The 125041-nt window shown below is 39.8% G+C and overlaps 3 protein-coding genes across 5 annotated transcripts; 2 read left to right on the top strand and 1 right to left on the bottom strand.

Moving 5' to 3' along the window:
* The first annotated feature begins 3705 nt into the window (after positions 1-3705).
* rad23ab (RAD23 homolog A, nucleotide excision repair protein b) lies at positions 3706-35134 on the top strand. Its single transcript, XM_014410285.3, has 19 exons — positions 3706-3933; positions 4556-4657; positions 6043-6246; positions 6382-6476; positions 6579-6788; positions 7136-7249; positions 7361-7504; positions 7693-7785; positions 8664-8849; positions 10022-10297; positions 14942-15023; positions 21088-21167; positions 22822-23267; positions 23949-23995; positions 27065-27192; positions 27267-27387; positions 31394-31575; positions 32098-32244; positions 32717-35134. Exons 1-19 carry the CDS (start codon positions 3840-3842, stop codon positions 32828-32830), a joined length of 2865 nt encoding a protein of 954 aa, XP_014265771.2. The 5' UTR covers positions 3706-3839; the 3' UTR covers positions 32831-35134.
* Positions 35135-36243: 1109 nt separating this feature from the next.
* eps15l1a (epidermal growth factor receptor pathway substrate 15-like 1a) lies at positions 36244-93493 on the top strand. 3 transcript variants are annotated; one of them, XM_076875563.1, is made up of 28 exons: positions 36244-36349; positions 42758-42799; positions 42925-43014; positions 44315-44362; positions 44598-44693; positions 44886-44954; positions 46215-46340; positions 46848-46907; positions 47831-48073; positions 49185-49342; positions 50548-50704; positions 51685-51747; positions 51987-52007; positions 58247-58332; positions 61088-61120; positions 63003-63075; positions 63920-64081; positions 64390-64587; positions 65321-65500; positions 66035-66140; positions 68522-68572; positions 70659-70795; positions 71179-71242; positions 72471-72613; positions 76227-76320; positions 79471-79632; positions 84275-84291; positions 87682-93493. In XM_076875563.1, the coding sequence occupies exons 1-28, from the start codon at positions 36323-36325 to the stop codon at positions 87826-87828; spliced, it is 2853 nt and encodes a 950-aa protein (XP_076731678.1). In that variant the 5' UTR covers positions 36244-36322; the 3' UTR covers positions 87829-93493. The 3 variants fall into 3 exon arrangements, with proteins under 3 accessions (XP_076731678.1, XP_076731679.1, XP_012779616.1); XM_076875564.1 differs by having other exon boundaries at positions 79471-79679; XM_012924162.2 differs by lacking the exons at positions 51987-52007; positions 61088-61120; positions 84275-84291 and having other exon boundaries at positions 36245-36349; positions 79471-79679.
* Positions 93494-98364: 4871 nt separating this feature from the next.
* Positions 98365-101178, bottom strand: LOC101473001 (Krueppel-like factor 2). Its single transcript, XM_004569297.5, has 3 exons — positions 100748-101178; positions 99559-100552; positions 98365-99469 (listed from the first exon to the last, which is right to left on the bottom strand). Exons 1-3 carry the CDS (start codon positions 100817-100819, stop codon positions 99294-99296), a joined length of 1242 nt encoding a protein of 413 aa, XP_004569354.1. The 5' UTR covers positions 100820-101178; the 3' UTR covers positions 98365-99293.
* Between the last annotated feature and the right edge of the window lie 23863 nt (positions 101179-125041).

The following is a 125041-nucleotide window of genomic DNA, read 5'->3' as shown; positions in this document are numbered from 1 at the left end:
AGCCCTTTTTGCCTCAGCTCTTCACCGCCTCTTCTTCTTTAAAATATTCAAAATTGTTTTGGGTCTGCATCCATCACTTCTTTTACCCTCCCAAAAATGGGCATGATGAAAGCTGATTGTTTAAACCACATTATCAGTTTCAGGTGAATGTGGATGAAATGTCTCTGAGAAGCCTGAAAACAGAACGTTGTCCCTCATGCTGCGGGCCTGAAGCACAACAGTTTTCTTCTGAGAGCCAGGTCATTCATTCAGTGAAGGATTTCACCAACTCTCTGAGGGCCACGTTTTCAGCAACGGGTGTTTCCACCTGCTGCTGGCTGAACTCCTCAGACTCATGCAGCGCCAGAAAGTCTTTATGAAGGAGTTCCAGCGAGGCATGTTTTAAAGCTGGAAAGTTTTTGCATCTATGGACGCCAAAATGTACATCATATCACTGCTGTGTGGAGAAACCGGTTCCAACAGAGTTTTCGGGGCGGTTTCATTTCAAGGATGGCATTCCTTTGCTGCCTAACAATTTATAGTTAGAATGATTTTTCCTTTCATGCACAACCCCCATGCACACAACTAACCTCCACCCACTCTGCCTCCAACTACGCCCGAGCCAAACCAGGGTTTGATGGACCAGGGTCTCTGTGTGGCCTGGGTCCACCAGGCTACGGTGGACCCAGGCCCTTGGAACCTTACTGGTATGCAGGTACATCCCTCTCAAGCTAAGGGAGAGTGTTGTAGGGCCGGGAACATGGAGCACCTGTCCCATCTTCATCCGCAGGCATTTTTTTTTTTTTTTGGGTATACCATCTCTAACCTCTGGGACCTGTGGAGAAACAGAAGAGAGAGTAGGATTAGATGGATCTGCCGGCCACTACTGCAGCGGATCACAGGGATGATCCACCATCATCTGGGCTAGCACCTCCACCGGTAATGCCGTCCACCAGTCTGTAATCACACAGACCGGGTTTTAGACAACACTTTAGCATGAAGTGGCAGAGAGCTGTGATAATGACAGTTTATTTACTTTTACAAAAACATTTGACAAAAATTGTCCTCAGGAGTTTTCAATTTCCACAGGCCACAGCGTCTGGCTTTCTCGGCTGGCCCCACCCCTGCATCCTGCTTACAGCACCCTTCACCAGGTCCATGCCAACGTGCGTCTACTCACAAAAGGGAAGGCATGATTAGATTATGAGGGTCAGCTGTGTGGGTCAGCCTTCCCTGACACCACACCCTGCTCCACCCATCCCCTACAGCTAAGCCACAAACCACAACCCGCCACACTTAGCTAATTTAAAGGCAAATCTCCAATCTTCCTTTTATCTCTAAAATTCTTGAAAGAATAGTTGTAAAACAGCTAAAAAACCATTTGCAGATAAATAATTTATTTGAAGCATTTCAGTCCTGTTTCAGAACTCATCACAGTACAGAAACAGCGATAGTGAAGGTTAATAATGGCTCATGTCTAGGGAGGCCTGCTGGACCTCAGTGCGATACTGCATACAGGTGAACACAATATTTTGTTACAGGGATTAGAGCATGTCGTAGGAATTAAAGGTGCAGTAGCTTCGGTCATAGCTAATAGACTCCAATATATCCATGTACATGGGAAGTTGTCTTCATGCACAAAGGATAATTATCAGTTCCACACGATTCCATGCTTGAACTAATTCTGTTTACATTATACATGCTTCCCTTAGGTAGTATCATTCGAAGGCACACAATACATTTTCATTGCTATGTAGTTGACACCCAGCTTAATCTATCCATGAAGCCGATTAGTTAAACTGCAGAAATGTCTTAAAGACATAAAGAGCTGGATCACCTGTAATAAATCTTAGAAACATGGTGTCTGATCATACGTATTCTGGATGGCATTACCTTGGCCTTCAGTAACACTGTGAGAATTCTTGTATTCATTTCTCACCATGATATGTCCTTTAATGTGCATATTAGGTAAATATGAAGGACTGATTTCTTGTATTTGCACAAGAGCTCTAAAATCAGAAACATCTTGTCTCAGATGCTGAAAAGCCAGTTCATGCATTTACTACTTATAGGCTGGACTATTGTAATTTGTTATTATTGGGCTGTCCTAAAAACTTTTGGAAAAGCCTTCAGTTCAATTAAAATGGTACAATGTTGAATCAGCTAAAGGCTGCTGCAAAATGCTTTAAAGTATAAAGGACATTTAAAATGAAAATTTCAAATTATAAATGAATTGAATTGAACTTTATTAGCTCCACACTCAACTACAAAAATGCATGTGCTCCCTGTGGCAAAAACATTCACACTTTTCCTTACTCATCCCTTCTGATAACACTGACCTGGTATTATTCTGCGTCTATTATGTGATACACTGATAATGGGTCTTTCTGGTTTTTGTAGAGTCAGCCTAAAACTATAAAGGTAACCAGTGTATTATTATTTAGCTTGTCTGTTTTCAGTCTTCCCATTATTTGTTTATTATTATATTATTTATTATTCATTCTTTTATGATTTCTTTTATTCCTTTCAAAATGTATGAAATTATGATCACAGAAAGGTCCCTTTAGCATTTGGTCCAGCATCTAGAAAGCATCACATTGGTCGAGTTTTTCACCATGACAGTGATCCCAAATACACTGACAATGGGTTAGGTTTAGAGTTAGGGTTACACCTGGGTAAATGCAACATTGATTTGCTTTACCACAGCCCAGACCTTATAATTACTTAAGCAGTTTTGGGTTATCTTGACAGAGAACAGGACAAAAGACAGCCAACATCCAAAGAAGATCTTTGGAATGTCCTTCAAGAAGCTTCAAGAGAACTATTCCTGAAGACTATTTCAAGAAATTACAAGAAAGAAAAGTTTTCTACAGTCATTGGTCTGTATTTTGAAATCTTCCATCCTGGCAGCAGTGTAAGGTGAGCGGTTCTCAGACGTAGATATCTCCACTTTCTGGGATTTAAATAAAGCTGCTAGGGCAAAATATGGATCACAAGTAGTTTCTCGTCATATCTTCGTTTTTCCTTTATGATACATGATCCAAGTGGTTTCGGCTCGAGACAGGTGGAAAAAACAACACTTTTTTCTTAAGTAACAGTGACTGTCCACTGTTGGGCACCATGATACCGCCCAGGGTAGCAAATCGATCACGTGACTGAAAACTATGACTATGGCAACTATTCCCGATTTTCCTAGCAAATGTGGGACAAAAGAGATGATGGGTGGCTCAAGATCACACAGTATTGTAGTTATGGGTTTAATGGGAGGCTAGACTACCCTGCAGCACTGCAGGTAAACTAAAGCTGATCGGTGGTGTAGTAAGGAAAATGTCGGCTTGTTATTTATATTACAGAAAAGCCAGCGGGAGAGTGGAATATGTAAACAAATTTAATTAACCTGAACGACACCGGCATCACCCCGTGCTTAGTGATGGGTGTAACCGGTCTCGTGCCTGCTGATCACTGCACAGGGCACACAGACGGAGGCCTTTAAAGCCTGCTTTGAACTCGCTCGTAGCTTCTTCCAAAACAACTGTTAATCATTCATAAGTCAAATATATTTTCATAACGTAACCGACGTTTTAAGCCTTCCTTCTTCCATCGGACACCCACATTTTCATTTTCATCGTCCCTGGCTAAAAACTGCAGGAAAGCAGGCGCCTCCTCCGATCTCCTTCCGATCGAACACGAGCATTCCCGAAAAATAAACCGTGGTCTGTTTCCATTGGTGAAACGCTCGTCCAATGAACCAGGGCCATCTGTGTGGGATTCAACGCTGTTAGATTTCTCAGCTTACGTTTCCTTCATCGGACTTTCAATCTCATCGTTTCACCACCTGCTACCAGACTGCAGCTAGCATCATGAAGTTTCCGGTGGTAATTACTGTAGTTTTGGCATCGTTAGCGCTAACTATCGACGCTACGGTTTACTTCAAGGAACAGTTTCTGGATGGAGGTAGAACACAGTCCATTTCATATCTGCTTGTCTTACACGAATGATTGCATTAAAAAAAAAAGTCAACGTCTTCACGGCAGTTCACATTAAATCTCTTATTTGGTAATTTAATTAAAGACAACTTAATATATGTTCCTGGAATTTTTAAGGTAACTTACTCTATAAATTGAACCCATTGGTATAGATGAGTGGCTGGCTGAAAATAATAGCGTAATACATTAGTAAAGCATACGCTCCAATGTTATTTTTTAAGTTAAATGTGTCTAAATGTCGTCTAGTACTGGGTTAAGGGCGCAGCTATTTTCTATTTTCCTATGCTAGTCAAACCATGCAGAACCGTGCTGGAACCTTTATGGGTAAAAGCATTTGGATAAAATATTTGGAGCCCCTTAATTTTTTTTAAACAGAAAAACTTTAAACCCTGTCACTGCATATAGGAGTTCATTTATATAATCTCAAAGTTTTTCACTTTTATCATCATGTTGAGTAATTGCATTTGGAGTCCTCAGTAGGTTTGTGGAACAAGCAGTGTAATAAATGTGCATGGTGGCTTGGTGTTAATGTAACCAGAATCAGAGGAATTACAGTGAGTAACCAGTGGGGTTGCATTAATGTGTTTCAGATGGATGGAAGAGCCGTTGGGTCGAGTCGAAACATAAATCAGATTATGGACAGTGGAAACTGAGTGCTGGAAACTTTTATGGGGATGCTGAAGCTGATAAAGGTACGAATACTATGTTGTGTTAGAAACACAACTGATACGGCTTAATTTGTTAAAATTGTGTTATTTGCATAGACCAAGAGTTGGTGTCTTATCATGCAAATGCAGCTAACACAGGTTTGCCAATGTAAATGTGAGCACAGGGTCAGACAGATTATACTCAGGACTGGAATATCCTGCAAAGAGCCTCCAGTGCTCTCATGGCCTTTGATACTCCAATTCCAAACCTATTTTAAATTTGGATACTCAAAAACAAAAAAAAAGATTTGTACTATCAGTAATCTTCCCATTTGGTAACCTTAGATTAGTTTTCCCCATTCCAAATTTCTATTACACTGATAAAATAGTTAATATTGGGCTTTAATTACAGATGGAAGAATTATAAATATGACTGATAGTCATAGAGTGCATGGATGTAAACACAGTGCTCTGACCCAATGCAAAAGTACCCTTTTTTGTCCAGAGAATTTTCCCTGTCACTGTCTTGGCTCTTTGAAACCAGAAGTCCTGAGCAGGCTGCAAATCTGACTAAAAGTATGGGACATTTATATAGCGCAGCCCCATCATCAACTTTTTGGGTACTATTGGAAACCATGATTGTACAGAAGAGGATTAGGGCCACTGGGAAAAAAATTGGGCAAGTCTTTTTTTTCCTCTTCTTTTTTTCTGAGAAAAAAAGTCTGAATTCTGAGATTAAACTTAGAATTCTGAGAAATTCTGACTTTTTCATCAGAATTATTTTTCTTAGAATTCTGAGATTAAAGTCAGAATTTTCTCAGAATTCTGTGAAAAAAGTCTGAATTCTGAGATTAAAGTCAGAATTTTCTCAGAATTCTGACTTTTTAATCAGAATTCTGGAAAAGAAGAAAAAAAAATGTGCCCACTTTTTATTTTAGTGGCCTAATCCTCTTCCGATACAAAATAAAGACAGTTTTATTTCAGATTTTAGAATCTCTGACATTGTTGAAGTGAAACATTGAACCACAAAATTCTGTTAGTGCAAAAGAAGAATAGAATTAAGAAATTTAGGGTGTCAAAAATGTGGCCCGTGGGTGAGAATCAGCTTGCCAGGGGTCTGTTTGTTTGACTGGATGGGTCTTGAACATGTGAAAAATCCCTAATTATTCAATGGTTTTCATTCTAGTGCAGTTCCTACTATTCAAGATGTAGTTTCAGAATACCAGCATTAGTGCATACGATTATAGAAACAGACATATTACTTTTATTTTTCTTAAGGCATTTCAGGCTGCTCAGTGTTCATATGGATATTTTAAGAATATACTTCTTTACATGCCTTTACTGAAATTAGAAAGAGTTGTGCATTTATATTCAGTCTATATTGGTAGTAATAATAATAATAATAATAATCACTTTTGTGCTCATTCTAGGTATCCGGACCAGCCAGGATGCCCACTTTTATGCCCTGTCAGCCCACTTTGAGCCATTTAGCAATGAGGGAAAGCCCCTGGTCATCCAGTTCACTGTCAAGCATGAGCAGAAGATAGACTGTGGAGGTGGTTACGTCAAGCTCTTCCCCGATGAGCTTGACCAGAGTGACATGCATGGAGACTCCCAGTATTACATCATGTTTGGTGAGTCTTGGAGAGACACTGAAGCCTGAAACCAGAACATGATGTTTTTCCATCTGACTTTGAGCTGTTCGAAATGACGTCCTTCTTTTGTAATCATGGTATATAATCATATCATAATGTGGCCTGTGTACACAGGGCCTGACATTTGTGGATACAGCACAAAAAAGGTTCATGTGATAATTAACTACAAGGGTCAGAACCATCTTATCAAGAAAGACATCAAATGCAAGGTAGCTATGCACCAAGACTGTTAAATAATTTCCCTTTTTAAATTTTGTAAACCATGAATCTGTTAGAGATTTCCCATAAATTCTCTCCATGTCATCCTTCAGGATGATGAGCTGACCCACTTGTACACACTGATTGTGAATCCAGACCAGACATATGAGGTGAAGATCGACAATGAGAAGGTAGAGTCTGGCTCCTTTGAGGACGACTGGGACATGCTGCCCTTAAAGAAGATCAAGGACCCTGAAGCTAAGAAGCCAAGCGACTGGGATGACAGGGCTAAGATTGACGATCCCAGTGACACAAAGCCTGAAGTAACATGACTTAAAATGATTTTAGATTACTTGCAATAAAGCTATACAGATGTTCTGAGATTAAAGTCCCAAATTTACAATAAAATCTTGAACATGGTGTTAATGACGTTGAGCATTTTCTTATTGTTCAATTTTGTTGTAATGCATAATTTCATTAGGCCATCCACTGCAGCCAGAATACACTGAATAGTGCCAATTGTGAGTTGATAATGTTGATCCAGTCTTACATTAATGTTGCCATTCCTTGTTTTTCTTGGAACAGCCAGGATGGGGCTATTTGTACTCTTGGACAAGTCCTGTTTTGATTGGCATCTCTGATTGGTAACTTCAGTGCTGCTGTCTTCCAGGACTGGGACAAGCCAGAGACGATCCCTGACCCTGATGCCAAGAAGCCTGATGACTGGGACGAGGACATGGATGGAGAGTGGGAGCCCCCCATGATCGCCAATCCAGAGTATAAAGTATGGGCTGCATTGCTTGAGGTTTACCGAAAAAGTGAAGAATTTCTATTGGAGGTCTTTTTACTAGTATAAAGGGAAGAAAATGTAACTTATTCTCTAATACCTTTGTAGGGGGAATGGAAACCCAAACAAATTGACAACCCTGACTACAAGGGAACATGGGTCCACCCTGAGATAGACAACCCAGAGTACACTCAGGATGCTACTATGTATAAATTTAACAACATTGGAGTCCTGGGCCTGGATCTGTGGCAGGTAATTATGCTACACTACTCCCCCATTAGGGTCTGTTATAAATAAAATGTTACAAAACAGTTTCTTTCATGTAAAAATGAAACTACATTGCGGTTTATTTATTTCAAGACAAATAAATTTATAATGTATCTGTATGTCACGACAATATAATATTGCATTGTTTGTTTTGTTTGTTTTTTCATTGAAAGGTCAAATCTGGAACCATTTTTGACAACTTTCTGATTACCGACGATGTGAAAGAGGCAGAGGAATTTGGAAAGGAAACCTGGGGAAAAACCAAGGTAGGACTGTTTAGATGTAAATGGTCTAATGGGGGGTTTCAATTTAAAACCCTCTGTCAGAATACAGCCTGAAATCAGTTCTAGTCAGAATTAAGGGCAACACAATAAATAGACCATGCATATGTAGCTTTACAGAGTTGATCAGACATTTTCCAAAGAAAGAAGATAACTTCTCAACAGCTTTCATGTAGTCTGTAATGTTTCCACAGCTCACAGCTGATCCGGATAAGTGGTTTAGGGCATGTAAACAAGCAATAAAACTATCACATGTGAGCAGTTCTCTAGGTATTTAAACAGGGAAGATGGTACTTCTTGTAGCTTAAGCAACATTAACTATAAGGCCACTTCAACTCTTGAGCAGCTTATTGCAAATTGATTCTTTGAGCAACTTTTGAAATTCCATATTGGCAGTACAGGTTGAGTTTCTTCACCTAATAAGTTTGTCAGTATTATACCATCTAACTTTTAATGGTTGGCACATTATTCATGATCATGATGATTGTTTTCTAGGTCCAAATGATTACTGGTTCTCATTTGGGGAAGAAATAGTTTTAGTTCCATAATTTATTATGGAACAAAGAGTTTTGGTCTAGCTTGTTATTTTGATGTTTGTTTTGTGCACCTTGTTTGTTTACATTTTTTGTGCTTGTTTTTTTATTGAGAACTCGTGGTTCTCAGTCAAACTTGGTGTACTTAACATAAAAAGGACCCGAACTAAAAGTTTGGCAGGTGATAAAACAAAAGGATTTTAAGGAAGACAAAGAATGTAGCTTTTAGGTTCAGCATTGGTTCACACTGCAGGTGACAGTTCAGTACTCCCCTATTGTGGATTCACTTTCCATTATGTTAAACATTAACACTGTTCTTCACCTGCCTAGGGACCAGAGAAGAAAATGAAGGATGAGCAGGAAGATATGGAAAGGAAACTGAGGGAGGAAGAGGAGAAGGAGAAGAACAAGGAGGACGCTGAAGGTGATGATGAGGATGACAAAGAGGATGATGAGAACTCAGATGATGATGCTGGGATAGAAGAGGACAATAATGGCAAACCAAAGGACGAGTTGTAACGGTGTGAGGTGTGTGTGTGTGTGTGTGTGTGTGTGTTCCTCAGGTTCAAATGACAGACACAGAAAATGGGCTGATGCCATCTGGACTGTAGCTTTTCATATAGCAGCCTTTTATTCCGGTGGGATGTTTGAGGGATGGGATTTTTTTCTTGATTCCCATGCATTTTTCTCTCCAAACCATCAAATAGGAGAAGGGTTTGTTTATGCTTGTGTTTGGTATATACGTGGATTTTCTGATTTAATGTGATTTTTTTCTTTTCTTTTTTTCCCCTTTGGAAATCCCATAACTTGAGCGTCTGTGATGTCTGGTTGTGCACTTTGATCTCTATCATACCATGATGCACTGTTTGTTTTCTGAGGTGATCCTTTCGTAAATTATTCAAATATTATATTTGTTTGTGGACATGACAGTTCACAACGTTTTTGAGTTTGTTCATAAGTCCTCTGTGTGATATGTGTGTGCGTGTGCGTGTGCGTGTGTGCGTGTGTGCATTCCCAATGTTTTGATTGAGTATCTTTACTTTGTGAACACAGTTTTGAGTTAATAAATTGAAGCTTCTCAACTTTGCTGTTTTTCATTACTTTCAGTCGTTGATCTCTGTTGCCTGCCTAACTTTGGCAGTTTCTTTCACACTGAGTGATTTTAATCTGTGTATACAGCAAGAGACATGAGAAGTGCAAGTATTAAAGTATTTGTGTGTTATTTATGTGGCATGCTCATTTCAGAAGCTGGAAAACAAATTAAGTCACCCACTCCCAGTACTTTTATAAATCATTGACCAAACAAAGTCTAATTTGCCATTCACCATGCATCCTTTTTAAAAAAAAAAAAAATTTATTATTTTTTGTTTTGCATATTTGTATAGCTCATTTATTGTGACGCACTGGGCTGCAGCTTGCTTCAGTTGATGTCGCTGATTACATTTGAACATTTTAAATGTTTCATTCAGCGTGATCAGCTGACTGAGTTTGACAGGCGAGCTTTGAATAGACAAAAACCAAATAGTTGCATTGATAGCTCTAATCCCTGGCAATCTGTACTAAAGGGACTATATGTGAGTTAAATTTGGAGGCTCTAATTAAAAATTCTAATCTCCTTGAAGTAGCTGTGTTGTGATTTAAACTGAATTTAATTGAATTATAATCATTGTAAATATTTTTGTGCTTAGAGTTGGGTATTTCCGACAGGATGTGAAGTCAACAGCATGTCATACTGTGACTCCAGCAGTAGATGGCGTGGGTGGCCAGCATGCTCAGCGGCACTAAGACAGCTGAGTCACACATATACACAGAGCCGGAAAAATACTGACAAAAAAAGAGCTGCTGCTGTTGAGAAATTCTTCCGAGTCCACTGTTGTCCGAGAACCACCGGAAAGATGCTAACTATAACACTGAAGACACTCCAACAGCAGACGTTCAGAATCGAAATAGACCCAGAACTGACGGTGAGTAGAAGTTAACGGGGCCGAAGTAAACATGGTCGGGCTCGGGGGGCTGGCTGAGGCATGCGGGAATTTTACCCGGTGTGGGGAAATAGCCATAGTAAAGGGTGTTTAAATTGAGATAAATCAGTTTTGTTTGTTTTTTTTATTACAAACCCCCCAAAATAAATAACATTACGTCGATGTGACAAAAATGCTTCCAGACAAGTTATCAGTTCTGCAGTATCGCAGAGTTCACATAAGGTACTATAGCGCAGGAAAGACAGGAATAGAGCACATTTTCCTTCAAAATAAAATAATAAAACACTATCGAAAAGTCGGCTCCATCCCAACCACAACCATGCGGAAGAAGCTACATGAATGGAAGATCTGCAGTTTACTCATGGATGGTGTTTGCGTATTCACTGGGTTTCGTTGTGATGTTATGCAGTGAATAAGCAGCATGTGTGTACGTTGAAATAACAGACCGGAAATATGTGTGTTTTGTTATTTCACTTGACACTGTTTCACTCGGACTTGTTTCAGTATATCACCATGAATGACGGTGCAGTATTTTAAGCCTGTCCGCAAATGTAACACTGGGATGGCTGATCGTTAAATCTGTTAGATTAAAAAAAAAAGTTTCCCCATCAAATAATAGTTCATCAAATTAAATTATGTTTATTAAGCTAATAACGTTTTTAATAACGTTTTAAGTATTATGTCATGTTAATGGCAGGGACTGTAACAATCATTGGCATCACACAGTGTTTGGTGTTTAGTTCTTCTTTACATGTCTTCTTATCAGTTGGTTATGCAAATATATACTGATGTAAAAGTGTACCATGAGCTATATAATGAGCTTATAGCTTTTTATGTAACTGTCAAGTCATTTTAAAAATGTAAAATTGCTCAATTCATTACTATTATCTTTTTAAAATGGAAATTTCACCCAACACATTTATTTTCCCAAGTGGACCTTTTGTTATACTGGTGCGCTTGATTGCCATGAGGTTTGTCACATGGACTGTGCATTGAGCTGGCTCCAGAGAAAAGAGGGTAAAGATATTGAACCAGCTTAAAACAAACTACAGGCATATGTTGTTTTATTACAAGCGACTCAGAGACCTGCCGCATGAACTTAAAACACCTTTGTTTCCTAATGTGTTCTCAGCCTGCTATAGCTCCAGGCAGAGGAATGTAGTGATTTTAACACATAAAATATTAATTTCACAGTATTCACAGTTATAGATCCAGAGGGAAGAATTCTAATTATTAAATTATCCATACTTAACAAAAAGTTCTGTATTGTAAGTGTATACGGCTGCTCATTCTTCCACGTTTTTTTTACTGCACTCTCCCTAGATTGCTTACTTGTTCTTGGGGGCGACCTCAACTTTGGACTAAATGAAGAAATGGACAGCTGAATTCAGCAGGAACTCAGCGCAATTGGCTGTCCACAAATATAGTTAAACAGTACATGATCAATTTCAGACTTTGCGATGCATGGCGTTCCTTCCACCCTAACCGTAAGAAGTATACTTTATTCTCACATATCCATCACTCCTACTCTCGTTTCTATTATTTCCTAGTCAGCAGCTCACTGTAAAGTGACATTTCAGACACTGAGATGCACTGAGATACTGAGATGCTCCTGTATCTTTGATTCTAATAAGTAAGAAAATCATTCCACCAAGTAAAAACTGGAGATTAAATACATCATTGCTTAAAGATGAAGATTTTATTAAATATTTAAAAAACAGTGAGCTTTATATTTAGACTGTAATGATCTGCCTGGACCATCAGTATCTGTTTTCTGGGAAGCAGGAAAAACTGTGATGAGAGGTAAAATAATTTAATTCTCGTCACATAAAAAGAAAAGAGAAAACAAACGTATTCAGGAATTAGAAGAAATAATCAAATCGTAGAAGTGTCCTCCCAGGAACAGGAAAATTCTGAAAAAAATACATAAACAAAACTAGAATTAAATGAAATTTTCAATAAAAAAAATCAATTCTTACTACAAAGACTGCTTGCAAAAGTTTGAACATGGTAACAATTCAGGTCGATTTCTAGCCAACCAGTTAAAAATAAATAAAGAAAAATGACTATAGGTGCCATTAAAGACTTATCTGGGAACACATTATATGACCCTGAAAGAATAAACAACACTTTCAGGAAATTTTACAAAACTTCATATTACCAACAGATGAACCCATCAAAAAACGAAATCGATCCATTACTTGACAACGTAATCTTTCTGAAAGGATCAGACAGTCAAGCAATGTCACTGGCTTCACCGCTGACATCAGGTGAACTCCAGAAAGCCCTGAAAAGTACGCAAAATAGTAAGGCTCCAGGTCCAGATGGATTTCAAGTAGAGCATTCTGGCACCAGTATTCCACAGAATGCTGCAGGAAATCAAGGAAAATGTCAGACTACCACCAAATATGAATTCTCCCAACATTAGTCTCCTACTAAAACCAGGCTATAGTGATCGAGAGCATAAAATGCAAGAACGTAGAACATAAAATCAGTCTTTATGCAGATGATGTGTTATTTTTTCTCCAACACTCACAAACCACTCTCTTTTTGAGGTAATTATATTAAAAAACAATCTCAAGAGTTTCAGATTATTCGATAAGCTGATTAAAATATATCTATCAGTCTGGTCTCAGATATGTTTAAAAACCTTTAAATTGATTAGAAATCCCAGTCTACAATTAATACAATGCAAAATACTACACAGACTGCACTATACAGGTCAACAGATGTTCATGATGGGTTTTACATCATGTAACAACTGGTCATACACCTGACAATTACATCCACGCTCTTTGGTTCTGTCCACCTGTTCAGAGGTTTTGCCGTGCGATATGTGAAGACTTGTCAAAGTGTCTGAAATGTAGCATTCCAGCCTCCCCTTCAGTTTGCTTATTGGGCGACTTACATGATGGCACTACAGAGATGAATACAGTTCACATGGCTCTCACCGCCCTATGCATCGCCAAGAAGACTCTCCTCATGAACTGGAGGGTTTTGGGGGTTCTCCGCCACCGGGCTGGGGTTTTGGCTGGGCCTGGGGGGCTTGGGTCCTGGTTAGTGTGTTGCCAGGGTGGTGGTGATTGCATGCACGGTGGCCCAGCCCTGGTGCGGGGGCCTCTGGTGCATCAGTGGAACTCGGGGGGGGGGGGCTCTTCAGCTGCCAGGGTGGTGGTCTCTGCTTAACCACTAAACGTTATTAGGGAAAATAACGTATTCTGATGCTGATACTTGTGTTGAAAGTGTGGACTTCAAACTCTGTACCAGTTTTAACATTGTGTTGATGGGCTACATAAAACCAGAGTTATGATAAGAAAAATACTTCATGTTTTTTTCTGAATACTATCATCACATCTAGTGCAGGAAGAAACAGTAAAAACAGTAGTGATGTCAGGCCTGCAGGTTATCCCTGTGATTTGTTCGCTGTCTTGTGGTGAACAGAAACTATTTTTGGAGTGGCACAAAGAATTTGTGTGGCATCTTATTGTGACACCTAATTGTTTTGTAATTTTAATTTTAGTAGTAGTTTTAAATGGTTGTACAAAGAAAACCCCCGAGGCATTAGCTGTTTAAATTTACAATGTATATTTGCATTTAAACAATAAACATGTTTGTGGTTTTTACAGTAAAAAATATAACTTTTTCCAACTTGGATTTTATGATTTTTGTGTAATTTTAGATCAATTCTGTTAACACGGTGTCTTAATATAAAACAATAACTCTAAATTCAGACATGTGAGGTTGTGCTGAAGAGAATGATATCAAACAAGGCAAGTTTTAAAGGTGAAATACAAAGACAAAATCAAAAGTAGTGAAAAACGGCCAATTAAACCCTGGACCTGGAGGGTTAATTAGCCAACAGCTGCCAGGTGTGGCTCATCAGGAGGGTCGAGGGGCACAGGGTGGGAGATGCTTTCTGGAACAAGCCATCGGAAGACAAAACACACATACAGACAGAGAGAGACAGCAGGCCAGTACAGGAGGACCCAGGGGATCATAGTTTAACATGCAAAGAGGTGCAGCTGTTAAAAAGAATTCACAGACTAATAAAAGGCATAAATTAATCCACATCAACTTATAACAATATTCTAATTAGAAATCCTCATGAGAACCAGGAGATGTAATACAGCAACACTTTGTGTCTCCGGTTAAAGTAAGAAAATCTCCCAAAAAGTCAAAGTAATTGTATTTAACATCACTGTACTTGTGATTATTTATTACAGTTGTATAAAGCGCTTTGACTGCTCAGAAGAGTAGAAAAGCGCTATATAAGAACCAGTCCATTATTTATTTTTCAATTTAGGAAAATATTTTCTTTAAAAACTCTGATTTTAATATGTCACGTAAAAACAATGAACAGCCTTGTTTTTTGTGACAGATGTATGCAGTTAAACTGTCAAAACATATTAGGCAGCGTTGTGGCAAAATGGCATAACTGGAATTATAAAAGCAACAATCAAACTCTTAACTGTGCTCTCATTTTAAATAGTTACATTTTCAGTTATATCGATAATCACAAATAATCACTTTGACGTGAGACAGTGAGATAAATGGATCTGTCAGTTCGCAGACAAAGGATAGTAAGAAGAGCTCATTCCACCTAATATTTCTTGATATGTTTGACAGGTGAAAGCCCTGAAGGAGAAAATAGAAGAGCACAGAGGTAAAGATGCATTTCCTTCAGTGGGACAGAAACTCATCTATGCAGGTAAGCTTGAGGGTTAAGAGAAAATAATAGCTGATTTTTAATCAGACGTTGTTTCTCATGTCATTACCTCAAAAAAAAAATAGTAATAATAATTTACCCAGTATAATTAATTTGGGAAATGCAGACTGCAAACACACTATAATTATAGTAATTAAATTGAATAGAACAGCTGTGGCAGAGGTGGATAAGCTGCAACAAATGTGGCATTTAAACAGTTCTCCACTTCACGACCTCTCCCGCTATCATCTGATCTTAAAAGATTGTCTGAGAAACAGGTGACAATACCTAAGTAAGTTTTAGTAGAGACCGCCACAGCAAGCAGTCCAGATATAATTGAAATGAAGACTGCCATCTTTATACATTTAGGAAGAAAGCCTTATATGTTTGCTGCAGTATATATTAAAATTACAAAAATTGTTGTCTTCTCTTGTACATTACTCGAAATGTCACTATGTTCAACTTCCTGACTGAAGGATTTTAATCTAACTCACTGGGCTGAGCAGGTTTTCCATATGCTGTAAGACTAAAGCAGAGGTCCAGGCTCCAATCTGCTATTGCTTCTATTTGTTCTCTATCCCCAGCTTTCCTGTCTTCTCTCCACTGTCCGAACACAATAAAGAGTAAAAGCCACAAAAAATACATTGGAAAAAAAACAGAAAGTAAAACTGCTTCAACACACTAAACTGTTTAATTGGAAAATTTAACTTAAAGTATTAAATCTAAAAGTACTTTCTCTGCAGAAAAGATTTCTCATTGCTATATGGAATAATACATGTTCTGAACAAAATAAACGTATTCATCCGTCCGTCCGTCCGTCCTCTTCTGCTTATCTATTCAGGGCCGTGGGGGTGCTGGAGTTTATCCCAGCTGCCATAGGGCAAGAGACAGGGTACGCTCTGGACAGTCTGCTGCAGGGCCGACACAGAGAGACAGACAACCACTTGCACTGACATATGCACCTATTTAAAATGACCAGCTAATCTAACCCCACTTAGTGCATGTCTTTGGACTGTGAGAGGAGGACCCAGGGAGAAAACACGGGGGAGAGCCCCACACGGAAAGGCCTCGGACACATGGTAGATTTGAACCCACAAACTTCTTGGTGTGAGGCGACAGTGCTAACCACCACACAATATGCTGCCCCAGATTAAATGTATATTAGAAAAATTTAAATGTCACAACTGGAATTAAAGGTGAGCATAAGTCTCATGAGTTTGACTACTACCATAATGCTGTTGAATTGGGGTCATCATAACAGCTTTGACTGGCAGCTGCAGTCACGGAGAAACTTGCACAAACCATTCCCAAACTTCTCTGTTTGGGAATGGATCAGGACCCAGAGAGGAGGTCCAGCGTTTACTTTACAAAACCACAATGGACTGTTTCAAACTGACAGCGTGAGGTGTTCTGCAGTAAACTGGATTAACCGACAGAAGGACCCGAGGCCCTGGCGTACTTTTTCGGTAAGTTAAATGTGTGTTTGTCAGCTATTTAGCAACTATGTCCTTGGCTAGCTAGCTACGATGAGAAGTCGGCTGTCAGGGAAAGCGGCGTTCATCAGTTAATCTGTGCACATGAATGAACTGAGAGCCGACACTTTGAGCTTGAATGTTCATTAAATTCAGTGCTGTAGTTCAGACATTTGCTCAGCTGCTCTGACTGTACTGAACTAAAGGATGTTCAGACCTGCAGCTGAAGGTGAGGCGCTGAAACCAGTTACATGAGAAACAGAGAAAAGTCACCGGCCTGTTCAGTCACTAACTAATGTGTGTTAAGATTGGAAAAGCAACAGGCTGGACTGTCCTTCAGCTCTGTGTAGAGCTGATTATTAAATATGTGCAAACAGCAGCATGTTTTTTCTCTCTAGCCACATCTGTAAGGACAGTAACACGAAATTTACAAAAACCTTGCAGTTCAATAACTCGTCATTAGCACAATTGTAACTGTAGGTGAATTGCAGAGGACTGAAAATGTTCTCACGGTTACAGCTTACAATACTCAGGCACCAGCTCAAACACTGGTGATGATATGTTTGTCTGTTTCCCTGCAGCTGACCACAATGCACCAGGACTGGAAAGCTGCTCCATCATCATATGTTTGGAAATCACAATTTAAAAACCACCAACAACTCAAAGGTAAACATTAAACTGTAAACTTTCGTAAATAAAAAGCTAATGTCAGCAGAACTGTAGAACTGAAAAAATGTAAGTGTAGAACTGCAGATCCTGAAGTGTGTGAGGACAGGAAAGGATCAGATTTATTTCAGATTTGAAGGATGAACATGTTACGGTTTGTGTTGATTCTGTTCTCTTTGTGATTACAGGGGCTGCCCTCAGATTAGACCTCAGCACCACCCAGTGACAGCAGACAGATCATCCTATGATTCACGCTTTGCAGTAACTCCAACATTAACTGATGAAAAAAGTGCAAAGGCTAAAGCACCATATTGTGTGCTTTCAGTGAAAGCTGCAGGTGTTTTATTGATAAAGTTAAAGACAAAAAGTCAAAGGGATTAATCACCCCTGCCTGCTATATATCAGCATAAACAGTACCTCAGTTTGGTGTTTCAGAAAGCTGCTGATCTCAAACCTGCACAGCTTCTGTTTAATAGACTGAATGCAGTCAGCTGCATGAAGAAGACATGAGATTTTCTCTGACAGCATTGAATACAACCTGATGAAGGTCAAAGGTCGTCACTTGTATGTTAAACTAAAAGGTTAATCTGCAGTTCTTTCACACTGCGTGTGTTATTTGTAATTGAGTCATTCATACCAGAATAATCAGAGAGGATAATATATATTTTAATAACTAGCTACAGGACTGAATATAACCTGATCATGTGAGTCCAGAGCCTCTTTATATGAGGATGATGTGCAGTACTTCTAACAGCACACAAAGCAAATGTCGCTGTCACACCGTTCATGAAGTGCTGGGGTTGCACATTTTCTGGGATGGGCTTAAGGTGGAGGTCTGAAGATTTCCCTCTGAGGGCGCTGCTGGTAAACAGTTTGAGTCCTGCTTGATCCCTGCGATGAGCTTCAGTCTTCCTGATGTTTCTGAAATGACGTCTTTCTCAGTAGTTAAACAGAACATCTGGCAAAGGACAGCTGTGCTCCTGCTGGTCACTGGTTTTCCCCCAGGGTGAATGTATCTGTTGATGATTCTAATAAATAAATAGAAAAATGACACCGCCTTCTGCTGCTGTGCTTTTAAATCTAACATTTTATTTAAAGTTTCCATGTTACCAGGTATGAGAGTGCTCTGTGATTTGATCTAAAACTGTTTAAAACGTCATTTTTATATTATCTTTGGTCTTGTGTAAAATCTCAGGGCAACAGTTAATTTCCAGATAATTATGGAATGAACAGTAACTCTGGGCCTCTGTGGAGTGTGCAGTAGTAACAGGTGTGTAGCATTGTTAACTAGATAGCAACATGCCTCTAACACAGTGCGTATGCTAACGGCTAGTCTAGCAAATGAATTAACAGGAGCTAAAGAGTGATGTTAAATGTTGTAGAACAATTAGATGTTGCGATGTGTTTTTGTAATTATAACAACGTGGTTGTTAGCATAGGCAAGTTTAGGCCCTTTTTCATCAGAGCACCCCTAATGATGGCCATATAAACAGTAGTAATAATAGCACATTTTCATGTTATTTTCTGACATTGTCTTCAAATGTTATATTTTCCTAACTTTTCTATTGATGACAGTACAGGATAGAATGAAAGCAGGTTTTATGTCCAGTGTTGTTGATGTCATGGTGTTACAGTCCGCTCATACAGAGGCGTTGCTGCTTCTGCAGCCTGGTTTGTCATCTATAGCCTGATAAGCCTTCCATTGCTGCCACAGAAAGAAGATAAAGAAGTAATTAATTCTTTGAGCTGATCTCTTGCAATGAAGTATTACACATTATATTCCTGTAAATAATTAAATGTGTTACTTGTATAATATTCACAAGTTTTTTTTCTCTTCTTTTATCTTTATTCCAAGGTAAAGTATTTGTTGTGTGCCAAGTAAATGGGTTACAGCAACACCTGGGTATGTAGAGGTGCATATATCCAATCCTACACAGTTGTTTTGTATGATAGAGCACAATTCCTCAGCATCATTTGAAATGGTTTTGTCCAAATGAAGAAAAGTCATTACCAAAAAAGAGAAACCGGTACAAGATAGCACAGTGGAAAAAATATTATTTCTTAATAAAAATGAGCAAAGTCACCCTAGTATTCATAAGCACATTCATGTCCTACAATTTGACAACACTGCAGCAGTTTTAACATAAACATCTCATGCCCTACTGGATTTTAATCAAACATAAACGTGAAATCACACTGGCAAACTTTTTTGACATTGATAGACTTCTATTAGCGTTACCCAAACATTAATCCAAAACGAATTAGATGAATGAATCAACCACAAAAAACAGATTAGATTATTTTTATTTCTGTTCTTAGTACTAATTATTCTCATGCCGACACTGTTGTAAGACAGAAAAAGGCTGTCACAAATAGATGACATTTGGGGTGGGGGTGCCACGTCGTCCATCTTTTTTTACAGTCATCGATCTTGCCTGTTTCATGAAACCAGTCATCTCCATCATCAAAGGTTTCCTTCTTAACATGTTAAAGGAGTTATTAAAAGTTTCTTCAAACTACACATTTGCCAGCGTTATCAGTTAGAGAAAACCTATGAGGATAATAAATAAAAGCCACAAATTTTGATTAGTTTAGTTATTTCCGATCAGTTTCATGATCACATAGCAAACTGCACATACTGATTATTCTTAAAGTGAGTTCAGTATCATATATTTGTCTGAGCTTATTAGGTGCTGATATGGGCCAAAAGACTCTGAATGTAAAAGTAGAATTTTTATTGTGGCTCCTAGAGAAATTTAAGTAATTCACTTAGATTCACTCAAAAAAGAAGAAGAAAATATTACTCTCTGGCTCTCTTCTACAGCCTGTCTTTGTCCTTGTGGTGACCTTTCTTTCCTAAAACATGACCTAGTCAATATCAGTCTAGATATCCAGCTAGATTGCTTTTTAAGGCATAGCTCAGAGATCTCTGTCTGACTGGACTGGGGAGGGTCCTTAAACATTTGGTCACAGGTTATTTCAGATGTGAAAATAATTATTAGCTTATTACTGATGCAGTTACATGATAAGGGCTTTAAGCAGCTTGTTAAAAAGCTTGACCCAAGATATGACATTCCAGAAAAACATATTGGTAGTGCTTTTTATTACAGCCTTGTAATAGTTTAGTAGGATAACACGGAGGAACAGAACATAATAAGGTGGTAAGTTCTAAGTTATTACCATTCAATTACCAAAGTAATAACCACTAAAGTACTATTGTGGTAGCAACAGTGGTTACAGTTGAGTATTACACTGAAATTTATGTAATTGGATAATAATGGCCCAAAACTGGGGGTAATAATGTGGAAACACAGCTCTGTAAGAAAGTGGCAATAGTAGGGTAACAAGTCAGAAACAAGCATTAATAATGTGTTATTACCACTCAATTACCTTTGGTAGCTTAAAGGTGTGTTATTATTGACCGGAAACAACTGTGGTAGTTTTTACGTAATAAGCAGAAACCAGAGCCAAATAAGCAAAATGCAAGGAAAGCAGGAAACAGAGTTTTGAAATGCAAAAGTGCCTAATAACATATTCATAACCATGTTAATAAAATTTTAAAAGAAACTTAAGTGTATCTTGCAGTTTTAAAAAGGGAAGCCATTGTAGAAGTGCATAACACTTTTTGTTTCGTAAAACGTTTCGTAAATTATATAAGAAGGATGATGCCACTTGCAGTTGCTTGCCTTGGAGATTGATGGATCACACTATGAGTGCGTGATGTCTCTGAAATAGCAACAGTGAAAATGCTCAGCTCAAAGCTTTTTGATGGGACTTCCTAAACCATTGATTGATTTCACATTGGCTACGTTTATATTTTCTATACACCCTACATGTAAAGGTTACAGCCTATAAATCTGTTTCATAGTCAGTGTTCAATCATTCTGTCATATCTTTTGTCACTTGCTGTTTCTGTGTGAATGTCACAGGCAAAATCTTAAACGATGATATCCCACTGAAAGAGTACAGAATCGATGAGAAGAACTTTGTGGTGGTCATGGTTACCAAGGTTAGTGTCTTTGGTTTCTTCTTTAGACGGTCATGTTATACACACAACTTTGTTGCTTTTTTATTTACTCAGTTTTACTATAGCTTGTGATGGCTGCCAGGGTGACTATATTGGTTCTGTGCACTTCCTCCATAAAAACGATATCAATACACTATTATACACTAAGCATCAATTCTTAACACTATCACAGTTATTTATTGCAATCCTTGTCCAGTTAAAGTTGTGCACAACAAAGTTCTCCTGAAGACTTTTAAACTACTGTTTAACTCTTTGCCTGCCATGTATTACCAATACTGCTATCATATCCCTGTATTTCGGCACTAACCCTCTGTTAGTTCATTTTTCCTGAATCTGTTTAATTGGTATACATTTTTTCACACCTTTGGTTCTTCTAGTGAAGTTTTAATATCTGCAAAAATTACAAAAAAGTTATTATTTCCTTTGCATGTCATTGAGTAAAGTAAGTATTTGATCCCCGAGCAAAACATGACCAACTTGGCGAGCACAGTGGTGACAGTTGTTATATGTGGAATTTTGTCCCACTCCTCTTCACAGAAACTCTCTAAATCATGTAGATTCCTTGCCTGCTGCTTGCCTCAACACAAAGCTTTCAGCTCCCTCCACACATCTTCTAGGACTGAGGTCTGGAGGCTGGCTAGTCAATCCCTCATCTTAACGTGCTTCTTTTTTAGGCACTCATTTGTTGCCTTGGTGGTATGGTTTGGGTCATTGTCATGCTATAATACTAAGTCAACACTCATCATCAGTGTTCTGGTAGAGGGGCTTCTCATCCAAGAGTTTACAATACATACCTTTGTGCTTGGCTGTGGGCTGATTTTCTTTGGGTCACACACTAGCATCTCTCTTTCTCCACAGTGGGTCAAGTTAACGCTAAAGAGATCGATTTTGGTTCCGTCTGACCACAGCACTTTCTCCCAAGCCTACAGTCTTCTGTGTGACGTCCTTTAAGAGGTCGTTGGTCTTATCCATGGTGTGGAGAGGTTATAATGGAAAGAAGTTATTCTGTGGACAGGTGTGCTTTATATACTTACTGAGTTGAGTGCAGGAGTATCTGTAGTTGATCAAATTGACTGATTGGTTGTGACCAATCCGTGGGAGCCAGAATACTGGCTCAGTTGTAGGAGATCAAAGATTTATTTCCCTCAATGACATGCACAACAATTTATAACTTTGATGTAATATGTTTTTTAATGTATATTTAATATCCTGTCTCTCACACTTAAAATAAATTGGCACAAAAATTAATTTCTTTGTAAGTGAGCAAACTTACAAATATATTAGAATTCAATGAGTCGCTTTCTCTCAGAGTCATATTTCTGAAAGTGTAATAATGTTCTATGGTTTAATCTTCTCCATAGTAGTCATTTACTTATTATAAATAAAGGGAAGTTCTGCCCTTTGAAGTATATGGGTTTTCTACGGGAAAGCCCACTCTGCATCGCCTAGAGAAAACCATGATGGGCATGGGCTAATCCACACTTGTCCACTGTGGGCTCACATGGAAATGTTTCTTGGGGTAGTTTAACAGGGTTGCATCCTAACTGATTCTGTTTTAGTTACATGTGTGTAACTGTGTGTTTGTTTGACTATCTTAGCAACACCACTAATAATCAGCTCTCAAATGTCATTTTAGCCCAAACCAACCTCTCCTGCTGAAGCAGCCACTCACTCAGTTCCCACGCCAGCTGCAACTCCAGTGCCACCCTCAGCTGCAGCACCAGCACCAGCCTCTGGCCCAACACAGGTGCCCTCCACACCAACACACACAATGTCTGCTGCTGTACCTGCCTCACAGTCAGTGCCTCCCTCAGAAGCCCCGCCCTCTGTTCAAGAAAACACCACTGTGGCTTCTGTTGGTGCAACAGCAAAACCCACCTTGGACTCACACTCAGAATCAGCTCTGGCCTCTGGTTCCACAGCCACTGTTGCCTCTTCCACAGCTCCTGAAGCTGTACAGGAAGCCCCTGAGTTAGTCCCTACAGATAGCCCCACCCCTGCTGCCCAGTCAGAAGAAGAGCTGAGGGAAGACCCAGAGAATGAACCATCTGGCACAGCACCAGTCCAGTCCTCTGCTTCAAGGTTGGATAATAGTTTTATGTAAACTGTGGCAGTTTAATTGTTTGATCAAGAAATATCATAAGAAGTTGTAAAATGGGTAGGTAAGCTCATATTATTCTAGTTTAGATGGTTATATATCGAAGAAGCTCTAATTACTTTCTGCATGTCTTGTCACCTTCAAAGAATCAAGGTCATTTTGTGCCTTGTGTGAGAGCATGGATAATTACAACTTTAGATGTAATGCGTAGGTGGCCCAGTACTTTTCTTCGTATAGTGAAGCTGAGTAGTAATTGCAGTGACAGTTTTTTTTCTTCAAGCATAAGTGTGCTGCTGTAGGTTGATCATAAAACAACACAACCTTGATGAACACGGTGAATATGGATTCATTTTCATTGTTTAATCAGTGTTTCATTCATTCTGGCCATGTTAGTGCTGTGGCTGTAGTGAGGAACTGAACATGATGTATGTTATTTACTTTTTTTAGTTTTAGTATATTACTGGCACTCAATTCAGTTTGATTTATATCGTGGCAGTTCACAAAAACAGTCATCGTATGCAGGAAGAGAACCTGAGTAGTGGATATAAGCATTAAGTTATATCATAGTGCCTCAATATAGAGCAAGGAACACTTAAAATCCTAAATCCTGGTTCTTTAGAATGAACATTTACGTCATGTTTTATCTGTTTGTTCATCTCTCTCAGCCTCGTTGATGAACTGGGTCTTCTTGAAGAAGCAGCATCAATACTGGGTAATTATCAGTGATTATTCTTTTCTTTGTCATAACTAGTAAAATACTAATGTACTAATTATATGGTGCTTTTTGTTTTAATCATTAGAGTGCGTCTGATACAGTAAACATTTTCTATATTACAGCATACGTGGAGATAGTAAGGAAATTAGAACAGTAGTTTCTATTGAAAAATTCAGCATTTAAACAGATACAGACTAAATAAGTGGAGTTCAGTTTTAGCCAGTAGTTGACAGCATTTTTTCCCCCCAAGCTTGACTGGAAATGTATCTTGCCCACTGCAATACTTTGGCAAGATACGAACGAGCCACCAACCTCCTGATTAGCAGACAACCTGTTCCTGAGCCAAAGCCCCTATGATGTACAGTACTGTGCAAAAGTCAGGTGCTACCTCTCATTTATTCCTGTCTTGCTTCCAATGAGTGAGACTGTTTTTCTTTGGACATTGGCTACTTTCTTACTCAATTTAAGTCCTGATCTTTTTGTTTGTCTCTTAACTCTGACCTATGGGTCATAACTCAACTGATGATCCACAGTTGTGTCAAGACATAACACACAACAAAGAAAAAAACAAATCTTAAATTATATATTTAGGCGCTTTATTACTTGCAGCATCTCAACCCCCCCCCCCCCCCCCCCCCCCCCCCCCCACACACACACACACACACAAAATTTGTTTCCATTTTTTTAGCTGAATGTATGAGAAAAAATCCAAAGATGGTAAAACTGGAACCATATGCAAGTATTTTTGCACCAATAACGTGTTTTCTTAGTCAAAAAATGTTTCATATCTCACTGGAAAGTGGAGAACAAAAGCAGAAGTTGCAGTCCTAAAAACTTTCTACAGCAAATGAACAGTATCTGAAAGTTTGTATCATCTAGCTGACCTGACATCATGGAGATGTTCTTTCAGTTGATCTGTCCACTGTTTGCTGTTTTATCAGAAATGATCACAACAGGTGGAAAGATGTAATGCTCCTTTTTTCTCTTTTTAAAAAATATGTTCTTCAAAGTGTTTTCTATCTTTAATAGTAAACCAAAGAACAAAGACTAACAGTCACTAATCACAAAAAGCAAAACGATAAGACATCACTCCCAGGCTTGTAATTTCTTTCTCATTCATCCATTTGTGTGTCTTTTTTTATGTTGGGTTATCAGCATCCTCTTCAGACAATATCTTTGATAAGATCCATAAATGGTACTCATACATAAACTATTTTAAAATTATTTAGTAAAATCTTGTTTTTTTGTTTTTGTTTTTTGTCGACACAGTTCTATACTAGTATTTTACTGATTAACATATAGATATAATAAGATGCATTGTGGGAGGAACAGCCATCCCGCCCTGACTGATCTTACCCAACAGAGATGTATGCATATTAGCCAAGTTTTGAATGGCTGATTGAGTAGCCTGAATAACAGTGGGAATTTTGGTTTGCATATTTTTTTAATAAACCTGGTTAACTGATGTCACACTTGATGACATACATTTGTACTGTGCTGGTAGTGGCATGACCTCTGACACAGTCCAATTAATCATGCAACCAGAAGTTTCAGAGAATGGATCAAATGGAAAATGAACTGGTTCACCCATTCACACAAGCACGTTTTCCTGTGTAAGTGCTTTCTATCTAACATTCACACACAGTCATACTGTGATGCATCGGAGACCAGCTTAAGGTTTAGTATTTTCCCAAAGGACATTTGGCACGCAGACCGGAGCAGCTAGAGATCAAACCACCAACCTTCCATACATAGTGGGTGACGTGCTGCATATCCTGAGCTACCCTGGAATCAGTAATAAACGAGATCTCAGATGCTGCTGTGTGGAGATTACTGAAGCTAGAAGAATGTTGTCAGCATACTGAAAGCAGTTGTTAAAGGTCAAATATTAATGGTGACGGTAGTAAACCTTCCCTGGTACCACAGCTAAGATTAAATTGGAATGACATAATTCCATTAGAAAATAAATCAGTGCTGATGGTTCTGTGTACTTTGCATAAAAAGGAGGCAAAACTCCAGTTCTTTTTCAATGTATAAGTAGAAGCAGCCTTCTCAAATGCCTCCATTCTGGTAAAAGAGGGACCAGTATTATTTCTGAGTTTTTAGATAATAGGCAATAATCTGTACAACCAAACCAACCTCTGAATGAAAACGGTTAGTCGTTTCCACAATATTGGGAGGTTTTTCCACTTTGGAAAAGATGGGTAACATAGCTTTCGTTCAATATGTTGACCATTTTCCTACAGCTTTTGTTGCCCACCATGTTTAATGAATATGACTTTTTGTGATTGCCTTGGTGATTTCAGTGCATATTTGTGGATATTGTGACGTACAGGTTCACTTTAATAGATGCTGTTGGATGATCATGTTAACAACCCCTGCACTGTTTTTCTTGGCCATCATACAATAATTACACTGTCTGTCTTTTCATTGGTTAGAATAAGTTAAATGTGTTCTGCAGTGAACTAAACAACACTGGGGTATTGGAGCATTTATTTTTAGTATTGCTTGATCACGTTTGTTCTACTGTGAGAAACCAAAATATTGAAGTCGAGATTAAAATTCAATGACTTGTGCAGCCCTAATATGGGTTTTTGAGATTAGTAGATCATTGTTTTCCACTTAATTTTACATTTTAAATTACATCCCACCTTTTGTATATTTGAGGTTGTATCTCTTTGAGGCTGCATAGAGACAAGAGGAGGTGCAAAAAGGCAGCGTGAACGCACAAGTTTGTGAAATTAATAACTGGAGAGATAGGCAAATTAAAATATGTAAATTTATACCATAGGTTCAAGTACTAGAAATCTTGGACAAGTTTGAATATTAAGGCCAGAGGTTAGGTTTTCTGAAAATTTTGCAAATGCGATAACTCAAGAAGGACCTAGGACTGTTTAGGTAGAAAACTCTTAATTTACAGATTTACAGACTTTCAAGTATCACTATTCTGTATTTAGTTCTATTGATATATCTACTGTGCCAAATAACACAAAAACAACCTGCGCACTTCATCTAGGTTCAGGTCAACTTTCCTGCCCCTAAAAACCTCTCTTGTTGTTACCACAGTGACTGGACCAGCATATGAAAACCTGGTGTCAGAGATTATGTCGATAGGATATGAGCGGGAGCAAGTTGTTGCTGCACTAAGAGCCAGTTACAACAACCCAGACAGAGCAGTGGAGTACTTGCTCATGGTGAGAGTTTAACCAGCTTCATAATCATGCTGAGCTGTATTGTAAACTATACAGTAACTGTTCATGTGTTGCAGGGTATTCCAGCAAGGGCTAGTGATCTGCACAATCCACAACCAAGTAGACATAGTACTCCAGCCAACCCCTCTACACCTTCTACAGAAGAACCACCACAGCAGCCTCCAGCACCCCCCAGTAGTAAGAGCCCAATTTATTTATTTATTTTTACTTCTCTTTAACTTTCTGTTTTAAACAAGGCAGCTTGTTTCCTCCGCATGAACTTCCTGGGGACACGGAAATGATGCCAAGATGACAACTGGAATAACTGTGGTCTAAAGCTACACAACGTCCACAAAAATTCTGCACACCACTAACGTTTTATCACTAGTGGAACTTCAACATCATCAGAGGAAGAATTTGGAAGTATTTCTTTTTTAGATTATTTCACTTTTTTACTATTTCCACTTTGTGCTGTGTACCAGTACCATTCCCAAAGTATGGTAAGACCGCTTGACAGTCGGTACAGTGTTCTTAGGTGTGAAAGTCTCACTTTTACTCCTCCAACTCCTCTTGCCATTGTGTCAAAATATTTTTTTCTGATCTGACTATAAAACTTTTCTCCAGAAGGGATTTCGCTTGACCAAATTTGTCCTTTATACAAAGCGTCTTTGATGCAGAAATGTCTGCATATACCACAGAGCCATATCTCAGTGTTTTGAGTGTCTAAAGAAGTCTCACAGGTCTGAATATACACTTGAAGCCATTTATAATTCTTCTTGTTTGATTTTTAACTGGACTTTTAAGAGTTTAATAAAATTGGACCTTTAACTGTATTTCCATAAGTTTTACAGTTTTTCCTATTGATAAAAAATCTCCCTTATGACCATTCATACTACACAAAGGAATCAAGAAATAAACAATTATATGACAGAAAACTTTCTGTTTTTCACTTTCTACTACAGAAATTTCTGTTTTTTATGACTACAGTTAAACCCCACACCAAAACACTGGACAGTCTGGCCAATGAGCTACCAGAACTTTTTCTGTAAGTTTACACATTTATTTCTTCCAGTTTAAGTCAAAAGAGTCATGCTGACAGATTTCTTTCTTTTCACAGCAACTTTTTCTTTATCATGTAGAAAAACACCAAGTTTTGCCTCCAGTGGATGATGAGAGTCAAACCTTAAATACTGATCTGTATACATTGGTTTACGGTACACATCAACGTTTAAATGTCCCCCATTACAGATGGAAATCTCACAGCTAGCCTGTCATATCCTCCGTGGTGAATTTGATGTGTTCGCGCGTGATTATTGAATTGTGGTACGTCCTGAGATTTGATTTTCATCCAGGTGTCATCCACATAATCAATGACGTGGAGGTGTTCCAGGGTAGGATAACAGAGCCCTCTTTTCCCCTTCTTCCATGTACAAGTTGGGGACAATGGGTGAAACTGGGGAAGCCAAGGCACACACATGTTTCTGCCTGTAGTACTGAGCCTTGTATGTGAAATAGGTGGAATTAAGACTCAGATCCAAGACCAAACAGACTTGGTTGGTGCTGAGAGTGGTCCTGTTGCTCAGGTTGGGGTCATCCTGTTATCTCTTGCAAACTACCGCCACTGCTTCAGTGACTGGAACACAAGTGAAGAGAGATGTAACATCGTACAACACTATTATTTTATCTGCCTCCATAATGACGTCTCTCACCTTCTCAACAAAATTCAAGGTGTTCTGGATGTGGTGTTCAGAGCTGCCTACCAACGGGTTAAGGATCGAAACCAGAAACTTTGAGTTGTTATAGATGGCTGAATTGATCATACAGACAATTGATCTTAAAGGTACACCCTGTTTATGTATCTTATGTAAACCATACAAACTTGGTGAAGCATCCCCTGGGTATCCCGTCTTTAAGTCTGTTGTCATTAGCCGCTCCTGGGTCCAAACTCCGCTTCAGGTCCCAAAGTCAAACGAACACTGTGGCATCACTGAGAGTTACAAACTGTTTAAATTCTTTCATCTTTAATAATATGATCAGTGTGGCTGCTCTACAAGGTGAAACAACTAAGTTTGACATCCAGACATCCACGAAAACAGAATTTATGAAGTTAGCAAGGAGTTATCTGGCTAGTTTCCATTTAAAGATGATATATCATGTTCTGATTGAGGAATTTCTGAAAAATTAAAATGTACAGCTCTGCTATCACTTTTGACATAAAGGAAGACAGAAAACTAAACAGTCGTGACATTTGTAGGGTTATTGAATTTGGGCTAGCTGGTACAGTGGGGCAAAAAAGTATTTAGTCAGCCACCGATTGTGCAAGTTCCCCCACTTAAAATGATGACAGAGGTCAGTAATTTGCACCAGAGGTACACTTCAACTGTGAGTGACAGAATGTGAAATAAAATCCATGAATCCACATGGTAGGATTTGTAAAGAATTTATTCGTAAATCAGGGTGGAAAATAAGTATTTGGTCAATAACAAAAATACAACTCAATACTTTGTAACATAACCTTTGTTGGCAATAACAGAGGTCAAACGTTTACTATAGGTCTTTACCAGGTTTGCACACACAGTAGCTGGTATTTTGGCCCATTCCTCCATGCAGATCTTCTCGAGAGCAGTGATGTTTTGGGGCTGTCGCCGAGCAACACGGACTTTCAACTCCCGCCACAGATTTTCTATGGGGTTGAGGTCTGGAGACTGGCTAGGCCACTCCAGGACTTTCAAATGCTTCTTACAGAGCCACTCCTTTGTTGCCCGGGCGGTGTGTTTTGGATCATTGTCATGTTGGAAGACCCAGCCTCGTTTCATCTTCAAAGTTCTCACTGATGGAAGGAGGTTTTGGCTCAAAATCTCACGATACATGGCCCCATTCATTCTGTCCTTAACACGGATCAGTCGTCCTGTCCCCTTGGCAGAAAAACAGCCCCATAGCATGATGTTTCCACCCCCATGCTTCACAGTAGGTATGGTGTTCTTGGGATGCAACTCAGTATTCTTCTTCCTCCAAACACGACGAGTTGAGTTTATACCAAAAAGTTCTACTTTGGTTTCATCTGACCACATGACATTCTCCCAATCCTCTGCTGTATCATCCATGTGCTCTCTGGCAAACTTCAGACGGGCCTGGACATGCACTGGCTTCAGCAGCGGAACACGTCTGGCACTGCGGGATTTGATTCCCTGCCGTTGTAGTGTGTTACTGATGGTGACCTTTGTTACTTTGGTCCCAGCTCTCTGCAGGTCATTCACCAGGTCCCCCCGTGTGGTTCTGGGATCTTTGCTCACCGTTCTCATGATCATTTTGACCCCACGGGATGAGATCTTGCGTGGAGCCCCAGATCGAGGGAGATTATCAGTGGTCTTGTATGTCTTCCATTTTCTGATGATTGCTCACACAGTTGGTTTTTTCACACCAAGCTGCTTGCCTATTGTAGATTCACTCTTCCCAGTCTGGTGCAGGTCTACAATACTTTTCCTGGTGTCCTTCGAAAGCTCTTTGGTCTTGGCCATGGCGGAGTTTGGAGTCTGACTGTTTGAGGCTGTGGACAGGTGTCTTTTATAGAGATGATGAGTTCAAACAGGTGCCATTCATACAGGTAACAAGTGGGGGACAGAAAAGCTTCTTACAGGAGACGTTACAGGTCTGTGAGAGCCAGAGATTTTCCTTGTTTGAGGTGACCAAATACTTATTTTCCACCCTAATTTACGAATAAATTCTTTACAAATCCTACCATGTGGATTCATGGATTTTTTTTTCACATTCTGTCTCTCACAGTTGAAGTGTACCTCTGGTGCAAATTACTGACCTCTGTCATCATTTTAAGTGGGGAACTTGCACAATCGGTGGCTGACTAAATACTTTTTTGCCCCACTGTATATAATAATGTGCTACATTGTGGCTAGCTACACAGCTATGGTTGTCTTGTTCCAACTGCTTCAGACAATCTTATCAACCTCTTCCTAACCACTTCCTGGGTCTCGTTTCAGGTCCTCATAAGTATTTTTGTCACTGAGCAGTAACAAAATTTTCTCATGATAGTCTTTCTGGTTTAGCAAAACCGTGCACCAAGACAGAACTATGAAGCCACTCTCAGAACAGACTTCACTGTTTGGTTTTACTGTCTTTACATTGTATCCTATAAAATGTAATCTCTTCTTGAATAGCAACAGTTAACATTTTGTCCCCTCCTGAGCAGGGCCTGTGTCCAGCAGCCAGCCTGTCACTGCTGGAGGAGGATCTGGCTCCATAGGGAACCCTCTGGAGTTCCTGAGGAACCAGCCTCAGTTCCAGCAGATGAGACAGATCATCCAGCAGAACCCAGCCCTCCTGCCAGCCCTGCTGCAACAGCTCGGGAGAGACAACCCACAGCTGCTGCAGGTACCACACCACAAAACTCACCGTTCTCTATTGGCGTTCTGTCAGGGTCTGTTAATATAATTTCTGTTTGACTGTTTAAGGTATCTCAAAGAACTGTTCCTAATAGTAAGAACAATAAAGAAATAAATCTGTAAATGTATTTTTCAGGAAACATTTCTCTGATATGTTAATGCAACGTAAAATCCCCCCAAGTGACTATATTAACTCATTCACTGCCATTGACGTCTATAGACGTCAATTGAAAAACTTACGTTGACTGCCATTGACGTCCATAGACGTCAATGGCAGTCAACGTAAGTTGAACTGAAGCCCACCAGCAGTAAAAGTAGACCTGCAAGGAGGTGCAGGGTTTGCGCACGTAAGGGATTGCGCAGTGAGACAAAAATGTGGTGCAAGTCTTGTTGTGTTTCACTGCCAGCCATTTGAAAATGGCTGGCAGTGAATGAGCTAATTGTTTACCATGTCCACTGTAGTTTGCCTAAACTGGGTGGTTGATATACAGTTCAACTGTGTAACTTGCAGCAAATCACAGAGCACCAGGAGCGTTTTGTACAGATGCTGAATGAGCCACAAGCTGGAGATACAGGAGGAGAAGATGCTGATGCCCATGGGTCACCACATACTAACTACATCCAGGTCACCCCACAGGAGAAAGAGGCAATTGAGAGGGTGAGTTTGCCAGTCACATTGACACAGTCAGTTCCACCAAATTTCCACAATTTGTGCAGAATTACACAAGCCTAGGAACAAATAGTTTTCTCTTTTAAACATATGAAAGGAAATCAGTCTGAACACAACCTGCTACTGAATTTCCATGACTTTTGTTGAAACATCAGTGATGGAAAATTATGTTGCTGGATCCTTGATGTTTTTCTGTTAGCATTAATGAAACAAATTCTTAAATATGCACATTGGAAAACATACAAATTTGAAGGGCAGTATTCTGCAATATTCTGGTCAAGCAGTTATGTATACTTAATAGTTTTTCTTCATGTAATTTTTCAAACAACAAATGAATGCATAAATGCAGGAACACGAGCATGAATGTTTTATAGTAGGTGTGTTTTTACATTTATTAGTCTTGTTGAATTGTCCATAAGGTGAAAGGAGGACTGAAAATGTCAATGACATTGTTTTCCAGTTAAAAGCACTGGGATTCCCTGAAGGTTTAGTCATCCAGGCATACTTTGCTTGTGAGAAGAATGAGAATCTAGCTGCTAACTTCCTGCTACAGCAAACATGGGACGATGAGTAAGCCCGCATCACCGGGCTCATCACTGCTCAACAGAGGGCTGCAGAGTGGATGACACCACTGCAAGTCTGCCAGGGAGAAACAAGGGCAGGAGAGGAAGGGGATATTTCTTTTCACACCATGGGACTGTGGCCATTAAATGACGATGATGATGATGATGACAATGATGACATGGTGTTCAAAGTTAGTTGCGCTGCCTACTCTTCATTCAGCTATGATGATCATCATAGGTGCTACCACTGAGCATTGCCTCACTGCTACTACATCATTACTGCTGATGCTTGTATTGAGTGACCACACTGACAGAAGTCCCACCAGTAAATTTGCAAACAGCCTACATCACAGGCCAGCAGGATTTAAGTTAGAGGATTTCCTCTGCAGTGAGCTCACAGGCTGCCTGTTGAACACGTTAAACTACTGTACATGTGTAAAGTAAGGTAATACATAATAAATGAGAAAAAATGCATTTTCAACATGCGAACCTACATGTTGGAGTTCCCTGAACATTTGACTAAAACTGTTGACCTCACTGCTTGGAAGCTACTATTGATTTAGATCAAAGCTCATATTGGATCCTGTCACTTCCGCTGCTTATTTTGTCCATGCAAAAAGTCTTTGCAAATTCTTCTATTGGTGTCTGACCATGTAGATGTGTAAAAGGTGACTGAATTTCACAGCTGGATAGTTGAAATGTTGACACCTATTCAACCGTTCCCCAAAAAGGAGAAATGATAAAATGTTTTTAATTGAGATCATTTACATTTTAATTAAATGTAGAAATGTTAGTGTCCCCTATCTTTTACAAGTCGAGACTATCTCAAAGTTTTGTCTCTTTGATGACTGACTTACTCAGTCTGTTGCATTGAAAATGCACATCTGATAATGTCACAAAGAGTCCCTGCAATTAGGGTTAGAGAAACTCCTTTTCCACAAGACACCTGTTAAGTCAGAATGAATCACTCACACAAGTGCAGTTAAACTGTTGTTGCCTTGTTAAGGAAAGCTCTGGGGACAGTCGATAATAATGATAATAAGGCAAATAAAGAAACAGTGATGTCTGCTGTTGCTGCTTCTCCTCTTCCTTCTCCACCAAGCATTTGAGGTTTTAGTAGCTCCTCCCTGAGTCTGCTCTTGTGCCCTGCATTTTGACTTAAAGGTGTTTTTTTTTTCAGTTTGTTGTGATGGTGTGATTGAGTCACTTTATTTTAGTGTCATTACATTATTAGTACAAACTGCATCTATTAGTAACATTTTTTCTTGATGGTTTGGATAAGTAATATTTTACTTTATGTATTATTAGGGGCAAGGATTAATTTATAAATTTCAGTCAATAAAATAAACTTAAGGATGATTCATAGAGCAGACAAATCCTGAAAGTACAGAAATATACACGATACTTTCCCCAGCTGACCCAAGGGAGACTCTATTTTTTATTTACTCTCAATGATTGCTGTTTCAATTTGACATTCTCACATTTGTGTTGGAGAAATGATAAGAAACTGTAGGCATTCATTGGTCTTATATAATAGAGCAGTTAACTTCACTACCCATTTAACTACGTTTGTTGTCATTCACCAAGACAACAAGAAAGCCTTTTTAGGTTTGTACTGTGTTAAGTTTACAGGGAAAACTATGTTTATGTGCTTTTTCAGCATAGAATAAACTTCTAGGAGGTTTTAGCTAGTTTGTTTTTACCAGTTTTGTTAGATTGGACCTTACATTACTATTCATGTAGCCATAAAGGAAAAAAATATGAAAATGTGAAACTTTTTGCAAACAAAGAATCCATGAATTTCTTTTAAACAATCATTTTCTGTTCAGTGTTCTCATATCACATCCTCTATGCATCTTGAAACTGGAAAAGGGTTAGGCTGCTGTTCCTCCATGCCTTACGGTCAAAGACTTCACCACATTTTATTTTACAAACAGTGTTCATTTAAAAGTGGACTAAAAGAAATGGGAATGTTAAGTCGTTTTTCAGCATCCAGTGTGCTTGTGTTTAGACACACGATTGTTCTGTAGTGTTGTTAATGGGATAAACGATGTGAGCGAGAAATTGTATTTTGCTGTGACAAATGCTCCTTAGCTCGTTCCTTGCAAAAGAGTTTTATTTATGGCATGCCTTTGGATTAAGGATTGATCAAACTGCCATTGTGGCATCTCTCTGGTGTTAATTTGTCTGTTGTTTTCTTTTTTGGGTCTATAAGAATTACTACCAACCTTAAATGTACGAGTTGAGAAGTAGTTGTGATGATTTTTTTGTTTTGTTTATGCATTGTGTATATTAAATGGCTTTTAAAAAATGAATAGTGATATTTTGTCATCAATATTGTTTTTGTGTGTACTATATTACTGCAAGCAGGCATTGCATAATTTCTGTGATTGATCTGCTGATTAATCTATCAAGGAATAGCTCAGAAGGTAGAGTGGTCGCCCCATGATCGGAAGGGTTAGGGGTTCAAATCTACTGAGGTACCCCTGAGCAAGGTACCGTCCCTACACACTGCTCCCCCGTGCGCCTGCTTAGTGGCTGCCCACTGCTTCACTGAGTGAATGGGTCAAATGCAGAGGAGTAATTTCAATAAAGTATACATTATTATTAATAACATATTTCTAGGTAAGAGAACCCTGCTGATACATGTTCCTCTTGCCACATCCTACTTGTGGCCTCTGCTGTGGCTTCAATCAAGACAAAATACAGATCAAAGCTGGACTGCGGGAACCTTAAACTGGCATTCTCCTTAACTGCCAGTAGGGGTAACTCTTGTGACAACGACGTAGATTTCCGTAGATCGATGTAGCTCAGAAATCAGGCAGCAAACCCCTCTGATCTGTACGACGCTAACTTCACGTACACGTCCTGTAACACGTCGATCCATGAAGCCCGCAACTATTGTAATTAGTATTAGCATCAGTATAAAAAGTCACAAATATTCTTGAAGGAGGGTGCTTAAGCTGCAACAATGGACGTGAGGGAATCTACAAAGAAGTAGAAAAACTAGATAGACAATGTGTTTGCCTCCTAAAAGAATGAAACAAACAAAAAAACAAACTTACCATAAGAAAGCGCGGACACCGGTGGGAAAAAGTCTGGTTATTTATCTCTATCAGCTGTTAATTAACGCGTAATGCACCAACACAAGTGCATCACTTACGTAGGTTACGTCGTAGCTCTACAAAGGCTCATCGCAGATAAATCAGGCATCAGATTGTACATGACCTCATATGTGACCTCTTCTGATAAAATTTGAAACGGAGTTGATAAACTTAACAGCACACACACAAACACACACAGAAAAGGCGAATCTGTGCTTTTGGTTGTAAAATATTTGTGACACGTCGAGGAATTCACGTTAACGATAAATGTAGAATTTCAAAGTGTAGCTTCAATATTGTCTTCCGTTTATGCAGGGAAGCGTGGCGTTGTCCAATAGGGGGCGGGGGGGTCATGTTTTGGAGAGGAACGTTGGGTGCGTTCCCGGAGCAACAGGGAAGATGGCAGCCCTCACATCTCTAACCCAGGTAAAGATGCCGTAGTATATGACTTATAGTTTAGATCAGACATATGATTTTTCGAAGCGTGATACAATATACGTGATTCATGGCAGTCGGTTTTAATGTAACTGCGAACTGAAGACGAGTTCCTCTTTAAATACAGCTGGTAATGAGGCAGGCAGCTTAGTAGAAAGAAAGGCCTATTGCAGTACCGTTAGGTAGCGGGCTGGATAGCATCAGCTGGCAGTACCTAGCAGTGTGGCCATTTACCTACGCCCGAAATATATAATATGCAGTCGCCCGATTATTATTATACGTTTAAGACAATAAGCACCACGAAAGCTGTACATAAGGTTACAGCAAAGTGGAGCGTAAATGGAAAAAAGTGTCCATAAACTATAATAACGTTCACTCATCGAGCTAGCAAGCCCTAGCTAACCTAGCCTAGTACTGCAAGGATGAGGATAAACGCTCATCCAAGCAGGCTGTGCATTGAGCTGTTTAAGATTCATCATGCCGAAATAAAACGGTTCTTAGCTCTCATTGTGGGAGTTAATGTCGAGGCTGATAGCATCCACGCTAATGATAGTCTTGCTTGCCGAGTTTGCACGTCAGTTGTATAATATGATATGATATGAATGAACGGATTTTAAATAGCAAAATAGAGAAGCGTTATATGTTATATATTTGAATGACCTGTTATGTTGCGATATGCACGTCCTCTATCTGCACTGAAATAATTCTCCTCAGTTCTTCTTCTTCTTGTTCTTCTTTTTCATCTTATCCAAAACTAATGCCTTATGGAGTGTGGAGGCCCCAAGGGTCAGGCAAAAATATTTTACTTGCTGGGGTTATTTTTGCTTGGTTTCTTTCAGCTGGCAGAAAAAAAATGTCGTTTAAAATACAGTGATAGTGGTAGCTGCATTTGATGGATGGATGATGAATTCTATTTCCTTTAAGTTTTATTTATATAAATCACAACAGTCGCCTTAAGGGGCCGTGATTCTGGTGAGACAATAATGATACAAAACCCAGAAAGTGAATGGTTTTACAGGTGGTGACCACAGACTGTTGCTCTCTCCTTATGCCTCCTCACTGATTTTTCTGAAGCTTGCCTACTAAATAAGCTTCTGGCCTTATCACAGACTGGTAGTGTGACCTCTGTGTGATGTCTTCTTGGGCTGTCTAAATGGGTGAACTGGAGCAGCATTTTATAGTAACAGCTCCTTTATTTAGTGTTTGCATTGATGACAAAGGATAACAAACTGGGATTGTTAATTCTTGTGGTGATGCAGTGTGAGGTCTCTATGTTAATCCTCTGTTACTCTGATGATTACCCACAATACTTTCCCCTTACTATGTGTAACACATTTTATCATTTGCATTCTGCTGTATACATTGGCAGTGTGATCATATAGTGATTTCGGTTTGTGCCAACAAAATAAAAAAGACTGAGACAACCAGTGTCTTAAATTACCAAATTTGTAGATAATACTATGTATGTATGCTCTAAACCGTGGTACACAGTCACATGCCTGCATTTATGATGAAGGATAACAAAGTGGGATGGTTACAAACCGTACGAGGTCTGTGTGAAAAGATGGCATCACATCAGAGTTAGCTAGCTATACTCCAGATAGTTTTTACTGGTAACGATTTGACTCAACAAAAGCATAACAGAAATAATCCACACCAGATGATAATAAACCAAAAATCCCAAGTTCAGATTCTATTTGTATTTCTTTTAAGTGCCATATATTTTTGTCCACAACATTCACAGATGTGTTACCTCTATGTCAGAGGTGTCAAAGTCATTTTAAGATAAGATAAGATAAGATAACCTTTATTAGTCCCACACGTGGGAAATTTGTTTTGTCACAGCAGGAAGTGGACAGTGCAAAAGTTATGAGGCAAAAATTAGAATACAATAAGAATAAATACAGTACACAACTGTACAGAATAGAATAAAATAAAATACTATATACAGTAGAATAAAATAAAATAAATATACAATAAGATAAAAATAGAATACAAATACTATATACAACTGAGTAAAAATACAACGATGACAGAAATTTTTACACCTTAAGTGGGTCCAGTGAAACTCCCCTTTCTGTCAGTGTAAAGAAGTTAAATATATAACTGTTTTTCTACATGATAAATGAAAAGCTGTTGCAGCAAAGAAAGAAATCTGTCAGCACAACTCTTTAGACTGAAATTGTAAGAAATAAATGTCTCCACTTACATAAAAAGTTCTGGTAGCTCATTACCCAGATGGTCCAGAGGGATGCATTCCTTAAGCTTAGTGTAAAGCAGTGGTTCACAAACGGGCTAAATATTTTTCTTTTCAGTGACTGGTGTGAACCTGCTTGTTGCTGCAGATCTTCTCAAACATGGGTAACAGTTAAGACTGCTACTCCGAGTTCATATTCAATGCCCAGCTTTGATCTGTATTTTGTTTTGATTGAAGCCACAGCATAAAGCCTACCTCACATAAGTAGGATGTTGCAAAAGGAAGATGTATGGTCAAAGTGGGTAATCTTTTTCCACTCCAATCCAAAATGCAGCCAGTGTCTTTGACTTAAACGGCATCCTCTTTGTTGAATCAGAGGTGAGATAAATGAACTGTTCCTCCTCAGATGTGTTGAAGCCAGCAAGTGGTGTTGCACTGAAGGGGTCACGGATCCAGTCATCCTTTTTTTAAAATCCGGCACCAGAAAATATCTCAAGAAATGTTTCTGAAGGGCAGACATGTGTTCTTTCATGCATGAGATCACTGTGTTCTGCAGCTTGTTGTTGTCAATGAATGATTTCAAATTCAAATGAGTCCACATTTCCTCATTTCCCAGCCATAGCTTGCTAGTCTAGTCTGCAGATCCCCACAAAGTCCTCCTGTTTGTTACTCTCAGTGCCTTCATCCATCTGTAGAGCAAAGCGGCTGTCACACACCTTAAGCTGCTCCTCTGTGTCCTTTCAGATATCATAAATAGCCTGTAGTTTGCTGGCTGTTGTGTCATCAGTCATAGTTGAAACCATATCCATAGCACAGCGAAGTATTTATTACTCCTCAATAGTGTGTGGTAGAGCTGGGCGATATGAGATTTTTTCATATCACGATATGTTTTTTTCATTTCAGGCGATAACGATCTATATCACGATATAAGCCAAATAACTATATTTGTAAGATTTAAATGTGCCGTTGCTCACAAGTAAAATGTGAAATAATCAGCAGCTTGTTTTTATTTAAATATTTATTTCCCATAATAAGTTCAACAGGGTAGATGTACTTAAGGAACATGAGACTTTTTCAGATAAATAAAGGCAAATATTGCAAACTACACAAAAGGCAGCCGCTAAAGCGTTTAAGTTTCAAAATAGAACAAACGAAACAGACTAAATTGTCAATTCCACTTAGAAACAAAATATTAATTCTAAAAATAAATCTTAGTTTGTTTTACAGAAGAACAGACAAAACTGACTAACTTTTGTCAATATCAAATAAACTGAGAACTAAAAGGAAATTCTCAATCTCTCCTTGTTGTATAGCTGAGCTTTTCAAACAGTTTTAACAGTTACTTTAGTCTGACAAAAGCCGAATGACGAATTAGCGCTTCCAGTCAGAGACTGAGGCTACGTCCACACGTACACGGGTATTTTTGAAAACTGAGATTTTCCGTTTTCGTTTTAAAAAATAATCCCGTCCACACATAAAGGCAGAAATGAAGGAAAACGCTGCTATGAACATGCCAAAGCAGCAGGTGGAGCTAGATTCCTAACCGTGCAGAAATACTGGCCAATCAGAAGTCTAGAAGCCTCGGTGGGAAAAAGTAAACAAAGCTGGGGCACAGAAGCAGAACCGAGTCGTATGTGTGGACGGACAGTAACTGTGTGTATATGTAAGCATTTAAACACTGCAGAGAGTAGAATTAACAGTAACAGTATTGTAGAAATTCATTTCACCGAAACAATAACGTGGCGCACAGTGTGACGCATGCACCAGTTTATTGTATTTCCAGACTTGCTTTCGGCACAATTTACAGTGCACGCTACTCTAATTTTTGTCAGACTTGAAATAGCCGAAATACCTTCACACTACGGAACTTCTATGGCTCTTCAGTTCGACAATCTCTCCGGCATTGTGTGGTTTTTTTTACACTGTGCCACTTGGTAGGCAACTTTGTTGAAGCTGAGCTGAGGATTGTCCGGAACAGAAAATAATAGTAAATAGACACTGTTGAGCACGACAATTCACAAGTTTTTGTCTGAAAAAGACAACTGACTTGTCTTTGTGCTCTAGATGTTTTGTCTCCAAGTGGGATCTTCGCTTGTTAGGCTTTAAACTGTCTCAAGGTAGCAGTTTTAAGACAGACAACACACTGCAGCCTCTCCTCATTACCCACCATTGTACAGGTGTACTCAAAGGCTTCTCCTCTTTGGTTTGGAAGCATATTTGGCAATGCATCATCTTCTGCTTTGCGTTTGTGTGGGAGCCCTGTCAAAAACCTGTCTATTATGCTAGCAGTGTCCAAGCATTCTTTTTTTTTCTGCTAATACATGCAGGCAGGGATAGCTCAGTAGGTAGAGTGGCGGCCCCATGATCGGAAGGTCGGGGGTTCGATTCCCCTGAACAGCTACCCTGAGGTACCCCTGAGCAAGGTACCGTCCCCACACACTGCTCCCCGGGCGCCCAATGGCTGCCCACTGCTACACTAAGTGAATGGGTTAAATGCAGAGAGGGATTTTCCCCACGGGGACCAATAAAGTACACCTTCTTCTTCTTCTTCTTCTTCTTATCTCTGTCCTGTCTGGGCTTTTAACAGAACTGTCATTATTGTATCACACTTCAGTAGCGTCATCATAGGTCATCTTTTTAGTCGTTCTCTTTCTGCCCTATCTGGTGATACATGTAGACCGTCTTGGTTAGAGTAGTGTCAATCAGTCTCTGGACCAATTTTCTCATTTAGGGAATGAAGCAGCATCTGCAGACAGTCAACAAGGCCACTGTACTGCAACTGCAGGTTGCTTATCCCGAATGCTCGGCCCATTCATCAGCAAGGGTGGTGAGCTACTCTAATGCTCGAATCACAGTGTCATCAGGTGGCGTGTTGTTAGGGATAAACGTGCAACAACTAGCCTTGAACATCCTGCATACCCTGCCCTTCTCTGCCTGCCAGGGCGAAGGACACTGTCTCAGCTGAACTCTGGACACATACACACACACGCACACAGACATATATATACACATGCAGATATACACTCATCCCCCCTCCCCCTCCAAACGCCTTCGACGCTTATTCCCTTCCGATGCTGACGGTGGATCAAGAAGACCAGCACATATGCTGCAGGCCCGGATGCACTGTCTACACTGGCTGTCTCTCACCCTTTACCCACCCCTGTTGCTTGTCATGTGTTCTTTGGTGTATTAAGAGTTTTTTCATGTGCTATGTGCAGAGATGTTTTTTTTTCTGTTCTCAAACTGATCTCCCTGTTGGAGCTCAGTCTGGGGGGAGTTATTTTTTTTCTCCTTATCTTTCCTCATGTTGTGCATTTTCCATTGTTATACCTCTCTGACCTGTCTTCCCCATGTGATGTTTTCATGCAATGTATGTATGGTCGGAGGGTAAGATGGTGCCGCCACTGCGTGCAATTGGTCGGCAGCCTTAACATGAAATTTCCCACTCGTGGGACTAATAAAGGTATCTTATCTTATCTTATCTTATCTTATCTAAAGCCATTCTGTTCTGCCAAATCATCAGAGAAGTTGCATTTAGTTGTTCACAGAGCCCCTTCACTGCATCCCCAGTGTAATTCAGAAATCTCTACTGATTGTAATAACAAAAATTAATCCGATATACACGCATTTTTTTTAAATTGTCCAGATAAAGACTGACTCAGAACCCCCGCAGGTATTTGATTTCTAGCTTTAAACTCGTCGGGCGTTCCACGGGGAGTGCCCGAGGAGGTCAGGTGCTGAAAGCCGACACAATTTACATGTTTTTGAGATGAGACTAGGCTGAAAGCCATGGCAGACTTTCTTATGATATATATGGGTATGTGCCATCCTGGAGGAGCTGGACTACCTTTGCAACCTGAATGACTTGCAGTTGCTGTCTTATACTACCAGTAGTGTTAAGGAGACTAACAAAAAGAAAAACTGACTGGAAAATCACTGAAGAAGGATGAGGAGGTCTTTGGCCAGCACCTGCAAAACCATTCTCCTTTCGGTTGTTGTCTTGTTGCCTCACCAGTGCACCTGCTGTCTCTTTGATTTGTACCAAAGAAAGAAAAATGGATTCAGAATGGTTTATTCTTCCTAACTAGACAGATTGAGTTTAACTGACCGGGTGTTATACTGTGATAAGCAAGTGATTTTTGAATAGTGTAGATGTCATATATGTCTGTTAATCATTTAATAACTTTCTTTCTCTGTCACAGTTGTCCAGTGGGAACCCTGTATATGAGAACTTTTACAGGCAGGTAAGATGATGACACAAAACATAAAACTTTTAAGCTTCAACCTATTTTGTGTAAAAGAATATAAAAGATGGTACAAGAGAGAGATGCCTATGGAATGCAACACTGCACTGATGATTTGTTTTAAGGTGGATCCTGGGAATACAGGGAGAGTAGGACCAACAGAAGCTGCTCTTTTCTTAAAAAAGTCTGGACTCCCTGACCTTACTTTGGGAAAGGTAGGTAGCCAAAGTTACACATCACATAACAGCTGGTTATGGCTCTTAGATTTTTACCAGTCGACACACTCACACAGCTGTGCATCTGTTATCAAAATGATGGTTGAGTTTGTAGATAGGTTTAAGTTCTCGGGTAGAGTAGAAAAGTGCGTTATGAGAACCAGTGTATTTGCCATTTGTGGTTGAACCCACAAGAACCTAAAATAAGGGGAAAATGTAACCATTTACTAAGGGCAGCTTCATTTGGCAGTATTTTAATCTAGAAAGTAAAAATATAGTTCTGTGTAGGCTTTGTCATGTGTGTGCACACAAACAGACACAAATCTTCAACAACAGAGGAGGAACAAAGTCACTGACATCTGTCAGTCTGGAAAGAGTTACAAAGCTAATTCTTTGGCAGTCCAGGGAACCAAAATGAGCGCCATTATCCACAAAATGGGAAAACTTGGAACTAGAGATTATAATTGATATAAATTTAGTGATTCCAATTCCATTATCAGTTCGATTCATGGTCGATTCTCATTTTGTTTTCATCGGCTCCGCTTTGAGAGTCACCATCATCTCTGAGCAGCAAAGACAATATTTGTGCAAATTGATTGCACGTTGTGTGGTCAAATGTTTGCACATGTTAGAGGTTGTGACCATTGCTGGGGTCGTTGCTCACAAAAAGTAATGTGTTACTCTTACTTGTTACTGTTACTGCAGGACAGCTCAGTTTGAAACAGGCTGGACCTACTCTCAGTCTCTATTCTATCAGTGATACACAGTTTTCTCTGTGATAAGAAGGCTTGTCAGAATTGGAAGCAGTTAAAATGCAGAGAAATATTAAGATGAGATTCTGCAACCAGTTGCAGTCCTATATCGTCACATTCTGGGACCATACTATGTCCTGCAAGATGCCACCGCTGACCCCAGTAGAGCGGGATTTATCAGACACTACCATTAGAATTTGAGAGTGGAGAGGGGGGAATGGCCCGCTGCAGTCCTGACCTCAGGCCCATTGAACAGTTGTGGTATCAGGACGTGCTGTTTGTGCCAGAGTGAACAACACAGCTACACTGGCTGACTTGCAACAGTATTGTTTGACCAAGCAGGCGACCACCATGAAGACTGGGTGAGTGTTGTGGCTGTGTTTGGTTCTTCCACATGCTATTGAGCCTCCTGTTTTTTCTGGGCACAGCTCACATACTCAGCTAAACCACAGTAACGTAAGACTAATGGTTGATAATGTTATTTTTCCATTTCATCTTTTCATTTGTTTATTTAACCTTTAATCATGTACTTGTGCGTTGTGTTTCAGATCTGGGATTTGGCTGATCCTGATGGCAAAGGCTACTTGGACAAACAGGTGAGGTAGAGTTTTAGAGATGATTGTAAATAAACAAAAGCAAACATATACAGATTGATCTACATCACACTGTCCAAAGAAACAGTAATAAAAATGTACTTTTGAGAGCATGGAGGAGAATATGTTTAATTCTCTTAGACATACTGTTGTTCTAATTAATAAAAGCAATTGGTAGAAGTCTTTTTAATACTACATGTGAAGGACACAATGGGAAGCACTTTGTTTTCTTACTCAGGGGTTTTATGTGGCTCTACGACTGGTTGCCTGTGCTCAGAACAGTCTGGAAGTCAGCTTGTCCAGTCTCAGCCTAACAGTCCCTCCTCCGAAGTTTGTGAGTATATTCCTCATTTGAGCAAAAACTGTCATATTTTGTATACAGAAACTACAGCTTACTAGAATTATAATTCTTTTGCTCATATTCATTTTGTAGATGAACAGACTCTGTCATACTCATTTCAATTCATTATATTATTAAACCTTTTCTTGAAAGTTGGAAAATGATCACTGTAACGTGTGATTGCAGAAGGACACCAGCAGCCCATCTCTAAGCAGCACAGCCTCTGTTCCTGCTGAATCGCACTGGGCTGTCAGGGTGTGTACAAATACACACACACACACACACACTGACGCAGACTTTGAGATGTTGAAGTAAAGCAATAATTACAGAATGGCCTTGAGAGATTGAAAAGAAGGCAACTCAATGTCTTTAGTTTTATGAAGATGTTTTGCCTCTCATCCAAGAGGTTTCTTTGTTTGTAAAATCCCAGGTAATAAACCCCTACTGGGGGCTGCCCCCTTTGAAGGTGGTCCCGAGGGTCTTTAACTGACTATTGATCATTTGAGTCCTGACAAAGAGGGTGTGAAAAATAGTGTGGGTTATTCCTGTCACCAGAGCCTCACTCCAGCATCGCCTTAATGTGGTCAAAATTTGTTTTCTCAAACTGGCTGATGAAGGTTTGACAGATGTTTTTATCCAGGCTTTGGATTTCTACAAGCACGTGTGTCGACTGTATTCAAAAAGTCATGTTTATAGTGTAATGTCTATACTGATTTTCATAAATAAAATATCTCAATAAATAAAATAAAAAATAACACTGAAACTAATAAAAACTAAACGTTTTAAAAAATTGAAAATAGAACTGAAACAAGAAACTCTGGCAACTAACTAAAATTAAACTGAATTGAAAACAAAGACCTGTATTCTTTGCTCTCATTGGTAGTTACTTCAGTCACATGCCTGAAAATTTAGAAAAGTTTATCTCAGGTCCCGCCCACTTCCTGTTGCTGCGGCCTGTAATTGTTTGACGCTGCTGAATGACATTCACTTTTTACGGTAGGTGGTTGCCACATCGTTGTGGATCCCTTACAGTGTGTACATAGCTTAACTTTCTTTTTGATGTAAACTTCATCCATTATCTTTCATTTATGTGTAGAGTGATTTGTCAGAGTTATAGAATCACACATATACCTGCTTAATTACAGAATGCACAATTTTTTTGCACGAAAACTTAACAACGTTGTAATATTCAGATACTTTGCTTTTACACAAATGAAAAACCTGTTTGTGCTCTTGCTTTGGCAGCACTCAGAGTTTGTGCATCACATGGCATACATTGTGTTAACTTTGCTTATGAGTTATGACTTCTTTTTTAAATTTAGCACAAGCTATGTTTAGCTTATGTATAATTTAAGAAACCCCCTCTGTGCAAAGCCTCAAATTGTAGCAGATGATTGCCATCATATCTCCAAGCTCCAAAAATTGTATTTGGGAAAGCAACGTTTGTCTTTATGGTATGAATAAACACAAGATGTTTAAGCTTTTGAAATAAATAGTGTGTCTTTTGCTTTGTAGCCAGAGGAGAAGAATAAATTTGATGGGATTTTTGAAAGTCTGGTTCCAGTCAACGGCCTGCTGTCAGGAGAGAAAGTCCGCCCAGTCTTAATCAACTCCAAGCTACCTCTGGATGTCCTTGGGAAGGTATTTAGTCCAATTAGGATTTTTGTTTTGGACTTAAGAAGAAGCCCAAGGATGCGTAAACATGGCGTTTTGGTTTGTGTTGAAGCTTTAAAATACTGAAGGCAGAATGTAATGGGTTTTCTTTCAGAAACATTCAGTTATATGAATGTAAACGGTAAATGCACTGGGTCTTAAGTAGCACTTTTCTACTTTACCTGTGCACTCAAAGCTTCACACCCACTCATACAAGTACTGTTTTTTTCTAAGTAAGTGCTTTCTATCTAACATTCATGCATCGGAGAGCCACTTGTATTATTTGGCATGCAGACTGGGAGCAGCCAAGAACCAAACCACCAACCTTCTGATTAGTAGTTGACCTGCTCTATCTCCCAAGTGACAGGCACCCGATAATGTCATGAACTGTTAGAAAATAGTATTTTTTCTGAAGAAATTGAATGTATTGTACTTTAGTTACCTTTTCATTTATCATTGGTCATCTCACTAATCGTGTTTATTTCTTACTGTTAGGTTTGGGACCTGAGTGACATAGACAAGGATGGCCATCTAGACAAAGATGAGTTTGCAGTGGTGAGTGATACTCATCTGATTAACATTGATATGCAAAAGTTTGACCGACAATATCTGTTTCTTTGAAACGTTATGTGAATATAACAAATACTTATCTCCGCAATGGTTAAAATTAACGCTCAAACTGTATTACAAATATCTTGAGAAAGAATACAGTACTTTTTAACCTTTTCAGCTGAAAAAGTAGTTTTTAAACTTTTTTGCACATTTATCACATTTAAATATTAGACAATGATAACCCAAGTAAATACAAAATGATAAGAAGAGAAGGGTAAGAGATCACTGCTTCTCTAGTTTCAAGTAATGTGAATGACTGGTTAACAGGAATTCTGGAGATCAAGTTCATGACTGGCAAGAGAGAACTGTTTGTAGGGTTGCTTGAAAGAAAACTCAAACCCCATGTTTGACTGTAGGGATCGTGCACATATGATGAACACAAATAATTTAGTTTTAGGAAAGAAGAGAACAGAATTTTGACTCAAGGTACAAAAAGCTCTCGTGCTGTGTGACTGTCTCTAGCTGGAAATAACTGTGCGTGCCTACAAGCCAGTGTTTCAACATATGGAAAAAATGGTCATGTCTCAGCTTTAATAACAAGATAAATGAATTATGAGTATAAGTAGAGAAAGAACTGATTGTTTTTTCATTATTACCCAATAGACAAAAGATTTAATGTGAATCAGGTGAACAAGAATTGAGTATCGCCACTGATGAAGTCAATCAAGCACCTTGAGGTGACTGTTGCTGTTTGTTGTATAGATAAAATTGAATTAATTCTGAGGTGGCAGCGCAAGTTAGGAGCAATCTAGTGAGGCTTTCATGTTTGGACTTTTGGCAAAATAACAGGTTTGGGACATAACTCATTTCATTCAGGAGTATGTGAACCAGTAAATATGTAGTATTAGCTTGATATTCTCTCCTAGGCCATGCACCTGGTGTACCGGGCCTTGGAAAAAGAGCCTGTTCCTGCACTCCTCCCCTCTGCTCTCATCCCTCCATCTAAGAGGAAGAAGAGTCTCAGCTCTGTGGCCAGCTCTTTACCTGGACTGCCTGCAAGCCCTCCTCCACCTAAAGATTCTCTACGTTCCACACCCTCCCACGGCAGCATGAACTCGCTCAACAGCACTGGCAGCCTGTCACCCAAACACACACTCAAGTCTGGACAGGTAATAAACATTCTAAAAAATTTAAGGGGACACCAAGTCATTCCCATGCTAGCCAAGAGAAATAATCTCTCCAATTACTCCTGGTTTAGTCCCAGGGCCTCATTTCTGTCACTTGTATTTCACTACCCATAGCCTGTGACCATAGGTGAGGAACGTAGTCTGACTGGTAAATCAGCAGCTTCACTTTTCTCTCATTATCACAACAGATCGGCTATGCTAAAATTGTTAATTCATATTTTCCACCATCATTGTGCACCAAGTAGCCTAGAATTACAAAGGATACTATTAAAAAGGATTTGAAAAGGGTCAAATCCTTGATTAGGAAAATGAATTCAAACAGGTAGAAACGTATACATTTGTTTGTTACCTGTTGAAGTTTTGGGGCCAGGATTCAGGTTCTTGGCCTGCTTAGCGTTAGCATGCTGTCTGTGCAGATACTTGCGAAGAGCCAAAGTTGTGTTGCCATAATGATGCAGCTGCTTTTGTTATTGATGGAGTTTATTCTTTACCATCCTGCTCTCGCCCTGAGACATCAAGTCTCAGTTGTTAACTTAAGTTGAACTTGAACAAGTCTTGATGTAAACAGTGAATCGTTTAGCAGAACGAATTTCAAATTAAATCTATTAAAACTCTCGGATAAGTTTGAGATTTGGTGACAGTCTGAGGACAACTTTACTAAAATTCTTGTGAATGCAGGTTGATGTGTTTAAGTAGACCCTTTAAAAAGTAACAGGCAGTTACTGTTTGGTCAAGTATACTGTCATAACAATGCAGGTAAGGCTACATTACTTTTTTCTTTCCTGAGCCATTATTTTATATTCTCATGCACTCAAACTGTGATGATTCCAGTCAAACTCCCTATAGAGACCTAAAGAGTTGGAGCTCTCTAAGTCTCTGTAGGTTCATTTCTCTGATGTGCAATGCTTATGTATGTATGTATGTATGCATGTATGTATTATGTAAAGTGATCTCCTGAAAAGAATGAGAACCATAGTTAATCATACATGCAAAAGTTGCAAGTCTAGGTAAATGATGTGCAGATAGTTTTAACAGGGTTGATTCAGAGTCAAAAATAAAAAAATGACATAGTGTGAGTCTTTGTCTCTTTCAGCATTCGGTGAACTGGGTGGTCCCTGTGTCAGAGCGTGGCCGCTATGACGATATCTTCCTGAAGACGGATGCTGACATGGATGGTTTTGTCAGTGGACAGGAAGTAAAGGAGATCTTCATGCAATCTGGACTTTCTCAGACTCTTCTTGCCCATATATGGTAGGAACTCAACCACAATTCTTCTCAGTTTTCTGCAGACACTAATATTCATCATTTCTATTAATTAGCAGTGCAATAATTGATACGTTTAAAAAAACAAAAACTGAATTTTATATTTAAAACGTCAATTGCAATTGGTGATGCAAAATGTTTGAAAATGTTGGCAGTCCATTATGAGAGATATAAATACAGTACTGTGAAAAATTGTTTTTTGCATATTTGTCTTGGTTGATTTAGATCATCAAATAAAATGTAATAACCAGAGTAAAGAAGAAATGCAGTTTTTAAATAATGACTATATTCATTCAGGTAAACAAGACCTACCGGAATCATACATTTTGGTTTATACACATTGCTGTGTTTTTAAAAAAGCATTTGGGAAAATTCTGACAAATACTTTATAGATGAGCTATTGTCTTCATCTTTAAGGCCTTAGACTGAGGTAATCAGAGATATGGCAAACACCAGGGTAACGAGACACAGATTAAGCAAAGATAGAGGAAACGAAGAGTCAACAGATAAGGGGAACACAGGAGGCAGGAAAGATGAGATTTAGGGAAATAACTATAAACAGTTAGCGATAATAACAAATTACAAATGGTGGAGACATAACAAAAACTGAGAATAAAACAAAGAGGAGAAATATCCTAGGATAGAAAACTCAAAATTACCAAAACAAAGAACAAACTATTCAGAAACACACAATAATCATAAACAGAACTAAAAAAAAATCTAATCCAGAGTACTGGGTCATACACGCCAAACCATGATAAAAAAAAAACAAAAAAAACAAAAACGCCAGAAAACTCTCTCATGTGCCTGAATTAAGATTAAAATAATTCTGCCAAGAAGAGCTGCCAAAATTCCTCCACAGCAGATTCCAGGACCAGAAAAAAGAGCTCCGCAGATATTGCCACTTATCACAAATCCTTGATTGAAGTTTTTGCTAACAAGAAGGACACATCCAGTTGTTAGTTTGCTGAGATATTACTGGGTGAAAATCATTATAGTACCATAGCTCTGCCCAAAAAATGTGCCAAACGTGACATTGAAAAATGAACTTGGAGCTGCTTGATTTGGTTGCTATTAGACTTGATATGGTTCATTTCCTTTGTATTTTTATTAGACCGAATCTTTGCAATATAAAAGCTGAGGTTAACTGAATGAACTGAATGTGTCTCTGTCGATTATGTTGTTTCTCGCAGGGCTTTAGCAGATACAAGACAGATAGGCAAGCTGACCAGGGAGCAGTTTGCCCTCTCCATGCATCTTATCCAGCAGAAAGTCAGTAAGGGCATTGATCCTCCACAATCCCTGACTGCTGATATGATTCCACCTTCTGAAAGAAGCACTCCACTACCAGTAAGTAGCATCATCAAAGCTGTTAAAGGTGTGCTAATGTCGACATATTCACATCCCCAGCTTGCATGATATAGTATTGGCTGTCACAGTGAGACCTATGTTGTACCTCACCTGTTTTAATTCACAATAAAACATAAAAACTAGTGCTGTCAGTGCACTATCGTTAAAATGACGTTAACGCCATAACCGCATTAACGCGGCAAATCCCCGTTAGCGAGTTAACGCGGATCGCCCCGTGCGTGGGGCTGCACGACGCTAACACGTTAACAAGATAATGCGTTAGCCCGTTAGCGTTTGTTGCTCCCATGCCAACTTTGTTGAGACATGCTGCTGCCATCAAATTCAAAGTGAGCTAATATTAACATTTTCTTAGTTTAAACATTAGACATGTTTTATGAGTATCTTTGTGAATAAAATGTAAGTTTATGAGTTTCAAGTTTGTTGAGTTTATTATTATATTATATACATTTTACAATGACCTGTAGCCTAAAGCCTAGTTGTTGTTTTTTTAATCAAAATGTGCTTTTGTCATCACTGTTAAGCCATGATTATTTCTTCTCTGGTGGGACATAATGTAATCAAAGTCCCTCTTGTTTAAAAGGTTTTCAAAAGTTTCTGTTTTTACATGGAATAAAGCTACTTTGCTTGCTGTTTTACACCATCATCAGAGAAGTTTGCTGTTTATAAGTATTGCACACGCTGCATCCGCAAAGCCGGCAGCATTGTGGAAGACCCCACGCACCCCTCACACACTCACTCTTCACCCTGCTGCTTTCTTACAAGAGGTACCGGAGCATTTGGGCCCTCACTGCCAGACTGTTTCTTCCCCCAAGCTGTCAGACTCCTGAACACTCAGTGACTGGACTGACACACACACACACACATTTCACTGGTTGAAATGACAATAAAACCTCTTGACTTTTACACCATCATCAGAGACGTGATGCTGTTTTTCACCACCACCTTCTCTGTGGTTTCAGAGTATGTCAGGATACATTACTCCAGTGGGATCTGAGATGGCTGCTCTGTCAGAAATGAGGCGGGTGAGTCAGTTGTTCTTTACTTCCCTATTCTTCTCTTTCTCAGGCTGCAAGGTGTACATATTTCCCGCTACATGTGTTATCTTGGGAGTGGAAAATAACTCAAACGCTGACCCATGTCAAAATAAAATGGAAATGTTGTGAAGGGTTAAATTGGTGAAACCAAAGACATTTACTGCTCACTGTTCTATCCTCTCTTTGCTGCTAACGTTTCTACCTTTCGCCTCTTCCTCCTCTCTTAGGCCATAATGTTCAAGTTGTGGGTAGGTAACATGGGCTTATAACATACTACTTTCTAAATGCTTTCAGCTTTCACTGATTCCTGGAAAGCATTTGCAAGAATTTTTTCTCCATTTCGATACAGTACAGTAAGATTGCCTCACACTGTAAACTGTCTTGATCATGGCAAGATTCAGGATCACTGGATGAAAAATTGGTTCTTTTTTGTTGAGGATGTCTTTTAAGGAAGCTCAAATCTGTTAGTAGCAGTTGTAGTTGTGGTCTTGCAGTAAATAACTCAATTCAGCAATCATCTACTCAGTTGAACGCGCAAAACTAGTTGCAGTATGACAACAAAAACAGATATATGATACAGTTATTTAAACATACAATATACTCACCAAACACTTGGTTAATTACACCTGTTGAACTCTTTGATGACAGACATATGATCAGCCAATCACATGGCAGCAGCTCCGTGCATTTACGCAGTGGCACTTTTTAAGACGTCAAAGTTCAGCTGAGAATCAGAATGGGGAATAAAGGTGATTTAAGTTACCCTGAATGTGGCATTAATTGGCATTGTTTGTGCCAAACTGGCTTGGGTATTTCAGAATCTGCCATTCTACTGATCTAATCTACTTTTCCCACACAACCACTTCTAGGATTTACAAGAAAGAAAAGTAAAGACAAAGAGAAAGTATCTAGTGAGTGTCTGTTCTGTGGCCAGAAATGGCCAACACTGGGGATGTCAGAGGAGAATGGCCAGACTAATAGGAAGGCAACAGTAACTGAGCCTAGCATTCACACAGGGTTACCTAAATTTGACAACACAAGAATGGAACAATGTTACCACGTCTGATGAGTCTCTGTTTCCGCAGCGACATGTGGATGGTAGGGTCAGAATTTGAAATAAACAGCATGACGGTATGGATCCATCCTGCCTTGTGTCAGTGGTTATTACTCACCCCGTCCATTCATTTATGACCACAGTGGATCCGTCTTATGATAGCTGCTACCACCAGAATAACATAACATGTCACAAAGCTCAGATCTTCTAAAACTGGTTTCTTGAACATGACAGGAAGTTAAAGCGAGAACGGGAAATTTGCATCATGACTGTGTAGCAGGCAACTGTGTAATACTGCGATGTCAGTATGGACCAAAATCTCTGGAATGTTCCCAAGACCTTGTTAAATCTGTGCCATGAAGAATTAAGGCAGTTCTGAAAGGGAGAGAACTGGAAACAACAAACTTGAAACTCAAACTTGGAACAGAGATGGAAGAGGGAAACGAAGCGCACAAGAATACACAGTCATGTGGGACGATGTGACAGCAGCAGAGGAAGACAGAGGACTAAATACACAGAGGATAATGAGAAGATGGGAAACACGACTGGAAGTAATCTGACACAACGATGGAGGAAGTAAAAATGAATACACTAAGCACAGGACAAGGGACTATTGAAATAAAAACAAGAGACACACACTAAGATATGGACTTAACACTGGGACTGGGGATCAAACAGACTTGGGAACACAGTCAACCGGAAAGACCGAAAGTAATCAGAAAACAGACACGGGCGAGTAAACAAACATGAAGACGAGGGAGACTAGACATGAAATGTGGAATGCAAGGGAGGGACAGTACCAAAACAAAAGACTAGAACTACAAATGTAACCTTAGCAGGAAATATCTAACTGGACTAGAAATGCAAATGATTAAACCAGAAACCTAAACAATGCCAGAAAAAGCAGAAGAAACAGAAATGCTGTGTCATAGATCCAGCATCACGACAGGTCCACTCAGAAGGATTTTTAATAGAAGAAATGCCAGTCATATCTTTGCAATGAAGACAGGAAATGTGCAGTCTTTTTTTTATAATACTTCACTGAAAGCTTATTTGGTTGTGAAATGTGTGTGATCAGACAACACACATATCTTCCACTCAGCATGTAAGCATAACAAGGGTAGCATGGTGGCGCATGGTTGCTTCACAGCAAAAAAGTACAGGGTTCTTCCCAAAAGTCCAAAGGCAGTTAGTGTCACGGTCTGGCTGGGGCAGACCGTATGTGTTGCAGAGGAGGACTCAAACGCAGACCAAAACGTAGTGTGGATAAACAAAACAAGCCGTTTATTGAGGCTAGCAATGAGGGTAAAAATAATCGGGCATCGGTGAAAACTAAACAATAACCTAAACTGGGTGAACTAATAACAAAACATGAAAAAGCTTAACCATAGTGAACTGACATGGGTACTTGGGGATGAGACATGGATGAGCAGACGACCTGACAAAGAATGGCTGAGAGCACACAGACTAAATGGACACAGGAGGATAATGAGGGAAGTGGCAACACATGGGGAACCAGCTGACACACATGAACATAACGACGTGACAATGGGAGAGTAAAACTGAACATGATGAACACAGACACACCAGACCTCTTCACAATAAGACAGGAAACAGTGAGATATAAACATGACAACCTGGACTGACAACATACGCCACAGACATAAAATACATGAAAGCAGGGGAGACTTAACATAGTGGAAACACGAGGGGAAAATAACTAGTAACACCTAGGCATGATAATGATAAACTTAGGAAACCTGAAGGCTACATAAACTAAACACAAAACGCTGGGTCAGCAGACCCAGGATCATGACAGTTAGTGCGAGTGTGAGCACGGATGGTCGTCTGTTGTCTGTCTGTGTTAGCTTTGCGACAGACTGGCAAGCTGTCCAGGATGTAACCCGCTTCTCACGGGGTACATCCTGTCTTGATGGCTGGACGGGCTCCTCGGGCCCCCCAGCTGACGTGGCTTGAGGCTGGACGGGCTCCTCGGGCCCTCCAGCTGACGTGGCTTGAGGCTGGACGGGCTCCTCGGGCCCTCCAGCTGACGTGGCTTGAGGCTGGTGCGGTTCTCCTGAACCCCCAGCTGACGTGGCATGAGGCTGGTGCGGTTCTCCTGAACCCCCAGCTGACGAGGCTTGAGGCTGGACGGGCTCCTCGGGCCCTCCAGCTGACGAGGCATGAGGCTGGTGCGGTTCTCCTGAACCCCCAGCTGACGAGGCGTGAGGCTGGACGGGCTCCTCGGACCCTCCAGCGGAGACAGGAGGCTGAACGGGCCCCTCGGACCCTCCAGCTGACGAGGCGTGAGGCTGGATATGCCCCTCGGACCCTCCAGCGGAGACAGGAGGCTGAACGGGCCCCTCGGACCCTCCAGCGGAGACAGGAGGCTGAACGGGCCCCTCGGACCCTCCAGCTGACGAGGCGTGAGGCTGAACGGGCTCCTCGGACCCTCCAGCTGACGAGGCGTGAGGCTGGACGGGCTCCTCGGGCCCTCCAGCGGACGAGGCGTGAGGCTGGACGGGCTCCTCGGGCCCTCCAGCGGACGAGGCGTGAGGCTGGTGTGGTTCTCCGGAACCACCAGCTGACGTGGCATGACCAGTAGGTGCAGAGACCACCGGCTGAACAGAAGGCTGAGTGGGTGACGGAACAGATGACTGAGCTGAACAATGGGGAGCTGGCTGAGCTGCACAGTGGGCTAAGGGCTGAGCTAACGGAAACACAGGAAAATGAACTATTGACTGGGCTGCTAACAGAGCTAATGACTGAGCTATAGACTGAAAAGCATGCAGTAGTGATGGTGGTGTTGGTTGCAGACTGAATTCTCCTGAGCCTTCAGTAGAAACAGGAACGGGTGCAGGCACCTGCTGGACACTAGCCACTCCCACCCGAGGAGTAGGTACGGGTGCGGAGACGGGCTGTATCCTGGCTGACCTCACCCTGGGGACCGGCATGGGTGCAGGGGTGGACTGGTTCACAGCCCCCCTCACCCCGGAAGCCGGGACAGGCACCGGCAACGGCTGGGCAACTGCCCTTCCCACCCGAGGAGCTGGTACGGGTGCAGAAACGGACAGAGCCTCAGCTGGCCTGGAAACCAGAGCAGGGACCAGCTGGGCCTCAGACTCCCTCACCCGAGGAACTGGTACGGGTGCAGGGGTACGCTGGGCCCGAGCTGCCCTGGCAGCAGAAACACGAACAGGCAAAGGAGCAGGCTCAGAAAAAACAGTCTTAGAAACGGCAGGCTTAGGGTTAATATGTATTGGGTCGACAAAAACAGACCTAGCAAAAATGAATCCGCCGTCCACTTCATGTTTAGCAGTCTTAGTATTAGCAGTCCTTGGGTTAACGGTCTTAGAGTGAGCTGACTTGGGGATGATTGAACCAGACTTAACAAAACCTGAACTGAGTGTTGTAGACCTGGTAGAAGTGTTAACAGTTTTTCCTTTAACCGCATGTGCAGACTTAAGCGAGCGGGAATTGTCTTTCATCCCTCCCTGCGTAGAGGGAGTAAAACAAAACGGATCCTCCCAGTCCACGTCGTCATCCATAAGGGAAATTCCCCATGGATCGGAAGTGAGCCGATTGTTGTTAATGTCAGACGGGACGTGAGAATAAAAGTCATTTTCACTCACCACCGTGAGCTGCTCAGCGATGTCCGGTTTATGGCGGCGTGCGCGCCGCTTCCTGCGAACAGAGGAAGCTGGCGGAGCGAGCGACTGAGCCCCTGGTGCACAGAATGGTGACACCGAGGCTGGAGCGTGAGCGCCTGAAGCCACACGGAGGACTCCCACCTGAAGCGAGCGAGGCTTAGATGCAGGCAGCGCAACAGGCGGGGACTTTCGGCAGCTCTTGGGACCTCCGAGAGCTAGCCGAGTCCCGTGGAAAATGCGCTCGTAGTCGGGGGTACGCCACGGCTTCCAGCGGAGCTCCTCCTCCAGCTGGGCGAAGGCTGCCTCCTGACGCTCGTAAAGCTCGCGGTCTGCTGAGTCCATAGTGGTCAGGTCGTACTGTCACGGTCTGGCTGGGGCAGACCGTATGTGTTGCAGAGGAGGACTCAAACGCAGACCAAAACGTAGTGTGGATAAACAAAACAAGCCGTTTATTGAGGCTAGCAATGAGGGTAAAAATAATCGGGCATCGGTGAAAACTAAACAATAACCTAAACTGGGTGAACTAATAACAAAACATGAAAAAGCTTAACCATAGTGAACTGACATGGGTACTTGGGGATGAGACATGGATGAGCAGACGACCTGACAAAGAATGGCTGAGAGCACACAGACTAAATGGACACAGGAGGATAATGAGGGAAGTGGCAACACATGGGGAACCAGCTGACACACATGAACATAACGACGTGACAATGGGAGAGTAAAACTGAACATGATGAACACAGACACACCAGACCTCTTCACAATAAGACAGGAAACAGTGAGATATAAACATGACAACCTGGACTGACAACATACGCCACAGACATAAAATACATGAAAGCAGGGGAGACTTAACATAGTGGAAACACGAGGGGAAAATAACTAGTAACACCTAGGCATGATAATGATAAACTTAGGAAACCTGAAGGCTACATAAACTAAACACAAAACGCTGGGTCAGCAGACCCAGGATCATGACAGTTAGTGCGAGTGTGAGCACGGATGGTCGTCTGTTGTCTGTCTGTGTTAGCTTTGCGACAGACTGGCAAGCTGTCCAGGATGTAACCCGCTTCTCACGGGGTACATCCTGTCTTGATGTTATATTAAATCATGCAGGCACTCTAAAACGTATTTTTTTTTTACCAATATTACTCTCCAGAGTCTTTACTAACGATTCTTCATTGTGGTGCTTATCAAAAGCAAGCATAAATGGCAGACAGCGTGGAGAGTAATTATTGGGATGATAATGAATTGAATTGATAGAATTTATTTAAATGCCATAATAACTGTAATAAAAACAAAGATAGCACAATGCTTCCGAGATGCATTTTTTTCATAATAGGTTACACAGACATAAAAGCATTGCAGAATCGTTGTCTTATTTTTATTGCAGGTAACATAACGTTATAGTACCATTAAGTTACTCTGCAATTCCCAAAGCTAGAGAGAAAAATACTGGAAGCTTGTTGTAGACCAATATAGATTTTTTTTAAAGGTGAGGTGAAGATAAAATTGAAAAGTCCTGAATCTTTCCTGTCCTTTGCAGGTTGTCATTGGTGGTGACACCTCCCTCACATGTTGGTGATAGACATAGCCCCACCTCCGTGCTGCTCCTCTTCTTGACCTTCAGTTTTTCTCCTATCCGTTTTTACCTCTTTCTCCTTCCATTGGCCTATTCTGCCATGGCTCATTTGGTGCCATTTCATCATCCTACTTCATCGTGTTTGTTGAGACAACTTGACCGTCTCTTATTTTGTCCTTTTTTTGCTGTTTTTTACAGGACAGCTCTAGTTCAGTGGGTTCAGGAGAGTTCACTGGCATCAAGGAGTTGGATGACATCAGCCAGGAGATCGCTCAGCTGCAAAGGTAACAAACAGGGTCATCAACAGTACCAAAATTGCAGTACCAAAAAAGCTCCATCACTAATCCACTGTTAACATTAATATCAAGACTTCTAATTCATTTCAGTTCCATCCATTGGTATAATCATAATAACACATAGAACAGTGTTCTACCTTTTCTGTCACCGTTCTATCCTGTCAAAATAATGTTGGAAGTAACAACAAGACATCTTTTAACTATATTTTTATGCAGCAGCATTCTCATTTCCAAAGTTACTTTTATTGTGGCCAGTTTTAGAATTTGAACCATGTCTATAACCCACAGGCAGAGCTTGCTAAATGGTGGGGTGGGGTGCAAATACGCTTTTAGAGACTGCATCCTTAGTCTCTTTAGACTGTTTTCTATCTGTATACATATTTATGTCAAAGGTCACCTGCGAGAAAAAAACATAATCAAAGCCAAATTTCATACGTGCAGGTATTCATTGTCACTTGTGTAAATAAATCCATTACTCATAAATTCATCATATTGTGCATGTAGTACTCAGCAGCCATGTGCACAAAGAAGCCATCACGCATGTGAGTGTCTGCTTTGCAATTTCTGCAGCACATTCACACTCTTGAAGGTAACTCTTCACTCAAAGCTGAATTATTTTTGCTTAAAGCAATCTTGCTTTTGACAGTTTGGAAGGCAGGACCCAAAGGAAGAGGAGTCCTGGTGTGAATCTTAATTGCCCCTTGGGGAATAAAGTGTCTCTGGTTCTGATTCTGATTGGTCACTTTCAAAGCATTGCCACCACAGCCTTTGTGATAGAGTTGCTCAGTTTACTGCATGACACCAAGTTACACTGAGGCAACAGCATGCACTATATTGCTAAAAGTATTCCTTCACCAATCCAATTCAGGTGTTCCAATCACTTCCATGGGCACAGGTGTTTAAAATCAACCACCTAGGCATACAGATGGTTTCTACGAACATTTGTGAAAGGTTTGCTCTCAGGATCTCAGTGAAGTTCAGGTGATGGGATGCTACCTGTGTCCAGTTGTGAAATTTCTTCGCTAATAAATACTCCACAGTCAACTATTAGTGGTATTATAACAAAGTGGGAGCAGTTGGGAATGCCTGCAACTCACGCTAATTTTTCATGGTTTGTGGTAATCTTTGTGCTAGTTAACACATGGTTTCATTTTAGTTATGTCTGTTGTTGATCAGTCATTCTGGTCTTCTACCCTTGACCTGAAATGACAGGGAAATGCCACACATCAATATCTATTGTTGTTTAAGGATTAGTATTCATAAAGAAACCAGCAAGAACAGTATTAAAGAATTGAGAAAATCTTGGTAGGTACCTAGATGTACTTTAAATGCAGGGAAACAGGGATGAAAACTGTGTGCATGTTTTATGTTACAAATAACATGAATAAACAGGCTACCAAAATTGTGTAGCCCACATGGTGTAATGTTGATTATCAGCTGTTCACGGTTGTGGAAGAAGTTTTCAATCCTAAATCCTATACATGTATACAAGTAGAAATACTACAATATATGTACATTCTGTGAAAATAAACTTTTACTAAAGTAGAAGTACAAATGTTCTACGTTAAAATATCCTTTAAAGTCTAAATAATTGTTGAGTCATTAAAGTGTACACCACACGCTAGTACAAACTGTCTTATATTTGGTTTATTTTATATGTAATTTAATAGAGTTAAAGCTTTAAATGGACGTGAAAGTCACATATTTGCCTTTGTATAGTCTTATTATTATTCTGTGAATAAATCAAAAATCACTATGAGAGAATCGATCTGTGCTACACGTCAGTAAGTACTTGTCTTGATTTGTTGACTTGAATGAATGAAGTTTGCCAGTTTAACTACAGCTGTAATTTCTACTGTGTGCTGTTGGATGAACTGACTTATCAGTGGCTTCTGAAAGCTTTCCCTTTTAGTGATGGTTCAATTACATGTGTTTGCTGCAGACTAATCAACTTTTTGTTTGCAAGTTTATATGTCTTTATTTTGTGCAGCATCCTGATTCTCATTAAGAGTGTTCTTTTTATTTATTTGTTTTTAATGGTCACAAAAGGTATATAATAGTGTACAATAGACTAATGGGACAGGAGTGCAGAGTATTCTGAGCTTGACTTATAGTCCCAGGGTTTTTAAGATTACTTGAGCATTAAAGTAGTCTTCAGTAGACAGATTTCATTACTGCTTTACAGCAAAAGATAACTGTAATAGTAAATAATGCATGCTGCACACACAGGATAATTTGGTTTAAACCAGTAAATAGCACCTGTCCATTACTGAGACTGTGATTTAGTCATATTAAGGCCCCTCGTTCTTAGGGCTCTGCCTTACAAACTGTCAGTTCAGGTTAATTCAAGCGAGCAAGTTATGAGACCATGAATTTGCTGCAGTGCTTGCAAAGTAGACACTGTTACGCACAATGGCTTCGTTGTGCATGTGGCTGCTGAGATCTATGCACATGGGTTGTTGAATTTACTTTAATTTGCTTGTGATTATGTTTCCCCTCATGTGTGACTTTTGACATAAACATAATTACACAGATCTGCTTTTCATTAGTTCACCCACCTGCTTATCCACCCATCCATCTATCCATCCATCCATCCATCCATCCATGCATCCATCCATCCATGCATCCATCTACCTACTTAGCCACCCAGTCAGCCAAACACACAGCTATCCACTCTTCCTTTGATGCATGTATTTTATCAAATTTTTTGTTTGTTCACTACTTATTCACTATGCTGCGTCAGCACTCTTGCCTATACCCAGTGGAATACTCTCAGGTAACAAACTGGCTACTTATTACTAAATATACTAAAATGGACTTGCATTCAAATGACACAGAGTGAGCAGTGTCTATCTTACCTATCTTTTTGTTGTGTAATGTTTAAATACTGCTCAAAAACATATTAAAAACCCCACAGAATATAGCATCAGTGCAATTAAATTTCTGGTTAATTGATCTGGTGAGTTAAGCAGCAGAGGTTGGTTGTTAATCAGTTTCAGCTGCTTTGGTGTTAATGAAATTAATAACAGGTGCACTAGAGGGGCAACAATAAGACAACTGCCAAAACAGGAGTGGTTTTACAGGTAGAGACCACTGAGATTTTTTTTCTTTATGTTTTCTGAATGTTTTTTCACTAGTTATGCATTTGCCTAGGGACAGGGTCACAACTGATACCATGAGGCAATACCTGGTCGCTATAGAGGTTTCACAGGTAGTCCAACTCCTCCATGATGGCACACCAATATGAGCCCTTCTCAGAAGGTTTGCTATGTTTCCCAGCACAGTTCCAGGAACATGGAGAGGATTCTAGATGGTAGGCAGTTACTCTAGGAAAGCTGGACGGGCTTAAAGAAGGTCCTTAACCCATCAGCAGGACTGGCGTTTGCTCCCTTGTGCAAGGAGGAACAGGATGAGCCCTACAAAAGGACTGGTGTGAATATCTCTGACCACACAATCAGAAACGGGCATCAATACAATAGCTGTAGGCCCTATACTGCCCAGCACCACGGAGCCCGAAGAGCATTTTCCACAGAATACCAGAATTGCAGGTCCACCACTGACGTCCAATGTTTTTCATAGATGGGAGCAGGTTTAATTTAGGAGTAGGTCAACAATGGTGATGAGAGGCATGTCCAGTTCAGCTCAATTCAGTTTTATTTATGTGTTGCCAACTCACAACAAAATTTGCCTTAAGGCACTTTATATTGTAAAGTAAAGACCCAACAATAATACAAAGTAAACAGAGAAAACCCCAACAATGACCCCCTCTGAGCAAGCACTTTGGTGACAGTCGGATAGAAAAACCCCTTATAAAAGGAAGAACCATCTGCTGCGACTGGTTGGGGTTAGGGGAAGAAGGCAGGTCAAAGACACACTGTGTAAGAGAGCCAGACATTAATAATAACTAATAATTAAATGCAGAGAGCTGTTTAAACACATAGTAAGTGAAAAAAAAAAAGTGTGAAGAGGAAACACTCCCCCAGCAGCAAAACTCAGTGCCTCATGGGAATCCCCCAGCAGCCTCCTAGAGCTATTGCAACCTAAGGGAAGTATCAAGGTCACATGATCCAGCCCTAACGGTATTCTTTATCTAAAAGGAAAGTTTTAAGCCTAATCTTAAAAGTAGTGAGGATGTCTTCCCTCCAAATCCAAACTGGAAGCTGGTTCCACAGGACAGGGGCCTGAAAGCTGAAGGCTCTGCGTCCCATTCTACATTTAAATACTCTAGAAAGCCTGCAGTCTAAGTGCAAAATCCATCCATGGAGGGATGCATAGACCTCTACAGGCTAGGCAACAGCACCCTGACTACCATTACTCATCAGTAGGAAATCCTTTGACCCATTATCAGACATGGTATAGTGGGTCCGTGGCTCCTCATGGTGCCTGACAATGCCCGGCCTCATGTAACAACACATTGGCCTGACCTGAATCCATTGCCAGACATAGATGTGCTTATTTTGTTTTGGGAAATAAAAATACCTTTTATATGATTCTTCTGTCAAGTTGCACACAAAGTTTTTTTTAAAATTGGCACCAGTGAAATACACTTTTCATTTATTTATTCTTATTCTGTAATTATTTTATATACATATTATAAACCTTTAAAATAAGAAAATCAATGTGCCTGTGTTTGTGTGAATGTTTCTGGTTTTGTCCAGGGAGAAGTACACTCTTGAGCAGGACATCAGGGAAGCAGAGGAGGCTATCAGACATAAGAGTGCCGAGGTGCAGGTGAGGACAGCTTGTTTTTTGTCAGTTGGTAGCAACTGGATGTGGACTCAACATAAAATTGAGACACTCTGTCCTTGATGTACGTGTATAATACTCAGCCACCGTTCATTTCTTTATATTGTAATATGTTTTATTTATTTTTTTAAATTGGCCTTGAGCAGTACTTGTATAGGCTTTCTCAAGGCCTTTTAAAGTTTTTCTTTGAACATTGACTGCATTTTTACTCATTTTCAGTACAGTTCTTGACCATTTTCAGGGGAATATTTATTTTTATTTGTTCAGCCACTTAACACTGAACTATGAGTCATTCAAGGATTAAAAAAAAGCACCTAACTAAAGGAACCAATTTTAAATTGTATCTGTAGGTACTTTGTTACTATCAGTTTGTTACGAAGAGAAATAATTTGTTCCCATGTTATTAGGTGAATCTACAAAATGTCCAAAAACAACACAGTTTAACATGTGTAGAATTGTAATTTTGAACTAACAAGGTGGTTCCCAAAGAGCTGTTAGCCTCAGAATCAGCTTTATTGATCAAGTGTGTGTATATATACAATATATGAGGGTTTGTGGTTTTTTCAACGCTGTGACACCAACCTTCATTTATATAGAAGCACATTCTCCCTCTCCTAGCTTTCCCAGAAAGATCTCTATTGCAATCCACTCAGAGAAATTTGAAGCCCAGCAAATATAATGAGGTATCAGGGAATGTGTTCACCCAGCCCAGTTTTGTTGAAGTACAGGGCAGCATATCTGGAATTCAATTCAGTTCAGTTCAATTCAATTCAATTCAATTTTATTTATATAGCGCCAAATCACAACAACAGTTGTTATTGTCTATCAGGAAATGCAGAATGACCTGGACAGAGAGACAACCAGCCTGCAGGAGTTAGAAGCTCAGAAACAAGATGCCCAGGACCGGCTGGAGGAGATGGACCAGCAGAAACACAAATTAGAAGACATGTTGAATGAAGTCCGGATTAAGTGCCAGGAAGAGTCTCAGATGGTAAGAGCGAGAGAGAAGGATGCTGATAATGTAGAAGTTTCCCCTTTGTGGAGTACTGCCTCAGTTATTCTACAACAATCACAGAATCAAAATACCTGAAAATTAATGTATTCAATTTCTAATATGCTGTTTTCAGTGTTTGTTTGTTGAAGTCAAAATTACCTTGAGATAACTAGCATGATGCAAAATAGAAGAAAAGAAGAAATCAAACAGATTAATGTAAAATAATTAGCAACGAGCACAGAGTGGTCTCTTGGCAGGTTTTAACCTCTGACCCAATTCTTTATGCCACCGTTTTCTGCCTTCAGATCTCAAGCCTCCAGACTCAAATCCACTCCCAGGAGTCAGACTTGCTAAACCAGGAAGAAGAGTTGAGCCGGGCCAAGGCTGACCTGGGCCGGCTGCAACAAGAGGAGAATCAGCTGGAGCAAAGCCTGGCCGCAGGCAAGATTCAACTAGAGACCATCATCAAGTCTCTGAAAGCAACCCAGGATGAGATCAACCAGGTAGGGCATAGGTCCTGTTAATGTGTATGTCTAAAGAATGTCAACAGGGGGCACCACCAGAATGTTTAATCCATTTCTTTATCTTGTCAATTAAGTCAGAGGAACCAATTGTGTATGTTTGTCTCAGCTGCTGTGGTGTGGTGTGTCTTCTGTTTCCTGCCAGCCACTGTGCGCGCGCGCGCACACACACACACACACACACACACACACACACACACACACACACACACATAGTGCAGTTTCCATTATTGTTTTATAACATCCACAAGTTGATGTTGAATTCAGTTCTTGTATTATATTTGTACAATTTCAGTGGAAACCTTTTTTTTGCTCTAAGCAGTGTTTTTCATAGCTATGCCAAAAAACATTATTTCTGTGCTTGTGTGTGTGTGTGTGTGTGTGTGTGTGTGTGTGTGTGTGTGTGTGTGTGTATATAATAGACAATGCCTTTCATCTTGGCCAAACTGTCTCGTAATGAGGAAAACATATTTAAGACAAAAAAAGCTTTTTGAAACCAGCTTAAAGAAACTGATCAGTGTTTCCTGGAAGCAAACTTTCAGTAATTTCTATTCATTTTAAATTAACTCAACTTATTGCACTTTTACTGTATGATTTAAATGAGAATTTCACACAGAGGAACATGTTATACCAGTGTCACACCAGCCCAGTGTCACTGGAAATGTTCTGGAAATGTTGTTGTTTTTAACGGTTTGCTTGTATGTATACCTTGCAGGCTCGCAGCAAGCTGTCACAGATTCAAGATAGTCAACAGGAAGTGTCTAAAAGCATTGAGCAGTACAACAGCACCTTGAATGGAAACCATGGAGGCAGCATGACCAACTTGGCTGACATGAGTGAAGGCTTCAGTGACCGAGAGAATGGAGGATTTCCAGCCATGGTGAGAGCAGTACAGGTCAGGATCTTTGATAGAGGTGTGCTTTTATTTTCCAGTGTGCTGTGTAACATTTATTAAGGTCATAGGATTTGGTTTTATAGTCCTGGGTAGACCTGGTGCTCGTTTGTTGTGCCCGATCGTTGTTACCTTTTTCATTTGTGAAGTTCCATATTCACAATTGTAGTGTGGATTTCTTTTTAATTCTTTTTAACTCATCTTGTATGCCATCACAAGTATTTAAGCAAACTTCATTCATATGCCTTCTTAAATTTTACATGACCTTCTATTAAATGCATATGCAACCAAGTGTTATATTGTTTTTGACAAGCAAAGATACAGCTTGTGTGACAGAACGCATAAAGCTGTAGTGAATCTGATCCCATGGATGTATATGTTATGATATGTGCTCACATTACTCGTACAAATACAACAAATGAAATAAAACCTATACATATCATGCATACATATCTAAATATTCTGTTTGTCCACAGCAGAAGAGATGATAAAAGCTTCTGTTCTCTCTCTCTCTCTTTGGCTTTCTCATTTCCACAGGAGGACCCATTCAAAGTGAAGCCATCTGTGTTTAACAGTCAACCTCAGGGGCTTCCCACTGACCCCTTCCAGTCTGAAGACCCCTTCAAAACAGACCCATTCAAAGGTTGTCATCCCCCTTAACTTTCACTGCATCACCATCTCTAAGTGTTCCTCTTAATCTTTTAATACAAGTGGCTTATTCCTCTCCTCTGCTATCCTCTCCTCTCTTTACTGCACTGCATGTTGGGAGTATGGGTGAATGAGTGTCTAAAGATGATTGATGAGTGTGTGGATCACGCCAAATCACAACAACAGTCTCCTCAAGGCATTTTAGATTGTAAGGTGGACCCTACAGTAATACCGACATGAGACTACAACACATAGTCTCTTTTAATATAGGCATTTATGTATTGGAGTGACCCATTACAATATTTTTTAAAGTTAAGTACAACAATGGTTTATACACCATGTAAACCGGATAACTTTTGACTCTGGTGATGAAGTTCATCCAGCCCTCATGAAGATCAAAGTGTGGGCATGGGTTTAGGTGAAGAGTGGCAGGCTGGTGACTGTGGTGAGCAACAACTTGCAGGCTAAACAGCAGGCAACAGTTAGTGCTGTCAGCGGCAACCCACAAATATCTCAGCATGATACAGTATAGGCAGCACCTGTCTTTCTGAAAACTGATTTGATAAATGATGTTGTTTGAACATCTGTGGAGTCCCGTGGCAGTGGGCTTTACACCACAGCATCTGGTGATGCAAGGCATGTAAGCTGCTGCTCAGCTTTGAAAATAGATTGCATGAAGCTCTCTATGCACAGTTCTTGATCTGATTTGACGAGTACTTGAAGTTTGGGGGTCTGATGCAACTGACTGCAGAAAGTTGGCGACCTCTGTCTACTATGTGCCTCATCATCCGCTCACCCCGAGTTGCTGACATCCCAATAATAAAACTGACAGTTGACTGTGGAAGTGATAATGATCAATAATCAGTGGCAATGCTGTCAGAGTTGCCATAGAGACCGTGAGCTCAGGTTGAGCGAAAAAAGACTTTATTCTAGTTTCCAGTTTTCCAGCAGTGTTTGTTACTGTAATTGCCATAAAACACGTTACTGGGAAAAAGCTGAGTTTTTAATCAAAGCACCTCTTTGACTGAACATGAATAAAAGCAAACTTTATAGTTGCTCCTTTCATCCACAGTCATGACACAGTCAAGTTACAGAAGTTAAAACAAGAGCACTCAGTTTGTGCAACTCCCCCCAAAGGCCAAGGGCTGTACAAAAACGTAGATGTTTTTATGTTTTTATTACAACATTCTGACGTCAGCCTGTTTGTGTTACAATATGACGATGTCAGCCTTTCATGGCATTACTATGACATCGTAGGGCATTGTATTGAGAAAACAAATAAAACCATCTTTTATGGATATTCTTCCAATTTCACATTGATATACTAGGCCTTGGGGGACATGAGTATCTAGGTTGCCCAAGCATTTGACCTTGACCTTCATAATGATGCCAAAAGAAGGATGTTAGCCAAACTAATGTCCTTTATGTACAGCACCACTCACCCCCTGCACTGTGGAGCAGCTCCTAAAGCAGTAGACTGTTATGGTGTAGGTCTGAGGGCCGTTGTAGGTCCTTCATCCAAACAGCAGATGGACTATACAGTACCCACACAGGATAAATAGTGTTTAAAAATACATGTATTTTGTTTATCCCACTGCATTTTATGTAGATATAAAAATGAAAAATCCTGCTGTATAGTAACCAGGGGTGGTATAGCAACCTGCCCATCACCTGCCCATAGTATCGTATTTTGGGTTTTTAAATTTTTTTAATATAACTCTGATTCACCTTTTCTTCCTGTTCCCTGTGCTGCTGTAACAAGTGAATTTCCCCAGTGCAGAATGTAATAAGGTGGATGTCTATAAATGAATGAATACACATCAAATCTACGTCAACCAGAAGATATAATAATCAGAGGTTTTTGGCTCCTCTTAATGTAAGGAAGCCTCCCAAGAGTACAGAGTAAAAACTACTTTATTTTATACCTTAGTTTAAGTTGTGTGTATGACTTATTTTATTTGGCATTGCTATATTTGTTTATTTTTGCATTTAATGAAATGTTTTCTTCAAAAAACCTGATTCTAATACAAATACAATGAGAGGGTTTTTAATTCTTTTGCTGGATCTTGTATGCAGTCAAATGATTAAAAACACAGAAGTTTCAGAATCCAGCAAGCAGTTCATTTTAAAAGAACTGGTTTTTTTTAATCCTTTGAATATTTATGGTCATTAAGATCCAGCCCTGGTAAGTGGTCTCATCCCTTCTACGCGCTCTTCTCCTCTCTCCTCTTCTCTACTCCTCAATCTGCGTTTACTGCTTTATGTGTATTAAGTTGTCTTCCTCCTAGTAGCTTATATTTTCCAGCTTGAGTTAATTTATGACTGTCTTTTGTCTTCTTCCTGCCTTTCCCTCTTTGCTTGATTCCTCTCCTGTAGGCGACCCTTTTCAGAATGATCCTTTTGCAAAGCAGCCTCCAGTACCCACAGGTATTTACTTCAGGGAAGAAAGGTTAATAATTTTTCTTTTTTGAGAGGTAATTTAATCTTGGGGCAGAAAATAAACTGCAATATTTCATCACTTAAAATGTTGCACTAAAACTGTTGTGCACACTACATTGAACAGGTTTAGCATTTACTAGAATGCATGCATGTTTTTTCCTTAAATGAATTACAATAATTCGCATGGAATGTACCTTACAAATCTATCATGTAGCATATTTTTTGGGGGGGTTGTTTTTACAACCACAAGTGTGTATTTTTTACTGAAATATTAAATGGGCTGTACCTTTGAGTAGACACTTTTCTACTCAGCTTGAGTACATTCCCACTACATGGACCGGCAGAAACACAAATTACATTCCCACCACAACCCTCATAGAAGCACTTTTTTGTAAGCCGTTTGCATTTCTTATAGGTTTTTAAACATAGAGAGACTACCTCAATAAAAAAAAAAAAAAATCCCAAAACAACCTCCCAACTCATTGATTATATTTACTTACTCAGAGCTCTTTCCAAGTACTTCTTGGAATACTTACTGTGTTTGTTTTGACCTTTTGGTCCATGCTTTGGTTTGATGTTTTTATGATGCCTATCTGCTGATGCTTTTGTTTACACTTGGCTAGACTTAGCCATACAGTGGGTTAAAAAACATATTTGAGCCCCTGGTCAATTTGTAACTTTCACACTTGCAAAAGAATGAACACTCTCTAATCTTTGTTCAGAATCAGAGAGGCTTTATTAATCCCAGAGGGAAATTGAGTCGTGATAGCAGCAAACATCAAGCACTCATATAAAATGAGTATAGAAACAGAGGTATTAATATAAATATGCATATAAATATTAAAGAACTTGCTACTATTGACACTTAGAATATCAGGCAATACTCCAGGAAAAAAACATTACACAAAAGTTATAAATTTTTTTTGTATGAGTCATTGAATGAAGTAAGTATCCCAAAGCAAAACATGACGTACTACTCTCTAAATCCTTGCGGTTTCTTGACTGCAGCTTGGCAACTCAAAGTTTTAGCTCCCTCCACAGATAGATGCTAGAGGTCTGGAGACTGGCTAGTTGCATAATGTTGGAAGACCCATCTGCAGTGTTCCGTCTGAGGAAAGGGGATACAGGACCTTGTCCACTGGCCCCTTAATGTGGTCAAGTCCTGTACCCTTAGGACAGAAACAACCCCAAGGCATGTTTCCAACTCCATGGGGATGGTGTTCTAGGGGTCATAGTCAGCAAGACTTCAATCCATTACATTGTAGTGTCTTACCAGAGGTGTTTTTTGGAGACTGAGGTCCCAGTTGCCTTCAGATCATTAAGAAGCTCCTCCCATGCAGTTTTGGGCTGATCCAATACCTGTCAAATGATCATCCTCACACCATGAGGCAACATATTGCACAAAGCTCCAGACTGAGGGCAATTGATGATAATCTTATGTTTCGTTCGTTTCCAAATAACCACATCAACAGCTTTCCCCTTCTCTTCAAACTTCTTGCTGATGGTCTTGTTTACCAAGTCTTCAGTCTTGTCCCTATCATCCTTTGGCAGCTCATTGGTCTTGCCCATTGTGGTGGCTGGGAATGATGGATTGATTGAAATAAAGAAAGAACAAAAGAAAGGAAGAAAGAAAGAAAGAAATCTGAGGGAGGCAGAATTCTGGTTGGGTTGTAGGGAATCCGCATGCATGCACTGCGGTAGCTGGCCAATACAACGGGACTCGCTTTTTTCCCGAGCTTCACTGTGCAGCAGAGAAGCTACAGGCTGCCATGACAGTCAAAAACCACGTTCCCACAAGTGGCTACACACATCACTGTGCCTGGCTCTGCACTGTATCTGGAGCTGGATGGTGCGAATGGAAGCTGCCATAGTTAATTCACCACGGAAATGTCCCTGGTGTACCCATCCGACAGCCACAGTGAAGCTGGCCCCTCAACTCTTCTGTCTGAGCACTGCAGATTGTGCATGTTTCAGCAGGACAAAACTGTATATGTTGTACCACATGCATATGTCTCTGGTCAATGAAAGTTTTAAGAAACAGAGTTTAAGTAGCTCAAGTTCATTTCTGCTGTAGATCCATTTGGAGGAGACCCCTTCAAAGAGACAGATCCATTCAAGGCTTCATCAGAAGACTTCTTCAAGAAAACCACAAAGATGGATCCCTTCTCCAGTCCAGACCCTTTCAGTAAAAGTGCCACTTTACCCTCCAAGGTACTTGTTGAGATTCAAAGGTGGATTTGTAATGTATATCTGGTTATCCCAAGAAGGGATCAGAATGTTTAGTTTGCTCCCTCTGTTTCTATTTTAGCGTTAGATCTCAGTTTTTACAATCGTCAATACAAACAACAGTCAATTTATATTAATTTATATTTTCATTTAGATTGAAGGTTTCCATAAGAACCTCGGAGATTTCTGGTTCAGTTGCACCCACTGTAGAGTTTACTCCAGCATTATAAACAAACAAAAAGACCAATAATAATTAATGCATTAATAAGTACATGGAAAACCCCCTCAATAAACATTGTAGTTAGAATACATTTTCAATTAACGTTGTATTCTTTTGTATATATTTCTCTCATTTCTGTTTTATGCAGCAACCTACTACCTTCACAAGCAGTGACCCATTTTCTTCAAGCCATCAAAAACCTAAAGGATCAGGTATGATTTAATACTTCCTCCTCAATAGCTTTGGACATCGTGTAGTTTTTGTAACCACAGAATAAAAGAACTTGTTATTCTCTGTGCTGTATAATATCCAAAAAGGACAGTTTTGGCCAGATACACCATTGTACAGCAGACCTAAGCTCTATTTTGAGTTTAGCTTGGAGTCAATTTTGGAATTTTTTTCAGTTTAGTGTTTGTTTTTGACACAAACATGTTTTAACAAACCTTTATGAATCCATTGGACCTGTTTCAGTAAACTGTGTGTTCTCTGCTGAGATATGAGTGTAGTCTATACAAACATGCTTGTTCTATGGGTCAAGTTGACTGTCACAGTGATTGAAGCAAATTGAGCCTCTCACCACACTTATTTACTTAGCTGAAGAGCACCATGTTAATTTGCCTATTAAAACCCAGGTTGTACAGAAGATGTGTCATGTTGCTTACCCAATGCTCCAAGTCCACTTAATAACTCAGATTTAATCCCACTGATCAATGGTACTCTCTGTACCATTGGCAGAGTTAGGGAATGGCTTCAATCACAGCATTGTAAGATGGTGACAGATGTACCCTTAGGCCCCCTCCTCGATTCAGAGATGGTCTTTCCCTTTTCACGCAAATTTCAGAATTCATCCTGCTTTTTCACATTATGAGTAAAGACTAGTGTCTAATTCCACTTACAGTCTACCTATGATATGACTGCCTGGTTTTGTATGCCCTTCTATTCCTTCTCTATTACTTCTATCTTTCTATTTTATCAGAAAGTTGAAAGCTTTTCTGGTGCTGTGCAGACTTGAGTTTCTTTAGCGTTTACATTTTCAGATAAACCTTTTATATTCATATTTTTGAAAATTCCTGTTGATATGTACTATCAACAACATACTGACAACAAATCAGATTGATCTAGGAGGCAGGTGACTGGGAAACATATTTCTGTTAAACCCTTTTAATTAAACCTGAAAATCTAGACTGCAACACAGCATGATTTCTTCATTCTAAATCTATTCATCTTAACAAAGCAATTTAACCTGATGATGGCTTTGAAAAAAGGTTAAGGTAGTTAATGTAAACTGGGAATGTGGAGCATCAATAAAATTTTATAACAGTGTGAACGGTATCCTGGCAGATATAGAAAATCTGGAAATATGTGATCCCAGCCCTACCTAATACTTCCAGGTACATTGAGATTGTTGATATAAATTCAGTGTAACTGTGTCATTTTCAGACCTCTTTGGCACACTGGACCCGTTTGGCAGCAGTTCATTCAACAGCAGTAACACTTCTGTTGGATTTGCAGACTTCAGCCACATGTCGAAGTCCAGAGACCCTTTTGAAGGAAGGGCCACCTGGCTTCCAGACTACCAGAAGGTATGGGAGGTGAACCTGATCTTGAAAATAAACCCTCTACCAAATATATCCAGATCCCACTCATTACATGGGCTCTGAAAGAAAACATATTGACAAAATTAAATCAATCAATTAAACCATTACAATAATGCTGTATTGTAATGGTAAAAGTGAACATTTTTCAAGTTTTCTGTCAATCTTGTGAATGTGATTACTCAAGTAGCTTAGGATTTTTAAATTGATACCATAAGTGTGTCTACTAGGAGGCTGAGGGGGTAGAACCGGCAGCTGCCAGGTTTTTTTTTAAAATTTTTTAGTGATAGCTTTTGTAAACTTTTTATAAATTAAACAGTACTGTGCTTCCCTTATGGGTGTTGGCTCTCTCCATTCCTATTACAATGCACAGTGGTGTTTGTTCATCCAAAGCACACTACTAGAATAATTTATTTGAAAGCCTGATGCTTTTCCTTGTCCACTTTATTCGGAAAACTCAACAGCCAGTTTTATTTTTTATCTATCATCAACTGATTTCTCAGACTTTTTATCTGATTTAGAACAAGTCTTGTTCTGTTTCAGACAATAAAAAAGCCCTCTGTAAAGCTTGAACTTACAATTCATCACTGATCGAAGAAAACAACAAAGTTTTCCTTCAGCACTGCAGCCAGGCTGACAGAAGGTCAGAACTCTGTTGAGCCAAGCATTTTTTAACCCACAGACGTATCATTATGTACAGCTACTTTCAGTACCATTGATATTGAGACTCTAATATAGACTTCAGTTTGTTTATGTTTGTTTACACACTAAGGTTAGTTATTCCACAGTTTCCATTACATTTACATTACACATGCTTCCCTTAGGCAGTATCATCAGAAGGCATACATACAATAACATATCATAATAATCATATGATTATTGTGGTTTTCTCTGTTTTTTATATTATTGTAGGGTCTTTACAATATAAAGCACCTTATATGAATAAAACTGATTTGAAATTGAATTTAAATTAGCTATCGCTGATTCCTTTATATTTTCTTCCAGACTTTGTTTGATCTCTTTAAGTGGTTTTAACAATAGTTTTCCAGGCTTTTTGAAGCCTTAAACTATTTCTTTTTCTTTTTTTTAGTTTTCCCCTTATTTTCAGTCGAGTTTCAGTCTTGTACCTGATGAATTTCAGAGGAGTGTTTCCTCTGTAGGTCTGTGTTATGTGTTAAGCCACATAACACTGACCTAACTCAACACATAACACTTGGAAATGTTTTTGTCAGCAGGTTATTAGCAGCCTGTCACAAAAACACACCATTTGTTCCAATTTCTTTAGCCTAATTTCACGAATCCCAACGATTCAACAGTTTTACTTATATAAAACTTGCCATACCTTGGCTTTAGGGAACTGGAAAAGTGGAGGACAAAAACAAGTGGCTGGTCAAAAAAACCCAATACTGGTAGGAAGCTGACCAGTATCTGAAACTCACGTCCTTAGGAAATACGAAGAAAACTAACAAATACGTGTCACGAGGCCTGAGAAATGCATCTGGCCCTTCAGTTGACCCATTGCTGAAGCCTCATCAGCGTTGGTTCAAGCCTTTGCACAGTAATGTACAGTGGGGCAAAAAAGTATTTAGTCAGCCACCGATTGTGCAAGTTCCCCCACCTAAAATGATGACAGAGGTCAGTAATTTGCACCAGAGGTACACTTCAACTGTGAGAGACAGAATGTGAAAAAAAAATCCATGAATTCACATGGTAGGATTTGTAAAGAATTTATTCGTAAATCAGGGTGGAAAATAAGTATTTGGTCAATAACAAAAATACAACTCAATACTTTGTAACATAACCTTTGTTGGCAATAACAGAGGTCAAACGTTTACTATAGGTCTTTACCAGGTTTGCACACACAGTAGCTGGTATTTTGGCCCATTCCTCCATGCAGATCTTCTCGAGAGCAGTGATGTTTTGGGGCTGTCGCCGAGCAAAACGGACTTTCTATGGGGTTGAGGTCTGGGGACTGGCTAGGCCACTCCAGGACTTTCAAATGCTTCTTACGGAGCCACTCCTTTGTTGCCCGGGCGGTGTGTTTTGGATCATTGTCATGTTGGAAGACCCAGCCTCGTTTCATCTTCAGAGTTCTCGCTGATGGAAGGAGGTTTTGGCTCAAAATCTCACGATACATGGCCCCATTCATTCTGTCCTTAACACGGATCAGTCGTCCTGTCCCCTTGGCAGAAAAACAGCCCCATAGCATGATGTTTCCACCCCCATGCTTCACAGTAGGTATGGTGTTCTTGGGATGCAACTCAGTATTCTTCTTCCTCCAAACACGACGAGTTGAGTTTATACCAAAAAGTTCTACTTTGGTTTCATCTGACCACATGACATTCTCCCAATCCTCTGCTGTATCATCCATGTGCTCTCTGGCAAACTTCAGACGGGCCTGGACATGCACTGGCTTCAGCAGCGGAACACGTCTGGCACTGCGGGATTTGATTCCCTGCCGTTGTAGTGTGTTACTGATGGTGACCTTTGTTACTTTGGTCCCAGCTCTCTGCAGGTCATTCACCAGGTCCCCCCGTGTGGTTCTGGGATCTTTGCTCACCGTTCTCATGATCATTTTGACCCCACGGGATGAGATCTTGCGTGGAGCCCCAGATCGAGGGAGATTATCAGTGGTCTTGTATGTCTTCCATTTTCTGATGATTGCTCCCACAGTTGATTTTTTCACACCAAGCTGCTTGCCTATTGTAGATTCACTCTTCCCAGTCTGGTGCAGGTCTACAATACTTTTCCTGGTGTCCTTCGAAAGCTCTTTGGTCTTGGCCATGGCGGAGTTTGGAGTCTGACTGTTTGAGGCTGTGGACAGGTGTCTTTTATACAGATGATGAGTTCAAACAGGTGCCATTCATACAGGTAACGAGTGGGGGACAGAAAAGCTTCTTACAGAAGACGTTACAGGTCTGTGAGAGCCAGAGATTTTCCTTGTTTGAGGTGACCAAATACTTATTTTCCACCCTGATTTACGAATAAATTCTTTACAAATCCTACCATGTGAATTCATGGATTATTTTTTTTTCACATTCTGTCTCTCACAGTTGAAGTGTACCTCTGGTGCAAATTACTGACCTCTGTCATCATTTTAAGTGGGGGAACTTGCACAATCGGTGGCTGACTAAATACTTTTTTGCCCCACTGTATTTCACTTGCTGGGCCCACTTCCTCATTTTAGGTTTGACAGCGTTTTAGTAGGTATGCATGACATGAATTGAGCTGCGGTTTGGGGAAGGCATCGAAGGGGACTGGCGACGGCTCCCGGGCCTGGCAGATCCCCGTGTGCTAAATAGGAGTGAAGAAGTTAAAGAATTGAGAACAAGGAGGGAGGGTGGGGCACGTAAACGAGAATGAACAGCTTGCAGAACTGGGGGAACCTATATAGTTGACAACCAGAAGGAGCGTGTTTGGAGACGTGGTCCCACTCCTGAAATTCCGATAGATAATCTCCAATTCTAGATGGTGTTCATGTGATGCTGTTGTTAATCATATTTAAGAAGTAAAGACTCAGAACTCTAATGGCCTGTATTTCTTTTTCAGCATGATGATTCTGTTTCAAAATGACACATTCCTTTTCTCAAATTTTTTCCAGCCAGTGTTTGTGGATGACCCATTCAGCAGGAAGAATGACATGCCGGCTCTGCCTCCAAAGAAAAGTGTTCCCCCCAGACCCAAACCACCCAGTGGTGAGTGTCACACTGTGTAGGCTTTTGAGGTGGCCTAGAAAGGTGCCAGAATTATACAAGAATACTGTTAATACTATTATTTGTAGGTGTTTGACCTGAACTGTTTTCGTTTGGTAAAGAACACCTGGGCAGAATTTGAATCTTTTAGTGAAGACTAACAAAAATGTCTGTGAGAATCTACTGTGGTGAGTGAGGCTGAACACCAAAAAGGAAGTGGGACTTTAGCTCCTATATCTCAAACCAGCATAAATTTGGGGTTTTACTAAGTGTGATTTCCGCATCACTGCCATGCCCGTAATTACAGCTCTCCATAACTTTACAAGCATTGTATTTTTAAAGCCACACTAAACACATTTTATCCATCCGTTTGTCTAGTTATCAACATCAGGCATGATTTCAAATCGTGCTTTCTTTCACACATAAAAAGACAGTGAAGAAATTACCTGGAATAAAAACAATCCTCCTTAAAATCAAAGATGACGTCTTTACAAAAAACAAGTACAATTTAGCCTACGGTTCCATATAACATTGCTTTTGAGAGGAAAATTTAAAGAAAAATATCGCTTTCAAATGAGAGACACAAGAAATTCAGTTTCCAATATGGATCAGGCAGTGACACTGATAAAGCCATTTAGAAAGAGTAGCTTAAACTATTAAAAATAAAATGAAATCTAATGAATTGTGTTTATATAATATGAAATGGTAACACAGTTTAATACAGAAACATCAGTTAGGGCTATTTATTATAAGGAATGGCAGATAGTAAATAAACAATACATGAAGCTAAAAAGATTAAAAAAAACAAAACAACCTCCAGTATTCATGAAAAAAATGCATTTATTGATTCATTTCTTATCTTTGACACCTTAATCTACTGTCTTGGGTTTTTGTGTAGATTTCATCCTTGCTTACAAATGCTGTGTTGTTTGTGTGCATGAACATGTGAAGGTGATGTCGTAAGAGACATGATGTGTGGTTTGGTTGGCCTGTTGTTTGCAGACACACCCTGACATACTTCCTCTCTCTTTCCTTGATGTGTTTGTACGCGAGTATTTATGTGTGGGTGAGTTGTTCAGAGAAGGGCATTCTTTAGACTGCAAGCTGTGTGCAGTGGCAAAGCATCAAAACTCTTTTGCAATTTAAGAAGTTAACAATATTAATTAATATTATGAACTTCTTAAACAATATCTTTAAATATTTAATTAATGGTCTTTACGTTTTCTACCTTATCCTAAACCTAACCCGTCTTCACACCTGTTTATTCTCTGTTATTTTCATTGCTTAATGAAGTGTAAACTATATAACCGAGGGCAGATTTGTGTGAAATACAAAATATTGTTTTTGGTTCATTAAATGCTGCATGTTGCATGTACAATCTTCTGGTAAACATTGAAATTAGATGTGAAAAGTGTAGCAAAATATTTTAAAACAGGGTGGAGCTCATAATTGTGGTTTCTCAAGTGTGTGTGTGCGTGTGCGTCCATGTATGCAGTTTATCGAAAGAGGAATAACTGATCGCCAGGCGTGCACTTTTGCTCAGTGTTTAGTGTGAAATGAACTCACCATTACCCAGATAACTGCTCAGGGGTTATCTGGGTAATGGGACTAAAGGTATATGTGTGTGTTGTGTGATGCATGTGGTTTAGCACCTCCACAGCAAGTTAACGAAGTCTTAATGTTCCCAGGATCCCCTGTCCACCCCAAGTTCCACTCCTTGCTGCTACTAGCATTTTTGTTTGTTTTTGTGGTTGCTCATGTGGTTTAGCATTACTGCGTTATTGAGACTGATTAACTGCCATTTTAAATGAAGATCGTGTTAAGTGTTGGATAGTTTAGTCCTCGTGGACAACAGTGCATTTTTTATTCTGGAAGTCAAAAGTTATACTGAATAGTCAGTGCAAGGATCCTAGTATGCAACGAATTTAAAGTTAAGAAAACAGATATATTTAGTCTGAATGATTTCTGTAGAAGTGAAACAACTAGTAAGTTAACATAATTAAATATGGAATAATTTCAATAAAAAGAATTGCTTTCTGTTTTCAAGTAAAAATGTGTGTGAGAATGTTTTTAATTACTCTCCCGGCGTCATTATTATGATGTTTTACAGAGCTAAGTTAACAAGAAACTAATCATCCCTAGTCTTAAATGTATAGTTTAACAGCTTTGATTATGCATACTCTCTGAACATGGGCACTGGTCTGTTCATCTAGGTGGTAAATTGGGGAACCAGCATTGGGTAACATGGGTAGAAAGCAAACCAAGTGATTTACTAGGAAACCGTTGAAAATCGTTTTGTGGGTTATAGGTCACTACTTTTGGTTTTTGTCTACTGGGTGTGGTCCTTTGCTTGTGTTTTTTCCTATGACAGCTGTTTTCATGTGTTTCCGTTCTCTTGAGAATGTAGTACTGTTAACGGTTTGCACTGGGACCTGATTTGAATTGTATAGTGTGCTGTGTGTGGATGTGAAACTTGTGTGGCTTTCAAAGCTGGCAGGTAACTTTGAGGTGACACTGGAGGTTAAGCAGGTCATGAGAAGAACTATGTGAACCAGCTCTTAATACACACATGTTTCTTTTCCAACTATTTATTTATGAGTGACTTATGTATGTATGTATATATATGTATATATTGTACTATTCTTAGTTAGTGTATTGTCTGTCTTGTCTTAATGTTGGTTTAAAATGGAGCACTGTAACAAAAAATAATTTCCCCCAGGGATCAATAAAGTATTCTGATTCTGATTCTGATTCTGAATATGCATGGTTTTATGAAAAGCACACAAAATCAGATCTTTTGTTGTCAGCATAGTTGTTTGTGATCTGACCTTGGCCATTTTTATGAGTCATGACATCTCTCAGGTTTCACTCAACCTGTATACCTAGTTAATTTATCTTTCACTTTGACATCTTTTTAATAGTCCTTAGGTAAATGCTTGTCTAAATGATACTTTCTTGTAGTTCTTCAAATTTTTATCGCATGACAAAGTTATATCAGTGCTATGATCCTGTTGCTTGTATCAGTTTTTCGTCAGCAAGCTTTTGTTGTGGTTTAAAATCAAAACTAAAACTTGATGTTGATGGTGAAATAACCTGGAAAGGAAAACTCTTCTCTTTATGATATTTACCTCCTTTATTCTTTTATGTCTTCAGGTAAGACCACACCAGTGAACATGACTGGTTCATCTGACTCTTCCAAACCCTGTGATCCTTTCAAACCGTTCAGTGGCGAGGTCATTGACCCTTTTCAGAGTAAAAAGGGCCTGGGAGACCCATTCAGCGGCAAAGACCCTTTTGTCTCATCCTCAGCATCAAGTAAACCCACTAAAGGCTCTACTTTGGGTTTTACAGACTTCAATTCTGTAAGTTGAGATGAGTGATACTGTTTAACTGTCAGTGTGCACAACAGGTGTCACAGCTCAGTGCAAAGAGCCACACTACCACAATTACAAGGTTTCATTTTACTGCAATGGAAGGATCCTGATGAAGACTGATGAGTGCCAAAAGTGCTGTTGAAGCACAAGACTTAGCAGAGTGTACAGTAATTTAGAATCCCAATGAGACAAAAACCCGTCATCCTTTGGGTGTGTATGGTTGTCACTGTGTCGTATGTTTCTCAGGACCATTTAAACAGCAGCTTTAAAGCAATTCAGCACAGCTGTTGTTCGTTCACCATATGAACAACACCCACATAGCCTTTCACCCCATGTTTCATTCTTCATATGGATGGACTTTATAGCTTTGATGACTGACAGTGTGTTAGGTGTACAAAAAAAGCTGGTAACAAAATTTAGAGCTGCTTATCAGGAGCTGTAAATGATGTTGACACTATGGACATTCAAAATGAAATAAAGAAATGAATTTCTCTTTCATGCAGAAATCTTCTCTCTATATGTATAACATATGTTATACATATAGAGAGAAGATTTCTAAAGCAAATACATAAATAAACAAAGCCAGCATTATCCTCTTTCATCTGGCACTCTTATTATTATTCGTCAGATCTATTATTAACTATATTACTATAGTTACTTACATCTCACAGCTTTAAAAAAACATCCACAAGTTATACCTCCGTAAAAGTTATATCTATATGCCTTACAGGCTTAATGTAAGCATCAAAATGACCTTAGCATTGTCCTCTGTCATCCATTGTTATTCTTCGTATGACAGGAATTACAGTTCTCTCATAAATGCACAGACTCTTTAACCACCTCACAGCTCCCAAATTGTAGCTGAAAATCTTAAGAGCATGCTGTCTTTACACTGTTACCACATTCATATAGTACAGTATGCACACATATAAATTGCTGCCACTCATGGTGAAAATTTTTTCCCGAATATTGTAATTAATAGTTGTACCAACAGATAATAAAAGAAGTGTTCTTGCTGCTGAAAGTTAAAGCTGTGATAACACTATATAATATGAACTGTGACTAATGGTGAAGTTTCCCTGTAATTAAATAGAATTTAATAATATTTACTTACAAGTACTTAAAGGGAGGTACACTAGAATAAGAGGGTAAAAAGTCATGTTTTTAAATTAAACAATGGAATGATTAAACTATTAATATATATACTATGGATGGATGGATGGATGGATGGATGGATGGATACCCATCTTATATATTTCACAATGCGCCCGATATTTCTTGCAACCTTCAGAAGCCAGTTCGTCTGATTGCTCTTTGGGCAGCCCGTTAGAATTTATTGTATTCTGACAATCAGACTGGTGGTAGCATTACATTTTGATTTGGTTGTGTGGCTCAGCAGGTCATTTGCTAATCAGAAGGTTGGTGGTGGTCCAGTCCACACCCCAGAGTGTCCTTGGGAAAGATATTGCATCCCAAGTTGCTCCTGATGCGTTCATCGGAGTATAAATGCTAGAAAGCAAGTCTCAGACAAACGTCTTTGTATGAATGTATGTGTGAATGAGATGTGTTGTATCAAGCACACTGTGGAGGCCAGGCTATCTGGTGCAGCACTCCATCATGCTCCTTCTTGGTCAAATAGACCTAAGACAGCCTGGAGGTGTGTTTTTGGGTCATTGTCCTGTTGAAAAATAAATGACGGTCCAACTAAACGCAAACTGGTTGGGATGGCATGTTGCTGCAGGATGCTGTGGTAGCCATGCTGGTTCAATGTGGCTTCAGTTTTGAATAACCCCCAAGAGTGTCACCAGCAATTTACCAATTTTCCCGACTGACTGACCTTCAGTTCTTGAAGTAATTATGGACTCTTGTTTCTTTTTACTTAGCTGAATGGTTCTTGCCATAATATGTATTCGAACAGTGATCAAATAGGGCTGACAGCTGTGATGATTTTCTCCACTTTCCTCACCACTCCACTCGCAGTTCTCCAGCCTCTACACCACACAGAGATGCAGCTAGTCAAAATGCTTTCTATGGTACTACTGTAGAATGTAGTTAACATGGGTAGGGGTGGGTGAGCACTTCTTAACCTTTAAGAAAGCTAAGTTAGGGTAACTTATTCATTGTGAGCACACTGAATTCTGAGCTCCACTGGAATGACTGAACTTCTTACCCTCTCTCTCTAAGGGAGAGGCCAACAACCTTTCGGAAAAGATTATTTCTGCCGCATGTATCATCACTTATGACCACAGGTTAGAAAAGGGACATAGAGAGCTAAATTGAGAGTTTCACTTTCATCAGCTCTCTCTTCACCACGAAGAGCTGACCTTAACCCCGGTTCACAAAACACATGCAGACTTGGGCCAAACTCACAAACGCAAATATCCCTGAGATGATAAAGAGACTAACGAATGAACTTTCCCTTCCACTACTCCGCCATAGACCTTACCTGGAAGGTTGAGCATTGTGATCCCTTTGTAGTTGGAACACACCCTGCGCTTACCCTTCTGAAAAATTGGAACCACCACCCCAGTCTGCTAATCCAGAGTTACTGCCTCGGATCACCAAGCAGTGTTGTAGAGGCGTGTCATCAGGTCAACTGAACTTGTCCCATACCAAAGTTTTTCCTGCCCGGGTTGCAGCTGTCACCGGAGTTCCACATGCTATCCAAGCCCAATAGGACTCCTCCTTCAGCTTGATGGCTCCTGTATCTTGTAAAGCCAGGCTTATTGTGGTCTGAGTCCAGAAGAGTCTAGACACAAGACTTGCTAAATCCCAAAATATTTGCGGTTTTTCAAAACTGAGTTTTTCCTTATAAACCTTTGTTTGCCACTGTTGGAAGCCATCAAAGGAATCCTTAATAGCCCTCATTTTTGTTGGAAAAGATCTAAATTCTAATTAAAAGAACTAAAGTGTAATTACAGAACAGCTATTTATGTCTGTATCTAAGTATCTCAAAAGCCCACTTTAACTGTACCAAATAATCAAAGCCTTTAAATTTACCCCACCCTCTGCCATGGCACTATATAAACTGGCTTTAGAAATTACAGTTTGGTATTGACACTGTAAGGCTTGCAGAACTGCACTGCAGAGAGTCTAAATTTCATGTTGTGCAGGAAAGGGTGTCAGCACTTTGTGTGGTTTTTTGTTTTGGCAGGAAGAATATCATAGGTGTTTTCAGGGTTTACCAAGACCTTCACAGAGGCAAATGGGTTATATCAGTTGTGGTAGATCTGTTTTTATCACGAGTGTTACTCTGAATTAATTGAGTCACTGAGACTAGAACAACAAACACAAATCATTTTTTTAAATCCCCAGATAACCTAACACCTTTTATTCTATTTTAAGCCTGGAATAACTTTTCTGTCAGATTGGTTGACAACTCAGTTCAAATTTTCTGTTGGAATTATCTATTGAACACGAGACACCACAGTATCACTACTCAACTATCAGCTCTTGAGTCTGTCTGCCCTGCACACTCTTGATGTTTGCTGCTATGTTACCGCCTTTGTTAAACTACTTTGATAAGTGTTTTATATTAACTGCTTATTCTTGTAATGCATGTCTTTGTCTTCCGTTACTGTTTTAGGTTTTCTCATTATTCTCATGCATCTACTTCCATGTCTATCTTCAACCTGACACTGCAGCTAAGAACAGTGTCTCATGATCTGTCAATGCAACCTAACCTACATTCACAGCTTTACTCGTTAAATTGTAGATTAATACTTCGCTTTACTTAAGACATATGTCTCCTGAAAAACATCACAGTTCATATAAAATTTGTAAAGTATTTGGTGTTTGGCCATCCAGACATTATTTGAACCATGATGTACCATTATAAATTTGAATGGTTCTTGGATCTAATATTGGTATAACTACTATACTAAATCTACTACAGACAACACTTTTATTCCAGCCCTCTGGTAAGGGGACCTTTACATGAAAGTATGTTAGCTTTAGACTGTTCTACTTGATTTACAACATTTATTTCCACTTTTCCAAAATCAGGCAACTGCAGCACCAACACAAGGACCTGTACTTCCTTCTTAAATTAAAAATAGTTTTTTAAAAAGTCATCTACTAAAGGCATAGCACACTTTGCTTTTAGTAGATGACTGTTACATCTGCCAAAACTCATCATTTACATGGTGTTTAAAATACTCAGATACAGATTTGTCATCTACTTTCTCTCACTCTCTGCATGTCACATCTTTTCTTGTAGAGGTCTTGTTAAGCTTTGCTTAGATCTTTGTGTTACACATTCCTGCTTGAAGGGATTCACTGGCATTCTGTTTCTTCACAGTCCATCTGTCTTAGTTTTTTACTTTAGCTTCAATACCTTTTATCAGTTTAAGAATTACTGATTTTATATGATTTTTTATAAACTGTCTAGTATTCGAATGCTAGTAGAATCACTTGATCTAAAAATAAATTACTAACAAATCGCTAAAAATAGTTTTTCAAAATGGACTGCACAGAAACTTGGCCAGTATCCATTTACATTGTCTGTTTGCTGTTGTGTGGTGTAACCAGCTTAGTGTTTTTGGTTATTAACTTCTCTGTTCTATAATCCAACTCTCTAACAGGACCTGACAAAGTCAAGGTAAGAAGCACTATTACATTCACATAAAATGATCATTTGGGAAGTGTTATTGAAAATGTTGTTGAATATTTGTTGAAGAGTAAGACAAGGATTTCAGATGTACAGTAATAGCAAGAGCTTTAGTTGCTAAACTAAAATACAGAAACTGTTTTTAATTTATTATATGAAAAGTGCTGTATACATATAACAAAGGGCAGAGAGTCGCTACTTTTAAAGGTTATTGTAGACCCTGCAAGCAGATTTTTAAAATGGTATCACTAGGTAAAGGTTTGGACACATATGCTAGTTTGTATTCCTTTGTCACCTATTTACACACTCGCCTGAAACTTCTCACATATGCATTTTCTTCAATCTGCATGTCAAAATGTTTTACACCATCTCAACTGGGTTTATTCTTGATATCAGATCATCTGATGGTCAAACATTCAAGGCTAATCAACTTTATTTTGACTAGACAAGACTACAATGAAAATTCTCTCATCTGGAATCATCAAATCAAAGTTGAGATTTTTACTCCTCTAAAGTTCCACTTATTTCTTCTTCTCCTTCTTGATTTATTTCACTATTGTTTCTTTACTGTAGTTTAACCAGAAAGACCAAATTTGCACATTTTGCTTTCAATACTTGATGTTAAGATGTACCTCTGTAAAATCTTAGTTTGTGAAAATGGTAACTGAGAAGCTTCTCCTCAGCAGAAAATGGTTTTAATCTTAAGTGGTTGGAGTGGTTCAGATGTTCCTCCATCCAAATGTTTGCATCGTTCTGCATCCAAGTGCTAATACATGTCAGTTCTACTAAACCAGGGGTCGGCAACCTGCGGCTCCGGAGCCGCATGCGGCTCTTTAGTCCTTATAGTGCGACTCCGTGTGGTTTGGGAAAATAAATTAGAAGTATTTAGCTGAAGTGTAATTTATTTATGTTAGTTCTTTTTTAACTTGTAGTTCTAAATTGGAAGATTATTGTGATTTTGAAATATAAAAATACAATTATATTCTATTATTTTTTCATCACTCAAAATAAGCGTCACACTCGCGGAAGCCGGTGTACCCGCCGAAACGCCGTGCATTTATCGAGACTTTCAACCCCAGGTAGACCAATTATGGATCTTCGGATCCACATTATGTCAACAGCTGTTCTCCACTGTGAACAATGTTAAAGACAAACACCGCTGACGCCTCACAGATGACAGCTTACAGTCCTGCGTAAAGATGAAAGTGACTTCGTACAGCCCTGATTTGCAGACGCTGTGCGCAGAGGTTCAGGAGCAGAAGTTCCATTGTAAACATATCACGGCAGACCCGACGCTGTTTCCATGAACATGCTTTTCAGCATCTCTTTATTGACCACTTTTCACACACGGTTGCTGTACGCATACAGCCGGCTGTAGCTTTTCAGTTCACAGCCCGACACACACCAACACAACAGCATAGATAGCACAGACGTTAAGGCGGCGAGGCGTGATTGCGGGTGCCGCTCAGGTGCGTCCGCCTCCCCTGCAGCGGCGCTGCAGACCACGCCCCGCCACACACATTAACCAGGTAAAATACATATTTAGGCAGAATTTTGCAAATATCTATTTTTCATCTTTTAGCAGCATAGTGCTTTTTTTCCAATTACTTTTTAAAAGTCAGGTCAAGGCTCCAAAAGCCCAAAGGCGATATGAGGGTGGCGGCTCAAAGCAGTTTTTGTTTGCTGGATTATTTTAGTTCAGCTGGGCGTCTTTCCTTTTGTTATATTTCTTTAAGAGTTCAAAATGTGTTAATTACATAAATAAAATGTAATTTTCTCATTAGCACTTCAAGGATTTCATAAGCAACACACCTTAGTTGTTCACACAAAGCATAAAGGTAAAAAACAATATATACAGTGTTATCTTCATTTTAGATGTCAAAAAGTATTTGCGGCTCCCAGTGTTTTCGTTTGCGTGGAAACCGACTCCAAATGGCTCTTTGGGTGTGAAAGGTTGCTGACCCCTGTACTAAACCAACCGAATGTGCAATATCCAATCAGTATCCATCAGTATCCTGTTTTCAATCTGACAGTGGTTCTAAATTACCTCTAATTTTTGATATGTTTGATAATTGACTTTGTTACTGTTCAAGTTGGAAACTCTTCAAACTTAAACACTGGACACATGTCTAAGTATGTGGATGGACAAATCTGTGTTCTTTTGGCCACAGCTTACGTCTTCTCTGATCTTGTTATGTGGAAAAGGAATTGTTTCAAAAACAAGGATTTATTGTGCAAAAGTCTTGAGCCGTGCCTCATTTCTATATCTTTTGCTTTCAAGGACCAACACTTTTTAAAGTGGTCTTGAGCAAGTTATTGGGTTACTCAGCCCCTCTTGAATGTCTTTCAAAGTTTTTCTTTGGACATTTGCTGCTTTTTTACTCATTTCCAATTTTTACTAGCAGCCTATCAGACAACACAGTTTGACAGAAATAAATTATCTTTTTGACACCAACAAAATGCTATTAGTGGAAAATTTGGCATATCTTCACATTGTGCGCAGAGAATTTGAGGAGACTAGACAAATAGACAACTATATAAGAAGTGGCAGGCCTATACACTGTCTACAGCAGATGAATAGTATCTGAAAATCAAGTCCTTAAAAAATTGGAAAAAAACACAGGACCCGATGGCTACATCTGGCTCTTCAGTTCATCCATTCACTGAAGCCTCATCAAAAATCTTCTCAGTGAAGGGGGCCTGTCTAGGAGCCCTTGAGGAGAACAGGGATAAAAGCATGATGTATGATAAATTGCACAAGAAATGGACTGAAAATCAGTGGCAACGGTGTGTGATGGACTGATTAATCTAGATCTGAAATTTTTAGTCAAGTGGTTGCCAGTATGGGAGAAGGCGCTGTGAGCTTCTACAGCTATCTGCAAAACCACCAGATTTTGATCCACAATGAAATGCCATCTGGAAAGCAACTGATTGGCGACAGCTAGTTTTTTTTTCGCCATGACAATTAACACACACACTGTCCCACACACAAAACAATCAATGCTGTCAGCCACTTATTGGCCTCCCCAGAGTCTGGAGCAGTTTGGCATCCACATTTCAGAGCTTTGAGAGCTTTGAAAGCTTTAAGAACTATTCTTTAAGACTACTTGAAGAAATGACAAGAAAGGTGCCTAAGAGAGTTCAGACTGTATCGAAGAATAAAGGTGTTCATACCAAATATTAACTTTCAAGCTGGTTAGAACTGCACAAACTGTTTTTGACTTATATACTGTAGTAAGTTTCCACATTTCAATAAATCTCTTCATCTGTTTTCCATTTTGTTTGCAGAATATAAAGAAATGAAAGACTGCACAGGACTTTTGCACAATACTGCAAATCTCAACGCTCTCTCTCGCACTCTCTCTATCTTTCTCTTTGCAGTTTGGAAACGAGGCTCAGCAGTTAGAATGGGCTAAACGTGAAAGCGAGCGTGCAGAACGTGAGCGGCTGAAGAGACTCAGACAGCAGGAACAGGAGGACCTGGAACTGGCCATTGCCCTCAGTAAAGCAGAGATGTCCAATGCATGACCTGGAGGTCCCACTACATGTGAATACTTGTATAGCCATAGTGAGGCTAACCTGCAGACAAAGGTGACTGACTGAAATATTAAGACATGAAACACATCACTGAACTAATTACTGCACACACTCACACAGAACTCCACACTCAGTGACTTTATTGGATTGGAAGAGAACAAGAAACTTTCAGACGAGTTTGGATGATGGCCCTGCAAACAGAAAAAAACAATAAAACAGAATCGTGGGTTGCAAAACATCATTGAAAAACGGGTGCTGACATGAAGAAAAGGGGAACTGAAATATAAAGACGTGGAAAGAAAGCTGCTTGGTAGAAAGAGTGTACAGGCCCCATAGTAGCTACACGGTAATGTTGTTTTACCGATTAGGGAGACTAGCTAATCGCTGCACGACAGTTTGTATCACTTCATGTTTCTTTGTTTTGTTTTTTAAGCTACACTCTCCATATGGAAACAAACCTTGCTGTCATTAATAGAAGAGCAGATGACCTTTTCTTTTGTTGTAACAATCAGCAGCAAAGAAATTGCCCCTGTACTTCTCAGAAGGGACTTGTAAATTGGTTGTATCATTTAGTTAATAGAATTACATGATGTAGTAAGTATGTCAGTTAATATTCAGTGCTAATGCATAGAATGAGGTTTAAATTCCCATTTGGTATAGAGAGGCTTATAGAAAGGACTGGATTCATTCAGTAATAGTCATTAGGGGAGGGTTTAAAAAATCGATTTCCCCGATTCAAATCGATTTTTGTTTGAATAAAGCGATATTGAGTCATTAAATCCTGATTCGATTTTTAATTATTTTTAAGTATTTTGTCAGAAACAACAAAATCTCAGCTTAAAGCTCACAAAATGACTTCAACGACCACAAAACAGCAAATGAGAGCAGTTGAACGGATTCCGCGAAAAGACGTAAACACAAATCGCGGATCGTTCGCCCGAAGATCTGCGCACAGACACGCCGTCAGCTGCTGAAAGCAAACAGATTCTGAAGTCGCAGGTTTTGCCACTTTCCGACCAAAATTCACTGATGGGCAGCAAAAAAAAGATCAAAACTACGCTTCACGTGTGAAACACATCGTCGTGAATTCCCTCTTACTTTACAGTTTTGCTTCCACTGCGATAAAAATCACACTTCCTGCACGGCTCTCTCTCTCACTCTATTTCAAGAACAGTTTCCAATCTGAAATCTGTTTTCTGCATTATGTACAGTTTTATGTACAGCGCTGGTTTTTTTTCTCTGTAACTTTGCTCTGCTTCACTTCAGCAGCGTCAGGTAATGTTTATATGCAGATTCATGGTTTTCTTCCGTTTTTGTTCAACTGCAGAATATTTTTAAGGCGGTTGTCTGCTTTAAAAAGCCAGACCAGGAAAATCTCCTTCATGCTTTTCTGTGTTTTATCCTCAGTTACTTTGACACAAAGGCATCTGCTGTGATGCTCACACCTTTGATGAAGTGTCAGCTTTTTATACACAGATATACAAATGTGGACATGTATTAATGAATGATCAGAACTATAATATTTCTGACTGTCTGAGTCGAAACTGAATCGAATTGAATCGGGGATCGAATCTGGACCTTCTGAGTCAATCAATTATAGAAATGAGTGACAATAACCAGCCCTAATACTCATTAAATATTCTTTTAAGGCCAGACACTTACACTAACAAAGACTGAGATAAGAAGTGAAAAGATCGATATTAACAGTATTTTTAAACTGTATTTAACCACTTTGTTTCAAGCTAGACTAAAGTCAGTGCTTCATTTTTTCTCATGACTCCAGGTGAGCTTATATCTCCAAATATCAGGATTTAGAGATTAAACACTTTAACCAGATAAAGATTCAGGCAATCTGGGATACCAAGAGCCTTATTATCCAATGGTTCCACTGTATAACAATTTTAACAGTAATGTTAAAATTGTCATGAAATATTCCTTCTGTGTACTACTGAAATTCAAAAGGCCTCAAGGAACCACAGACAATATTATCTTTTCAGGTGTGTGCTGTAGTCCCTGAGTTTAAATGGCTTCTCTTGTGAATTTGTCTTTCAGTCCCCAGTTTAAATGTGACATAATGTGAAAACCCACTTTACTTTGTGTTGTGCTTATTTATCATGAAGAAATAAATAATACAGAGCGGGGGGAAGAGACTCAGAGTAGGGTTGTTTTTCTTTGGTACTCTTCTGCCTTGAGTCTGTAGCTTATATGTTTCTCTTTTTCAGTATTACGTTTGCCACCCATCACAGACGCTCCCTTCCTCTGGCTCATCATTTCAGTTTAAAAAAATGAAGACATAAAAGTAACAGAAGCTGAGGGAAGCAGCGTGCATTACATTGGTTTCCTCTAATGTGATAACTACCTAATGAATGAAAATAACTATGTCAGGATATCGACATATTCTTTGGAGTGAGAGTAACGTACTGTAAAAATATGTTTTCCGTTATCATGAGTGAGGTCATCGTGTAGAGTCCTCTGCACTGACCTGTAGAGCTTTCTTGCCGTCTCTGCGGTGTATATAGACAGAGCCTATGCCTCTTCTTGACAACTGTACTCTGATCACAATGATATGATATCATACCACATCCAGCAAATGAAATAAAAGATGAGGGAATTCATTTTTCATATTTCAACTAGTCTGTTTTTTATTGATTCTTTTGTAGAAACTGATGGTTTTAGCACTGTTTTTAGTTGGTGACTACAGAACGGCAAACACAAGTTGCAGATAGATTTCTGACTGGCAGGAAACTGGATGTTGAAGAGTGCTAATTCTTATGTGACATAGTTTGATGCTCCATAACAACTCACTTTGTTTATTTTAGGAGTTGTCTCTTTACTTGAACTATGAACCAATGCTTAAGGGAGACAGAAATACGTTGTTTCTAGAGTTTTGTTTTGTTTTTTATTTGGATTTTGTTCTTTTGCTGTCCCATAAAAGCAGATTTCATTGAACTTAACTTCTGAGCTGTTAGTGCAAAGCAAAGCTTACTGATGTGATCTTTATACTGTAACATTGCACTGGATGCAATCTGATGGAACCTAAAAATGTTTCAGTCATTCTGAAATCACTTCAGATTTGTTGCAATTTAATGAAAATATAAACTCCTTCTAATAACAGAAAACACTGGCGTACATTCTGCTTAACTTGAAGTTTAATACATAAAAAAAATGTACTGAAATGTTCAGGTTGCGTCAGATTTCAGTCCAAAACTGTGATGGGATGGTCCCAAATACGAGCTGGAGGCGTGTAAAGGCTCTGAACTGAGTGATATGACAGAATGACCTCCAATAAGTGTTACACTTGCTTTTCCACTCATCACGTTGAAAAAGAAAATGCTGGTACTAATGTGGTTACTTTCATGATGCAACATTGCATATTTGTTTGTCTTTTTCTTCCCAGATGTCAGACATATTGAAACTGCTTTCCAGAGGGTCAGCATTATATAAATCCTTGTAATGTGAATTCACCAAAATAGGAGTGAAAAGTGAAGTTAAGGTTGATAATGCACCCCTGATTCTGCGAGTAAGAAGTGTAAACTGCCTCTCTCAGCTTTTCTTTGTTATGTTCACACATCAAGAGTGTTTCTTTTACTATAGCTGTTACTGAGCGGTGTCCTTAGTATGTGATAAACCTGCTTTCATCTACTTCTCAGTCATAAAACACACGTTGGCTTTTAAGTCTCTGCCATGAACAGAAGCCCCCTCGTGTCCGTCCGTTTTCTCAGTTTAAATAAAACTGTTCATGAGCTTCTACGCGCCAGCAGGTCGTCAGCTACACACTTGTTCTCACTGCATTATAAAACGTTACAGTTAACTTAATTGCTATCGAGTAAAAAGCTTATAGTGTGGTATACTAGAAGTTGAATAAAAAGCTATGTGTATTATCTAAAAGGTGCAGTATGTTCAATACCTTACTGCAGAATTGTTTGCCCCTGTTTTTCACAGTGGCTAGTGGTGTTACTTTTGTTTGTTAACCAGATTTCTTTCATTCTTACAGCACATTGACATCAGATCAAACATGTATTCCAATAGCAGTCACCTAACAACTCATCTATACTAGCTTGAGAAGCAATGTGATCTAAGCTTCTTGCTTGGGGCATCTCTAAACTTGTCACTGCTGATTGTGACATAATAGTCTAACTGCTTCGTTAAGGTGATATCATAGCAAGAATGTTCATGTTTCAAGTCTCCTTCGAGCTGGCCCCTCACAGGTGGAGTTTGACTTTTCGGCTTCCTGCCACAGTTCAAAGACATGGTTGGTTTGACTTCTACATAGGCTGTGATACCACTGAGGTCACAATGTGGGAGATTTGCATGTGGTACTGAGCCTGAAAGAAGTCTGTATAGATACAGCTAGAGGACTGAAGCTTTTGCTATTCTTCTTGTAACTATGTGGAACCCACACTGGCTTAAGTGCTATAGAAGTTTATTTTTCCCAGAACTAAAGAGAGTGTCCTTTGACTGAGTGTGTATGTGGATGGCTCAGCTGAATTTTGAAAGCAAAACGTGGACTCGTTCTGTATATTATAGGGCAGAGAGGTGCGTTATCTTTATAGCACAGCTGACATTCTGTGGCGGTGTATATACTTCAACAAGCTAGGATGTGATATTTTCACACAGTATAACTAGCAGCATGTAGGAAACAGAGGGACCTGTGATTATGCCAACGCACTCCTTGAGAAGTAGGGTTGGACAGCAGTTCTATGGGTTTGATTCTGACGTTCTGCACCAGTGCTGAAAACAATTGAAATTAGAGTATGTGGTGAGATGGAACAACATGCATATTATCATTAGCACCAAGAACTAGCAGCACTCAATACTCGGTCCTTCTGTAAAAGACCGCCTATGATATGTGTCTGCAATCACCCCGTCTGCTGTGTACTGCTGTTAACAGACTGGTACCATTGTTCATACTGTATTTGTCATTAGATACCTCCATTGTGCAATAGATATGTTTCTTTTATTGTTGTTTTATGTATAGTCTGAAAGAAGTCTAATTTTTTATATGTTGTGTATGTTTTTAATATAATTATTTATGTATCCACAGCCAGCCACTCTTCTGACCTGATTTTCTTCCAAGCATCAAAAGCCTTTTATCGCAAATCCTTTTTTTTATTTTGAGGAAAAACAAGTAAACACAATGTTAATTACTAAATGTTATTAAAATATCAACAGTGTTAGCAGTTAAGAAATATCAGCTTATGATTGATGATAAGTGTCAAAATTACAGCTTAACAGTTTCTTTGTTTTAATGTTCATTTTATCAGAATGGTTCATGTTTTCTTGTAGTGTGAAACCACTGAATTCTGTCTTTGCTGGAATGCTGATGCTTAATATTAAGCAGGCAAAATGAATTCATTGTGTCATTCGTCATTTCTTTGATTTCTTTTCTAACTCTTGTTGTTGTTGCTCTCTCTGCTATCGACAAATTATTCAGCGCTGTTTTTATAAAAATGCATACAGTGCGTGTACGGTCTCTGTAGTATCATGTCTGGTATATGTGTCCTAACAGCATAAACAAACGAACCAGTGAATTATAGAGGAAAACATTTGGAACAACGGGTAGAGAACAGAGGTTTACCTAGAAAAGTGAGGATCTCTATGGTCTCTATATGGTCTGTACTGTTTACTAGAATAAACATTTCCATTAATGAATGCATGTTTGACTTGTCAACAGTTTTGTATGACTATTTGTAAAGCTTAATATAATATTACACGTTTAGAAATCTTAAATTCTTAATTACATATTTAGGGAAAAAGTGCCAAATGTAATTTATTAAATCCCTAAATCGCAATTCCATTAAGAAATAAAGTGATTTTAATCATTTTAGAAGCTATTAGAACTTAAAATCCATCCTTCAGCATTTTCAAAGTAATTTTTTTTATCCCAAACAATCTTTTCCAAACCAGACATCTGTAGCTGTATTCACAGTGCTTCACTTCTTCCACATTTTGTCAGCCTGATTCAAAAATTGAGTCATTTTTCACCTGAAAAGCCTACACACAATCACCATAGCAACCGTGATGAAAGTTTACAATTCTCCATTTCAGCTAAACTCGTTGTTTTGAATGTCATGGCAAAGGATGTCAGTACTTAACTGTAATACTTGTTCACGGTATGCTTTTGTTTTTTAGTTTTTATCCATATGGATGAATTTCAAGCGGACTTTTTATTCATGGATTATTTTTGCGTTAAATTTTGAGGTGAGAAATGAATCCTTTTTGGAATGAGGCTGTAACAAAAGTAAATACTTTACAGATGCTCCTCCCCTCCCAGACAGTCACAGTGTGAGGTGAATTACACTCATTTCAAGGGCACACCTGTCAAGTGTGAAATGAATGCTGTGCAATTCTGGACATATTAGCTGTAAACCAAGCAAATCCTCTATGTTGGCAAGTGCTAACTGTCTCACTGAGGAATAAGAGGAAATTCTTCACACTATTGTGTTTACTCTACGATAATGAAGAGGAGGGAAATTAAAAACCTGTGAGCCAGAGAATATTTGTGGGTAATGTTGGAGTGCTGTTAACATTTTTGATACTAAAAACCTAACAACCTGGAGATAAAAGAAGCCCTTTGTATTGGAGGAATTGACCATGAGCACTCACTAGTCCCTGTACATCTATTCAACTGCTTGTTGGTGCACTTATGTGATCAACATGACAGAAATTCAATATATTCAGGCAGACATAATCAAGACAACCCACTTAAGTTCACCAAGCATCACAATGGCTCAGAATGATGAGTTAAGTGACTGAGAATGTGGCATGGTTGGGATTTTCATGCAGGAACATCTTTACAGATAGTGTTCATTCAGGGGGCTGGTTTCAGTTATTGTGCAATGTACTGTTTATTGCAAAGTGCAAGTGTTAAGGAACCACAGCAAGTGTACCTCGTGAAGTTACAGCGCAGAGTTGCTGAATGCTGAGGCTACGGTAAAAGCTGGCAAAGCTCTGCTGACTAAACCTCCTCTGGCATTAACATCAACACATAACCGTGGACCTTGAGCTTCATGACATGGCTTTCGATGACCGAGTGGCTCCTGTTGATGTAATGTGTCGGTAGCCTGGTACTTTCTTCCATATAGTGTATATATGAACTTGACTTTTATGTCAAATGGAGCCGCGCACACGTTTTGAAATTATATCTCGATTGAGGTACGAACATCTTGACCATAATCTGCCATGGCATGATGCCATCCTGGAAACAAACTGACAGTCTCAAGCTGAAAGGAAACGGGAGCCTCACTGTGTTTTAGGGGCTGTGGCTCAGCAGGGAGAGCAGATTGTTGAGTAATTGTAAGGTTGACAGTCTGATGTCCAGTTCAAGAGCCATAAGACAGTAAACTGAACCAAAATTGCTCCTGATGCATCCACTGGAGTGTTGTTGTGCAGTAATTAGAAAGCACTTAAAGGTATACAATAAAAAGCACTGTGTTAATGTGACTTCTTCTTAAAAAATACTTTGAGTCTTCAGAGTGGATGAGCACTGTATACACACCAGTCTGTTAACTGGTAACAATGAATTTTGACTCCCAATCTTAATGTGTGTAAAATTGTTTATCTAAGGAACTCAGCACTAAATCACTTAAGCAAAATGTAGATATTTGAAGAACATGTTATTTTTATGAAGATAAAAGTTAATCATTAGTTATACAGGATTACAGTAAACTACTGTGACATCACATCACAAGACTAATACCTGTGTTAAAGCCCGTCAAGGAGGCTGAGACAGGAGAATACATCCAGAATGCTTTGTCCAGGCAATTGTTTAGATAACTACCTTAACTTTAACTGCACGTGTGTATTCTGTTTGTCACAAAATGTTTAGTTCTTAAAGTAAGAAAACACAGTCTGTAGCTGTGGTTCACATCAAGAGGCTGGATACTGTTTGCTTGTACTCTCGTTATTCCTGCTTACCTGAGACGTCACATGTTGACTGTTTCATTTTAAGCAGATTAGAATGCTGACGCCATCATTTGGTCAACAACAACCCTTATATGGCTGCTAGCACAGCTACACCTTCTCTGATTTCATAGTTGCTGAAAAGCTGATCTTGCTTTCATAACACAAATTACCTGCCCAAATAATGGGGCTATCGGAGATATTTGACAAGCAAATTTAACATGATTTTATCTTTTTAGACAAAAATGAACTGAGCAGACTCCCAGTGTTTTTGTAGGAGTGTAAATCTTACCTTCCGCAAAAGCATGCAGCCAGTGTTTGATTAGCTTTGGCTGCAAGCTCATTTTATCCACTGGTGAAAATCGAATCTGGCCTAAAAATTGTTACAAAAATACACACCACGGGGTGTAGTGTATGTATGCTGGGCAGACATATCTCTTGTATGTTCCCTTGTAGTTCTTTGTGTTTATGCATGTGTGTGTGTATTGTATTTTACATGTGTTACAACGCACATGATCTGGAAGAACCAGAACTTGCTGGAAGCCTGTTTTTCAGTTTGAACACTGACATAAACCTGTTTGGTTACTGAGCCACACAAAGTCTGACAGTCGACAGCAGCTAAATGAAGACTGAAAGAGCAGTCTTTATAGTCTTTATATAGTTTTAATAGGAAATGCATTGAAAAGATGCTAAGAAATAATCAACTAAACACAAATTTACTTGATAGGTTTTATTTAATGTACAATTCAACCTTTTACAAACTAAAAATAAACAAACAATAGAACATTAAGAGTCTAATGTTCAGGTGGTTTTTGTACCTGTTTCTTATCATTTCATTTGGTTTCCCCTGCTGATGTAAACATAAACTTTTTTTTTCCATTTTAGGTGCATTTTGATGGATAACTTTTTGTTTAATTTTCTTCATCATTGTCCCCACACGGCATCACATGTATAACATATAATTTATCAAACAAAAAAATGTTACATTGGTTAAAATATTTAAATACATTTTTCGTACTTTGATTAAATACTCAACCTGCAAAAATAAAAAAATAATTAGTTCAACTGGGAGACACAGCGTCCTTTTTTGATTTGTGTCTCTTCTAACTATGCTCCTTGTGATTTCTCGCTCTCACACTCAGCGGAATTTACGATCCATCTGGGAAACTGCAGGGAAAACATTCCAGCAGAAGTTTCCTGCAGTCCACAGCAGTGCTGCTATCCCAGTAGATGGCAACCTCTTCCCATAAATACACTTCTTGTCCCTTTTGTTGCCTACTGAGCTCAGTGTTGCTCATATGCTGCAGGCCCAATCAGCCTATGGGGCTTGCAAGCCCTCGGCCTCCCACCTAAGTTGGATCAGACCGCACTCACGACCTCAGCGAACCTTGCCCTCTTCCTTTAAGGCAAATCTATATTATGATAATGAATCTATCTTGTTCTGCTGCTTTCACAAAGGCAGAAACCAGCATGTAAACCAGGTCACCCTCACGCCAGAGCTTCCCACGCTCCACAGTGGCAGTTACCCTTCTGCACCCAGCTGAAAAAAGTGAAATGAAAATGTTTGATTTTTCACTTGAGTGAATGTACTAAACATAGTGGTGGGGAGTGTTCCTCTTTTCTGAGGGTTGGCACGGGGCAATTGCGGAGATGGTACTGAGACAAGTGACCTTTCACAACCCAAAATAAACACAGGCCTTGTCACGGCTTTAGCGGAAATGGAGAGATAGTGAAGTTTCATTAAGAGCCATCACCTATATGCTTCCAACACTACATGTGGTAAGCATGCATGTTACTTGACAATGGTCAAATTTACAGTTTAAAGAATATTGGATGGTAGTTTTATTCTTGTAGTTTGGATAGTAATTGGATCTAACCCAGATTCTTGTTTCCAGTGTGTGTGAAGTAAGAATGATGATCACACCCTTACTATTCGATCATCTCTGTCATGCTCTAATGGTCTATGAGGCAACTGTTCCCATTACTGATTTAACATGTAATGCATTAAAGGCTCACACCACAGAATTTAAATCTTTTTGATCTAAACATCTTTGTGGGGTTGAAACATTCCCACGACTTAAAGATATCAACTAGCTATTAACAAGGTTGCTTTTGAAATTAAATTTAGCGTTGGTGGCTCAAAACGGATTTTTTGCAAACAAAACATGACTTACAAAAAGTAGCATTACAACAAAATATCTCTCCAACTCCCGGCTTCAAGCTGCCGGAAAACAGTCTTCCATCAGGCAACTTTTTCTTTTTTGAGCTTTTCTTTATCCCTTTTTTTTTAGTTTATTTGAAACACTTTCTTTTCACCACTCCATATTTGCCCTTATGTTCCACGTAGCGTCCATACATACTTTGTAATTATGCCAATGTAATGTTTATATTTATGAGTATATGAGTGGGTTGACCCAATTTCTCAGGATGCTTCACCTATTACTAAATGTCCACATACTTGTATCTACATGCCCTAAGATATTGCTCGTCTTCTCAGGTGCTTTTCTTCTGATATACCCTTCTATGTTGACTCACTACAGTGACCTTTGAGTATTTGAACTTTTGTCGAATAAAAACCCTTTTATAGACCTGTGAACTTTGAAAATCAAACTCTGGAGTCAGAGATCATGTTATCCATTTAGTTTAATATGTACATTAAAATAAACTACTTTCCAGTATATAAAATGACTGAATTCACAAGGCAGTACATTTCTTCAAGACACAAACAAATCTTTTTGCCAAAGACTGTTTAGTCCTTTGTCAGTCGATTGGAGTCGAGACGACGCACGTCTGTGAGACTGTAAAACCCTGACTTCAAATGCTACTAACCAGCAGACAGACTCACAGACAGGACATTCAGTTCAAACCTTCAACGAGACGATTTCATAAGAAAACATTTTCCTAAAACATTGTTTCATCTGCTTGTTACAAAACACAGTTAATAAAACTTTGTCTTTTGGCCAGTAGAGATTATGGCACTTGTTAGTTCTGTACTAAAGTGATGTATAAGGCACTTATTGTAAAAAATACAAACTCAAATATCACACATTTAAGGATCATCTGCATCCAGTTGCTTCATTGGCATGTGTCTGATATGTTAAGTGGAACGTCCCTGTTACCTTTGCAAATAAACAAAAAAAGTAGTACCAGCTACATCTGCAAGAATTCAGAATAGAATTCATATGTTTGCTGTTTGTGGTTTTCTTGTGATTTCTTACACTCACATACACATGCACGTACATACACATATCAATAAAAATATATATATTTTCCCAGAAAATATGTTTATAGTCTCGTGTGATGGCATGTCATCTTAATGCCTAATAAGCCTTCATAAAAGTCACCATAATAATCCTATACAATACATATAGCTATTACAGTGTAGTCAACAGTGGTCCCATTATCCATTCATGGTACCAGTAAAATTAACACTCCTATAGGAACTTGCATCTATATATTGTCGTCGGATCCATGTGGCCCATCGTAGGATTCTTTAATCAGGCTGATGCTGTGCAAATCAGTCATTGTCTGTTTGTTGTCCTTCTGGTATTTGCTCACATGTGCCTCTTCATGTGGAGGGCGAGATGGTCAGACCGGGAGAATGCCCGTTCACACAAGTGACACTGGAATGGCCGGTGCCCGGTGTGCTTTCGGAAGTGACGTGTGAGCTCGTCAGAGCGAGCGAACTTCCAGCCGCAACCCTCCCAGCTGCAGTGGTATGGCTTCTCTCCTAAGAACACAAAGAACACCCATCAGTGACAGCATAGTTCGTGACGTAGTTGAATAACATGCCCGCCACACTCAGCCTGCAGATCTTACCTGTGTGAGTCCTGAGGTGCGCCTTCAGGTGAGAGCTCTTCGTGTAGGTCTTTCCACAGCCGGTGAAAGTACAGGTGTGTGTCGCGGTTCGCTTCCTCGGCCAGGACCTGCGACCCCTCTTTGGCTTGGTGTCCATAATATCCAGCGGGGAGGAGGGCGGAGTGAGTAAAACCCGCTGGCCAGCTGCCTGCTGCAGGCCCATGGCTGCGTCCTCTCCGAAAACGCCGGTGAGTTTATGCTGGTGGAGCGCCTCAGTGAAGGAGAAGTGCATCGCGCCGTGCTGGTGAGGAAATCTCGCGGGCGCCTTGCAGTGGTGTAGGTGGAAAGTCTGCGGGAACGTCGGCGAGGTGGAGGTACAAATCTGGCGCTGCTGGCTCTCGGTGTTCATCAGGTCGTCCGGGCTGAGCGGCGGGGTCATGCTGCCCATCGCTCCCTGCGGGGAGCTTGCAAGCCGGGGCTGCTCGTTAAAAACCATGCATGAGACGTTCCCTTCGTGCTTGATTTTAGTGCAGCTCTGAGGCGCCAGACCCATGACAGGTCCGTATGTGTCCACTGAGACCGGCTCAGCTTTAATGTTCGGGTGCTCGAGGAATACACCCTGAGTGGTCTGGAAAGGCGTGGAACTGACCAAGAATCTTCCCTGAATACCGGAGCTGCTCGCAGGGAGGAAGCTGGTATCCATGTCGGAGCGAAGGAGCTCTGCCATCAGGCTGCTGTATTGGGAAGGACTGTTCATGTCTGGAACAGACGTGTAATCGCTTGTTTGATGGGACATTTCGATGTGATGCTGTTGCTGTTGCTGATAAACAGACACCCCGGAATCCTGAAGGCGGTATGACTCCGGTACCGTCCCGGCGGCCGACGCACTGCTGGAATCGGCGGTGTTCGCGAGAATAAACTCCAGATCCAAGAACCTGTCCAGGTCCTCTTCGTCTTTTCTGCCCTGGCAGCTGCTGTTCATATCTGCCCTGCTGATCGCGTCGCTTTTCCACTTCTGCTTCAGGGATGGGAGCACAGTTTGTTTCAGAATGCATCATTTCTTTCAACCCGTTCAGATGATCAATACACACATATGTATAATATACACAAATAAAACAACAACTAATAGAAATATGCTTTCTGATAGCAGGAAGACAAGTGCATGAAGCTCGGTGAAAGCAACAGTTAATAAATAAAAAGGCCAACTTACATCTTCCCAGTATTTTTCTTTTTGGTTGGAAAATGTAGAGATGGATGGTAAAATTGTCCCACTCGAGGCCATTATGAATAGTAAAAAACACTGAATTATAAAAATAACTTCTGTTTAAGGCAAGTCACCAAAGTCCGCTGAGTTGCCAGATAAGGCTACGAGCGCGTAACTTCTGCCGTCCGGTGAGCTGGTCCTCGCTCACATGCAGCTCTGCGCCTGGAACAACTGGTTTTCTTATAAATATCACTACATACATAAACCGGACCAGTGTGTGGCTAGGGGAAGGAAGCGCGTTCAGGATAGGGACGCGGTGTACCGACCAGCCCCTAAATTTAGCCTCAGTATAAAAGCGTGAATTTTCCCCGCGAGTCACAGACAGAGAAGCGGAGACGGACTAGTGCCCAATGCTTTCTCTGCTCTGCTGCGTGGAGCTACTTAACCCTCGCGGAGAAAGAACCCGCCCCTTTGGCCAACAGCTGGCAGAACAACCGCCCCCATATCGGCGCTCAAAGACAGAACAATTAACAGTTTAAATAACGCGTAACAAATATTAACACGTTAACATAAAAAAACAAAGTATCACACAAACACAAAACCCAACATATTGGAAAGCGACACAGAACGGTCTCCATTTTAAAGTGAAAACGTCTCGTTCTTTCTGATAATTATTGTGTTCTGAAAAGCTTGATCCATGATTATTTTGCTCCTGTGTTTCTGAGTATATGACAACACAGAGGTCAAATATCTCTGTCGGTTTCTATCTCAGTGAGAAAGCGGACAGAGGTGCGTGCGTCAGGCTAGAACACGACAAGCCAGTAGCGCACACTCCCTTGTAGTGAATGCAGCCACGCAGTTTTCTGCAGCAGTTTGCAGCCACCAGGCGCCACCTTCACCATTGCGGATTTCTTAAATGCTTTCTATGAAATCTCTCAGGTTGTTACATATTAGCCGTGTTGTCCATCTGGTTAAGCCTATCCCTCTGTTTCATTTTGGTGACATATAGTTGAGTGAATGTACCAACACTTTCTGTAACAACCAACAGTCTGATCAGTGCAAGTTTCCAAACAAACACATTTTTCTTACAAAAACAGTAAAATTGATTTGTATATATCCATCTATGACACAGTTTTTTTTTTTTTAAGTATTTCAGTAGTTCCTAAAACTATAAATCTTTGATTTAAAGAACAAAACAGGAACTGAGATTTAACTATAAAAGCTTTACAGAGAGTCAGAGGATCTCTTTTAAATTATTTTTTAAAGGATCTCTTTGAGCATAAATAAAAGCTACCATAGGACTATTTCTTCAGAAGAACATGGACTCTTGATACCTACAATCAGGGTGTTCAGTGGTGATGCTGTGTGCTGGCATTGTCAGAGGTGAAATCAATATAAAAATGTTCTAAGAGATAGTTTTTAATCTGACTCACTGAACACTTACAGGACATTTTGGACTGATACATTTGACAGCAATCTCCACCTGCATCATAAAAAAAACACCTAATGAAACGTCCAGAAAAGTAGGGGAGACCAGGGATAGTTGTAACGTGGGTCAGTTGTAACACTTAAAATTTCTCCAATCAGGGCTAAGTTTCAAACGATGTGATTCATCCTGTACATGTCCAATTCAGTTCTTCTATCACATGTGAAAAATTAGCACATTTTGTCAAACACAGACAATTTAAGAAGAAAAGAAGTCATTTGTATGCCAAAAAGTAAGTTTTTCTACTTTATTTCAATTTGTGATAGCATTATCTGCTTTGCAGTTAAACTCATCAAACTTAAATGATGTTATTTGTATGTCTATGGGGATATATTCTGTGTAGGTCTTTAGTGCTAGTGTTTTAGCCGTTGGCTGTAATGTTAGCTAGTTCATGGCTATAGGAGTCTGGGTCAGTTGTAACAGCAACAGTCTGGGTTAGTTGTAACAATAATGCAGATGTTACAACTTGCCACACTATTACTTTAACTTATATTAAACAAGTTGGGGCAACGACATCAGCAGAGAGAGGGTCACTGGTCACCTTTGTATATGCGGTTAATGCCATTGGCAACACAATTCCTCCACTGTTTGTGTTCCCACACATACATTATGCAGACCACTGTGTCAGAGATGGACCAGTAGGAAGTACTGGTAGTGGAAATAAATCAGGATGGGTGCAAGAAACAGATTTCCTCATCTTTCTGAGCCAATGAGGCCAAACTCAAGGAAGACCAACCAAAATGAATGAAATATTCAGTTGCTGAAAATTCCATAATTAGTCTTTTTGGGGGGTTGGAATATGTTCAAAAGCTAGATTTGTGTCACACACACACACACACACACACACACACACACACACACACACACACACACACACACACACACACACACACACACACACACACACACAGCTACATAAATAGTTCCAAGTGCATTCATGTGTTGAATAAAAAAGATTACATGTTAAGAATTTGTCAGTACCCTTATTTCATTGTGTTACATTTCACCCCAGGATATGTTATGGGGTTAGTTGTAACATTCACTCTTTGTGTTTGAGACCATACCATGGAATGAGTAATTGTGCTGCAGAGAAAATAGCTGTACTATTTAATAGCAGAGACATGTAAATACTTTGCATTACATTTTGAATTCGCTACCTTAAAAGAGCTCCAAGTTACAGACGGAAATGCCAAAAATGTTACAACTATCCTCAGTCTCCCCTATAGACTTTTAGAATCAGTGAAAAAGAGCTCCGAAACCTTTCTGGTAATCAAGATGACCTGATACTTTACTCACACATTTTATGTGAACAAACAGGTGATGAAATATTTTTGAAATATTTTTTATTTTTCAGTTGGGGGTCTTTCAGTCACAAGACTATTAGCTAGTATTTGCTTTCTGAACACGACCCTTATTGCAAATATGTCAAGCCTTGTTCCTTTAGGTATCTCTAGCAGAGATGGGGTAATTTAGGCACATGTTTTCACTGTAAATGCTGATAACTGATACTAACAATTTCACTCCCTTCAGTCCTGATGACATCTGATAGTTAGTCCAAGTAGCTATACAAAAACACATAACACATGTTTACACATCCTATGTATTGTACATATTTGTGATGGAGGGAGCTCTTTGTATGTGAAAGGACTTATTTTGTGTATTGGTTCACAAAGGTTTAAAGGGCATGTGACATTTTTGACATTTTCATTATTTACTGTTTTCCAGTCAGTCTGCATTAACTTTGTTTGCTCTCAGTAATGTTTTCTGCACTGCTTCACCATTAAGCGACATATCCTATATCCCTGACTGCAGATATCAGTGAGCAACGTCTTACATGCATCTGTTTGTTTCCTATTCATATTTCAGTTTAGATCGAGATTATTATAATAAATCATAATGGGTACCAGTCACTTATGTCCACTGCTTGAGGAACATGTGCTCTGGAGATACTCCTTATTCACTTGTGCAGCACTTGGTGACATTAGGGACTGAAAATGTAAACACAAAGAGACGTCTGAAGTTCGTGGTGTGTGGCCATTGTTACCCAATCTTCCCTGACCCAAAATAAAAATACAAAAAACACCAAATTTTCTTAACTAAACTCTTACACCCATTAGCAAGAGAAAACCGTTTTCAACAAAAAGGCTGCTGCAGTGTATGTACAGTTAAAGAATACTCCAGGTTGTCTAATATATAAAACTGTTTACAAAGATCTAGACCAGCTCTCATAAGCCAAACACACAAATCTACTCACTAACGAACTTTTCAACTCTGGATTTTCCCAGAGAAACACTCAAAGCTACTAGCAGAAACACAGCCTACTGGGTGGTGGAGGAATTGAACCCACCCACTCAGCAGGCACCTGTATCCATTAAGTCCAACCCATTCACACACCTGGGAGGGAGGAGAGAGAAAAACCCACACCCACATCCTCTGGTGAGGTGAGTCACACATATAAAACATGTATGATCCACATGATCTTGGGTCAGAACACCATCAATAATCAGCTGGAGTCAAATACCAGGACATGATTTATGTAAAAGTGAAGTTTGTAGAGAACATCCTCTACATCTTTCTGTCCTTCACAAACATCTACAACTGAGATATGAATGGTAACATCCCGTGAGGGTGCAAATAACAGTTGGCTGTCTCTCTCAGGCTTTTCCTGCCATTTCCCACCACCACTCAGTTAGCCCAATATGGAATTGTCATCATACTGTTTCAGGAAAAAACATGGAAATGTAATTAAAAATGCAGTTTAACTATATGGAATTGGAAAATTCCATATATAGCTATACAGGTCTATTTACTCACTGTGCTCAAGTGAAGGGCTTTTCTACCTTATATCTATACCTACAGCGGTTTTCTTTCTTTCCTTTCTTCCTTCCTTCCTAGTACTATAGTCAGAAAGAAAGAGGAAACACTGGCCTAAAAATACTAGAAATTTCATTAAGGGATCAGAAAACGCTTCTTTTGGATTTTCATCCATATAATCAATGCACTGCAGATCCACTGAAGTGGTTCTTGTTATTATGGATAAGAAGACAAAAGTGTCCGGCCTTTTACTTAAACAAAGTTACAAGCCATATTACACTACAACCCTTAGTATGTGTAGTGCGTTCATTTCATTCAGTGGTCATATGTCTCGTGTCCTTATCTGTATTTCCCAAATTCTTGCTGTCATCTCTGTAGGCAGCTAAAAGCTTGTCTTGTTCCTCAGCTTCCCTGACTGCGTCGTATCACATTTCCAATAAGTCATCTACTTTGATCTCCAAGTTATTCCTCGTCTTCTCTTTCTCCAAGCACATTGCTTGCGTGCTGGGAATCACCTATGTTAACAGTCCTGCATTTAAAGCTGCAGGACCATCACTTGAAAACAAATTGTACTCTCCCCACACACCAGGACTGCAGTGTTTATCCTGCCACTCCCATCTACATTTGACTCAGTGAGTTAAGGGAATCTGATCCTTTTAATGAGTTAAACAACATAAAGCTGCTCTCTCAGTCAGCTTTAAAACCAATACAAAAACCAATAGTGTTCATGATTGACCCACTGTCACTCTATGATGGAGTGGTTTAAAATTTCCATGTGGAAGTGAGTTCTGGTTGTCTGGTTGCATGTTTCTCTGTGTGAGGCTCGGCTGTTCTCACAAATGACTATCTGGTGCTGTGTCTAGATTGAGACAGAGTTACATCATGGCACAACAAGGCTGATGGGGTTGGCTGAAAACTTGTGGCTGTTAGAGCTTTGCTTCCACTGTCTAGGTTTGCCAGACTAATTGTTTGTGACAAATTCCCAAATTTAAAAAAACTGCCATTTAAAGTAATCAGATACTCGGGAAGGACAATAATTGGGTTATTTGAGAACATCTGATGACAACTGATGACAACTTTTTCTTTTTTTTGTTTTACACCTGTGTGGCTTATCACACTCCTTTTCTTTCTTTCTTTCTTTTTTACACACTATTTCAGTTATATTCTAATTATGGTCTGGTTTGGTCCTGCCTCTGCAATGTGTAGTGATTAAGGGACAACTAGCTGTACCCTGCTCTTACACTGAAGGCAAAGCCAGACTTTTCTGAGGGTTGCTAACATACCACAGTATTTAAGCTTTACTAAAACACTCAGATAACACATAATTTCATGACTGTATACACAACATTTTATCAATTTCATTTCAACTTGCAGTCACTTAGCTGGGATTTACAGTGAACTGTGAAAAACTATCAGCTCTCCGAGGCTTTTTGGATTAATGTGTTTCTTCAATACGATTTGATTTTTTTATTAAAACCAGATGACTTTCTCATCGTGTCAAAGTTATTGTAGCGTGTTTCGGGATAAACTCACTTTCCATGGTGCACATACTTTATGTCTTTGTTAAACTTCTTGGAAACACCTGCTTTGACTTCTCCACTTTCCTCTGCACGGCAGGAAAGCCTTGCTGTTCTGTTTCTGTGTGTGTGTGTGTGTGTGTGTGTGTGTGTGTGTGTGTGTGTGTGTGTGTGTGTGTGTGTGATAGAGAGAGAGAGAGAGAGAGAGAACAGAGGCAAACTTCTGGCTCAGGCAAAGCAGTGTCGGAGCTGAGAACCAGAGTTTGAGACAGAGTGGGCTCTTCCCTCTGCTTATATAGGTGGGTTATTTTTAAACCAACACCCCCTTCCTTATTCCCTATTATTGCACTTCCTCTCCCTCTTTCTCAGGAAGCCTACTTGGCTGAGTTTCCTGCCGGTATGCCGTGCTGACTCCAAGTGAATTGAAGAAGTAATAGCACACAAGGGTAAGGACTGGGGTGAGAGACACAGAAAAGGAGAAGAAGGAAAAGTCAAATATATTCCTGTAGCACATTTAAATGACTTTTGACCAAATTGCGGAACATCTAAATAATCAAAGGACATAAAAACATAGGCCAAGATGACAGAATTTAAGAAAGGAAACATAAAATAAGAAAACCTGAATAAGAAATAACACAAATAAAGGGAGTCAGAACTCATTCTGATTTAAAATGTTGGGGAGGCCCTGATGTGAAGGGGCAGTTTGCTCCAAAGTTTAGGTGCAGCAACAGCAAAGACCTTCTCTCTGTGCTTTAATCTGGACCTCAGGACAGCAAGGAGCATTTGGTCCAAAGACTGCAGTTACATTTTTAATCTTGTCTCAACATCCTCCAAACAGTCCAGTTAAAACTTCAGAGGATTCACAGATTCAAGTTTTAGTGTCAGGTAATCTGGCCAAAAGGGAGCAGAAAAAAGGACTGGGCCAAGAATGGATCCCTGCGGTACCCCGAGAGAAAGTGAAGTTTTTGAGGAAGCTGTATCCCCCATACTGATAGAAAAACTTCTGTTGGTATGTAAGATTTAAAACATTCCAGTGGAGTCCTTTTGACTCCAACACAGTGCTCAAGAGATAAAGATTCGATGATCTAAAGCATCAAAGGCAGCACAGAGGTCTAAGGCTACGTCCACATGTATTTTTGAAAAGGCAGATTTTTCTATGTGTAAACGGTGTTTTCATTCACTGAAAATGGAGATTTTCAGTTTTTGCATTTAGTGTGGACGAGGAAAACGGAGAAAACGCAGCGCCAAAGGTGTGCGCCTTTTTTGACGTCACACTGTGCGCCACGTTTTTGTTTCGGTGAAATGAATTTCTACAATGGGGGACTTAGACAAAATACTGTTACTGTTAACTTCACTCTCTGCAGTGTTTACAACACAGTTACTGTCCCTCCACACACAGGACTCAGTTCTGCTTCTATGCGCAATCTTTGTTTACTCTTTCCCACCCAGGCTTCTAGACTTCTGATTGGCCAACATTTCTACACAGTTAGCAATATATCGCCACTATGTTTCTTTGGCATGTTCCTAGCAGCGTTTTCCTTCGTTTTTGCGTTTACGTGTGGACGGGATTTAAAAAACAAAAAAAACAAAAACGGAAAATCTCAGTTTTCAAAAATACCGTGTACGTGTGGAGGTAGCCTAAGAGTATTAAAATGGAAGAATCTCCCAAATAAGCAAAATTTAAAAGGTCATTTAAAACTTTAAAAGAGCAGTTTCAGTCCTGTGGTGCGCTTTAAAACTAGACTGTAACACTAATGCCATTTTGACCTGGAAAGGTCTGGCGCTGAAGAAGTCCGACTGTAGAGAGAAAAGGCAATTTAAAAATTGGTCTGAGCAATTTCTAAATTGCCACAGTACTTTTTGTGGGTTTCAAGTGGCTGATTACTTCATTCAGCAGTAAAAAAAAGAAAAATGATGGGTCAGTTGCAGGAGGGATAATATGAGACCTGATATGCGATCCTATTAACACAGAAGTTCAAAAAGTTTTTCAAAAAGTTGCTTTAGCTGCTACAAGAGGAGCAGCAGTGGAAGGATCAGAGTTAATGATGCGAAATAAAATATGAAGTCTGTGACAGTTGTTAGACACAATCTTAGAGAAATACTTTGTTTTTGCTGCTCTTACAGACTCATGATAATTTAATAAAGATTCTCTTAGTCCATTTTCATTCAGCTTCTCTGCACAGCTGTCTGTTCTCTGGTGGCATTATTCAACCAAGTTTTAGGTTGGATCAAGGATGTCCAAGCAGGTTAAATTAAACAAAAGTCATCAGTGAATGGACCTATCAAACAGTAAGCTGTGATTATTTTTTGATAAGAACAAGCAAAAATGATCAGCAGCAACTGAGGTAATCGTGCAAGAATCTGGCACATCAGGTTTGACAGAGAATTATAAAAGGGGAATCTCAGTTACTACAGACATGGGTCAGGGACATTATCGTCACTGATTTCAGTGTCACAGAGAGTCAGACCACAGTCATATCTCAGCATAATTCCTGCCAAAAACTCAGTGAAGTCTTAGATAAAATTCTCCTGTAGTTTTGGTCGTTGATACACCAGCGCACACAGCAAAGGAGTGGGCTCCTTGATTTCAAACAACTGCAGTTCAAAGCTGGGGTAAACATCAGCTGTTAGCTGCTAACAGTTGAAGCAGTTTTTATACACAGTGGCTAACCCTCCACCCTGGCCGGTTTTCCAAGGCGAGCTGAGGTTGAGGAGTGAATTACAGTCTGAAGGAAAAAGTTCAGAAAATGGGCTCAACTCACCAATGTTTAGCCAAGTTTCTAGAGCAAATCCATGTGTCAAGAGGTGAGGAAGTCATTCAGAATAAAAGTGAGGGAAAGGACCTTGTTCAAAGCTTGGTATTGAAATATTAATTAGTGTGCCCCTTTGGACTACCTTTGATAGAGCAAGAAAGATCAATGGAGATAAAGAGAGAAGCACAAACGGTAGATTGCAATCCAAGACAATGTCAGTTCAATTCAAATAAATTTTATACATCCATCCATTCGCTTCCGCCTATCCTTTTCAGGGTCGCGGGGGGCGCTGGAGCCTATCCCAGCTGTCCTAGGGCGAGAGGCGGGGTACACCCTGGACAGGTCGTCAGTCTGTCGCAGGGCCAACACATAGACACATTCACACTCACATTCACTCACAGAGTCACACCTATGGGCAATTTGGATTAATCAATTAACCTATCCCCACAAGCTGCATGTCTTTGGATGGTGGGAGGAAGCCGGAGTACCCGGAGGGAACCCACAGGGAGGACATGTAAACTCCACACAGAAAGATACCAGCCTGATGGTGGAATTGAACTTCTTGCTGTGCGGCAACAGTGCTAACCACCGTGCTGCCCAAATTTATATATGTAGCACCAAATAGCACCAAATCACAGCAACAGAATTTAGTATATGGGTTGCGCCCATGAAAAATTCTACATTGTGGGTCATTCTTTCTTTCTTTTTTTTTTTGTTAATGTGAGCTGACATTTTTTAAGGTTAGCAAAATCCCATCTGTCATAAACATCTGTTCCAACACATTTGTAGTGAAATTATATTGCTTTGCACAAATGGTCATTTGTAGTGGGTGCCTCGAAAATAAAAGCAGCAAAACTGCGTTATAATTTCCCACAAAACTCCACAAAACACTGAGCTTTTATAAGGCTGATTACAGATCTAGTGAGCAAACCCAAACGGCAGCGGACAGTTTTGGAAAATTTATTAACAAAACCACAAAGGAGGGGAGATAGTGAAGCGGTGCCAGGGAAACTGTAGATTTACAGACAGAGAGTTTGGCAAAGAGGACACAAGGAATTAACAAGGGATCAGAGGGACATGGGGAAAATTTGGCAAGGTAAATGAGAGCTGCCTTAATTGAGAGAAAGGTGGTTTGGGGCATAAGGGGAAGTGAGGGCAGCTGGTGGAAAACCAAGAATGCAGAGGTATTTCAGTGCAAGATTGGGCAGACTGGTGAGCGTGTGACTCCTTCCTTTGGCTGAACATGGTGAGCGAATACTGCTAAATGAGGCCAAGGCTATGCAGTGGAAGATGCTGACATTGAGTCTTCCCGAGATTCTGCAACTCCAGGTTAGTAGCTGGCGAGTGACATAGTAGCAATCTGCAATCTCCAGCCTTCAAATGCAACACGCTCATTCGATGAACAACAAAACAGGTGCAGGAAAGGTGTTACCCTTGTAAAGCCCCACCCCAGGGTTTTCTCTCTGTTAATGTAGGGTCTTTACCTTTCAACAGTACCTCGAGGCTAATGTTGTTGTGATTTGGGGTCGATCGTGGATCAAGAGTTGGCAGTTTGTCTTGTAATTGGAAGGTTGCCGGTTCGAGCCCCGGCTTGGACAGTCTCGGTTGTTGTGTCCTTGGGCAAGACACTTTACCTGTTGCCTACTGGTGGTGGTCAGAGGGCCCGGTGGCGCCAGTGTCCGGCAGCCTCGCCTCTGTCAGTGCGCCCCAGGGTGGCTGTGGCTACAATGTAGCTTGCCATCACCAGTGTGTGGATGACTGAATGTAGTGTAAAGCGCTATGCAAATACAGGCCATTTACCATTTTGGTGTTATATATTTAAAATTTGATTGAATTTCAATGGAATTCTATTTTCCCACTGAGTCACCCAGGCTTGTCAGGGGAAATCAAACTCTTCATGTTATTAAGGAATTTTTTCTCTTTGTTAATTCTCAGGGGCCTCTCTGATATTTTAGGGTAGTGATTACCAAAGTGTGGGCTGTGAGAATACTGCAGGTGGGTCACAGTAATGGCAGAAATTAAGTTTGAACGTTTGCACAAATATGCACAGTTACATATTTAGATAAATGTATTTATTTAAAAATGAATTAAAACAGCTGATGAACAAAGATGTGTAGATTGAGTGCAAATGGTTCTCATTTTTCCGAGCTCATCATTTAGGAACGTGTTGGATGCTCGAAAACGTAATATGTTGACGATTTGTCACCTAGCGTAAAATGTTACGCTTTGGGAGTGAGAACATGTTCGCAATTTATATCCAACAGTTTTTGAATACACCTTTCAAAGATATACGTCACTTTGTCGTGTGTTTTGATTGGATGATGAATTAAGATTAGGTGGGCCCCATTGGATTCTGTGGATTTTAAGGGGGCAGCAGCACTCTTGACTTTGGGAATGGGTATTCCAGAGTATTATTCTGTACCTTACAATATGAACCACTTTTGGATCTGGTGATATATAAATGAATCAGAAACAAACTTCATAAAGCACATGAAATAGACTAGCATACTGCATACCATATAGATGGTGTTTTTCTCTTTTGGTGATTTTGCTGTGTATATGGAAATGTCAGTTCAGATATTCAGTTCATTAGTTTTACTATTATATATTGTGCTGTTTTGTTGTTCTTGTTAAATGTACACATTTTAACATAACACAGTGCGAAAGCTGAAAAAAGGTCAGACATTTTTGCTCTGTTGAGTCATATGATTTGTCACTTACACTCAACAACTATGTCCACAGCTCTGACTTCAGCACGCTTCAGCTGCATTGTATGTGTATTTCTTTTGTGAATTAATGCAAATAAAGTATGTTCACCATGCATCATAGAGGAAAGTGCATTTTATTCTATTTGAATACTATGTCTTCAGTTTATATACTTACTGAATTACATGAAAGTAAAAGAAATTATTCTGAAATGCTTTAAAGTAAACTATGAATCTGATGCACACATAACAATAGATACGTTTGATACATTCTAGAGTTATGATAATGAGAGAATTATAAGATCTTGTGAACAGAATCTCAAGTGGGGAAGAAAACAGAAATGCAGCAGGAAGAGGAGGGAGGGGATTCCATGCATAGCTGTGGGCCAAGTTGGACCAAGCTGCACATGCTGGAGCTTTTAGGGACACTGGAAAGTAAAGCAGTTTGTGTAGAAACATGGAGAGGAATCATCTGTAACATAGAATATAAAAAACCAAGAAGACAGCATAATAAGACTTCTGAAAGTTTGTCAATCAGAATAGAAACATGCCTTGTTATAGAGACATTTATGTGCTGCTAGTCGAATCAGAGGAGGGAAGGCAGAGGATAATCTGAAAATCATAACAACTGTCTGATTGCAGTGTAGCAATCATAATTGTTGTCTGAAGGCCAACAAATGCCCAACAGATTTATTTTTTCCGGTTGGACCATTACCACTTTTGCTATAATAGTCCACTTGCTAGTCATATTTTATTAGTTTTATATTGGGATTTCTTTTTTTTTTTTTAAATTTAAGTTAATACAATCACAGAAGAAAAAGAAGAAAGAAAGACGCTTTGGGAAGAAAAGAGAAGGAGAAAAAATGCTGAAAATCTGCTTCAATTCCTGCTGAAAACCAAAACACAGCAACAACCAACATACGCATAAGTAACAGTAAATAATAAATATTAAATGTTACTGAGCAGCACACAGTATTAATAATACACGACATGTTTGGAGACAGCAGCCTACCAAGACAGTGTGTGTCTGTGAGTACCCATTTGTATTGAATCGAATATCTTTAGCTGCAAGCCATACTTTCTTTCTGACCAGGCAAGTAACTGGGTGCAGCGGAGTCTTCTTTCAGTAGTTGCAGCTATCCCTATGAAGTTGTACAAAAACACGGTGGTTGGCATACTTATTGTTTTGGTTGGTGGTCTTGAGCAGAGCCTCTCTGGTTTGAGCCCTGACTCTGTTGGAGGTGATGTTGCACAGAGGGAACTGCAAGGTTGAGAATGAGAGGCCAGAGATGGTACGAACATCAATTGATGTGTAGCGGAGGAGATCGGAGAACTATGGGCGTATTCGACCCAGGACAGCTGTGTGGACCAAGAGGAAGGATTTTGGGTAGTGATGCAGCAGATTGAAATACTTAGTTAAAGTCTTTCTGTCACTGTGGATGAAAACCAGAGCTTAAACAAGCTTTGGCCCCCGGGGTGGTGGAAAAAGCCGTCCAGGCTTGAGAAATGAAGTGGGGCCCTCTGTCAGACAGCATGTAATTCCATGTAATTCCATGTAATTTGAAAACATGATTCACAAGGAGCTTAGCAGTTTCAGATGTAGTTGGCAATTTCTCGAGGGCGATGACTTGAGCAAAACCTATCAATGATGGAAAGATTTGGGATGGGAATGGATAAAAATGTAGCGATTTATTGATATTACTTATCGATTCGATTTCTTATCGATTCTCATTGTGCTCTCACCAGCTCCGCTTTGAGAGGTACCACCATCACTAAGTAGCATATCAAAGATATTACATTTGTGAACATTGACTGGATGTTGTGTGGTCACAGGGTTGTGCATGTTACAGGCCTATTTGTTTTGCTGGTTCGGAGTCAATGAGATTCTGCTCTATCCCAGAGTTGATCAGGGCATGAAGGGGCAACTTGGTCTTAGCAACGCGTGACTTGAAGCAATAGTCAGGGCTTAGTGAGAGAAGCCCACCTGTACCCCCGAAACTACCAGCGGGCAAACTCGTTTGGTCTCACAGGACAGGAAGCAAGGAAACGCCTGGTCTGAGCACAATAAAAACACTTGTGAGCTCTGGTTCAGCCTTGAAGTGTGGATTCTGGCCAGCATGTTGCGGTGGCTGCAGTCCAGAAATTGACCACAAATTCTGCCACGCTGCGGATGCCCTGGTGGAGGTTGAATCGTTTTTTCACAGAACTGTACACAGACATGGGGTGAGCGAAAGTCTTTTTCAGCTTGTTCAAAAAGACATCATATAGGCAGGCAGCAATGTTCTTGAACATGAAGAAAGCTTCAGCACTCTTCCCCTCAGTAAGCTTACCACGTAGGAAAGCTCTGTGGTGTCATCAGGAAGGAACCTGGCTACTTCAGAATCGGTTTCAGTTACAACGAAATTATTTCTCTTTTAGCACATAAACACTGTGGTGATAAGGACAGTAAAAATGTGGTGCAGAGAGCATCACGTGGCCAGAAGGAAAAAACACAAAAACTTGGAAGGCTGGCAATGAACAAATCCACGGATATCAATGGTTACACCCTCGTGCAATAAACAGGATGTAGGTTGTTTCACAAGACACGATAAGAGAGCTAATCTTTACTCATCTACTACTATTACTGTGATGAACATGGAGCTACTGTAAAGCTTAAATTATTTGGAAGCTCAAGTTATTTGTTTCATTGAATTTTATATTTGGGGCTTACAAACAGGAAATACAACATCTGGATAACTAGATAAATAGATTCCCATAGCTACTGCTTGAAGAAACAACAGCATCCTTTCAGCATCCCAGTTTATAGTGGCTGAAGCTATGAATATGGAACGGTAAATAGAACGATGCTTATGTGACCTTATATGAGCATGAATTACCTTTATTTTGTGACATGTTTCAATAAGCCAGTTGTATCCCTACCCTATGTCAGCTTGTGTATGTATGTGTATGTCTATGCAAACAGTTCACTCACAAATACTAATATGATCATTATTTGATATAATTTATTATTAACTCACTGGAGCCTTTTGTTTGCCTGTCATGTCCATCTCACTAATCCCAAAGAACTCCAGAGAAAACACGACTGCGTTCTCTCATTTCAACATAATTCACTTTAATGAACTGAACATCCTTAAAAATATATGAAAATTACAAGACTAAATTGTGTTTAGATGAGGAATTTAAATTAGTAACATTGGATATATGAGGTTCTTATACACAAATTCAACAACTTCCCTATTTTTTTCAGTGAGCTTTTATTTTCAGGGGAATGAGAATCACAAAGAGGTTTCTAGGAAAAGCCACAACTACAAAAAACCCGCAGAGAAAAAGGCAAGTCCTGTGCAGTCAGCTGAATGGGAAGAAGACCTAAACTCCACTGTTTGTCAGATACCCTGTTATTATGGTAAGCTAGCCAAAACAGGAGATAGAAGCAACTGATATCAAGATAAAAAAAAGCTCCTTACCATGCAAGGAGGGTTCCACCTGAAGTCCAGAGACCTGAGACTGAAGAAAAGAAGGAACACAAGAAGCTTGAGAAATACCAGGGGCTGAGAGAGGAGCTAGAAAATGCATATATTTATTTATATATAATTTTCTTTCTGTCACAACCCGGTACAAGAGGACAGTAGTAGGTCACTGCAGTAGTGTAAGCAGTGTCTGGATGTATGATGTGAAATGCTCTTAAGACAATTAACCAAAATTCTAACCAACCAAATCAAACCCCAAGGAGAAAGAGACAGACAGAGAGAGCTTTATGTAACAGCCAATCAGGCAGCTCAGATGTAGCCTGTCCCATTGGTTACATTTGACTCTCTAGTCCAGGGGTGGGCAACTCCAGGCCTAAAGGGCCGGTGTCCTGCAGCTTTTAGATGTGTCCTTGATCCAACACAGCTGATTTAAATGGCTAATTACCTCATCAACATGTGTTGAACTTTGATTGAGGTGTGTTGACCCAGGGTGAGATCTAAAACCTGCAGGACACTGGGCCTTGAGGCCTGGAGTTGCCCACCCCTGCTCTAGTTTCCAATATGAGGAGCCCTCATAAGGTGTCACCCACCCTCCATAAGAACTGAGTTCTCCACAACATCTGAAAGATATTTCAAGTAAACACACAGAAGCAATATACAATGTATTACAAGTTACAAGTTTGGCTACAACAACTACATAACTAGTTTATTTCAATATTTTTTTTAACATAACAGACTACAGTCTTACTAATCTGACTCACCTTGAGCTTCTTTCAAGTTTTCATAAATCTACCTACCAACCTCTCCTCACATATTCTCTTCCACATCCTCTTAAAGCCCAGCAACTTTGATACCTTAGGAAGCAATTTAAGAAAAAGACAGCATAGAAAACTCATAGGAGTATTAAAAAAAAACTAAGGCAGAAGTGCATGAGATAGAGCGTCCATCACTACATTCTCACTGTTTTCTGATATGACATATATCCAGGCATTAAGGCTGTAGGAACAATGTCCATCTCATCAACCTTTGATTGGGATTCTGAAGAGATCACAAGAAATTCAGTGCGTTGGGATCAGTGTACACAGAACACTTGAGCCAACATAAACATCATGATTCTGCAGAACCCAAATTGATGCCAGAGCATTTCTTCAATTGCAAAATACTGCAGCTGATAAGGCTTGCACTTCATGACAAATAACTCACTGGTTTGGAAACACCATCTGTACTAGCACCAACATTAATATTGTGCTCTTTTACATGACTACACAATGGTGCAACTGAGAATAAGTTACCCGAAGCTTCTGCATTTATAAGACAAGGTTGTAGCATTACTTCTCCCAATACTCCTCCTTCCTCCTCAAGTGCTGCCACCACCTTTTTGAACTGAAAGGTGGTTTTGAACTGAAGATGCAGCCTATTAACAGGAAATTCAGAAGATACGACCATGATAAGGTTTCAGCAAGTTTACATGAGAGATTTTATTAGATTGTCTTGTTCTGATACCCATTTCACAACAGAGCAAAATCAAAACATTTGGCCTGAAATGGCAATTCAACAAATAGTGACAATACTAATCCCTGAGCACCATGACTGTAGTGTCGTTGTACAGCTTTATCAATTTCAGTTTTTTTTTTAATAGCAACAAATCGCAAAAAGAGCCTCAAGGTGCTTTATATGATAATGTCAAGATCCTACATTTCTACAACTTTGTTTTCTTCGGTTGAGATCCAGATGTAGTTCAGTGAAGTCAGTAGTCTTTGCAGTGTCTGATATGTGATGTGAAGTGAGTAGAGGTTTATGCTTGGGATCAAATCCAGGTTTTTCTGGTGGTAACTGCATATCAGGGACTGTTCAGAAAGAGACTAAATAACTACCTCTAACCGTGAACCATCTGAAGCTTCCTTGGTGAAAGAATTCTTTCAGTCTCCTTCAGAAGAAATCCTTAATCAATGTAAAAAAGATCAGCTGTTGAAAATTGAGATTTCTGCATCTCAACTAAAGGGTTCTGCAAAAAGCATTTAGAAGGCAAATATACAGGAAGGAGTTTTGTTTGTTACTGAAAGTAAGGGTTTACCAAACACACCTGCATCAGTAATCACTAATTTAGGATTTGAAACAATTGTTGATGTTACAGTTTGACCATGAAAAATTTAATCATCGACAGTTGGATCTTTAGATTATGAAACAAAAACTGACCCTGAGCAAAGTAAGACTAGTGTTCCTTTTTCCTGATGTTGCTATCACTCTAACTAACTATGGCCGTTGTCCTTGGCTTGTCCACCACTACTATGTCGGGTTGGTTAGCAATCACCAGTTTATCCATCTGTAATCCCACAGGATCTTAGCTCGGTCATTCTCAACCACCCTAATGGGTGTGTCCCATTTTAACCTCAGGACTTCCAGGCCATGCTCAGCACAGATGTTCTGTATACTATGCTACACACTTGGTTATGGGGTTCCATGTATCCTCTGCTTGCTACCCATGAAGTTGAACAATAGAATTCACTCTATTTGTCTAGTCATAAATATAACACAGTACAGCAACCCTGACAGTATTTGTAGATTTTGAAGGTATTCTTTAAAAGAAACCTTATGTAGCAGGGCAAAAGAAAAATGTCATATCTTGTGTAATATGTTATATATTCTAAGATTAATACACTGACTTAAAAAAATTAGGGTTAAAGCCTTTGAATAAAACAGTGTTTTTGCTAAAAGTCTGATCTACTGTACATTGGCACTTGTGTAGTGTTCTTAGACAATGAAGGTCACAGGTGTGCTCATTTTCAGTATAAACATTGGTTTAGATAGTCAGGATGAACTGCTGTCTTGTTTACAGCCGGTCAGAATGTCTGGTTTGTGGTTCTTGACAGGCCAGACATTTTTTTAAAGTAATGCCACCCTGTTTGGTAAACCCTAAATTTTAAATGACAACCTTTAGTAACACAGTGGATGCTATAAAGATACCTGCCCTCTGTCGCAGTTAAAAATAGAACGATTTGGTATTGAGAGTGAATAATAAAGGTCTGGAAACTAAACATTTAAAGAATATAGGCCATCTGGACAACCTGCATAATCTAAAAATTTTTATTTTGATTCTGTTCACAATAGATTAAAAAAAATCAAGACATAACTGCAGTACAGACTTTCAAGAATTCAAGGTTTTAGATAAAGTTAGTGTCAAAAAAAGTTACAGCCATTTTAATTGATTACTGTAATTAGAAGGCCCTTCTGGGTGCTTCCTTATTTGCCGTGGGGTTGCCACATACATGGAAATATAGCGGGTTCACAGAAAATTACAAATCAACGGTTACACTCAAGATTACACATTTACGGCAGCTTGCACAGTTCTGAAAAAATATGTAAGGAGGTGTGTGGGCTTTATCAAGACCTGTGATCCTGTTTCAGCAAGAACTGTTATTTTTCTAGGTTGCTGAGATTAGTTAGCTTCATAAATTTGAATATTTCAATATGGTGACTATGATAAAACACAGTGATGAATATTTGCTTTGTTGCAGAGTTGGCAGCTGTCCAGTGTCCTCTAGTCACATTTTGCCTGCACACAAACTGAAATCAGCTGATCATAGTGAGAGTGTAAGAACCGATAAGTGGGATCAATGGGCAGGCAGACGATTCCAAGGAACCGGGTTGCTGGGAACCTGTTCTCTACCTGCCGGGGATCAGTTACCCTGCTGGGATAATAAGCTGTCCAAAGGAGGAGATAGAAGCCACTGACGTCAAGAAAAGGAAGCCTCACCATGCATGAAGGGTTTCACCACAAATCCAGCTAATTACCTCGTAAGCGAGGTAATTAGTAAGCGAAAAGACACTGGCGGTGGACTAGTGAGTATCAGAACCACTTCCAGGATGAGACAACAAACATCCATGAATACATCAGGAAGATGGCCCCAATTGATCATGTGCTTAGTGAATCCCTCAGGCAGCAGAAACCCCCCCCCCCCCCAAAAAAAGAGGAACCATCATGGAAAGACAGGCCTCTGCATGGTATGTATCACCTAGATTTAGGATTTCTGGATGTCAGCCAGTTCTTCTATGACAGCACAGGAACAAGATCTGAGCACAAGAGCTATAGAGGCTGGCGAAGCTTGCAACCTGGACCCTCTGTAGCCAGTTACCAAGATTATTTGAAGCACCCTCTGAAGGTCTACCAGATGATGTGAACTACAGACAATTCCTACTGCGACCATCACTGAGACAGTCAGTGACACTCAGAAATATTATAATTATGATCATTTATCACTATTTTTATATCAACGAGGGAAATGACCACAAAAACAACGCCATGATTCCCGAGTCTGACAAAAAGGCACAGAACCAAGCAGCAGGTATATTCTTTCCTTGACATCCACCTTTGTTGTAGTGTTCATTGACACAGTGTTGCTATGACAACAAGCACACACACACACACACACACACACACACACACACACACACACACACACACACACAAGATAGTACTGGGTTGTAATGAAAAACCAGTCAATCCGAGTCGAGTCATAGTGATCGGCCCGAGTACATACTTTAAGTTAAGTTAGCAAGTTGATAACCATGTTTGTGTGACCATTTATCTTGATTGCCAGTGTTAAGGTAAGTGATTTTAAAGATTTGAAAACCTGTTTCCAGAGTTTGTTTGAAACTTGTTATTTTCACTTTGACTGGTGGTCAGCTTGTGGCTGGGTGCCAGTTCCACTCAGGTTTGCTGACTTCACAATGTGTATTCACACTTCACTAGTATGATTTTCATTAAGAGGAATAGAGAAAGGCAATTTGTGTGTGTATCTCTGGCCACATCTGCATTTACATATTGCAGTGCAAGTTTGTGAAACACATTTCACAGAATTTGTCGGCACACAGTGTATTGTGTGCAGTGTGTGAGACTATGCAGGTTTAATTAGCATGGCTGCTGCAGGATGTGTGTAGTCTGAAAACCACAGAATAAGTTTAGCGCACACTTTACTTCACTTAGTTAATTCTCTGCTCTGCAATACCCACTGATGTAGTTGAGATAATTCAAGTAGTCATACAGAGAACAAAAAGACAAAACATTTAAATATTTCCTGAACTAATATTTATTTATGAATGAAGAGGAAATACAGTTTATCTTGGTAATGTATTCTGCACAGATTCGGTGTGGTTAGATGTGTGCGTATGTAAAATTCCTCTAACCCATTATGCAAAAAATGAACAATCCAGTGATCAGAAGTGAGGACAGAAAATGAAAAAAAGATAAGCACTCAGCACAGGGTTTCAAGTAACAAAATTATTCAGCAGCTTGTAGCAACATACTTCATTTTATTCAGTTTCATCAGTTTATTCATTGATACCCAAAAAGTTGATTCTGTTCATCTGGACGTAACGTTTTCAGTGGGAGAAACGTTACGTCACTCATCCAAGTGACTTCTTCAGTCTCAGCTGACTGCAGGTTTCTCCAACTTTATAAACAGTAACTTTGCACAATGACTGAAACGAGCTAACTGAAGGAACAATGGGCTGTGAGGTCAGTTCCTTGATCTTTAATATGAAAATTGTCATGACCATTGATCAACAACTACTGATCATAGACCATTGATCATTGGTCAATGACTATTGATCAGTGGCCATGAGTACCATTCACAGAGAGTTGTGCAATCACAGCATTGTAAGATGGTGACAGATGTACCCTTAGACCCCCTCCTTGATTCAGAGAGGGTCTTTCCCTTTTCACGTAAATGGCCTCCTTGACTCCGCGCTCAAACCAGCGTTCCTCCCTGCCCAGGATGTTACGTCCTCATCATTGAAAGAGTGTCCACTGGCCTGTAGGTGTGAATAGAATAAAAAGATTTTCACAGAACTCTGTGAAAAGTTAAGTAAACCATTACTGCTGCCATGTAACTTAATCAAATGCAGTTGATTAACTGATCATCAGCATGTGACCAACTCTATTGAAGCAGCCTAGAGCTGGTCTAGAGCAGCGGTCCCCAACCCCCGGGCCACGGACCACTACCAGTCCGTGAGTCGTTTGGTACCAGGCTCGGGTGTGAGGGTTTTTATTAGGTTTATACTGTTTTATTGGTTTTTATCGTTTTTTAAAAAATCGTTTTTATCACTAACTTGGTTCCCCTGGGTCTTTTCCTGTGTGTTATGAATAAATCTTCTTTTTTTTTGGTACCGGTACTGTTTTTTTTATTTTGTTGTATTTATCCGCAACACCTTAAAGGCTTGTCCGTGAAAATATTGTCGGACATAAACCGGTCCGTGGTGCAAAAAAGGTTGGGGACCGCTGGTCTAGAGCATTCATTGGTGTATTAACACAAAGGCACAATCTTCCCAGGAGTGCCCCCCAGCTGTGTGGAGTCTTTCATAAACTGTTTATGCTGAGTCTGAGTCTGCAGAGGGTCCCGGTGATGTGGAAGACATCATGCCTCGTCCCTGTACCAAAGACGCCTCGTCCCAGTGGCCCCCAGGATTACAGGCCCGTGGCACTGACCTCCCACATCATGAAGACCCTGGAAAGGCTCATCCTGGACCAGCTGCGACCCATAGTAAGACCACATCTGGATCCCCTTCAGTTCGCTTATCAGCCTCGTCTCGGAACAGAGGACGCCATCATCTACCTGCTCAATCGTGTCTACACCCATCTGGACCAGCCGGCGAGCACTGTGAGGGTCATGTTTTTTGACTTTTCCAGTGCTTTCAACACCATCAGGCCGACCCTCCTGGGTGATAAGTTAGCAGCGATGCAGGTGGATGCTTCTCTGGTGTCCTGGATTGTTGATTACCTGACAGGAAGACCACAATATGTACGTCTCCCACAGTGTGTGTCTGACAAGGTGATTAGCAACACAGGGGCACCACAGGGGACTGTCCTCTCCCCCTTCCTCTTCACCCTCTACACCACAGACTTCAGCCACTGCACAGAGACCTGCCATCTTCAGAAGTTTTCTGATGACTCTGTGGTGGTTGGATGCATCAGCAGGGATGATGAGACAGAGTACCGGGCTGTGGTCGACTCCTTTGTCACGTGGTGTGAGCAGAATCATCTGCAGCTCAACGTGGCAAAGACCAAGGAACTGATCGTGGACTTCAGGAAGACCAGGAAACACTTGACCCCTGTTTCAATCCAGGGGGTCAGTGTTGACATTGTGGAGGACTATAAATACCTTGGAGTACACATTGACAATAAACTGGACTGGGCTAAAAACACCACAGCACTTTACAGGAAGGGCCAGAGTCGTCTCTATTTTTTGAGGCGACTGAGGTCCTTCAACATCTGCCAGAAAATGCTGAGGATTTTCTATGAGTCTGTGGTGGCCAGTGCGATCCTCTATGCTGTTGCATGCTGGGGGAGCAGGCTGAGGGTCGCAGATGCCAACAGACTTAATAAACTGATCCGTAAGGCCAGCAATGTTGTGGGGATGGAGCTGGACTCCCTCAAGGTGGTGTCGGAGAGGCGGATGCTGTCCAAGATAAAGACAATGTTGGATAACACCTCCCACCCACTCCATGACATGTTGGTCAGTCACAGGAGCTCGTTCAGTGAGAGACTGAGATTACCGAAAAGCACCACTGAACGACACAGGAAATCATTCCTGCCTGTGGCCATCTCCCTGTACAACGCATCCACTTAACACACTGTTTACTGCTACAACTACACATGTTTCTTTTCCAAATATTTATTTATAAGTGACTTATGTATGTATGTATGTATATATATGTATATATTGTACTATTCTTAGTTAGCGTATTGTCTGTCTTGTCTTAATGTTGGTTTAAAATGGAGCACTGTAACAAAAAATAATTTCCCCCAGGGATCAATAAAGTATTCTGATTCTGATTCTGATTCTGATTCTGAGTGGGCAAATGAGCAAATTCACCCAGAGGTCAGACTGTGCAATGTTAAAAACCCCATGTCAGACTCTACTTGCCTCAGCATGTTAAACATTAAGGTGAATGATAATATATGTGTCTCTGTTTGTGTTTGTGTGGAAGCTGGAAAGCTGGAAAACACCTTTCCAACAGATATTTGTATATATTGGCTCAGTGCCTCAGTAACGTCAATTGACTGTTGGATCCAGAACTATTCCTCAAGGGCAGTGGTTAGGAAACCTTCAATATTATAGTTGTTGCGAGAGGGGAAAGGGCTGGTAAAATAAGATTCTTTTCCAGGGTGGTCTTTTCTTCTACAGTTCAAACACAGGAGAGAAAAATGGTTTAAAAAAAGATGATGCTGGGCGGTCCCTGGGATCATGAACCCACACAACCAAATGGACAGTGACAAATGCTTAGACACACAAACAGACACACACACACAGACTCAAACTTAAGAACACTGCAGACACATGCATAAACATATACATTTACACACTATACTTGCACACATATTCCCTCAGATTCTCTTGCATAATGTCATAATTGCATGTTTTTAGATTTGTGTTGTGGAACATTTAGGCTGTCTGAGAGCCATAATAGTGGATAGAAGGGCACTGTTTCATGGTAAGTCACCAGACACTGGAAAATACCAGTTGGGTCTATCTTTGTTTGTCTAACTTGGGACAAAAAGGAAAGCATGGATGGTTGTGATGCTTGTATGTCTTAGAGGCACCACATGATTGTGTCTTTGTGGCCGAGGTGGCTGTATGTCTCTGTTTGTTTAATCTGGAGAGAATAAGAAAAGGGAGGTAAGAGAATGTTGTGGTATTTGGTGCCTCTGTGTCTTGGAGGCTCTGTGTAACTGTCCGTCTGTATATAACCGACGTGTATTTGTGGATGAATTTATATTCTAGGGTATTTCATTGTAGAGCTGTGATACATTTTGACATTCAAAACTAGAATGCAAAATTTATCAGCTCTAAAGGAGGTTTTTCACTGTACGACCTCACGCTTCATTTCTTAGCTTTTCAAGACACCATTACCTATAAAACAAAGCCTGATAGTCTGATTGAACACCAGCTGAAGTTTTTCCATAAAGCTAAACTTGAGTTTTTTACCTGTGTTTGTTGCCACAGTGACACATTAACAAAATAACTTGAAAGGGTTCAGTGGCTTTCACCACATCCTCTTCGACTCATATTGAAAAATTAATTTCCTACTGTATGGAAATTTAATTTTTGATCAAACAAAAAGCATCATTAACCCTAGTTATTGATCCATACAGAGTCCACACACTGCTTTACTATTTGGACGGACCTTTGTTGTTTGATACAAATTTTTCAGGCAACAATTCTTTGGTAAAAATTGTTACCAATTGGTTTTTGGTAACCCTGTTTGTCACCTCGGCAATAACCAAGCTTCTGACTTTATAGGACAAGTAATCCCATATCACTTATGTGAGATGATGATAGAATTTCCTTCAAATACCTCCCTTCTATAGGAGGCACTTGAGTTTTCGTGGAACTGCATGTGTTTGCTATAAATTCTTGTTAATGTTCAGATTCATTGAAGTCGAAACCATTAACATGTATCACTGATTCACTTTGTTTTTCTCCTACAGGGAGTGCAGAATTATTAGGCAAGTTGCATTTTTGAGGAATAATTTTAATATTGAACAACAACCATGTTCTC

The sequence above is a fragment of the Maylandia zebra genome, linkage group LG17 (assembly GCF_041146795.1).
Source record: "Maylandia zebra isolate NMK-2024a linkage group LG17, Mzebra_GT3a, whole genome shotgun sequence".
Taxonomy (NCBI): domain Eukaryota; kingdom Metazoa; phylum Chordata; class Actinopteri; order Cichliformes; family Cichlidae; genus Maylandia; species Maylandia zebra.
This window is presented reverse-complemented; position numbering and strand designations above follow the sequence as displayed.

Coding starts and splice junctions, on each gene's coding strand:
- LOC101473001 (XM_004569297.5), bottom strand. CDS start 100,819: ATGGCCTCGAGTGGGACAATTTTACCATCCATCTCTACATTTTCCAAC. Junction 100,553..100,747: donor AAGAAAAATACTGGGAAGAT/GTAAGTTGGCCT, acceptor TCCCTGAAGCAG/AAGTGGAAAAGCGACGCGAT. Junction 99,470..99,558: donor GCACCTCAGGACTCACACAG/GTAAGATCTGCA, acceptor TTGTGTTCTTAG/GAGAGAAGCCATACCACTGC.
- rad23ab (XM_014410285.3), top strand. CDS start 3,840: ATGAAGTTTCCGGTGGTAATTACTGTAGTTTTGGCATCGTTAGCGCTA. Junction 3,934..4,555: donor GGAACAGTTTCTGGATGGAG/GTAGAACACAGT, acceptor AATGTGTTTCAG/ATGGATGGAAGAGCCGTTGG. Junction 32,245..32,716: donor AGAAAGAGGCAATTGAGAGG/GTGAGTTTGCCA, acceptor ATTGTTTTCCAG/TTAAAAGCACTGGGATTCCC.
- eps15l1a (XM_076875563.1), top strand. CDS start 36,323: ATGGCAGCCCTCACATCTCTAACCCAG. Junction 49,343..50,547: donor ACTCTTCTTGCCCATATATG/GTAGGAACTCAA, acceptor TGTTTCTCGCAG/GGCTTTAGCAGATACAAGAC. Junction 63,076..63,919: donor ATAAGAGTGCCGAGGTGCAG/GTGAGGACAGCT, acceptor ATTGTCTATCAG/GAAATGCAGAATGACCTGGA.